The sequence below is a fragment of the Onychostruthus taczanowskii genome, unplaced genomic scaffold, assembly GCF_017590055.1.
Source record: "Onychostruthus taczanowskii isolate IOZ18803 unplaced genomic scaffold, ASM1759005v1 scaffold4, whole genome shotgun sequence".
Lineage (NCBI taxonomy): Eukaryota > Metazoa > Chordata > Aves > Passeriformes > Passeridae > Onychostruthus > Onychostruthus taczanowskii.
The window spans coordinates 4,073,530-4,217,708 of NW_024501459.1; the positions used below are offsets into that span (position 1 = coordinate 4,073,530).

The 144,179-nt window shown below is 40.6% G+C and overlaps 5 protein-coding genes and 1 non-coding gene across 12 annotated transcripts in view; 1 reads left to right on the plus strand and 5 right to left on the minus strand.

The window, feature by feature from the left end:
- Positions 1 to 21,188: 21,188 nt before the first annotated feature.
- On the plus strand, positions 21,189 to 69,740 carry LYN (LYN proto-oncogene, Src family tyrosine kinase). 5 transcript variants are annotated; one of them, XM_041412726.1, is made up of 13 exons: positions 21,189 to 21,286; positions 42,132 to 42,268; positions 43,455 to 43,503; positions 43,588 to 43,693; positions 44,150 to 44,248; positions 44,342 to 44,445; positions 45,908 to 46,057; positions 47,328 to 47,480; positions 53,289 to 53,471; positions 54,970 to 55,046; positions 61,337 to 61,490; positions 62,851 to 62,982; positions 68,112 to 69,740. In XM_041412726.1, the coding sequence occupies exons 2-13, from the start codon at positions 42,137 to 42,139 to the stop codon at positions 68,312 to 68,314; spliced, it is 1,542 nt and encodes a 513-aa protein (XP_041268660.1). In that variant the 5' UTR covers positions 21,189 to 21,286; positions 42,132 to 42,136; the 3' UTR covers positions 68,315 to 69,740. The 5 variants fall into 5 exon arrangements, with proteins under 5 accessions (XP_041268660.1, XP_041268664.1, XP_041268662.1 ...); XM_041412730.1 differs by having other exon boundaries at positions 42,132 to 42,205; XM_041412728.1 differs by lacking the exon at positions 21,189 to 21,286 and adding an exon at positions 21,419 to 21,626.
- Positions 69,741 to 69,871: 131 nt separating this feature from the next.
- LOC121340168 (kinesin-like protein KIF20A) lies at positions 69,872 to 94,591 on the minus strand. Its single transcript, XM_041412725.1, has 18 exons — positions 94,460 to 94,591; positions 93,238 to 93,312; positions 90,048 to 90,167; positions 89,032 to 89,170; positions 88,758 to 88,942; positions 85,440 to 85,536; positions 84,765 to 84,962; positions 84,569 to 84,680; positions 83,069 to 83,140; positions 81,449 to 81,595; positions 80,681 to 80,846; positions 79,150 to 79,320; positions 78,351 to 78,490; positions 76,722 to 76,887; positions 75,016 to 75,133; positions 74,870 to 74,937; positions 73,179 to 73,298; positions 69,872 to 72,019 (listed from the first exon to the last, which is right to left on the minus strand). The coding sequence occupies exons 1-18, from the start codon at positions 94,589 to 94,591 to the stop codon at positions 71,750 to 71,752; spliced, it is 2,496 nt and encodes an 831-aa protein (XP_041268659.1). The 3' UTR covers positions 69,872 to 71,749.
- Positions 94,592 to 97,322: 2,731 nt separating this feature from the next.
- Positions 97,323 to 100,428, minus strand: RPS20 (ribosomal protein S20). The gene is made up of 4 exons (XM_041412985.1): positions 100,279 to 100,428; positions 98,786 to 98,885; positions 97,969 to 98,042; positions 97,323 to 97,546 (listed from the first exon to the last, which is right to left on the minus strand). Exons 1-4 carry the CDS (start codon positions 100,279 to 100,281, stop codon positions 97,364 to 97,366), a joined length of 360 nt encoding a protein of 119 aa, XP_041268919.1. The 5' UTR covers positions 100,282 to 100,428; the 3' UTR covers positions 97,323 to 97,363.
- On the minus strand, positions 98,121 to 98,184 carry LOC121340371. Its single transcript, XR_005953291.1, has one exon. It is a non-coding gene; the product is annotated as a small nucleolar RNA U54 (small nucleolar RNA).
- A 16,578-nt stretch (positions 100,429 to 117,006) lies between the features above and the next one.
- On the minus strand, positions 117,007 to 118,060 carry MOS (MOS proto-oncogene, serine/threonine kinase). The gene has a single exon (XM_041412974.1). It carries the CDS (start codon positions 118,054 to 118,056, stop codon positions 117,007 to 117,009), a length of 1,050 nt encoding a protein of 349 aa, XP_041268908.1. The 5' UTR covers positions 118,057 to 118,060.
- Positions 118,061 to 126,428: 8,368 nt separating this feature from the next.
- The window catches only part of PLAG1 (PLAG1 zinc finger), a 52,358-nt gene continuing 34,607 nt past the window's right edge, over positions 126,429 to 144,179 (minus strand). The window contains exons 1-4 of one of the 3 annotated variants that reach the window (XM_041412744.1): positions 140,385 to 140,997; positions 137,334 to 137,433; positions 133,216 to 133,574; positions 126,429 to 132,620 (exon numbers count right to left, since the gene is read on the minus strand). In XM_041412744.1, the coding sequence (XP_041268678.1) occupies positions 131,357 to 132,620; positions 133,216 to 133,457 (1,506 nt within the window). In that variant the 5' untranslated portion in view covers positions 133,458 to 133,574; positions 137,334 to 137,433; positions 140,385 to 140,997 and the 3' untranslated portion in view covers positions 126,429 to 131,356. Of the gene's footprint in view, positions 132,621 to 133,215; positions 133,575 to 137,333; positions 137,434 to 140,384; positions 140,998 to 144,179 lie in introns of those variants that run through there. The other 2 variants (XM_041412743.1, XM_041412745.1) reach the window with 2 other exon arrangements.

Genomic DNA, 144,179 nt, shown 5'->3' on the forward strand with positions numbered 1-144,179 from the left:
TTAGGTTAACTAATAGAAATGGCTGAAATTTTTTTAAAGCCTTGTTTAGGAGACTGTGTATGCACTTTTTGGTCCACCTCCTGTCTGTAGAATATAATTTTCTAAATCTGCCCTTTTAATGATTGGAAGTTAAGCAGAGCCCAGAAACTGTGGCATAACCAGCTCTATTTAATCAGGTAAACTGTTTTGCTCCTCACTAGACTATGCTTGCATGTCATTCACTTCCCTGATTACCTTCTCACCCAGAAATTTGCTGCTCTCCTATTTCCAGATGAAGGGTCCAACCGCTGTGAACTGGTACGTGGCTTTCCTAAGGATGCAGAAAGAGCCAAAAGGACTCTTCCTTTAAACATGCTGAGGGCAGAACATAGTGGGTTTATTTCAAGGAAAAAATATACAAATTCTCCTTTTTCTAGGACATTTCTTTGATAGCTAGCAGGTCTATTTGTAGCAATGTTTCCATCAACACTATGAGACAGCTCCCCAACCTAACCTATCAATGGTCCACTTACTGCATACAATCAATATATCCTTCTTTCTGAGGTATGGATGTATTAATAAAGCAAACAACAACCAAATCATAAAAATTAGCTCAAAACACTGCTCATGGCTTGGTTTCTGCTAGGGGCCACATTGTAGATGTGATGAAATCAGACCCTTTTCCTTGTTTTTTGACATGCTGAGAACATGTCTTTGTGTACCAGAAATGCCAAAGAAGCTGTGTAAATCTTCCTTGAAGGCTGCATCCCAAAATAAACCCCCTGTCTTCAGGAGAATAGTACCAACCTAGTACCAACCCATTACCAACACTGCTGTTGAGGAAGAGTTTAGGTCATTAAGATTCTATGAGTAATATGTTTGAAAATGCAATTTAAAAGTTTTTCAATCATTCATGAAAACTCTTTTGATGCAGAGTGAAGCTTGATAATGTCTGTGATTGTGCCTTGACTGATGAAAGATCTGAATGGAAACTTGTACAGTAGGTAATATTTATTCTGGCAGTGTGTCAGTAGGCAATGTCTACTGCTTTTATTGCTTTGTGGAATAAAAGTTTTGAATTTTCCTCAGTACTGAACCATTTATTGTCTTGAAATTGGCAGCAGTAACGCCCAGCTGGATGCCGGTATGTTTTGTGTTTGCGAACAGACTGATCCATGGGAAACAATCTAGCAGACAAATCAACTTCATTATGAATTAAACAAAATCTTTACTTGGGTATGAGACATTTGAGCCGAAGGGAGCTATTATTTTGGAAAAGGCCCATAAAAGGACTTTTTAAGACAGGGACTTTGTGAGTTTTTTTTTATATTCTTAGACTGCCTTCAGTTATGCCTTGCTTTGCATAACACAGTGGATTTTATAAAACAATAACTTCTATGTAAATGGTACTGGGGTCCAAAACTCTGAGATGAAAGTCAGAACAGTGCTCGGTGCCGGGCCAAACCAGTGAGATGCTTAAATTGTTCCTCTTCTGCCTGTCCCCAGGACAGGAATTGCCATTTCCTATCTGTATCTCTATTGCATAGCACTGAGAAAATCTTTCTTATAAGCAAAGAGAAAGGTAGAAAATTTACCCAGAAATAACTGAGTGTTCAGTACCAAAACTAAGCATAGTATGAAGAGATAGCTCTGTGTGCTTAGAGCCAGTCCTATCAATTCTCACAGACTTGTGAGTGTCATGGGATCTGATGTTTTCTTAATTCCCCAGCTGATGGTAATCAAGGAACCACATGATAACCTTGACTTCATTAAAACAATGAAAAAAAATCACATGTAAATAACTCACTTTGTAATTGCTGAGTAAATATGAAGCCAATCTTAAATCCTGAAGGTAAATAAAATCATCTGATGGTAATTCTGACCCTTTATTCACTCTTCATGGGTTATCATTCCCAATGTTTCTTAACTGCTTCTTAGACACGATCACACAAAAACTTGGTTCTTCATGAAATATCCTGTAACAGTCTTTGCATTCACCCCCAGTCAGCAGCCTTTATGATTAATGTTTTTTTCTCCTTTGCTGGTCCAAAAGCGTGTGCTGACAATCAGCCTACACCAATGTGCGTTGGATAGTCTCACAATTTACACGTGATTTGTTCTCTTTGTAGCTTTTATGAAAGCCTCGTGTTCTCTTCTTCTCTGAAAATGTTGTATGCCCCTGCTATTATACATGCACTTTTTGGAAATGGTTTCCATTCTCACAGACATCCCACGTGATTTTGGGGAAGTCGCCCTAACAGTTCCTCCACTCTTTCTATATAAAATGAGGATAATTGTAATTCCCTTTCTGATCTGTTTTGGACAAGTTGTTCCTTAGTACAGGTATGTTATATAAAGCCAGGCTTTATAACCCATCTTTGTTTACTTTCTGTGTCCCTTGGAGCAGGGACAGGGATTCAGCCTCCCCCACTGCCAGGCTGGGCCAGAGGAGATGTGACAAAGGGAGGAAGCAGACACGGCTTGTCCCCACAGCTGTGCACAGACTGAGTGCCAGCAATTGCAGCCTGGACACTCACAGGTGAGCAACCTTGCACTGGGTTACATAAAACACCAACTGAGAATGAGAACAGCTTAAGGCTGTTAATGCTGCTCTGATCTGGGGCTGGCATGATAACCATGCAGGGGCATTTTTAAATTACAAAAAAAAAAAATTAAAAAAAAAAAAAATCAGGTTCAGTCTATAACCCGTGTCAAAGAATTTGCTCTGGGCAGGACTTTTGCCAGTGATTGGGATGATACCATTTTCTCTCTTGTAGCACAGCTTTCAGAGATGGGCAAGCAGATTCTTGTCACGTGACTTTCTCTGGACTATGGTAAGCTTCAAAGACAAGGTTTCCTTATTCTTGCCTTGAATTCACATAGCTTTAAGATGGTGCTTAACCATAGCTTTAACCATGTTTCAGAGTTTGAATGCTTGATATTTGCAGGAAGAAACGTGAAAAAGAAAGAAAAACATAATAGTTTCCGATCATCAAATATTTTGGGTGAGTCATTCGCCTGCATCGCCAGATAAATGCAACAGGACATCCTGTGACCGTTGGGCAGTTTCTTTAACTTCTCCCTTTTTTCCCTACAACATAAATAGCAAAGTAGGAAAGAAAGTGGCAGTAGAGTCCTGTCTGGGCACTCCTCTTTGCTTGGATTCTCTCCCACATCAGGAGAGGGAAGTCAGTCACCTTGGGGGTTACTACCTGCGCTGGTGCTGGGATATACAGATGGATTGTGGTCTGCTCCTGGCCAACAGCAGGTAATCCAAAGGCAAAGCCTCCTGAGTGAGTTTAGAGAAGCTGATGTAATTTTCCTGAGCCTTTTGCCTTGTGGAGGAGTTTCTTCACTGGAGCTCTTCTGGGAAGGACCTGGAAGGGGCATTTCTGTGCCACCCAAATTCAACACTAATCATCCCCAGCTACATTTTTAGGTCTTGCATGCCTAGAAGAAGAATTCTTAAGAGATCTCACTCATTTATTTTGGATGCCAGTAAAGGGATACAGATGACCAGAATACCAGTAAAAGTGAAATAACTGAAGTCAAAAAAATGCTGCTCCCAACAAAAGAAAGCAATAAATTAGAACACCATAATTCTGGTCATAGAGTTGGCATATTTAAAGAGACAGAGGGAAAAGCTGAATAACTGGAAAAGTAAAACACTTCTTCTTTCTACTCTATATGCAAGTACAAACAGAGCTTGGAACCTCTGATCTATAAAAAGCCAATCTGATCTTATGTAAAGGCCTTGGAAAAAAAAGATCTGATCCAAGGAAGATAAACATCTAGTAGGAAATCTTAGAGTAAGCATGAGAGACAGTTTGCATATGTGTGAGTATACATATATAATCACCAAAAATTTAACAGACAGCTTTATGTTGACTGTTCAAGTAAGAGGGAATTAGTGGAGAGAGAAGAAATCAATAAAGCACAACTGTCAGTAATAGTTCTTGGCAGAATTTTGAAGGCATGACTTCACATGAAATACCTGGAATGTCCTGAGATTTATCTCCTTCCTCAAAATCCTTTTTCCAAACTTGTCACTACTATGGCACTTAGAAGTTGATGAAACAGAGATTGTCATGTATTTAAAAGGGTTTTATTTAATTTAAAATTGTATTTTGTTATATATTCCCTTTACATCATGTCAGGAAGCATTCTACTTTGCTTATACAGTACCTAGCATGGTGGTCTTCTGTTGTGGCCATGCTTTCAATTAACCCCACTAATAATTACCAGGAACAAATCTGTCAATAAATAAGTCTCATAACTTCATGATCTGGCAGTGAAATGAAGAAATATCAATGTCTAACTGTTATCATGAATGTTTAATTGTGGCTCTGTTCTTCCCCTCTCTCCCATATACACAGAGCTTCAGCAGGCAGAACAATAAAGATAAGGCTCCGTGGTTTCATTTGTTATTTAATCATCATTATCTTCAAGGCAGAAGTTCCCCACAGTTCTTTTACACACCTCTCATCTGGACTTCTCCCACTCCCTCATTCTTCGAGTGTTTTCCTAATCTGGTCACAGGTATGCTGGCAGCAGGCATTCTGGTCTTTGTATTGGATGTTTTCCCCCCCATTTTTCAGTCACTGATTCTTTTCCTCTCCCAGTTCCATCTATTTCACAACAGTTTTTGTCAACAAAACACCTTCTACTCCCTATCTGCTTTCCACATCAGATTCATGCCTTAAGTCTAGACTGGAAGTCTTTAGGGCAGGGACTGTCTCTAGGTTAACATTTGTGTATGTTTACTTATCCTCAAAAAGCCCCAGCTTCAAACCTCAAAGTCCAATTACAGTAACTAAAATTGGTGTGGGTGAAAAGGTTTTAGCCTATTAATTTCAGGAACCACTCTAAACACTACTTTCTAGCCTTAACCAAAAGTTGGAGGTTACTATCCATTTCTTCCTGGCCCTCCTAACCCCTGAGCTCTTCTTTCATCTAGCTTCAGGCTCTGCAGCTTCTCTTGAGACAGTTCAATATTTGTAGTAACGAGCCTTTTCTTTTTTTCTCTTTTATTTGCAATAGCCTTCCTGAATAATATGGGCTTTCCCAGCTTTTCTTCAAATATTACCTGAACCATATCTTCCTCTTTTAATTGTTCTCACACTATTGTTTTCTAAAGCCTTTGATTTAGCTGGCTTAGTAAAATATGCTGTGAAAAAAATGCCACAGGAGAAAAAGCGTTCCTTTGTCACAGATGTTATTTGTATTTCTGTAATAGCTGGGAACTCTATATATAGTTTACCCACTAACCTGCTTTCCGTGTTTGTTGTTGGTGATTACGGTACCACTTTTCTATTACGTTCTTATCACCTAGTCTGGTGTAATCACTGCAATTCTTTACTGCTCTTTGTACTTCAGAGCACACCTAATACTCCAGTTTAAAGTTGTACTTGTTTCCTTCATCTTTGATGACTGACACGGTTAAACCAGTTCACCAAACTAGTCTTTTCTGAATAGTTAGTTGCAATTTTTTTTTTTTTTTAATCATCCCAGGAAATAAACAGTGGAGCTGGGAAGGTTAGGTTTTCACATTTACATTTAAATTTTTTTATTTGTTTTTGTAAAGCCTGCTTCAATGTAACCCATTACTGGATAATGTCAAAAAGCATAACACTCACAAAGCAAGTGCAGCAGCATGTTCAAAGGTGACATACTTGTTTTTGTATGAGGATTGGGTAATTCTCCACCTACTGCTTCTATCTAGCCTGCTTTGTCTGGCCAAAATGCATCTCTGTCAGAGAACTGGTGGATGGCTTACACAGAGGTCACACTGCCCCTTTCCTTTAGGGTGGCACAAACAGCCCTCAAGGTTCACGGTCTCGTTTGCAGGCAATGCAGGAGAATGATAAAGGAGCAAAGGAAGCTGCCCTTTCATGGCTTGGCTTTGCCCCAATCTCCTGGGGCTGGAAGCCTGGGTGATGGAGCCTGCAGCTGCAGAGCAGGGGTGTCCCAGGGAATGACATGGCCTCCCAGAAGCTGTGGCCTGTGCCTGGGGCCGCCTGAGGCTCTGGCAAATGCTGCGCGACCGCTCTGCACAGGAGTTTGATCGCGGCTGGTGCACTCAGCCTGAGCTGCAGACAGCTGCTGCCAGAGGCAGGGGCACAGCGTGGTGGTCCTGGGCAGTGCTTCCTGACCACCTTGGAGCTGAGCTGAGGCATTGCCTTGCCTTCACCCACCCAGTCAGCCGAAAAAGGGCCATCAGAATCTCCTACAGACATCTTTGTGCCTTGCAAACATCTGCCTCTCTCTGCCTTCACATCCTGCCACAGCCCAGTGTGGCAGATACACTCCCCCTCTCTGAATTCACACGTACAGGTAGCATGAGCAGCCCTCAAACCGCAGCCAAAATGCAAAGAGTGGATTGATTTCATGACCTTGCTGACAAGGCCTGGCCACAGAGACACAGGGACACAGGGTCCCTTTGGCTAAGTTCATCCCAGCCGGCAGCAGGGACAGGGGCTCGCTGCCTGCCTCACCACGACAAAAGATGTCTGCATGTTCCTGACAGGAATTCTCCTCAAAAAAGGCAGGGGATGAACAACAGTAGCCATAAGAAATAGTGTTTTCCCACATCAACATTTTTAGTGTTCCCAGCTTCAAGGTTACTTTGACCAAAACTATTCCCTCCTCATCAATCTTCTTGTTTTAACCCTTTCCTCCCAAGAGCCTCACAAGTGCAACACTCAGGAAAGCAGCCCTGGAATACTGAGTGAAGCTCACTCACATTGCAAGGGGGCTGTTGTTCCCCCCAGGCCTCTTCACATTCACACAGTTCCCATTTGAAGGTCCAAAATGTTTTGGGATCTCCTTGTCACTTCCCTCCTGGCACATGCCACTGAAGTGTGGCTGTTCAGTGGAGAATTCCTCTACACTGCCAAGTTCTTCCTTTCTCTGTCTATGTCACGCAACCTGGCAGTTTCTTTGAGCAGTGGGAATCCCATGGGACTCCTTCACAGAGATTTTCACTGTTTCTCTTTTTAAAGAAGTAGCCCATGCCGGTTCCTGTTTATCTTCATTTGTACTCTCCACTGTGCAGATAAGGGGGAAGCCACAAGATCAAAAGTAAATGGGCTGCTTAGTCCTTGAAGACTTTATCTGCTGTGCCTGAGGGATCTGTCATTTCAATGACATTTCTAAGTGCCAAAATTAAATATTTTTATCACAGAGTCAATTAGGTTGGAAAAGACCTCTGAGATCATCAAGTCCAATCTTCTCATCCTAAGCAGGTTGTGTTCTGGGCCTATTCTTTCAGGAAACACCAGCGTGCAAGGTTTCTTTATGTGTCTACAATTACTGAGCAGCCTTAACTTTGCCCTGCATGCCATAAAAGCAAGTTAATACTGCTGTTGGTAGTCAAAACCAGACTCTTGCAAAAACTGATATTCATTACTCTCCTTTCAAGAAACAACATATTGCAGACTGCAGTCACCATGCAGTTATCAGATATATATATATACATATGATTTTTTTTTAATTTGCAATTACAATATTTATTATCATTATACAATTATAATTGTATTATTGCAATTACCATAATTTTGTCCTTTTTTCATATTTTTCATACACTTTGCCTCATACTTGGGAGAGATATTTCTTAATATCTCTGTTGTTTTTGTGTTTTTCATCAAGGTTTTGCTATTCTTGTCATTATATTGGATGTTAAGAATGATATTTCTAAATCTGGCTTTTAAATATTAAGCAGGGAAATAGCTGCACACAGTGGAAATGCTGTCCTATGCAGACATTGGATACAGCATCAGGGTACAATTTCGACGGGTGGGCTCATCCCCATAGGCACCAAGTTGGCTGTGACTCTTCCAGCAGATTTCTTGGTCAATAGATTTCTTCTAGCCACTATCTGCAGATCAGCAAAGAGCTAAAGCAAGTTCCTCCTGTTCAAAGACAACCAGGCATGGGACAGCATGAAGAAAAATTGCAGAGTGGGAGGTGTGCACATGAATAAAAAGCATGGTCGCACTTTGGGGCCTGAGTTGCTGATGGCTGACCAGGTAGGGAAAAAGGCTTGACAGAGGTGGATTGAAGAGAAGCTTATTTGAGAAGAAAGCCTTAAGAAAACAGAGATTAGCAGATCAAAGACATTTAATGTTCAACTTCCCACTCAAATTAGGGCTAGCTTCAAAGTTGGATCAGGTTGCTGAGGGTCCTGTCTAGGATTTCTGACTATCTCCATGGATGGAGATCCTACAGGCTCTCTGGGCACTTGTTGGTTTAACTGCCCTCATGAAGAAAACACTTTTCCTTAGATCCATCTGGAATTTTTACAGCTGTAACTTTGGCCATTGCATTTTATCATTTCATTCTGCACATCCAAAAATCTGGCACCTTCTTCCCTATAACACCTGTTCAAGTAGCTGAAGACTAAAATTAGACCTTCATTCAGCCATTTCTTCTCCATGATGAGCACAGGTGTCAGCTTATCCTCGTGCATTCCTCATTGTGATGCATTTCTCCAGCCATCCTTGTGGCCCTCTGCTGAACCAGCTCTAGTCTGCAAACTGATCACTGATGAGGAAGGGGTGAAAGATAGTAAGGTAGGAGAAAAAGTAGGAGAATAAAGATAACAAGGAGGGAAACCTTCAAAAAGCAAAGTTCAGAGAATTAGGATACCACATGCAAAAGAAAATAGAAGGTAGGAAGGCGAAAAAACAGCATGAAAAAAGTGGCCACATAGTTCCAACTCTGCTCTGTAGTAGCTCTTTTACTAGATTACCAGAGCATCTCAAGACATTTTTTCAAAAAATATTTTATCTGAGAGAGCTGTTGTTCCACTGATTCATTCTAAAGGTTAGTGTTGATGTGGTTTTCTCTCAAAAATGGCTTACTAAATGTCTAATTAATTTTGCAGTGGTGTGCATAAATTATGGAGAGTGTGAAGTAGGAGGTTATTCACATAAGATATCTGCCCAGAAAAGTGAGTGATACTGATTTTTGCAGTAAACTAGCTCTCCCACAAGTACTCATGCCTAAGACAAACAACCCTTAGATAGAGATGTAGGAGTGGCAGATAGTGATTCCCAGGTCTGGATTACTTTATTTTCTTTATCACAGAAAACATGTCCATGAACTTGCTGTGCAGCCACAATTCCCATTTGTTTTGAAGAATCCTCATCTTCTGGAAGCTGCTTGCAAAAGAGTTACATGACAGTTTTTGCTCAAAATGGGCTGTAGCTGTCACTAATAGAAATGTCTTCTACTGCTTTGGGACTGCTGTGAACCTTTCCTCTGATCATGAGCTTGACAGATCAACTGGCTGCTGCTTAATGACCCTGTTACTGTAGCTGGCAGACATTGATTTGACACATCAGGGCACGCAGGTTCTTTGGAGGCTGGGTAATGTCAGTTCCCTGACAATGCACTACATTCATGCAGAGATGATGGCAAAGCAGAGCAACATTTGAGTAATGTCACCAAGCAGTAGGAAAACAGCCCCCCGTGATCTAAAATGTGTGCACACTGGCCTTTTTAGAGGAAATATTTAGTGTTTTACTCAGTTAATTAGATATTTTACATTTTCAGCAATACCTGCAAATTATTAATCACCTACCTCTGCCATGGGTATTTTTTCCATTTTAAAAAATCTTCTTGACTAATCTATTGGATTAGTCATCTAAGTAGATGTCAATAGTTTTCCAAAACTGTGACCTGTATTGAAATAATAATGTTATCAAGAAGGGATAGAATTTCACCAAGGGCAAGTCCTGCCTGACCACCTTGTGACCTTCTAAGACAGAGTGCCCACATCAGTGGACAAGGGAAGGATTACAGGTGTCATTTACCTGGACTGCTGTAAAGCCATTGGCATGATCCCCCACAACATCCTGGTCTCTAATTTGTAGAGAGATGGATTTGATAAGCTGGATAAGAAATCAAAGGGACAGTTGCATCCTGAGAGTAGTGGTCAATGTCTCAGACTATCAATGGACATCAGTGAAAAGTGAGGTCTGTATTGAGACCATTGTAACCAAATTTGTTATTTAATATCTTCATTAATGATGAGTGCACCCTCAGCAAATCTGCAGATGACACCAAGCTGAGAGGTGCAGTTGCCACATCTGATGGATGGAATGCCATCCAGAGGGACCTGGACAATCTCAAGAAGTATGGGAATCTCATTTTAACGAGGTTTAACAAGACCAAATGCTGAGCTGCACCTGGCTCAGGGCAGCCCCCTGACCCAGCACAGGCTGGGGATGAACAGACCCAGAGCAGCTCTGCAAGAAGGACTTGGGGGTGTTGGTGGATGAGAGGCTGCACATGACCCAGCAATGGCACTCACAGCCCAGAGAGCCAAACGTGTCCTGGGCTGCATCCAAACAGGATGGGCAGCAGGGACAGGGAGGGGGTTCTGCCCTTCTACTCCACTCTGCTGAGACCCCACCTGCAGTGCTGCTTCCAGCTCTGGGGTCCCCAGCACAGGAAGGACATGGACCTGCTGGAGCAACAAGTTCATGCAGAGGCCCTCCCCCTCCAGAGGAGGGCCACCAAGATGATTAGAGGGATGGAGTACCTCTCCTAGGAGAAAGGAAAGAGAATTGAGTTTGTTTAGCCTGGAAAAGAAAAGGCTTGGGGTGATGGAATTGTGAACAGAGCCTGCAAGAAAGATGGAGAGGAGATGAAGGATCTTTTTGTATGAGCAAAAAATGATAAGGACAAGGGGGAATGACCAAACTGAAAGAGAACATGTTTAACTTAGACATTAGGAAGAAGTTCTTTCTGTGGGGGTAGGAGGGCACTGGAACAGGTTGCACATAGAAGTTGTGGGAGCCCCATCTCTGGAAGTCCTGCCCCAGGACTTCCAGAGATGGAGCTCTAAGCAACCTGTTCTAGTGAGAAGCATCCCTGCCCATGCCAGGGGCTTGAAACTAGATGATCTTTAAGGTCTTTTTCAATCCAAACCATTCTGTGATTCTATGATTCTCTGAATCCAACTGAGCTCTTTTGGTGACAATATCCAAGGTGCTGGGAGTCCCTTAGTAGCTACACACCTTTTGGATAGTTCTGATACCCTCCATTCTCCTTGTAGCTCCCTATTTAGTAGCCTTCCTGGGAGGTGAAAAACTTGGAAAACATATATTATCTTTTTTATTTCTCAAGCCCAAAATAATGTTTTTCCTGTTTACCTTCACCAGCTTTATTTAGCACAAATGTAAAGCTGGAAAAACTCTATCTATGATAATTTACGTAGAAATTTAAATTAAATTAGAATCTACTGTGTATCATATTTTAGTTAAGAACACTAAAGATTGGGCTCATTCACTTTATCTCTGGGCCTGCACAGTTCATAAGACCACTCACAGCTGCCCCTAAAGAAATTCTGTTATAGATGAGCAAATAGCAAATTAGCCATAATTATCATTAAGCAATTTGCATGCCTAATGCCATGTATGCTTCTCTGTTGGAGACTACACAGTGCAGGTCTGTGTTGAGTGAGCTTGACTTACCTCTGAGTACCAGGAAGCTAGAATTTAACCCTTTATGGGCAAGAGGGCTGCCTCAGCAGCAGCAGTGTGTACATATGCTGGAACCTAATTTCAGGTTGCACTAATGACCTTGTGTTAGTAATATGAATGGTTCAACTTGTTAATGCAAGCTGTTTAATAAAATTTAATGTTACAGCATGCACCACAAAAAAAAAAAATTGCCAATATGCTTGTCAATTTATTTCATATGGATGAAAATTAATTTCAATAATCTGACATCTCTTAACAGGCATGCCATCTACAACAGTAGCCTAATTACTCCAGAGCTCAGTCTGAAGTTGCTTTTGACATTTGAGTTGTGTTTATTGTGCCACCTGTGCCTCCAAGGCTGTGGTCCAACACAACAGCAAACCTCACTTTAAATACTACTGGACCAACATTGCTGCAGCTGTCTAATACAAAACACTGCTCTGATACATACAGTGTAATGTTTTGATAGTTTAAGTTTATATCAATGAACTTTAAGCTAACTTTAAATTAAGAAGGTAATAAGTATAAATTCAGTGGCTCTTTCACAGCTAGCACCATTCCAAGAGTCTTCCCAACTGCCCTGTTGTCTCTGCCCTGTTCAAGGATAACCATCCTTTGATGTCAGCTGCAAGCTTGCAGTCTTACTTGTGTTGGTCATCTCTGAGGGACACTCACAGTTAGATTTCTTTATCAAGGATCTTACCCTAGATTTCTGCCTTGCCTCACACCTTCTCACCAGATCTTTTCCTTAACCCTTTCCTTTGCCTCAGCATTCTCTGGTGGTGCTAATACAGCACCATCCATCACTGACCCACAGCCAAGCCATAAACTTTTGCAAGCCTCAAATACCGCTGGTGCTCCTCAGAAACCACCCCTTAGGCTGCGCCGCATGGAAACTGCCAACAGCTGAGCTGAAACAGTCAGGGCAGAAGCAAGTCAGAGCAAACAACCTTCATAAAGTTTCATGACTTGTTTAGATAAGGAAAGAACAAGGATTACTTTTATTCACCTGCTAAACCAATTCAGATGACTGTGGCCAAAAACAGAACAGCAAGAACAGGGTGTGCATGGTAGCCTGTAAGCTCAACAGTCCTGTGGCAGCAAGTGGGTGGACACACTAAAGAGGAGGTTGTGATACTAAATAGAGTATCCTAGGACATCCAAAGAATGGATCCAGGGGACAAAGCTCACATGTACTAGCACAGACTCAGAATAGGTTGATAGAGAGTATCAGCAATTCCTACTTCCTTAGAATTTCCTGCTACCTCAGACTTAGCCTTCCTGACTGCTTCATATCTTATCCTAAACACTTCCACACCAGATAACTTACCAGCAGCTGCTAAGGAACAACTCCTATCAGAGCAGGCACTGCCAGCAGGAGACACTGTATGAGCTACTTGCTACAACCTGGTCCAGGACAAGAACTCTGGTAGTTCCCATCCTCCCCACTCTGTGTGTGTGTGGAAATAAAGTCTGTGTCCAGTTTTGTTCAAAATATGATTTCCTTTTTGCCTTTGCTTTTCAATTACTTTCTACTTTTTTTTTTTCCAGCCGAGACCATTTTTTGGGGGCTCTCATAGAAAGGCTGGATGACATCAGAGATGTCCAGGGTTGAAATTCCAAATATTCCAAAGTCTGGGGCAAAGAGCTGCAGAGCTGAAATGGATGGGATGGCACAGCTGGGATTCCAAATCCACTAGGGCCTGTCTCCAAGAGCAGGATACAAAGAGCTTCGTGGGGAAACAAGAACTGGGAACAGGAAAGTCAGAGAAAAGATGATTTACTGCTCGTGTCCGACATATGCGTGATTTCAATTTACAGCAAACAGCTGTCAACCACTCAACAGAAAACAATTAGTCAGGTTGTCCCTGACAACGTGACCCTGACAAATTTCACAGGAAATGATCAAGCTGCAGCTGGTGGAGGGACTGGCTGTAGTTCCACTTGTTACACTCCTACCCTGCCACCATCTGCTCTTTTGGCTCTCTGAGTTTTTGTGAAGGAGAGCCTGCAGACGGGAGCCTGGTTTGGAAGGGCAGTTCAGAAGCCCTCCAGCAGCATTTAGACATGCTGCACAGCCATTTGGAAACCCCATCCTCAGGTGGTAAAGCCAGAGGTCCCAGCAACAGCTAAGTTGCTGCTAAGCACAAGAACAGGTAAGCAGGCTCATTCAACATGAGAGTTATTCAGCAACTCCAGTACTCCAAATGGACCCAGCAGCAGGTTTGTACATGGCATGGCTGCACAGCATCAGACAGGCAGGAGATATGAAAGATGTGAGTGCTGTATGTCCTGCTAGACCAGCCAGCCCCAACTGGTCTAGAGCTGAGAGTAAAGGATCTGTGAAATGATCCACACTAGCTCTTCTCGACATTCCTGATGATGGAAAATTGTACCAGGTCAGGAGACAGGGAATAAAGAGATCACCCCTATGAGGTTGCTCTTACAGGCAGCACAGCCTTCCAGGACATTCTCCATGTCCACAGAGAGTGCAGGCTTTACAGATTGCAGGTGTCACCTCCTAATTTACATAGGTAGCTGTCACCTTCCCAAGCCCAAGTTGATGGGTAATGCACCAGAAAAAAAATTAGGCTTCTAGGTTTCATATAATTAAGGCAACCTTCTTCTTGATGCTCAGAGTTGCTCCAGTGACAACTACTTTCTGTCCCAGATAAGAGCTGCTTCTCACAAAACCTGTGCAAGAAGGGGAGGGGTTTGATGAATTGGTACCAATTTTTTACTCAGTGGTACCAGCTGTGACTTCATTAACTCAACTTCCAGAAGTTACCTGATGCTCTATGCTGTCCCAGAGGAAAATGAAAGCTGCATGTGGTCCATGGATGCTTCACACAGCTGTGTGGCTGTGAACAGCAATGGGATTACCTGCCCACTGCAGCTGTTCAAGGGCAACCTGAGCACTGCGCTGCCCTTGCACGGCAGCAGTGCTAACAATGGTCCAGGGCCTTGCCACAGGGAAATCTTCTGCAGCAAGATTTCCAGCTCATCCTGGAAAAGGAAAGCTACTTTTCAACAACAGCCCACTGGGGAAATGCCTCCAGAAACACCAAGTTGCTTCTGAACTAGCAATCTCTGTGGTGCAGGACCTGCAAGACACAGGCTGACTGCCCGTCCAGGCTGGCAATAGGAGGTGCAATGCCCCAAATACGAGGCAGAAAACAAACAAGCAAACAAAAATATCACCACTGTGTGATCTTGCTAATTTGAAATGATCACAGAAACCTGCTCCTGGATTAGCTCAAATCTGTTCTTTCAGGTAATTCAAAATTAGTGATCACAGAACTGTGTACCAAATTAAGCATAAATTAAACACATTCTTTATTAGTGTGGGCAGTCTCTTCAGATCAATAAGAATATCTGCAAATGGACACAAATGTTTAAAAGAGGAAGATTCCTGGAATCACTTGTCAGCTCAAGCTTCTCATTGCCTACCTGAATGAACTGTGAAGAACCCATCAGTCCAGCTGCTTTTCTTGTCTCTGTAAGATGATATTCATAAGAACAACAACAACCCTTTATGTGAGCTGTCATTTCTACAGAAAGGCAATTGGGATATGCAGAGTGCACATAGGCCATTTTCAGACTCCATCAGGATACTCAGGATGCTGTCCCACCAACACAACCTGGTTCAAGGCAGATGGTTCTCAAATTGTCTTCCAGTCTCGGACCTGCTTTGATTCACTGAACAGCAATTTTTCCACTCACAGCCATGGAACAAGTGGAAACAAAATGGGAAAGATTTCTATGTATAAAAACACATAACGGCGAGTGAATAAAATATTTAAAATCAGCAAAGATGCAGAAGAAGCAGCTTTTACTAACTTTCAGCATTGGAGGATCTCAAGCTGAGTATTTTTTCTATCTGCTGTATTATTATGAGTTGTTCACAGAAACTGGAAGTAACAAGATGAAATAAAAAATGCTGAATTGAGGATTTATGTCCAGAAAATATCAGTGTAATAAAATGCAAGTGGCTGTGCTTTATGCAGACCACTGCCTACAGGAAAGATGCCAGCTTTCCCAGCTTTAGCCTAGTTAGTATGTGAATTTTTAGTCTGAACAACAGGTCAAATGCATGTTGAGTCAATATACAAAGTTTACAAGGATCTGTGCATTATTCCCGAAAGTGTTTTTAATATTTTCCAAAATTTTAATCACAAAATTAGTCAAAATTGTAAATTATTGTGTGATACATTTCAAATAATCATAATGGAGCTACTTTTAAAAACTAAGATTTTGTTTGTTTATTTGAATTTCTCTTTACAAACTTAATTTTCTTAATTTCAAAACTTAATTTTCCCAGGTTCCAAACTGGAAATGAGAGCAGGAACTGACAAACATCCGCATATAAAGTGCATTAACTTGTTGTCTCATACTTCAGAGTAAAATTTATTTTCTATTTTATTTTTCTTTGAACAAACAAAAGCAACCCATGCACATGAAGGGCATATATAGAATAAAATTTATAAATATTCTACTTATAGGTCATCATGACTTTCCTTAATAGGTAGCAATAGTAGGTGGCAATAAGAAAGGAAATGATGAAAAAAAATCCTAAAGAATATACTGATTTAATTTTCTCCAGCAACTCTGAGTGAAGAATGACTGCATGACTTGTATCTCAGTTTTTAAAATCCACTCTTTACTACTTGCTTAAAAATTGCTACCTTATTATAAAGCATGTTGACAATATGCAATTTACTTAATGATAATGTCTTGAGATAAAATTATGAGAAAAACAATACAAGTAGTGACTGTGTAAGTGCTGGAATTTCTAAAGAAAAGGCATTTTACTGTGTCTACTGTGATTCCGAAACTCTGGCTCTAACAAAACAGCCAGATGTCTAAATTTTTCAGCTTTACATGTGTCTGTGCTCTATCTTTCCTTGTTCTTTTACAAAGAACTTAAATCCTTACAAATCTATTTTTGAACAAAATTATCTTTTCTAAGCTTTTTCCTTAATTGAATGAACTCAGGTATTCCTTGGGATCTCCCTCAAATTATTTCCCTGGTTATGCCATTTATGCTTTACTGACTGCTTTTTAGTCTTCTATTAATGCTCTGCTTTTGTATTCAAACATACTGCAGAAAGAGCTCAGCAACAATGAGACTAAGGAATATATAAAATGTAGAGAGAAGTTGGTTGCCTGCTTTCATTGTCCACGACAAAATTGGATTTACTACCCAGAGTCACTGTTCCCTGCAGTTTGTGCCTCTTCTTGCCCCCAGACACAATCCAAACAGGGATCAGCAGCAGCTACCTACACAGGTATGTAGAGGGATTGGTGTGGACCCTACAAGGTTCATTAAGTCAGTGATTAACAGTGCCCAACCAAATATCATTGGACATTCCTCTGAGTCTACTGACAAATTGCTGAACTCATCCCTTGCCTAGGCCACTTTCCACTCTCAAAAAATATTCCAGAGCTGAACTGAAAGTTAACATGGTGTTGTGGTTTAACCCCAGCTGGCAACTAAGTACCAGGCGGCTGCTCACTTACTGCCCTCTTCCCAATGGGATAGGGAGGAGACCTGGAAAAAGGTAAAAACTCAGGGGTTGAGATAAGAACAGTTTAATAATTGAAAGTAAAAAAGAATAGTAGTAGCAGTAGTAGAATAGTAGTAGCAGTAGTAGTAGTAGTAGTAGAAGTAGTAGTAGTACAGGTCATGGAGATTTCAGATTTGCCTGAACTACTACTATTACTACTACTACTACTACTACTACTACTACTAATAATAATAATAATAACAATAATAATAATAACAATAATAATAATAATAATAATAATGGTAGTAATGAAAAGGAGAGAGAGAGAGAGAGGAATAAAATGCAAGAGAAAACAAGTGTTGTCCAATAGAGTTGCTCACCACCCACTAATCAATGCCCAGCCCACCCCCAAGATATGATCAGCCCCCTCCTGGCCAACTTCCCCAGTACATAATAATATATATAATACATTTAAATACTGGGTATGACACATATGGAACGTTCCTTTGGCCAGTTGAGGTCAGCTCCCTCCTGGCTTCTTGTGCACCTGCTCACTGTCAGAGCATGGAAAAGTGAAAAGACTTTATTTAGGGAAAGCATACACAACTAAACTACAGTGTGTTACCAACATTATTCTCATACTAAATCCAAAGCAATGCACTGCATCAGCTAATAAGGAGAAAATGAGCTCTATCCCAGCAGAAACCAGGACACATGGGCCCGTTTGGGGTTGTCCCCAAGTTCTGGATGCCAAGAGCACGGACATGAATTCCTACATTGCCAGATGGCCTTCATATTGGAGCACTGCCTTGCAGCCATGCTTAAATCAGCTGCAGAGACATTGTCTGGGAGTCAGATCTTCCCAAAGCAGGAAATCAATTGCTGGGCATGAACACTGGCTGGCTAATGTGACTCACAGTCCTTGCTGCAAGAACTTCCTCTTCAGTGACAGGCTTGAAGTTTCATTCTTGCCCCATTTTACACCATCCCCCAACTCTCTTGATCTATGCACAAAGACATTTAAAATGTGATGAACAGCTGATCTACAGATGTAGTGAGGCTGGAATCAGCTTTTTTCCCCCCCTTTTGATGAATATATAATGAGAGAGAGTTCCTTTCCTGCTTACACTTTCTAAACTAGTTTTTGAATATATTCTTAACAGTGGGAACAAGGATACATAAACTCATGACATTTCAAGGGATACTAACCTGTCTTTTTAATAATTTTTATAAAGCACAGTGTATTTATTCTACTCTAACCCTTCTTCATATTAGTTCTTTTAGGGCAGACCTGATGAGTTTGTTATATGTCTCCTCAATTTAATATTGCACAGCAGTCTATTAAGGGTAATTCAGCACCTCTTTTTATTTTTCCAGATTATTCACATTATAGATAGGATTGTATTTTACTAAACTGCTGGAATCTATATACATTTATGAAACTAAATTTTATTTTCACCAATGCTTTGTTAGGTGAAGGTGAATATTAAACTCACCAGAATACTTGATAATGAAATTAAGATATAAAGAGGAGAGGAGGGAGAGCAAGACAGATGTGGGATATGTGCACTACTTCTCCAAGAAGAAACTTACAAGATCAAGGTGCTTGCCCTATAGAGGAAAAGGGAAACATGAGGTACTAACAGTGCACTTTCAAACAGAAATAGCTCATTTTACATAAACTTTTGGAATCCAAATTTTCTACCAAAATAAACCCCCAAACCCAAGACAATGTATATTTAGTCAGATCTTCCCTTTTTGTATAAACTTTTCACTGGGAAAAAGGTTGTTGTCTGGTTTGTTCCTTTTATTGTTGGCTTCTTAATATTGTTATTGTTATTATGAAATATCTTTACCTAAGTTGGGGGAGGGGAGAAAACATTTACCAACTTTTTAATAATAGATCTTGAGGAATTCCTTATTGTCTCACCCTGCAGTACTTTTAGAGGCTGGTCTGAGTATTTACACATTATTTTAATCATTGATGATACAATTCAAAGAAGACCAGAAACTATTGCCCACTACTTTTCAGAGCTCCACAGATGCCCAGGGACATCTGGAACTGATTAAGAAATGTGACAGATTACGGTCTCACTGCTTCTATGGACTGAGAGGACGAAGGCAGTGACCTGTGTGCTGGAGCCAGGGCACGGGGAGGGGACTGCAGCGCACACCAACCAGAGTGAAGTGATTGTGCCACCTGCAAGTCACCAGGAGTGCCAGGCCTTTACATCAGCACCACAGATCTGTAAGTCCCATTGACATTAATCAGACTCTCCTCATAAACCCAACAGGGTGTGTGAAGGAACGTGTTTCCTGGGCTGTTGGGATCCACTCTGGCTAACTATAGACCCTTGCCCACACAATACTTCATAGACAATGGTAAAAGATTAGAGAAGTGCTCTCCTCCAGGTGGGAAATGTTGTCCTTTATTCCAAGACACACATCCGGCAGACAAATCCATGGGAGAAAAGAGGGCATTCCCTGGCAGCAGGGAGCTTTTATACCCCCCGGGATGGGGACAGAGGCAGAGGTCCACAGCCAATGGAATACCAGTGAGGAGTGGTGAGGAGAGGGGTAACCCACGGAAGAGACCACCAGGTGGTACCGGGACAAGTGAGGAGAAGTGATCACTGAGATCACCGGGACCATGTGATAGGGGAAAAGGGGTAACAAACCACATGATATAACATAAGCTATACAGTGCAATACAAAACTATTCTGTGTGAATTCCCAATCACCCAGTGCAAGAGAACAACTAAACTGGTGCACCACAACAGGTGTGAGCTGCACTGAGTTATTTTCAGCTATTTGGGTGTCCTGTTAGAAGTCCTCACCAGCTCCCGAGTCCACTCCGACCTGTGGGATCTCAGCACACCACTGTGGATGTGCAGAGACACCAGGGGAGCCCCTGGGGGGCTCGGAAACCCTGGAATGATGCCAAAAGGGTTTGGTGGTTGGATTTCGATCCATCAAAAGGAGAAGAACCTGTGACGGAGGAAATGAGAACTTCTTGGGTGTGAATGATACCTTTATGGAGGGAAATATAAATTTTAGAAAAATAGGTACAGGGGGGTCATGAAGGCAAGATGGAGGATTCAGGGCGTGGTCCTGTGTTCTTCTTTCTTCTTCATGTCTTCCATTTTGTGTGGTGATGTTGGCACTTGGGGATTGGTTCATGGTGAAGATACACTTGTCTATAAGGGTGAATAGTATTGGGAAATAAAGGTAAATATGTCACACGTAATTTTTATTATAAAAGACACAGCCGCCCTGTGGGTGGGGGAGAGTGCACTTGACTGTCCTGCTGAACAGACCTCGGCTGGGCAGAGAGAAAACTTTGTAGATAAGAGATAATAAACAGAACTGAAGTCCGAAAATCTAAGAGTCCAGACTCATCCTTTGCAATCGCGTCCACCCGGAACCACCTCTCTCCGTGTCGGGGCAGAGACACATAACAGCGGACCCCGACACAACCCACAGTTAGGCTGTACTGGTGGACTTTGGGAAAGTGTACAGAGGTGCCTTTGAGTGACACTTTGACTATTTCTCAAACTTGATCCATTATCTAAACACTTTTATATGGAAAGCTTAAATGCTTTGCATTTGAAATTCTGCCTTAGAAATCTCCATGACCTGAACTTGCCCATGTGGTCTGGCAGCACACACATGACACCTTGACTCTGTTCTTGCAAAGCTTTTCACCTGCATCCTCTGGCTGTTATGTCCACGCATTCATATTTCCTGTTTTGCTGACCTGTGAGATTTTTATTTCACTTTTCACAAGGCTAGTAAATCATTCTTGAAAGAAAAGAAACATTGAAAGATAAGCTTACATGTTCTTTGTTTCTCTCAACCAAGCCTCCAACGGACCTTAGAAGCTGCTTACAGTGGATTTTTGGGGTTCAAGATGTTTTTTTGGCTGTTGATGGAACAAGAGAGCCTTTATTTGCCTCTCAGACTAACAGGGTTTTATCTAGCTGTAACTTTTAGAGGTTCACGATGGCTCGCTCCCCTCTGAGGCAGCTCGGCGGGGCTGACCCCCGACACCCCGGCACAGCCTCCAGCCGGAGGAGCTGCAGCCGCCGGGTCGGGCCGGGCCGGCCCCCTCTCTGTCGCTCGCCCCGCTGTCCACCACATGCAAATGTTCGCCGGCAGCAGGAAGTAACCGGGCTGCGAGCCTCCCGCGGGCCGCGCCCCGCCCGCGCAGCGAGAGCAGCGCTGCGGCCGCGCCGCCCGGGACACGGCTCCGCGCCCGGCGCGCTCCCTGCGCTTCGCCCGCTGCCGCTCCGCGCCCGGCGCACCGGCAGAGTAAGTGCCTTCCCCCGGCAGCGGCGTGCGCGCCCCCGCCCCGGCGCGGCGGGACCCGGCGCGCTCCGGGCGGCTCTCCCTCGCTTCTGCCCCCGCGGGGAGGTGCCGCCGCCGCCCGACCTGCCCGGTAGGACTGGATGGGGTCTTAAGGGAAATAACCGCGTTTGGGATAAAAGGATCGTTCTCAAAAGCATGATTTATCTCGTACCCCTCTGCCTGGCTTCTGCTGTGATCGGAGGGCTCGGCTGCCTTCTGGCTGTTTCGTGCCGGGGAGCGTGTGAAATTAGCTGGTTTAAGTCCGCAGTCGGCGTTTCGAGCCAAAACGTTAGCCTTGACTGAGGTGAGGTGATGTGATCCCTGGGTATCCCTTCTTACGCCGCTTTTTTCTAGGAGCGTATTTTCTGGTGTGTTCTGCAAGTTAAAGCTTCTTCCTCTTAAGTGTATGTTCAAATGTGCTTGAAATTAAAAGAAATATGAGAAAATGGTATTGTGATGTTCGGAGCACGGTGTTTCTTGTAGGCTGCTATTATAGATGCTGTATTCCTGAGGAAAGGTCTTGAAGGGTTTTCTCCTTACAGTTTTAGTTTAGAAGCTGATGCTGTACCTTCAGTAAAGCAGTTAAGAGTTTCTGTTGAAATTGCATCTTTCAAGGGTTTGCAGTGAATGGGTTAGCACAAACTCATCTTGCTGCCTTGCTCCCCTCTTTTGGCACTAAAGACCAAAGGGATTAACACTTAAAGCTTGTTTAGCCAGTTTATATTCCTGTGGATATACATAGGGAGCACAAAGCTGGTTTCATCTGGAACCCCTGGTCAATATCGCATCTGAAACCCCCTGGTCCCATCTCCTGCCTTTCGTTCCCACCTCTGAAAAAAGATAAACGTTCTGACCAATCTTAATGTATTGCAGGACCTTGTAGTACAAATTGAAAATGAAAATTTTTAAGCTAGATCCCATCAAGTACATGTATGACTTTTGCAATTTAAGAATAGTAATGTTAATTGAAAGTATCTGTGAAGTACAAGTGCCATGTAGATAACTCTGCACTCAACACAGTATCACTATAGAGTTAAAACAAAAAGCAGAAGATACGTGTTGAGAAATTGCAAAGCTATGTTGGGAAAACATAGCTCAGTTTTACCAAAAGGAGAGTCAAATTGTGTTTGTGTGGATTGTTTCCAACCCAACACTGAAGACAGAATAGCTGTTATCGTTTTAATATGTACCATCAACAGCACTGAAGTATGGATGAGGGAAAAAAATCAAACCGTTTTCTTTGAAAAAGTAGCAGCAGGCTAGAAATCAGTTAGATACTGTTAATAGGATGTTATGAAACCTTGGAGAAGGATTGAAATTAATGAACTAAGATCAAAAGATGTCTCGTTTTATGGATCTCTTCTGAGATTTGAAGCTTTTTTCTTTCTCTGTTTCAACTTTGTGAGCTACAGACTACTTAGGAAAGAATTCTTAATAACATAAAAATCTCTTAATTGTTTGCTGTTGACATAGATTTTTTTAAACCATGATGACGTAGAACAATCATCTTTGTATAGTAGCTGGCTCATTTCAAGTTATTCTGCTTTTCTCTATTTTTTAGTAAATAAGAGATATTTCCTACAGAAATATGCAGAAGACATGGTAAGGTTTAGGCTTTCCTTTTTAAGCCCCTTGACCAGTTGAGTTGTGCAATGACTGTGACAAAGCAATCAGTTGTGAAACTTTACAACACAAAGTTAAACCCTGTTACCTTTAAGTTGTTTAATACTATGGGGTTCAATGTTACCCTTTTCAAGAGAATTTCCATCAATTTGAAACTATTCCTTGCAGGTATGTATGAATAGATAAGTATTTATGAATGTATAAGTAACTATTTCATAGTATTTCCCCCCTGCCCCCAGTTTATCTGTGTAATTGAAGTGACCTCTCTTCCTATGGCCTTTTTGACTCCTAAGCTAAATGGCATCACAGAACAGCAAGTGTTGAGGGGAACAATTCCTGTGACAGGCTATGAAAACAAGTCCAAGGTCTCCTGGCTCAGCTTAATTCTGTTCTTCAGTGGGATAAAAACTGTCTCACCAAATGAGAGATGCTACACCTGACCCTTCTTGTGGGGCACATTAGGGAGCAACACTGACCTCTCTGTAGTTATTTGGGAAAGTTTAAGTGCTGCCGTATTTAATCTCAGATGTTTTTCCATTGCTGTCACAAAAAGGAGATGTTTGCCTACCTCTACTCTGCATGTTATTTTGAATCTTAATAGGAATCTTTGAGATTTTGGGATGAACACATGTTGATCAGGAGACAATTTTTGTTTTTGTCAAAGGGCTAGGTGATCTGGGAAGGGGGTGAGATCTTTCCTCCTTTCTATATGTGCACATCCTGAGTAACTGAGTGACATTTTTTTCTTCTGTCCAGGGAGTTGTAAAGCCATTTTTACTCTTAGGGTTCAGGGAGCCCTTTTCAAACTGAGTGAACACCGAAGACAAGTACATGGGGACTAACTAACTAACTTAGCTCACTAATTAATGGGGCGGGTGTTAGGTATAACCTAGGATTCTTAGCAATCTGCTGTGGTAGCATGGCTGTACACAGAGGTGGATGTCTGCTGCCACAGAGATATCAGAAGGATATGAGCCATCAGATACTAATACAAGGGATGGGAGGAGAATCCGTGGACTGGGGATCCTGAGGGTTGTGTGAGCTTTGTATGCTGGGAATGATACTTCCTTTTGAAGCTATGGAGCTGAGTGTGTAAATAATTACACCAAACCATGTGACTCTGTTAAGCAGCATTTGTTATAATATTGCCTCTGTAGGATTTCCGTCTCTAAGCAAAAAGGCTTCATTCTACATAAAAACCAGTTGCCCAGCCGAGAATTAGGATTTTTGTCCTGTTGCTCATATTCCTACTTCGTATTTCTCCCATTTATTTGTCTCTCCTCTTTAATGACAGTGTAGGAATGCTAGAGATGGTGTAATAAAAAAGGTTTCCAGACTTGCTAAGCCATGCCACAGGAAACTGTAGATAAAAATGTAAAATTGCATTTGTATGAAAACAGTCTTTAATGACGCATGCAGGGTGAAGGAGTCTGCCACCCTGTAAAGAGTAATGGTGCCTTCTGAAAGAAATCAGCCTGTACTAATAAAAGACAAATGCAATGTAACTGTCCTCAGTGTGACTGTTCCTAGTTTAAACTTCATTGTCCTTCAGGGAAGGATGGAAAGGTCTGTGCTTTCATATTTATTTTTGCCTGATTCAGATACATTTCCTGTTGACATTGTCATTAAATGCTGTAATTTCCGAGACTGAATTATTCACGTTTGAGTTCAGCATCTTTCCTGAAAAATGTGGCTTCATGGAACAAAACGTGAAAGCAGAACTCATCATGTGCTGGAAGCATTTCCTCCAAATATTTATGGGATACTTGTATTTGTTCTGTGCCCTAAAGAACTACTCGTAGAGGTAAATATATTGGTTACTTTTGTCAGGCAAATGTCAGAGGAAAAATGGTATTTTGACAGTAACACTTTGCTGGGGAAAAAAGAAAGGAACACACTAGGGAAAAGTGGAGGGAATAATGGGTAGATCTAATTTCTCTGGTGGGTTAAAAGGGTGGACTAGTTCTGTCCAGGCCAGCCTTTGGTCTCCCTTAGGTCTGCATTGCCTGTCTTTTTCAAACTGCTGGCATCTTAAGTATCTACAATTGGTTCCTGTGTTTGCGCAGCACACTTGCCTTACGTCTTCAGTTCAAAGGACTCCAATGATAAACAGTCTGAACAAAGTGTCCTTCTTCCTCTATGGTCCCTGCTGCATGTGGCAGAAGGCTTCTTCTTCCTGTGGTTGACATATTGTAGAATTTCTTACTTTAATTTGCAAAGTCCAGCTGTGATAGGAAATAGTGCAATTTTAACCGCAACATGTTCACCAAAGGTGTTGAAGTATGGGATGCAGCTACTCTTCTGCAATAGCGCTTTTTGCAGTTTTCTCTATTTTAGAGGGTTGCTCTAAGTATGGAAATGATAAAATTTTGAAGGGAAAGGACTCCCTCTGGGATGTGCTTTTAACTTCTCGTTTGTTGGTTTAAAAAAAGCAGTTTCAGGAAGTTCGTCAAAAAAAGCATAATCTGTTAAGTGGTCTTTCTGATGTGGTATCTACACTCTATTGCTTTTTTTCATGTTTCCTTCAATTTTTTTTTTTTCAGGTAGATGTATACAAACCTGTTTAATTTTTTTTAAATGAAATCTTGCTTGGCTTTTACCTTAGGTTTAAACTGAAGCAATATGGTGTCACAGGAATTAGTACAGAAGTATATTTGGCTGCTAAGATTTTCTCTTTCCACGTGTGACTGTACTAGGGGCTTAGAAAAAAATTAATACCAAAAGTTAAAGACCATGTTTGAGTGAATTGCTATGTAGTGGTAAAACATTTATAAATCAGTAGGTTTGACCTATGGCTAAGTTCTACTGTATTCAGACTAAAAGGATATTTCCTGGTAGTATCAACTGAGTAGGGAAAGATCTGAACAGTAGCACATCTATTGCATATATTGAAATTGCTTGCTTGAATGTCCCTTGCCAGAATAATGGAGTTTATATTCATTAGATCCAGTGGCCAGAAAATGGTTTTCTCCAGGGCAGACCCAGACTTACTGTGTTTTGATGGATCTTTAAAATCCTTCAGTAAGTACTAAATGCCCTGGGGAGCTGTGATTCAGGTGTGAGCGGACAAGGACTGGAGAACCAGGGTTAAGTGATCACCAGAGCTGGTGTCACTGAGGAAGTGAAAGTTTTTGGTAAACAAACAGGAAGGGGATGGGCAGGAGAAAGAGGAAATCCTATATTGGATGTTCTGTGTTCGACTTGTTCAAAATACATTGCAAGAGTCATTTGAATGTGCCGTTGTGATGTAGCAGAATGTGCAAATGGGATTCAAAGTACATTTTTGTAACTCCGGACTTACCATTGCAAAAGATATGCTGAACTGTGCAAAGGCTGGGGGGAAGCATTGCAGCCCGTGAGGGGTGTTGGAAAACCTGCCTTTTAAGCAACTCTTCTGCTGCATTGCTGGTGTGGCAATTTGTCCTCCTTTCTCTGTCCAGCTATACTTGCACTGGCTTCAAGAGAGATTGCAGCAGCTGTCATGGCACCAGTGGAGAAGCACCAAGTCATACTGAGGTGAATTCTGAGCCCATTTCTCTTGGCCTGATTGATGGCAGGCAGTAGACAGCAGTGCTCCCCCTGTGCCTGGCCAGGAGAGCTTGCCTCTTCTCAAAATCTCCTGCTAAATTTCCTTGGGAGCAGTTCCCCTCCCTCTGCCATAATGCTTAGCAGTGTTTCCAAAAAAGTCCTTGACCCACACTGCTTCAAATGTCTTCATTAGTAATGATGTGCTGTTTGTTTGAGGCTTTTGCTCCCCAGTTTCCTGGGAAAATCCATGTTTCAGTCTTTGCCCTGCTGTAGGAGTATTCCCTAACACGATTTCCTTTTTTTCTTCTCCCATAATTCTTTTTTTTTGCCAACGTCATTCTGCTGTTTCTTTCTCTCCAGTCTTCAGGACTGTCAGTGTTATAAACTGTTTATTTCATCTCTTGATTTAGACGTCTGCGGCAAATTTTCTTTTCCCTTTCTGGAAAAGTAAGCCTTATCAACTTTCATAATCCAGTTATCATTTGTACACTACTTATCAGGGAATACTCATCCAGAGATACGTACCCCCAGCCTCTTGAAGAGATATGAAGTCCAGTGGAGTATCAACCTGGCAGGACTGACATGGCCTTCAAAGTATTTTAAGGCTGTGCCTTGTTTAAGGGCAACTTTGTATTTCTGTAGGTGGTCAGCAAGGACTCTTCTGTGTAGAGTACATTTTATGTGTATTTTCTTGATCTTTAGAGACAGCTAACTGCTGTTTGACTCATCTGATTTAAAGCTGTGACCTCAAACTGACTTGAAACAGGTCTCTGTCTTGAAAATGGTCAGTGTGGATTGTCCCCTGCCGCTTTGTCTGCGCTTTCTCTGGTCAAGTTTCTTTTCTGTTGCATGCAGGTTTTTGTGTACTGTGTAATGGCACATGTAAAAAGTTTTTGAGCCAGCATTGACCCTCCTTGTAAACACTTCTGGTTCAGGGAAGTAGAGCATAGTTTTATCAGCATGTGTGCTGGCCTGTGGAGAAGAAATCAAGTCTTGGTATTGTGGAGATGTAGTGCTGAGACAACAGCTCTTGCTCCAGGATTGATGTTCTGTGCTCATTGATGTTGGTGTGCCCCATACACTGACCCCACAGAAAGTGAAACTTAAGAAATTTAGCTTTGAGAAGGCAGTGCAAGTTTAGGAGAACCTAGTTCAATGGAGCTGGCAGCAGCAGAAAAGAGTTTTGGTGGAGTGAGCAAGTAGAAGGGCGCTTCAGGAGAAATACTTCTGCTCTTAATGGAGCATTTAAGCAAGGCTACAAGTGTCAAAAATGCATCTAAGTAGCTTATTCAAATAATATGTATTGAACTAAGTTTGGATGAGGGAGAGGTCCTTTTCCCCACTCCTGCAATAAAAGCAGGTGGCTTGTATGGTGTGACACAGGGAAGCAATTTCTCCTTGGAGCACAGAATACATAGGTTTGTTATATGTTCTTTATCTTGTCATACTGATTGAGAGTTTTTGCTTTCCTAGGGACTATAATTGTCTCTACCCAATTAGTTATTATCCTTTGCATTCTTATTTGATTATTTTTTCTCTTTTTGTCGTTTTGCTTATGCAGTCTTCCTGCTTAATTTGTTTCTCAGTATCAACCCCAATTCTGATTTCTTAAGGTTTTTGGCCTCCCCTCCTACACCTTTTCTCATATGGTTTGTGTTGTCCTGAGGTCTTCCTGTGCATGGTCAAACAATGAAGAAGTCCCACCAGTTGTTAAAGCATCTTCTTTGCACAACACTTAATACTGTGGAATTAAAATGAACACTGTGGACTCATTACTGTTCTCCTGAAACAAACTTGGGTACCCATTGTGGATGCTGGTTTGGTTTTAGTTCTTGCTTTGAAAGATAGCTGCGTGGGCTGGGAGTGCTGAAGTCGCATTTAAACTCTGGGGCTTGTGCAGAATCTAAGGCAGTTTTTCAAAGCATAGCATAATCACATGTCCTGCCTGTGAGCTGTATACTCTTGAGTTATGTGGAGTTACGAAGGGTATAAACTTCAATGAGCAGCCAGTATGGCTGTAATAATAGTGCTGTGAAATTCTTGCACTCTGCAATATGAATGTGAAAATAATCATTGTCATGGTCCTCCAATTGTCCGTGAGTATAAATCTGCCAAAATTATTGTCAGTGCTGGCCTATTTTTTGAGGTCTGTGTGCTGCCCTTTGTGCATAAAGTCCTGGTGTGAGTCTCCTGAAGTCTGTCAAGCTCCTGCAGGCTGTGTGCTGTCACTTGCAGGATCAGAGCCTGGTTCAGTGAAACTTGCTATGGTTGTAACTGCTGGGTCTTCATCTGCTACCAACTGACCATGAAGCAGGACTAGAAACAGCAGAAAATACTAAGTGCTGTACAGTCCAGTGGTGGCATTTTGTGAATACCAAAATGTTAGTTGTTTTTAGAGTGAGCAAACAAGAAATTTCAAGGCAAAGTTAAAATAGTAGCAGGGGTCAAATTATTAATCAGTTTTGAAAATTAAATAAATTAGCATATTGAGCAAATTCAATGTGCATCTTTAAATCAGTCCCCAAGTCAGATCTTCTGTTTAGTATAGAATAATTTCTCTGAAATAGAAAAGAACTTTAACCAAGTTAATACACTTGCATAGCTGCTGTCCTGGTAATATGGGAGAAACTGTTCATTCTTGCCTTTGGGAAAGATCATCTGCCAGGACATACCTGTGCATAAAATTGGAGCACTCCATTTCTTCCTTAGAACCTTTGAAGCCGGAATAGTCAAGTGAACTGTCAGACCAGATATTTACAATCTTTCCTTCAAAGTGAGCTTTCCAAATTCTCTTTCTCGCTCCTTTATGAAAATAGAAAGCACGTAAAATATTTCCAATTTTAATTTCTAATTTCTCTAACTTCAGAGAAACTTTTTATTCGTGCTCATGTGTGTAACAAATGGGAAAAATATGCTTAGAAACTTGGGTGTGAATTCTTATTGATGTTCATTCAGTGACATATTTTCTTCAGTGAGGTATTTCCTTTTACACTCTTATTGCCACCCCAGCTTGAGCTGTAGTTTCACAAGACTTCAGTTAGAGTGTGCTTCCCTCTTTACATGACAAGCTTTCATACCCAAATTGGTGAAATTTTGCAGCCCCTCACGATATGTTTCGTAGACTTAAGAGAAGTGTACTTGTATCTATTAAATAAACTCCTCTGATTTCAAGGACTTAATCTAAAAACCTCCCCAAATTGCTAGTCATAGAGCTCTTTTAATTCTATTTATCATGTTTGTAGCAAACTGTTAGTTCAGATGATAATCTTTGGTGCTACGCCATCAATTGTGACAAATTGCAACAGTTACTTGAAACAGTTTACTAAACTGGGTGAAAAACCAGCTGGTACGTTCCTTGTTTAGATTCATGCCCTTGAAGGAATATAATAACACAGAGTTTAAAGTTAAGTAAAAAAATTGAGTTATAAATAGGCTTCTGTGAAGTGCCAGAACCTGGAGGATGTTCATACACCCTTGAAGTTAAGGGAGGTTCTGCTACTTAACATCAGTGAGAACAAGACAAGGTGTTCCTCCTGTGGATACTTTAGCAGTTAGTGCTGAATGCTGGTCTAGTATCCCTGCAAAGATTAAACAGCAAAAAAAAATCATTTCTGCCATTGGCACCAGATTTTTTTTTTTTTTTAAGAACTCTTGCAGTTTCCTCTTGCAACTTGAGCAACCTTGTCCAATGTTTGCAAACTTTCAGGAGGAACTGTACTTTGAGTGTTAGCTCATGTCAGCATGAATGATTTAACCCCAAATCTTTATCTGAGCATAGAATTCATTCTTGAATCCATATTACATACCCCAGTACAATGTCCTCTGTTTCAGGAGAGTTCAGTGTTTGTCTAGTGCTGTACAGCTAATGAAACACAATACAATCTGCAGGAAGAGTAACTTTTTTTTTTTACAATTTAAATGTATGCTGGTGTTTGAAGATAGTGAAAAAAAATCTGTTTCTCTTTTGTGAAATTCAGTGTTTTAGACATGCTCAATATGTAATATGATGCTATTATACAAGAATGCTATGTTTTAGTTGCAAGCTTAGTCATGAGTACATATCAGCATTCAAACATGGAGGTGACAGCAGATAAAGAAGCCTTCTGACCAATGAAGCAGAATTGCAAATTCAGCACGGGGCAAAGTAATATGAGTTGCACAATGGAGAAGCTGTTACAGTTAGGATCCATTGACACAGAAGTCATTCTGCCCTGATTTAGCCATAACTGTCATAATCCATGTTGAAAGAGGATTGTAGAATGCATGAAATCAGGTAAGGATTATAAAAATTTATTTATACTGTGGGGATATACAATTTGAAAGAACAAAAGCTAATATGCACTTATATTCTGTTCCCCATTTCTCTTTTATTAAACACACTGAAAACAGAAGATAAACCCAAAGGAGAAGTGTCATACTTTCTATGAGACCACCCTCAAAACCTTCATCAGGGCTTGCTGGCTGTGAATTTTCTGTCCTCCAGCATGTTTATAATGATGTGATGGGGGACTTGGACAGGCTGGATTGATGGTTTGAAGTCAGTTGCATGAGGTTCAACCAGACCAAACAGTGGGTGCTACCTTTGGGTTGCAACAACCCCACACAGCACTAGAGGCTGGAAAGTGGCTTGGCAGAAAAGGACCTCGGGATGCTGGTCAGCAGCCAGCTGAACATGAGCCAGCCAGGTGGCCAAGAAGGCCAGTGGCATCCTGGGCTGTATCAGCAGGAGCAGGTCAGGGATTGATCCCTGTACTCAGCTGGTGAGGCCACACCTCAAATCCTGTGTTCAGTTTTAGGACCATCTTTACAAGAAGGACATTGAGGTTCTGGAACGAGTCCAGAGAAGGGCAGCAGAGCTGGTGAAGGGTCTGGAGCACAAAGTCCTGTGAGGAATGGCGGGGGGAGCTGTGGCTGTTTAGCCTGGAGAAAAGGTCTCAGAGGAGACCTTATCACTCTCTGCAATGCCCTGAAAGGTGGTTGTGTGCAGATAGGCTTTGATCTCTTCTTCCAAGCAGCAAGTGACAGGACAAGAGGAAATTGCTTCAAGTTGTGCCAGGGGAAATTTAGATTAGATATTAGGAAAAACCTCTTAACTGACATGTTGCCCAGGGTAGTGGTAGGATCTCCATCCCTGAAAGCATTCAAAATGCCTCTCTAAATGTGGCAGTTGAGGACGTAGTTTGGATGTGATGATCTTAGAGGTCTTTTCCTACCTTAACAAGTCTATGATTTTATGTTGTGGTGATTTCATGGTGTTCATGATCTTTGCATTCTATTTACAATACAACAATGGGTTTGAATTACAGGCACACTTCAAAGCAAGAGATCACATATGCAAAATAGTCTTTATTGCCAACAATGTATTAACTACTTGAAGGCCACCTTCATAAATAACTATCCTCTCCCCTTAGTCGTAGTAGCTATTAATAATTTGCTTCGACAAGAGTCCCATCAATCCATTTATCCAGGCATGTGGAGGTTGAGCATTAAGCTGCCTTACTTGAAGGAGACAAAAGTTTCAAGTGTCAGCTGCTACCTGCAAATATACCTTCCTTTGCACCTTCTGGAGAGGGCAGAGTAACAAATTCCAGCTGAAGAGCTCGTTAGGGTGCAGCCTGGTGATGATTCCCCAAACTCAATATAAGTTAGCAAGTTGCTCACTTTGTCCCTTGTTGTCTTCTGAGGCTCAGTGAAAACAGGGAGAAGCTCTCATTTCTCTTCCATGTGTCATGTTGTAAATGCGGGCATGGGGCACTGCACAGTAATATGCAGATAATTTGTCTGGCTGTGCCTTTGCTTTCCAATACATCAAACTGTATATCGAAATCAACACCTGAGTAAAGCCACTGTGGGCATGAACCAGGCCTTTTGGACTCACAGAGGAGCTCTGCTTGCACATCTATCAACTGCACCTTGTTTTGGGAGGCAAAGTGTTTGTCTGTGAAAGAGAAGGGGAGGATAAATAGCTGGGTAAGTACTGTTGGGAGTGAAGAAGCATAGTTCCCAGATTTGTGTTCTCCAAAGAAACTGTGTGAAACTTGTCCTATCCTTCCATCATGTCACTTGTAAGGAGGATGAAGACCTTTGGGCTACTCCAGGACCTCACTCCAACACCTTTTTTTTATGGGTAATTTCTCATTTTCCTATACCACAATTATTGCTCTGATCACTGAAAAGGAGTGGAGAAGAATCCTTATCCTAGTGGGAGGTATAGACATACATAGCAACATACATACATACATAAAGTGCAGAGCAAAGACAGACTACTGAAAATTTAGCACACTGGCATTGTTGGCCAAAATCACCAATTTAAAGCTGAAAAAAGCAGAATGTGAGTCATAGATACACTCAACGTGGAAAGTAGATGTCGACCTTGGGGTTTGCTAGCTGGATTGGGACACTTCCTAATAGTTAGGAAGAATGTTGATCCTTTTCAGTGTAGTGGTTTGGCCAAATTTTCATTTGGAAATGGAGATTTGGTTATATGAAGCTGCTGTTTGTCATTACTTAGAGTTTTTACCAGTCAAGAAAATGACATTTTTACTTATAGCTTGCATTACACTTTAAAGTCTTTAAAGAATTTTGGGAACCTTTGCTTTAAGTTGGTTAATGTGTTGGCACAGCTTTTCTGTTCCATGTCATATGATCCTTTTGAAGAATTTGATATAAGTATTTATTCTGTTATGTCAAATTAAGATGTTATTTGACCTTTTCCCCTATCTTCAAAAGATATAGTACAGTGGAAAAAAGTTGAGGAAATGGAAGATGTGGTTGCCTGAGGGCTGGCAAAGTGAATTAATTCATTGTTGATATTGATTCAAAATTCTGGAGGATGCAGTTGAGGCAAATGATTGTAATAAAATGAAGCAAGTATTATAAGGTCAGAAAACAGATGTTATTTTAATGTTTAAATGGTTTAAAATTAGTGCCAAAAATACTGACTAAATGAATCTGGAACATTTTCATAATATATAAAGTCTATTATGCAGTGTTAGCAAAATTACAATCTTCTGTGGATTAACTTTCTTGTGTTTTGGGGTTTTTTTTCTTCAAGTCAATAAACTAGGATCAGTAGTTTGTACAAATTCCACTTCAATGTGATGTTTTGTTTCAGGATTTTATTTTCATCCTTCAGAAAGCATTATAACATCATTATACCACCACAGTGACATTATTTTCAGTGTTTCTTGCTGATTTTTATTTACTTTAATGTGTTTGGTTTTTTTTTTTTTTCTAATGACTGCCAAAATTCCTGCATGAAAGCAAAATTTTAACTAATCTAGACAAAACTAGTGAATTTTCAGAAAAATGGACGATTTTTTTCCTGGCCAAAGCTTCCCACCCCTGTTAGAGCTACTTTTCATGTCATCAGCTATGATGATATTTATTTTATGTGTCATTTATGAGCTCCAGCAAAGACTGTGTATTTTAGCCAAGCACTGAATAAAGTTACCTTCTCCCTGGACACTTAAAGGCAAGACAGGAAAAGGCTGGAAAGTGCCATTTGAATATAGAAAAGTGTTTATTTACCAAAGCACTCCTTCCTATTGGAAGTTTGAGGTGTGAAAACTTAAGTCAGTTATTTGCCATTTAGTATAGCAATGTGTTAGTTCACATTGGTTAATGAATTACTAAAAAGCCTCATCTAGTAAGAAAAAAAAAATTAAATGGGGAGTATAGGGAAAAAAGACTGATGATATGATATAGTATGATATGATATTGCTGCTCAGAACGGGTCTGCCTTTTCCAGAAGCACATCAATACAGCATCAGTATGGCAACTCCAGATATTTTATCTCACCTGAAGTTTTCGTTCTTATGGCAGCTGTTGGGGGATTTTTGCTGTATGACTCCTATGTCTTGTGAAGACAGGCTGAGAGAGGTGGGGTTGTTCAGCCTGGAGAAGAGGAGGCTCCAGGGAGCAGCTTTCCAGTACCTACAGGGGACCTAGAAGAGAGCTAGAGAGGGACTTTTTGTAAGGGCATGGAGTGACTGGACATGGGGGAATGGCTTTAAACTGACAGAGAACAGGTTTAGATTAGATATTTGGAAGAAATTCTGTACTGTGAGGGCGGCGAGGCCCTGGCACAGGTATCCCAGAGAAGCTGTGGCTGCCCCATCCCTGGAAAAGTTCAAGACCAGGTTGGATTGGGCTCTGAGTGACTTGGTCTAGTGGAGGGTGTCCTTGCTCACAGCAGGGGGCTTGGAACTAGGTGATCTTGCGGGTCCCTTTCTACCCAAACCATTTTATTGGTTCTAATCCACAGTTCACTTCCAATATAGTTGTATGGCAGAACACCTTTTGGCCCTGTTGTAACTTGAATTTCCATTTTAAGGAAGTGGACTTGAGGTATAAATATTGGAGACTCCTTACCCTTCATTTCAATATGAAGGCAAATGTGAGAAAGAAAAACAGGACACCAAACAATAGAGGAAGGAGTGGTGAGAATTTCATTGAGAACAGTATTTAGCTTGGTAGAGGGTTCAGGGAAGGTGTCTGCCAACCCAGACTGGTTTAATTGGACTGAGATATTTGTGCATTATGTTGGGAATCAGGGCTCGGAAAAGGAGAGACAGAAATACTGGTACAGGGCTCAAAACTGAGCATTGCAGAGGAAGTAGAAATGTGATAGATGTATGAGTGCAGTAGGAATGCAGGTGTTTGGGACCATGAAGGGTGGTATTTTCTGTAACTGATGTGGGAAAGCATAAAAACAGTGAGATGGAATGGACAAAGTAGAAATTGTCTTGGTCTCAATTACTAAGGAAGGAATTGTGAAAGAAGCAGAAGAGGGGGAAGTGCAGCAGACAGGAACCACTACCAGTCTCTTAGCAGGACCACTTTCTGTTTCCTGGTGTTACATTAGCATTACATTGAGACTTTAAAAAACTACTTTTATTTGCAATGAAAAAATATGAGGTCCCTTGTGATATTAAGAGGCATTAGAAACACACAGGTGGCTGAGAATATTGTGCATGACAAATAGCCTGGGAAAAATAATGAGGAAAAATTTAATATCAGTGTGTAAAATAATGCCACAGGAAAGTCTGCTGTGACAATAGTTTGTCGTTTTGAAAAGTGATACAAACCTGGATGTCTTATTGGATGGCCATATGATGATGAAAGGCCAGTGTGATGAAAGTGTGAAAATCATAAATTAATCTCTTGGATTTATTGAGTGATGTATTTCAGTAGATGGAAGAAATAGTAATATTATTTTCTTCAAAGCATTGCTGAAAATCATCTTGAAACATCTGGGCAGCTCCAACCTCCTGTACTTAAAGGGGATGGGTTCAAAGTGAAACAGATGTGGAGAAGGGCTGCTAGGATAACAAGTAGAAGTGGAAAAAACTGAGAGGGTTTGGTTTTTAAAATCTAGAAGACAGGCTGAAAAAGATGTGACTTCTTCCTAATATCCCAAGAGGATGAAGGGCTAAATGCCATTATTGTCTCCAAAACATTTTTAAGACTGGGACTTACGTGACAGCTTCTAAGCCAAGCAGAGTGAGATTCTGAAAAATTTCAGCAATAATATTTTGTTCTTCCCCACCATCACCCATTAATCTCTCTAAAAATGGAGCATGGAAAACTTGCTTCTGAGCTTGTGCCATGTGATTGTGCTGCCTAGAACAGATCTGTCTTTCCCAGAGAGTATTTTGTAGTCCTTTGCTCTAATCATGGTTGGTAAACTAGGTAGCAATGTTGTCTTGCTGTGACAGATATGCACCCCTGGAAAATTTGAGGGATTGACTTAAGTGAGACCAGGTATGAGGAAATTTTAAAAGTAACACACTTGTTGCATACTTTTTCACCACAGTAATGTTGGTTACACTGGGGATTAACTTGTTTCTCTTCTTGTTTATATGGATATTTATGTCAAAATATTATTTTAACTTTGTCTCACCTTTTCCACAAAGAAGATTGAAGCAATTAAAAGAATTCCCCCATTATTTTTTCATTTTCTTTTAAATGCTGGCAGCTGGACTATGGCTTCTCACAACTGACGAGCAGTGGGAGTCTACAGAGGGCAAGTCTGTCACAGCTCCTTTCCAAAAGCATTGCAGGGAGCACATGGTGATTTGTGCCCCTGTGTGTATGCCCATGTGTATCATATAAGGCATAAATTCTATTTGGGAGACAGAGAGATGGGGTGATCCAGACCTACAGAAATAAGCTAAATGTAACAAGGTACATGCAGCAAGGATTGACTGAGACAAACAGAATGATTTTAGCAGAAAGGCAATGGAGGAAGAAACTGCTTAAGTTCCCCTAGTTAGCTGCCAGTGCAAAAACAAGATGTAGGAAGTGAAACAAGCTCAAAATGAAAGCTGACCCCGGATTTCTGCATTTGCATGAGTCTAATTTGTTGAAAGTTATCAGACAGTCAGGATTTACAGTAAAATTGTAATGTGTATCTATAGATAATATTATATCTTATTAAATTAATATATAGCTATAGGTATATATGTGGTGAATTGCAGGTATAAGAATAAGGCTGAACAAGCTTAAATCTAACAACTTCTGAGACCGGCAAGGAACAGAAAACGACTTCTCTTCCGTTGCTCTCCAGTTGAGTTTTTCATATTGCTCCCAACCACAGATAATTTATTTTTGTCACTCTTATTCTCACTGTGGTCTAGTGGCAAATCTTCACTGACACAAATATGTGTAGACCAGTACTCATAAGCAATTGCTGAGCTTTGCCTCCTCTAGTTAAATTCCTGCTCTGTATTCCTTGGCAGTTGCTTTGCCATGTAATGATGGATCAGAAATGAACCCAGGTTTCCCCAGAAATAGTCCTCCTCAAAGTTCCAATAACAGAGATAAAGGAGATCCTTGCAACACTTGGGTAGCACAGATGATGTGGAAGCAGATCAACGTAAAGTGAAAGTAAGCACTGAAGATTAAGGTAAATGAAATTACATTTAAGATTTTTAATTATTTTTTTTCAAAGAATTATAAATTTGAGCAGTTGATTAAAGTGACATAGAATGTTGGATGAGCTTCTGAGACAGCAGGTGTTTGTGTCTATGAGCAGAGCTGGCTTACAGTCCTTCCTCCCCAGCAGTTTTAATCTAAATTGATCACTCTGAGTTTTGAGACACTTCTGCCTTGACCTTGAGTGAAATGCACAGTAGTTCAGGAGATCTGATAAAGGCATTGCTGTGTTACCTCTGACTATAACTTGTGAAGTAGCAGCAAACCAACTGGTATTAAAGGCCAGAATGAAGCATCTAAAGCAGAAGAGGTCAGTGGTATTGTTTTCAAATTTTGGAAGAGGTATTAAAAATAAAACTATTTACTCCTCTGCTCTCTAAGCCCCCTTTAAAGCTCCAGGTGTAAAACCAGTTGGGATTTTATATACAGATGTAAACAGTTGCTTCCTGCTCTTTGATTCAGAAGTTTAAATGTAAAGCAATGTCCAAGACTCAGAGTAAGTTGGGGGTTTTCATTTTTTTTCCCATATTCTTACACATGAGAAATTTGTGGTGTAAAGGAAGAGTTTACTCTTTGTGCTCAATTGAATACAAATTTATTTTATTTATGTACCTCTTAAAATGCATTTATGTATATCTTTTAAAACCCTAAGCCACGTAGGTGTTTTGATAAATGATTACTGACCTTTTCAACAGATATTTATTGGATAAAATACATACTTTGATAAAGTAGAGCTTGTATGCTCAGTATTGTAGTTCTAATTGTTTTTAAAGTTACTTTATTATTGGAAAAGCAGAAGTATAATCTATGAAGATTTGAGAATCATTTCCATGAAGACATGACTTTGGTCAAGAAAAGACCAGGCATGTCAGGTGGGTTTTTTAGGAAATAATTTCTAATATGCACCATATGTGTTGTATGTAACAAAATCACAAGGGAGAGAATGGTTCTAAACACGAAATGAAAAATTATATTCCCTTTGTAGATTGTACAAAGGGTAAGCACTGGGATGAAATGAAACCCCAAATGCTGCTGATGGGGGATGGACAGGTGATGGTCACATGGAACTTGGCTGCTTGCAGTAGGAAGTATTGTGTCTTTAGACACATTACTTTTCTGGAAGTAGAAAAAGGCATATAAAGCAGTTCTATTTTGGGGACAGACAGCAGATATTAAACCTGGCAGAATGCTGCATTTGTTTCTGACTTCCACTCTTCCCAAACCATTTTGGAATGAAGACCCAAGTGCTGTAGTAACAAGAGATTCAGAGAGAAAATTCAAGGCAAATGTAGACATCAAAATCAGTATCTTGGAAAAACCGTCTGCAGAGGCTCTGTGTGACAGGTCTTATGGATAGCCCTGTGGCTTTTTGAAGGGTGCCTGAACCTAGATTGTTGTCACCTTGCTGCAGCTGTTAGCCTAAGTACCTTGTGTTTACTTTTTAGCCATGAACTACAATATGCTCTTTGTTAAAAGAGAAGCTGTTACTTTTTTTAGATATCTATTTATAAAGATTAACAGCTATGTAAAATAGAATTTCTTCTAATTCAGTGTTTGTTTTTCATGTCTAGAAGTGTGGACAGGACAATAAATGAAAAGCATGAATAGGAAGTAGTGTCTCCTGTATTGCAGAACTGTTGGAATGGAAACATCTGAGTAGGGACTGGCAGCATTTTCTCTGATGTATGGATTATTTTTATCGCTGATAAAGAATAATGGAGTTTGGTTTGTAATGATGCAGGGCTCTCTGTATTGCTCTTTGCTTACTGTATTCTCTTTTTTATCAGCACAAAACACTTCCTTGTGACACAGCAACAGAGTGCTGGGGAAATAAACATTTACAGCAAGTAAAATGTTTTATTTATTTATACACTCCTCCCTGCACTGGTGCTTTAGTTAGGTCAGGATGCCACTCCTGAAGCAGTTGCCCACATGCTCAGCTGTAATCTGTGTTCTGGAGCAGAATTAGAATGCAAGAATGAGGCTACTTTGGAAGAATGCAGTGTGAGGCTCAGCTTTAGGTAAACCCTTGTTGTACTAGATGTTCAGTCCTTGGGGCTATACTGGAGTGAAAGGGGCAAAACCCCCCTTGAACCAGCTGTGGGCTTCAGCACCCACTGTTGGGACTTTTTGCTCATGTAGAACCAGCTGAGTCCTGTGGGGACTGTGGACTTTCACCTCTATGAGGAAAAGAACCCAGAAAAAACAGTGCTTCATGATGAGGCACAGGATCTTTGTTTGAAGCCATCACAAGGCTCATCTCACAAACTGATTTGTGTGATTTCACATGACATCAAGTAAACTTCTGTGTGATTTCAAAGCACCTCTACATAGTTATTACTGATCAGTTCTTACTGTCATGAACAAATGAATGCCAACCTTGAGCTTAACACAGCCTCACAGCAGGTTGAACTGACAGCTGTTCATGTGCTTGCAGCTGCAGAAAGAAATCTGAGTAAAAAATTCTTTTCTCTGAGTTTACAGTGACACTGGGCATGCTGCGGTCTCTAAAGATGTGCTCAGCTTTCTTACAGGAATACAGAAAGGGAGTTTTGGCTGACAACTTAGATCAAATTACTTCATGCCCTCCACTTCAGCTGTTTGTTCTGTACAAGCAGAGCTATTCAAGAGCAGAAAGGTTAGCACTTAAGTGGATAAATACCTGATCTTGCAGATACAGCAGGTAATTAAACACTGGCCTTCCTGATGTCTAGGGTGAGTTTGCAAACACCAGTCTGCCTGTGGGTGTACAGAAATTTCCTATGAACCATTAATGACAGAACAAGAGTCATTTACATACCCACAATTATAAATAAATAAAATAAATTTTAAAATCCTTCTCAGTATTACAAAACAACTAGTATGCAACCCATATGTAGCTGAGCATTACAAAAATTAAAGCATTAAAATTAAGCATTAAAGATGTTTGCTTCTAAGGAAAGCTCCTGCATGAAGATGTGCTCCAGTGCTTTCAAATAAGTGTGGGAACACTGAAATGTTGACAGTCAAGAAGAGGAAACTTTTATTCTCTGCCTGGTCAGTGCCTATTGATTTTCTGTAGGATTCCTTTTATTTTTAGTTCCAGAGAAGACAAGAAGGGGAGCAGTGGGTTCTAATCCTGCTTTAAACCAGCATCACAGATCACTGCTGAATCTTAAGGACATCCAAGACGTGTTGGGAATAGGTGACAGATAATTTGCAGAAATGGTAGGAGAGGAAGTATCCTTCTGTCATATTTAGAAGAAAACACTTTGCCTGTGGGTAGGACAGTGCATTGTGTCATTATGTAGTGCTTCCTCAATGGCAGGATGGGACGTTAAATGAAGGTGATGTTGGAAGTTGAGATTTGCCATGTGAGACTGCTTGTTGCCTTGGTTTATTTTTGTAATCAGTTAGGATTGTGATTATCATAGGTACTGCTACAGAAGTATGAGTCTTAACATGAACCCAGTCCAGTCTGGTTAATTTTTGCAGCTGCCAGGTGCTGTCCCATTGATACAGTTGTGTCTGCCAATGGACACTTCTGCTACTACTCTACCTGTTCACTACCATGAACCTTTTCTATCCTAGAGATGAAGGTAAAAGTGGGACGAGTCTTACAATGTGCTTTAGCTTCTCCAGCTGTGTTTGTTTACTTGAGCCTATATTTTCACAAAGCTCTTATTTTAGGTTTTTCATTGTTCTTCAAAGAACTGGCTTTAAAGATTAATTAGCGCGGGGGGGAGTGAGACTGTGTGCCTGCAAGGGAAAATGTGACTGTGAACCTAGCATTAGAGCACTGACCTGAAAGGAGGGAGAGAGGAAGGAAGGAGAGGGTTGAAAAGCATTCATAGTGGATTCTTTGAAGAGTAAGTATAATTACTCTCCTTGGAGGGAGGATTGTAGAGATAATGTTGTATATATATTTGCTGGAGTACTATGTAATTGTATCACGGGATTAGCAGTCAGGTTCCAGTCATGCAGATGCCAACAGCTGTGTCTTGTCTGATTTAGCATGGATGCACATCCTGAGAGAAGAATTAGCCTTCTAAATTATACTGAAAAAGAAATCCTTGTGTGGTGATTTGCCATCGCTGGCACACACAGTGGCTATTTTAGGCTGCTGTAACGTGCCTGTGTGAACAAGGAGATGCATTGCTGAAGGTCACAGTAGCAGCGTGTCTGCCATGGAGCTGGGACTGCACAAGTCATCAGCCTCGTGTGAGACAGGGATTTGAATCAAACACAGCTTCCTGCTAGACTGGCATCTGCAAAATGAAGTGGGGAGATACAGGCATTGCTGTCTTCAGCTGCAGTTCTCAGATTTTGGACAGGATTTTTTTTCCTATATCTTCCAAAAGAGTATTTTCTTTAAAATATACAGGTAAAAGTTATCCCTGCAATAATTGAATTTTTGTTATATCTATTCCAAAACTCAGAGGAGTATCAGAAAGATACAAGGGGTTTGGGCAGGGAAAAGTAGACTGGGAAGAAAACATAAAAAATCTGAAGAAATGGTAAATAACTATTTACTTCATCTGTGGATTGAGATGAGGTAATTTCTTTCCTTTGCAACAGAAAAGAGCAATCAGTGTGCGGGCCTAACCTTCAGTTGTTTTTCCCTTGAACTATTTTGTATGACAAGGAAGAACATTTTTACTATGTAGCTCAGATGATTTCATGGGAAAGGGCTTGGTTTATGGCACAATGATTTTGTTTAACACCTTTTTTATTTCAACAGGAAATATGGGGTGTATAAAATCAAAAAGGAAAGAGAATCAGCATGGAGATGGGCTAGATTTCAAGAATCAACCAGTACGTAAAACTGAACGAACTATTTATGTGAGGGATCCAACGTCCAATAAACAGCAAAGGCCAGTAAGTAGATAGTCTCAGGAGAGAATTCCTGTAGCAAGAACAAAGCATGACTGGCATAACTTAAATTTCAATCCAAAGCATATGCATGGAAAAATTCAAATTGTGTGCAGTTCACTCTCAATGAATAAGTACATAGAAGAATAAAAATTAAAACATGGTGGTTTGCTACTTCATGTTTGTCACAGTTTTCTGCATCTTTGAGTAGATATAACTGTGTAGAATAATGCTAGATGACATTAGAAAACCTGAAGTAGTTTAGATCCATTTTTTATAGCATTGGTGTTGGATTTTTAATAGCTATGGTATCCAGGTGTTGGTTATTCCATCTAAAGGCTGAAGAAATCCTGGGTGATTCTTTACCAGCTCTAGTCAGCTTTACTCACTGAAGGCCACTGCTTGGCCTTGCCTGAGGTGTGTGGGTAAGGCTGGGAGGGTGCAGTGGTGCAGGGAGCAGCACTCCTGTGCTGCGGGAGGAGCAGGCTAACGTGTTCCATGTGTGCTGCCTGGCATTGGAAGGAAGAGTGCTGGGATGGGGAATTCTGCTGGGTACCAAGTGGGTTTGCTAATTTGCAGCTCGACTGGTACCTTTTTTTTTCCCCACCTTCTCTGCTGTGCTGAGGAAACTGTGTCCTGACTGCCTGTGTTCAGGGACCTGCTCTCTGCAGGTGTGAACGGCTCCCTGCTCTCCTCTCTCCCCAGCTGACACAGTGAACTCTGTGTGCTCTCAGTTGATGAACACACATCACAAACTACCTTTTTTTTTTTTTTTTAATTACTCTTTTTTTTCCTTTGCACAGTCTTAGTGGCATAACCATCCTTGTTGGTCTTCAGCATGACAGCTACACGGTAATAACTGTCCTGCTTAAGTGCCCTACCTAAAGCCACTCCAGCAGAAGTCCCAAAGCTGTGAACTTCTTCCCCACAGCAAGTTCCACACCTTCACAAGATCTGAGCTGCTCAGTTTAAAATCTAGGGGGACTTACTATATTTTATATTGTCATATAAATAGTATATGTTTTTACAGATAATACATAATACATATTTTTAAGAATTGTGGGAAAAAATCTGAGCAATTCCTTTTAAGACATATGAGATGATACCAAAGCAACTGTATAATATGTAATTGTAATTTTAAGATCATCACAAAGATCTAAAACTGCTTAATTAAGGGCATATTTTATTGTAGGCAAATCCAGAGGCACAGCTCTTACCAGGACAGAGGTTTGTCAGTCAAGGTATGTTTCTATAGAAATCTCACAGCTGTGTGCTGTGCCCATGTCAGGCTGCAAAGTGATGTGAATGTCTTTCTGCTTTTGTAGATGCAGAGGAGCAGGGAGTCATTGTGGTGGCTTTGTATCCCTATGATGGCATTCATGAAGAGGACTTGTCCTTCAAAAAAGGAGAAAAACTGAAAGTTATTGAAGAGTAAGTATGGCAATATTGGTTGTATTGCAGATTTTCTTTGGACTCATCTAATTCCCTCTACAATGCATTAACATCCTACTTGTACCATGGGTGTATGAATGATAAGTGAGCTCTCTTACATGTATTAGTACAAATGCTTTATAGTCATTCCAGGTTGGATGGGACTTTGACAAACCTGCTTTAGTTGAAGGTGTTCCTGCCCATGACAGGGATGATCTTTTAGGTCCCTTCTAACCCAAGCCATTTTTGAGTCTACAGATGTCTGGCTTGGCAGCTGGCCTCAGCAACAGTGACCACACATTGATCCAGGGGAGCCAGTGGCTTCTCAGGGTGCTTGACCTCAGAGGAAGGGTTGTGCTTCTCTCTCCAGCCTGGGCAAAGCTCTTAGCAGACTAGAACCCAAATAACAATTTATCGTTTTCCTTTCCTGTGAATACTACTGGGTTTGTTTTTCAGATCTGGAGAATGGTGGAGAGCAAAATCTCTCACGACAAGAAAAGAAGGTTTCATTCCCAGCAACTATGTAGCAAAAGTAAACACCCTGGAAACAGAAGAGTAAGTTCTCCCAGTCTCCAAATTATGGCAAACTTCTTCACCTTAGTGGTGTATCTTTTGTGGGTGGTTCTAATTCTTTGAAATACTTTCCAGATGGTTCTTCAAAGACATAACCCGAAAAGATGCTGAAAGACAACTCCTGGCTCCTGGAAATGGTCCTGGAGCTTTCCTTATCAGAGAAAGTGAAACATTAAAAGGTAGGTTTTGGGGTGGTACTTTGGAATTGATATAGAGAGAAAAAACACGCAGTCTGCACAAAAATTGGCATTGGGTGTGGAGTAGTTTCAGTGCATCCTATTGCGTAAATTTTCTGGAGTTCTCTGGGAGTGAGAAGAATGAGAAAATTACCAGAAAAGGAGAGAAGAGAGTTGCAGGCTAACACCCAAAGCTGAGATAAGGGGGGGAAAAAAGTGTTACGTGTGTGATTACACTGACAAGATGCAGGAATGAATGAAGTGGCATCTTTTCTCTTCTTAATGTATCTGTTTCCTTTATTGAAAGACATGTTACTGTAATAGTAGCTGCTGCATTCTATAGTATTCCATTATTGGGTCTGTATCCATTGGTACAAGTTTAAAATTGTAATTAGTGCATAATGAGGGTTTTCACTTCTACAGTGTAGAGGGATTCTTTTCAGAAAGCTTTTTGGTAAAATTTTGTGATATAAACAGAGTGCTTTGTGCTGAAAAGCTTAGTGAAGTCTCCAGGCTCTTCAGCTTTGAGAAGAGTAGGGGAAGTTCTGCCTCAGCCTGTGGACTCTGACTGTAAGTGTGGATGGATATTCCATCTGGATGCTATAACACTGCGTCCTTCAGAGAAAGACAAGTGGAACCTTTCAGCAGGTCATCCCTCTCTACTCCACAGGATAGCTTTTTTGGCTCTAATAGTGCAGTTTCTCAACTAGGTACCTACCATCTGTAATGGCCCGTATCATTGTGCTCTCAGATGAAGACTCCTAAATGAAGTTCTCAAAAGAAGTCTCCTAAATTCTGCATAGGGTACTGAGAGTATGGGAAAGTACCCCCAGAATCACTGGATATGTGTGTGAGGAGAGATAAGGGGGTGAAATCCTTTGTCCTTTGAAAATGGGCAAGAATTGTACAAGTAGAAGAAACAAAGAGTGCTGTAGCTAAAAGTAGATGCTCTCCTACCCCAATTTAAATCCCAGATGATATTAGACTCCATAGGGCTGCCTAGGGATCAACAGATCTGCTCTCCCTCCTCTATGCCTGAAGCCATCCCCAAACCATCCTTTTGCTAGTTGACAACCAGCATGTTCCTTTTTCAAAATGCTGATCTCCAGATTTCAGCTTCTGCCTGAACAGGGTGACAGCCCTGGTCCTGCTCTCCCAGCCACTTCTACTCAAGCTGGGGGACTTTCTGCAAAACTGGGCACTGAATGTGGAGCTGCCTGGAATATGGAACCAGTGAGTTTGTTGCATAAGATTGAAAAAGAAAGTGTGATCGTAAGCATTTTGGTGACCAGTTCAGGGTTGGTTTTTGCCAACTTCCTCCTGTGGATTGCAAAATGCTTTTTGAGGAAATAAGGGAGCAAAAAGAAAAGCATACAAGTTGGTGATTTTCTTAGGCTCAACTGTGCATGTGTGGACTCTGTAGGTTTTTGCTATCTGTTAATGAGGGTTCCTTCTTTATCCACAGGCAGCTATTCTCTCTCCATACGAGACTACGATCCGGAGCATGGCGACGTTATTAAGCACTACAAAATCAGGAGTCTAGACAATGGAGGATTTTACATCTCTCCAAGAATAACTTTCCCTAACATCAATGATATGATCAAACATTATCAAAGTAAGTTAAATCACTTCGTGAATTGCTTATTAGAATGCTGCCATTATTTCCTGTGAAGGAAAACAAATAGTTTCTTCTTTTGTTTCAAAGCTTTTCCTTTTTCTTTTTATTTTAGCCCTAAATAAGTTGGGCATGCATGATATCAAAGATAAAGTAAAACTAATTGGAGCCCAAGTATTGTTGTTACTATAATCAGATCTAGTTCTGGTTGCTCTGTGGCATGCCATTGTGAGATGAAGACTAGCTTTGTAATACAATTCATCAAACTTAGGGTGATGTGAAGCTATAATGGGAATTACCTGCATTGTGAATAATATTTTATTTGAGAGTAAATTTTTATTCGTAATTATCAGAAATACATATAGACTGGTGAATGTTTATTTGTAGCTAACACTGAGTGTGAAATTGGTTTTATTTTTCCTGTAAATGTGTTTGTTTAATTATTTATTTTTAAAGGAAGAAATATTCCATATACTTCAAAGAAATAAAATTGCACCCACATAGAATACATACATTTATTTAAAAAAAGAAAAGGTGGGGAGAGGAAGGGACAAGTCTATCCATGTTTTAGCTGCAAAACTGACTTCTCATTCTGCATAACCTACTGCTGAATAGCTCCAAAATTCAGGGTTTTTTCCTGATTTTGTACCTGGAAATAAAGACAGGGCAATAAAATGTAGAACATAAAATCACATAGTAGTTTTTCAAAGCCATTCTGAGGACTTGGCCATGAAATTTTTCTGAATAGTTAGATATGTTTTTTAGCTGTTCAGCACAGCTGGAAAACCTGAGAATTATTCATCATTCATATAAAAGTTATAGCTGGTCAGAGTCTGGAGAAAAAATAATGTTGACCTACTTATGCTTGCATGCACATCTGTCTGAAAATATGTTGCAAGAAAATTTAATGACAAATTCAGAATACAGATCCCAAACCTGACTGCAATGTGCATCTTAATCAACATAGTGTCAGGAATAAGATCTGATACTCTATTTACTTGGTGCAAATTGTACTAAAACCCCTTAATAATCTGACAGTAACCAGATGCATGTGATACTTTTTTATTGAATTCGTCTCTGAATGCCAAATTTCAGATCAGAGGCCCTTAAACTTCCGTGAAAGCACCAGAAAGGCTACATTTTCATCATAGCATCTGGTTATTTTGAACATTATTGTGGGCTGACTAGTGCAAACAAGCAATGTTTGTCTCGAGTCATGCGGCACAGAAGTGTAATGGATTTTGTATTTGCTTTTTTCTTTGAAAATCAGGGCAATCAGATGGCCTGTGCAGAAAGTTGGAAAAAGCTTGTATTAGTCCCAAACCTCAAAAGCCATGGGATAAAGATGCATGGGAAATTCCACGGGAATCGATTAAATTAGTGAAGAAACTTGGGGCTGGTCAGTTTGGAGAAGTCTGGATGGGTAAGTATTCTTTTGAAAGAAGTATTTAACTCTGAAGGAAGTATGTCATTTCAGAGTCATTCAAAAAACATAGTGGACATAAAGCTGATCCTGTATACTTGTAAAACAGCAAAATCAGGCCCAGAATACACCTTCTTGTGAGGAGAGAGGGCTTGTAAAAGGGAGTAAATACCTGACAAGGAAGTGGAACAAATCCTTTTGGTGTCTTTTAAAGGAAAAAAATAGTGAGTAAGCACTGTAATTTAGAAGGTCAAAGACAATAGAGTCTTTTGTTATGTTTTGAGGCAGAAATACAAGATCACAGTAGATGTGACTCCTGAATCTCAAAACCGATGAGCCTCTCAGAACTTTGTTTCAAATCAGAAAGTGCTAAAGAATATGAAAGAGAAAGAAACAATGTCTTTTAGTGAATTGTGATAGAGATATTATAGTTCATTTGTGAAGAAGATGCCTCCTGCATGGTACTGCCATACTGGGTGAAAAAATGGAACAGACATAACCCAAGAGTGTTGTCTGCCAGTGTGCTGTTCAGAAAGTAGGTGATTTTATGTAGTAAGAAGACTAGAGATTGAACAGCCCATACCTTGACTCATCAGGCAAGACCCCAATAATAAAACTGTCATAAGACTTTTTATTAATATATCATATATATTATATGATAGCAGAAAATGATAGCATTAATTATTATAACCCGAATAACCTGCTTTGTTAGCTTCCAAGCAGTATTTCCTCAGCCTTAGTGACTTTCTGTATCCCAAGGGGCTATGCCCAGTGTCACGTTCTGTGAAAATGGTTTCATCATCTTGCTTTGGAAGTGCTGCCTATTCTGACATCAGAATATTCTTTTGGCTTCCTCATTGCATGTTCTCTGTACTATTCATTGCTTACACACTTTTTGCCAATTAGCATCTTATTTGAGGTAAACTATATCTTCCTCCCAAGGTCTTCATTATGATGTTTTTTTCAGGCCAAGTCTTAGGCTTAGCCTTTCCCCAAATCTGTTTTTTGGGGTGTTATGTTTAAATAGGAATAAATTTATTGTACTTGTAATAAAAGATCAGATTATGGTGTTGATCATTATTAATTTTAAGACCTAAGGTTCTCTAGGCAGAGCATCTTTGAGCAACTTAAAAGTGTATCCCAAAGCTGGCTAGAATTCACAAAGCTGTGAAGGGGTCTCTGATAATCCATGGGAATGTATCAGTCTGATGGGAATGTCAGTGCTTTGAAGAGATGCTCTCATTTAGAAAAGCAAAGCAATCAAACAGTGCTGTTTGAGTGGCAGATTAAACACACCCAACTACAGTGTCAATCAGAAAGCTCTAACTGAGTCTTAGGTGCAATCTTTTGGTATGAATCACGTAAAAAGTGCAAGCAACACACGTAATACAGCCAAATTCAGCCTTTTATCTGCCTTCACAAGAAGAGGCCTAAGAAACCCTCTAGCTATGATATACATGAATGACAATTTAGATACTAGTCAGGACAAGTGTCAACCATTCTGCAGTTATTTCTGCCTAATAAACCAGGGCAACAAATGTTTAACTTACACTGAAACACTATGGAAGACTTTCTGGATGGAGCTAATCACCTACTTGAAAATGCAGATCATTTTGGGAAGTGACTACTTCTGCACATACACACAGAAAAGAATAAAACTTTAAAAGGGTGTTTCTGCTTCAAGATGCTTCCTCTTGTTTTTGTCATTTTTTTTTAACATTTAAGCTGGGCCTGAACCCTATGTCTAAATTGCTGCACTGTGAGAAAAACTAATGTACTGTGAAAGCAATCGCTGCATTTCCTCTTCTTTGCTTTCTTTCTGAAGCGAAAGAAGATGATTTGCATGGCACAGGTCCTCTCAAATCAGGAGCATGGTTAAACTTAGAACCAAGGAAGTTCAAGATGGAAAAGAATATTAGGTCAGCTGTGTGGTGCAGGATGTCAGCAAACACTGTGTATTGTAGTGATCACCCAGGGAGTTACGTAGAGGTACTGAGCAATAATCTGGTTGCTGTGCTCTCCTCATTTGAGAGCTGGTTCTTACACTGCCTCCTCACAAAGAACAAAAATTTTTTCAGCCATTGTGTGAATTAGAAATATTGTTCCATGGTTTAATTACTAAATAAATTTCTTCTTGATAAAGGATGCTTAGAATTGTGGTTTCAGAGGGAACAGTGTCCCACTCAGAGTAATTGTGCTTTTGAGTAAAGAAAGATGTAGAGCTACTGGACAAAATCCCACCAAGAGCCACAAAGATGATGAGGGGACTGGAGCACATCTCTTTCAAGGGAAGGCTTAGGGGGATCCTGTCAGTGTATGTAAAAAGCTGAAGGAGGCATGCAGAGTGGATGGAGCCAGGCTGTTCTCGGTGCTGCCCAGTGACAGGGCCAGGGGCAACGGGCACAAACTGGAACACAGGATGTTCCTGCCAAATACTCACTGTGTGAGTGACCAAGCACTGGCACAGGTTGCCCAGAGAGGTTGTGGTGTCTCCATTCTTGGAGTGAATCAAAAGCCAAATGGACACAATCCTGGACAGCCAGCTCTAGGTGTCCCTGCAGGTGTTGGACTCAGATGCTTTCCACAGGTCCCTTCTGTGTGTCTGAGAGATATGGGAATGTAGAGATAATGCTGATACTGCAATGTGAAGATATGCAATTATAGCTTTTATGGTATTTTCTTTTTAATACATCTATAACTACTTTCTGGGCATCCATGTGGACATCTTCCTCTTGAACAGTTTGGAGGAAATTAACTTATATTATGGAAGGAGTAAGAAAATCCTAGGAACAAAAAGCAGGCCTCCATATGCCCCCAGCAATTGGCTGTGTTCCTGGATGACCTGTGCAGAAAATCTGTTTTATGGAATGGGCAGGTGAATGTCCTCCAGCTCTGAAGAGTTACTTTTACACAGAGAAAAGTTGCTATCAGTTTTCCTGGTTTTTTTTTCTATCAATGCAAGTGCAATTTTATGCATTTTATAGAGATTTTCTGGGTTTAGGCTACCAAGTTAGTGTTTATGTGTGCATTTTGGTCATCAGTTGTGCAGCCTGGGCTTTCTGCCTTCACATTTAATGGGCTGTGTGGAGATGAGTGAGAGATGTTCTGTTCTGCAGCTGAATGGTGGCTGTAGGAGGTGAAGGAGTGAAGTGCTGATGTGCAGTTGGATGCAGAGAAGCTGCTGTTCCTCAGACTCTTTCCCAGTACCTCCTCCAACAGTAACTGCTCCAGCCATTATCTGCCTTCTAGCAGTGTCATATCTCCAACAAGTTGTTCCCTGTATACCCTGCAGGGAATTACTGGAAAAGTAGAGGAAGGAGAAAGCTGCATATTAGAGGCTTATTCACAAAGCTCTGCATCTTTAGAAATGGTTCAGAAATGGTAGGCTCAACCTCCCTTGTCTAAGTGCATATCACACCTTGGCCTGATTAAGCCCTTGCAAGAATCTGGGGACAACCTGGCTATGCAAGACACTACTATGTCAAAATAATAGTAATCAACTTCAAAATAAATACCTGAAACACTTAATTTTTTTGAGAATTCAATTCAAACATGTAGGGAAGAACATGGCTCGTTGTGTGAGACATCATCACACAATCCTCAGACTTCCATGCTGTGGCTTGCTTCACATTTGATTTTTTTACAGTAGCTAAAACTGCCAAGAGACTGACTTCCTGCCATGGTATGAAAGGCTTTTAGACCATGGAGTTCAGGGCATCTGGGCAGCTGCTTTAGTGATGTGATGAACCAGAGCAGCACTGCAAGAGCAGGGTCTATGTTTTATGCATTTTTGTTCCTAGTGAGAACTGATATGATGGGAACCATGATGCTCTGTGGTATTAATAATCCATGAAGAGACTTCTCAAGCAGGGCTAAGAGGAAAGTTAACAAGGCAAATGCAGTGATTATAGTGTAGTTTATTAATGAGTCACATCTTGCTTGCATCTCAGGCATAAAAGATTTTCTTATTCAATAAGCTCTGAATTAAAATATAAGTAACATGTGCTTTGGAAGTGTATTTTCTTCTGCAGTTGTTAGAAATACCAGAGTGTGCTCATAGAGCTCATGGCCATCTTGTTTTGGTGTCCCATCCCTCCCAATACATGATGAAATAAATGAACAAGAGAGAAATCCAAGATCAGGTATTTCTAGTGCTCTCACCAGCTATTTGTTTTTTACAATACCACCAGAGGGTCAAGGTAGGCTTCTTTACAGCAGAAAACCTCAGTATCACAGAGATGTTGCAGTAAAGCAAACTATCTTTTTTAAAACAAAAGACCTGAGTTTGATGGATATCTTCAGTGAATGTAAAATACTGTTACATAGTTAATGTTAAGTGTGTTGGTCATAATTGCTTCACTGAAATAGTTGTATTAATTAGTATATTCAGTAGAGAATTCAACAAATTGAGAGTGGAGCTCATGTTTTGTTTTAGGGCATGGAATGGAATGGTAGAAATTATACAAATAATCTTTCTGCTTCTTAAACGGAGAGGAATATATTTATTTTCTGTTTTTTTCTGATAGTTATAAATCATATACCTGAATTTTAATAGCAGATTTGACCTGTAACTGTAATTTCTTACTATTAGGTAACTTAGAGAAATGTTTTTGTTATGTTCTGACCTGACCATCTTGGAAAAATAGATTTAATAATCATGCAGGTGAATATTTTGTGCTTGTGGCACAGTGGTTTTTCTCAGGTGACGATCCTTCTTCAAAAAAGATGCAGTGCTCAGAGCAATCACTTAAGATCTGGAAACGAGGTCCTTGCTTTGCCACTGATTTCTTTTGTTGGACAATAAATAGCACAAGGTGGATTCCAGTTTAGAGGTGTATCCATCATGGAAATGATGTGGATTGTTGCTGAATAAGGCTATGTTGTTAAGTCATGAAGGTTTTACCTCTTCTGAGAAATATTTCTACAATGTTGCAATGGGTATGGTGAGGGATAAAAGTTGCATTTATATCTCTATTTCTCTCTCTTTTCATTTTTCTAATTTGATGACTTTCAAAGATGAACTTTAGGATCAGTGCTTGCTACGCTATATTTTTAATGCTATTTTAACATTTATTTATTGTTTGGCAAACATTAAATCTGAAAATAATTCACTGTTTTTCTCTTTACTGATAGTTGCTTTTTATATAATTAGAATGTTGCATTAGAAGTTTTGCTAAACCTTCAGAGAAATGAACCACAGCCACAGTCTCTTCCACTCCTGGCACGGGCTGTGTGATAAGAAGTTATCACCTTTTAAATCTTGTGCTGAGCACTGCAGGATTGCAGTCCTGGCAGCGTGTCCTGGTTGGTCACGAGAACCATTTGGCTGCACTTTCCCGTAATGCTCCATTTTGAGCACTAAGGGTTACAGGAAGGATTATGAGCATGAGACTGGCATGCATGAAATAAGTGTAATCATGGGATGTAAGATACTTCAAAAACTTCCAGCCAGTCCTTGGACTCTATTGTTCTGAGGCAGTTCAAGTGGACATTCACTGAAACATGCCTTGCCAAGTATTTCAGGGGCTACTTGTGAATGGAAACTTGGTGTGAAGTAAGATCATTTGCTTGCTTTATTTTTTTCTGATTTCTAAAAATAGGGAATGGATCGTTTTTCTCTGCAGTGCTGTATAAATTGCAAAATAAAAAGGAATTCTAGCATAAATATTTGTGCTACATCTGGCACTTGTTTTCACACTCTTAGCTATTCCTGGAATCCAACCTCACCTGCTTCACGAATTCCTGCTAGTCGGGACACTGTGGGCTGCAGAGTGACTTCAGTGCACTGATCCTATTCCCTCCTTGTAGGTTATTATCATAACAGCACCAAAGTGGCTGTGAAGACTCTGAAGCCTGGAACAATGTCTGTGCAAGCCTTCCTGGAGGAAGCCAACCTCATGAAAACACTTCAGCATGATAAGCTCGTTCGGCTTTATGCTGTAGTGACCAAAGAAGAGCCTATTTATATTATAACAGAGTTCATGGCAAAAGGTGAGAAAAACATTGGATCTGCATGCTGGTTTGGGCTGAGATGGAGTTAATTTTATTCCCAGTGGGTGTATGGGGCTGTGTTTTGCATTTGTGCTGAACAGAGTTGATAACACAGAGATGTTTTTGTTATCACTGAGCAGGGCTTGCACAGAGCCAAGGCCTTTCCTGCTTTTTGTGCTGCCACACTGGTTAGGGGCTGGGGGTGCATTGCAGGGTGGGAGGAGACACAGCCAGGACAGGTGACCCCAGATGACCAAAGGGATATTCCAGACCATGTGGCATCATGTTCAGTACAGAAAGTGAGGAAAGGAGGAGGAAGGAGGGACATTTGGAGTGACAGTGTTTGTTTTCCTGAGTAACCATTACATATGATGGGGTCCTGCTCTCTTGGAAATGGCTAGGAGTGCCAGCCATTGAATGAGAATGCCCATGGGAAGCACTGAATTACTTCCTTGTTTTGCTTTGCTGGTGTGCACAGCTTTTGCTTTTCCTCTTCCTATTAATCTGTCTTTATCTCAGCCCATGAGTTCTCTACCTTTTACCTTTCTGATTCTCTCCCTGGTCCCACTGGTGAGGAGTGAGTGAGTGGCTGCCTGGTTGATGGCTGGGGTTAAACCACAACAATCTGCAAGCAATAGTTTAGTGAACTCTTCTGCTTCTCCTAAACTACTTCCTTTTCTTCTCAAAGAAAGGAATGGTAGAGTTGTTTTTGAATGTTCAAATATTAAGGGAAGGAGCACCTATCCTTAAGATGGGCTGAGGCTTTAATTTTATGACTCATTACTGTATTTGGGAGATAAACCATTTTTACAGTCTTCTTAAATGCAGTATTTTCTATTGTTTCTGAATTGGAGGATAATCCCCAGAATAGTTCTGGGTCCTCTGGACTCCCCACCTAACTTTTGTTTCTGCTATCATAGCAAGGCAATTAAAGCAAACCTTAGGAATTGCCTTATGTGGGGCTTGAATTGAGAAAGGTGTGTGTAAGAAGGTGAGTGAGGAATGGTCCTGCAAGGGTGGCTGCACTACTAGGAAAGGACTCTATAGAGTATTACTACACAAAATATGCAAAGTTTCATTCTCAGATTATCTTGGGTAGTAGTTTTTCTTGTTTTGTTCTGTTTTCAAACAATTTTGCTGGTAACTTAATGAACAAATGTTGAGGCACTTAGTCTGTATGAATTGGAAAGGGTTGATGTATGTGATTCTCCTAGACAGCTTTCCTGATGGTCCAGAGAGTAAGATGCTTATCAAACTCAGCCCCATTGAATTTAGATATGGTCTCATGGGAGTTTTCCACAGCCAAGGAAATAGCAAAACTTGAATGTCTGGCTTGCTGATTTGGGTGTTCCTGTTGTTAAATCATGCAAAGAGACTGTCTTACTGTAGTCAACTTGAAAATACATCAAAATACTTCACTGCGTCAGTTTTGTTATCCAGATGTGACACTTATTCTTGTAATAAGATGCACTGATCTAATCATCCTCTGTTTTAACAGGAAGTTTGCTGGATTTTCTGAAGAGTGACGAAGGAAGTAAACTGTTGCTTCCAAAGCTAATCGATTTCTCTGCTCAGGTAATCTTGAAAAATGTGCTCAAAATGTAATTATTGATATACAAATAAATATAGGATTAGATATTAGGAACTATTTAATTACCAAAAAAGTTGTCAAACACTGGAACAGGCTTCCTAGAGAGGTGATCAATGGCCCAAACCTGTCATATTTTAAAAGTCATTTGGTCAATGTCCTTAATATATGCTTTAATTTCTGGCCTGAAGTGGTAAAGCAGTTGGACTAGATGATCACTGAAGGTCCTTTCCAACTGGAACTGTTGTATTCTATAGTATATTATATATCAACTATTGTTATATAGATGTTTAATATATCAAATGTAGGTTTTTATTTCACATAAACTCAGTGGAAGAGATATTTTTCCTGTAGTTGTTGGTTTAGTGTGACTATAGGCTCTTTAAATTTTCTGAACTCTTTGGGCAATTTGTCCTTGAGAATTTATTTTTAGTGGATAAAATCTTTGTAGATGTGGAAAACCTGCTGGATCCCAGGTCATGGTCTGAAGAAATGAGTGACAGTGGGCAGAAAAGAGGTAGCTTTGAAAAGAATGTCTAGAATTCAAGAGAGAAAAGAATATCTATGTGTGCTGATGTGAGAGGAGACCTGGGATGGGGAGAGAAAAGCACATGTGGTTTCACAGCCGACCTTTTCATTGGAGTTAGGGACACTGTGTTCATTTTAAATTAATGCTGTGTTTTTAGAAATTTAGGGCTTGAAAAGGGTAATGAACTAAAGAGCAGCTCTGTGTGCATCTTGAATAAATCACTTCAAGATAACAAAGGTCAGAGATTGTCATTCACAGAGCTTTGAAGGTCACTTCAAATGGACATCACTTGTCACCCTGATCTGACAGCAGCCTCTCACAGCCAGCTCCTGCACTGGGCCCCAGAGGCCAGGACCTTGTGCTGCACAGGTGATGTGAGAAGTCCCTCTTGTCATATAAGATGTAGACCATCAAGAGAAATTGCTGAGACTGGCTTGCAGTCATCCTAAAGGGATGTTGAGGAATGCCTCTCTGAGGATTTCTGGCTGAGACCCAAACAAAACTTTGGAACAGAGATACTGGGATTTTTCTTACAGAAAGAATTTGTAGGGTTTTTGAGCTCATTTGTGAAGAGCTCTTAATGCCACTGTGTGATAACAGGAGTGTGTGGAATAGACTTGCTGGCTGCGTGTGTGTGGTTCCAGACCAGAGATTTCCCTCTGACCACCACAGATGTTCCACTGATCTTCTCTATCTCTGGCAGTCTGAATTAATTGATAGGTCTTTAGGGCAAAAGATGGACAAAAAAACCCTTTTCAGACCTCTGCTAAGGAAACCTGTGGATCACACTTTTCCTGAAAAGTAGGCTGTGTTTGAAGGAGAACACAAGGCGAGTGTAGTTTTTTGGCGTGACTCTGGTTTGTACAAATGGAACACTAATTTATTCTTACAGAAGTGATGTTAACCTCTCTGCAGAGCAAAGAGGAAAGAAATTTGGAGAGGTGTGTTTCAGGAGAGTTTAAAATTAATAGAAGGAAGCTTGTGGTGAAGATTCTTATTCTTAGATAAGATCAGGCTTTTTTTTTTTTTTTTTTTTCCTTTGTGGACACGCCCTTGAGCTCTTTGTTACTCTCTGATCATACCATTCTGGTAAAGTACTTTGCTTTATCCAAACTTCTCAGGAACACTGAAAATGCAAGAAATGGTAGCTGTGCATTAGCTTTTTTTTTGCCCTCATCCATCTGTGATGTTACAAGACACAGGAGCGACTGGGAATGGGAGAAAGGGAGAGGAGGATGTGGTCTCTGTGACCATTAGCTGGGTAAAGAAGGCAGTTGTACAGGAAACCCCAAATGAAGCTGATTTTCCAAGTCAAGAGCACTGTGGGCTGTTGTTTGCATTGCCAGGCTGTTGTTGAGTGCTCTACTCTCTGAGCTCATTGTACCTTTGCCTTGAAGAGTCTTGAAAAAAATATGTGTTTGCAAGAGGTGAAACATTCTGACTTTGCAAAATGAGGACAAAATGCTCCTCTAGGTGAAATAAACAACTTTTTTAAAGTAAGCATTTTTCAAGCAAGTAATGAAATACACTGCTGCTCTGCTACACTGACTTAGCCGTCTGGTTAGGTGAACACACCTGCTGATGGATATTTTTGGCAGAGATAGCTGTTACTGGGTTACACTTACATCTAGTGCCTACCTTAACTTACAGCTCTGGGTTCTGGACTTTGGTGGTTTGCTTTCTGTACTAATGGTCACGTTTTATGAAATTAAGTTTGTGGAAAAGATGGCAAGAAAATGCCTGCTGGGAAGGTGGTCCAGCTCAGTTTCTAAAGCAACCTGCTCTCTGACAGAGCTGAAGGTATCTCTCGTGTTTTAATCAGTGCATGTGAATAGGGGCTGGGGGAATTTAACATTAGCTATGCCCTGGCACAGACAAGTTTATCCATTGGAGGTGAATGTTAGAAGTCTCTGAAATGAGAATGTTTTAAGTGAAACTGAGTTTTGCAAGCATATCTTCAAGCACATTCTATCTACGTTAGTACAGAGTAGAGCTGTGGCATTTCCTGTAGGAGTCAGCACCAGCCTGGCTCCTTCAGTTCCTAAAGCAACTGGAAGACTCAGGATTTTGCTAGCTGGTTTCTGTCTTGCCTCAGAGGCAATTTACCAGAAGAGCCTCCAATTCTTTGTTTCACATTTCCTGAATTCATAGTTGCTCCTGCTTGATTAGATCTGCTGAAAACATATGACATGAATTCAGCAAACCTTTTGTATGTGTAAACTCTTCCTGCTTCTTATGCAAATCCATTACCTTCTGTGTGGGATGCACATGTGCTGTGGCTGTGCTTAGGAAAACTGTACCTGTTTTTACTAAGCAAACTCATAACTTTTGAAAGGGTCAAAGCTTTGTCCTAAAACCAGTAATTTCTTCTTCCTCATGCAATGCTGATACTTTCATTATTCTTCCATGATCTACAGCTTGACTGGCAACTTCTTGCTGTCTTCCGAGGCTACAGTGCCATTGAAATAATAGTAAGCTTAGAATAAAATTAATGGAGATTTTTGATGCAGTGTTTTAATTTCTCTCTGCCCTCATTTTTAAAGTCATAGTAGAAAGTCATCCCTAGATTACAATTAATTTTAAGTCTTATTTGGCATTGTAACATTTCCACTATGTATTTCTTTTCATGCTGCTTTGAATTTTAATGATACATTCTAATGTTCCAGTGCATAATTATATATATTACTTTTATAATATTTTTCCCCTGTGAATCTGCTTTAACTACATAGCTGTTTGACTGGGACAAGAGGAATATGATTTTGCAGCCTTTCCTGACTTCACCTTTAGGATAAGCACTGCTGCAAACTGAAAATTGTCGTTACACTGATGTATCATTTGAAGATATCTGTCTTTTGCAACAGTTTTGAATGGCCAGATGCAAAGGGTCTACACCCTCTTCCTAGACAAAGTGTCACGGGAAGATGAACTGTCTTTTTGAAAACTCTGTGATCAAGAAATGTATTTTATTTTACTATACATCTGGACACTATTGAAAGGTGCAGCTAATGAAAGGCTGATCCCAGACCAAAGACAGCCCTGTCCAGATCAATAACACCTCCACAGTCTCCTGGAGGACTTTTCTTTCATTTTTACCCTGGGTACGTAGTCCCTAATATGTAAAGATTTGTTTGAGGTTTTTTTGAAAGGATTTAATTTGGGTATTTCTAAAAATGTGTGTCAGTACTTCATTAAAGGTGACTGGAAACTACTTCCTTCTTGGCAGAAACACTTGAGCAGTGTAGGCAGAATTCTCTTTTAAAGGCCACAAAACATATTCCTGAAGCCCAAATTAGCCTTCCCATTCTGCTCCCAAATAGATGTTACGTGTAGCTGAGCAGTCTTGACAGGTACCAATGATCATTAAAAGAGAGGGAAAAAGGCTTTAATTTTCTTTTGTTCATATGAATTTCTCTAGCATTAACATTTCATTTAGCAATGAAAACCCAACAATAATCATTAGAAGTTATCACGTGGGCTCTGGCACCCATCTCAATCAAAAAAAATCTCAATTTTTTTCTTTCTTCTTTTCCTAGAAGCAAAGGTTTAACATGACCGGATGTATGAATTCAGTTGTTTGGTCACTGTGTTTCCCCTCCTTCGCTGATTCAAAATTCCTTGTTGTTAATTTTTTCCTTCTTTGGAATTTTCTACATTTTTCAGTGAATCTAGCACAAATAAGAGGAAATAAAATCATCTTTCCAATGGCTTTTCTTTGTTGGACTTGGAAACTAAATATCACGATCACAAATGTTTCTTTTGTGAAGTGATCCTTCATTCCCTATCCAGCAGTTCACCCAAATGTTATATCTGTGCAGGGAAGGAGGGAAGCTGATTCCTCTGTGGTGTTTGATGTATTTTTGGTGGCATTACCAGACCTGTGTGCATTTTGGGTATATCTGCCATGCTGGCCAGTCCAAACTCAGCATCAATCTTACAGCAAAACCTACCTGTTCATCTCTGCTTTCTCCCCAAACCCATGTAATGGCATGGGGAGCAGAGAGAGGCAGAGCAGATGCTAAATTAAATACTGCTCTTCTATTGTGTCTGTAAGACCCTCTGTGGCAATTATTTACTAGCAGCTACTTCCTTCATTAGTAAATGTTTGACTTGTTTCTAGAAAATGTGAAATGCAGGTGTTGCTCATTCTCTTCATCAGAGTTTCTTCTTGGTTTAGTGTGAGAACCCCCCTGCACTGTACAAGGGCAATGTCACACTTCTCTGGAGAATGTATCTGACTGTAACAAGAGGTTTGCAGCGGAGGAAGTGGGAGGGCAAGTGGCTCTATTTTTCCATTGCTTAAACCGAAAAAGAGGAACAAAGACTGCGTAGTTTTGTGTTGTAAGTGGTGGCAGTGTGTGCCTTGGCAGTACCCCTTGGGGACTTTTTAAAAACGAATAAGCAGAAGTGATGTTCATGTTCTCTTCAGGTTTGGTCAGCTGCTCTGCCTGCTTTACTGCACGGCTGGAAGGGGCACCTCTGGTGCTGGGGAGGGATCCCTGCACTGTCTGCTCCTCGCGGGGAGAGGAAAGAGCCTGTGGGGAAGGTGCCAGGGACAGGCACTGGTCCCTCACTGCTTTACTGCTGCTCCACTGGCAGATCTGAGGGCGTGGGTGCTCCCCAAATCATGTGGCCAAGAGGGGTCTGTCACCCACAGGCATCCCAGAGAGGTACCTGTGGAACCTTGACTGGGAATGTCCCATCACCAGTCTCACAAGAAAGATAAAAACTGATGGCTCCCAAAGACAGCGTTTCTTTGTTTCTTAACTCTGCTTAAACTTTTGGACAGAATACAGTCTACACATCAGTTTTATTACTCTGAGTTTAGAAACTATCATTTCAGTTGGTGGGGTTTTTTTGTCCTTTTTTTTTGTTTTGTTTTGTTTTTGATTTGTTTTTGTTTTTTTGGTTTTGTTTTTTTTGTTGTTGTTGTTGTTTTTTTTTTTTTTTTTTTTTCCTGAAAGGGAAAATGTTCTTCTTCAGGAAAAAACAAAAAAACAAAAAAACAAAAAAACCCCAAAATTAAAAAAAAAAAAGGTAGTCTGGAAAAAAATCACCCCCTCTGCATATTTTTGAGGTTATTAATCCTCTTTAATTTGGTTTGGAAATCAATTCGGGCTGCTGAAATGCAGATTATATTTACTTACGATACTATCTGAGAGCTGACTCTTGCCAAAAATTCCTCATGTATGAACAGGTACGTGTTGCAGAAGAAAATAAAGTTGTTTTCCCTGTCTTAGTAATTGCTTCCTAATTTTCCAGGCTTATACTGGGTAGATACAAAGTTGTTGGGTTTCTTTAACTTTCTGCGCTGTTGCTTTATCAGTACCTGCTTCATAAAAACACCTGTATTCTAAGTCATTAATTCTTTCTATTTTCTTAGTATTTGGAAAATAAGCTGGTTAATAATTTAGGAAAGAGGATATTTTAATAGAAATCTTAGGAACATTTTATTCAAGATTCTGTTTCAGGAAATGTCTTCCATACGTCTCTAATCCTGCCAGCTGTTATTCACCCAAATAATTCTTTCAGAGCTGCTACCGTAAGCAGAGTTTTGCAGGACTGGATCTGTGCATAGGTTTTCCATGGCAATCCCCCCTTTCCTGACTTCCATCTAAAAAATTCTCCAAAGACACCAATAATGAATAAATGGATCTGGCTTTGCTGATACCTTTGAAAAAAGAAGGATCAGACCTGCTAATGGAGCTCTGTAGTATTGACATATCAAAATAGTTGTTCTTTTGGTTACAGATTGCAGAAGGGATGGCATATATAGAAAGAAAAAATTATATCCATCGAGACTTGAGAGCAGCGAATGTTCTGGTTTCAGACCTGCTGATGTGCAAAATTGCTGATTTTGGACTGGCGAGAGTGATCGAAGACAATGAATACACAGCAAGGGAAGGTATGTATTTTTATTTTTGCCCTTAAAGCTTCTGCCTCTGGGAGGCAGTGAGGCTGTATCTAACAGAAATATGGTCACCAAGGATAGGAAGTGCTGTAACAGCTTCCCAGGGGCTGCATTCTAATGCCAACAACTTCTAAAATGAATAAAGGAAACAAATAACCTTTCTGTGCTGCCCAAGATTTTTGATGAGTTTGTTTTAAATAAATTTGAAAGACAAGGACAGCCTAGAGTATTTAACTGTGCACAATTTTTTCCTAAATTGAACAAAGTGATTGCATAGTCTCAGCTTCCATCTCACAGAATTAAAGACCAAGAAACTTATATTCTCTTAACATCCTTAAGTGCCTTATGGACCTCCTTTCACAGGAAGAAATACTAGCAGATGTAGTTGCTGGTAACAAGAAAAGCTTGAGCAGAACTGGTTGCCTTTGGAAGCTGTTTGAGGAGCTGCAGCATTAATTTGCATGTTCAGCATCATACTAGGGACACTGGAAGGATGGGTCATGTCCCTCTTCAGCACATGGATGGGAGGTAGCCAGGTCAGGACTGGCCAGAGGGAAAACATGCTGTGAAAGGTGTCTGGGTTTTGCCATGAGTGTTTTGCTAATGTTGTCAAGGATCCTTTCAAGAAGTGCATTGTTGGTTGTAGTGAAAAGTTTTTATTTTTGCTTCCATGCTTAAGGGTAACTTTCCAGAGTGGTTTGTTAGCTGGCTTTGCCCTTCTCCTTTTAAAGACACTGCCTCAGGTTTTCACAATCTGGATGGATACTCTGGTAACATGGGCAACAGGGGAAGCACTAAAATATGAAGAAAGAGAACAAGCACTACAGCTGAGATTAAAGGAAGATGAGCTATTCAGCAGGCACTGAGTTACAGTAATTCAATAGATCAGAGGGAAACTGATTAAGCAGTTTTCAGAGGTGCAGACCCATATCTGTGTGTTTTAGCTAGCTCTGGACATTGTATATTGATTAAATTAACTTCTCAGGTTAGAAAATTTTTATGTCAAGTTTCTTTGATGTGTTTTCTGCTATCAGAAAAGTTTCCTAGCTCACCTGGTATTTTGTGCCAAAATGTTAGAGCAGGCTAAAAAGGACTCAGAGAGACTCTGCTTGTATTACTCCTCATTGTCAAATGAATTAATGTAGTATTCCCAACAAAGGCTGCCTGAATGTTTTTATTTAACTGTCAGGAATTTGCTTTTATATGGCAATTTCTGGAATCAGTTAGTTAGATATGAAAGACAGTAATTTAAGATATTTTAGACTTTTTAAGGTATGTCTTGCTACTGCTTTTGCATCTATGGCTGAATGTGAAATGGATTAAAGTGACTGTTTGAGACTGTACTTTTTTTTAGGTGCAAAATTCCCTATTAAATGGACGGCACCAGAGGCAATTAACTATGGATCTTTCACTATTAAATCTGATGTGTGGTCATTTGGGATTCTCCTGTATGAAATTGTTACATATGGAAAGATTCCTTATCCAGGTATGGGCCTGTGGTTTTACTCTATATTTATACTTTGGTGCTAAAAGGCAAAGAAAATATTCAGGAAAAGAGCTGGCATCTGACAATAGTGACACTGATTGGAAAAATGTCTTAGAAGTAATCTTACTGCTTTGAAAACTTGATCCCTGTATGTGTAAGGCACATGCCTCTGCAGGGTAAATTTTAGCAAACAGACTAATGGCACTACGGGTTATAGTCATTTTTATGTGTTCTAAATATGTTGCAATTGCAGGAAATTCAGATCCTGCGTTTATGACATCCCTGTTTTGTGGACAGAAGCACAGTCCCATGTCAAGGATGCAATGCTGCAAGTTCTAATTGTGCTCTGTAAGCTGCTGGGGACTTTAATAACATCATATGTGAAGATACTAAGAAAGCAAGTTTTCACAAGCAAATGGGCTCTAATAATTTGTCAGTGCTAGCTAGTCTAAACAAATATGAAAGCAGACCCTAAAGCAGTGTTGATGTACCACTAGGAATGTTTTCTGTTTGTTGTTCCACACAGTCAAGTGCAAGGCCACAGAGGTGTGCACATCAGATGTGCTGCACGGGGTAGCTGTGGGATGGTTGTGTGCTTCATGTTTCATTTTTCATTGTTCAACAAAATATATATTAATGTTTCCAGCATGCAGAGACACCTTGTATGAAGGGGTTTTTTATGCACATAAAATTGTTACATCTCAGGCATAGATGATTAATTCTGGGCAACAGACTGCATTCATTTAAGCTTACTGATTCCCATAGCTTAAATTCCCTTATCTTGTGGGCAAATGGGGAAAGTACAGCTATGTTCACCTGCACTGCGCATCTCATAGCTTCTGAGAACAACCTTGGGATCCTGACAGGAAAGGGAGACCAGATATTTCATCCAAGCAAAGCTTTCCCAGTGCTTCTGGTGCAGCAGCTCTTGCTGTTTAAACAGTGAAAACATTTTCACCACTTCATGAGCAGCTGGAATTCTGCATCCTGAACTGCCAGAGATGGTCAAGAGGCAGACCCAAATCCCTGAAGTGACAGTAGGCTGAACATCTCTGGACACAGGGAGATGGGAAATCCCACAAGACTTGGGCAGTGGGAAGGGGGTGATGGCACAACTTTACACTGCTATGGAAGAACATGGTGACTTTCCATACAGAGGTGGAGCCAAACCAGACATTCTCATGGCACAGTTCTAGGCCAGGAAAACACTTAAGCTCAAGACTAGCCCCCTGAACTTCCTGAGGTGATAGGGCTGCTTGCACAGCTAGGTGCTCTGGGTCACTTGTAGGTGAGGGCTATGAAACACTTGACAGCACAGCAGGTCCTCCCAAGGATCTTCTTAAACATGCTCATGGAAGCACTGCTTAAGGAGGGTGCATGAAGGATCAAGGAAGGGAGATGGGAAGGATCAGAAGGGAGATGTGTGCAGCCAAGTAATGCATTGCTCTTCCCACAGTCAAGATGCCTTTTTTCCCCGTTAGCGCTTGCCTGTGTGTGCACACACCTCCTGCACTGAGCTGGGCTCACAAGATTCTTTCTGAAGAATTTCTGCTTAGAAAATGGTCCTTCTCCGGGCAAACCTACAAGGTCACCTGGAAAACAGCACTACAAAAATACAAAATCCAATCCATTACTTAATTCTGAAGCTAAATCTGCTCTCTCTTTACCTTCATAAGCCATATCAAGGTTTTATTCTAAGAATAAAGTCCATCTGTACAGCAGACGTGGTACTGCTGCCCTGCTGTGGGAAAAATCTCTCTTCTCGGGGAAGTCAGGGCAATATTTTTTTTAAATGTGGGGGCATTTTATGAGCACCATAAATACTCCATGCACTGTGGATTCATTTATCAACCAGCAGTTATATATGGAAGGCTCTTGACTGCATATTAGAAGATTTTAATATTGCAGGTATTTTGTTTTAATATTTGCAAGTATTACTTGCATTAAAATGGGTGAGAGATATACATCTATTTTAAATGGAAGTATAAATTTAAATAGCCTATTAGACTGAAAGTCGATTCTGAGCAGCAGAATCACAGCAAAATACATGGGTGACCAATCTACTTTACATGAAGAGATGTGACAGATTTGGGCAAATTACCCCAGCATGGCAATAGTAACCCGGTGATAGGTTGTAACCAGAAGCAACTGGACAGAAACAGTAAATTGATTTTCACTTCTAGTGGGAATGCTTCAAAACAATATTTTCAATTATTAACCAGCTCTAGCAACCAGAGTATTCAGCATATAGTTGCATATGAAACAGCTGGAGTTGAAATTGGCAAGTAGCTAATACCTGTACTCAACTTGGTAGGAAGCATTTCTAGCCAAGAAATTCAGAGCTTTTGTGATCTTTGTTCTTAAATTCCAGCAGCTGTTTCTCCTCCTGAGTAACTCAAAGCCATTAGAGGAACTAGAGTTTCAGGAACTACCTCTGAAATATTAAACAAGTATCTGATTCTCTGGGCACATAAGTTGAAGTGGTAGTTAAAGCCTAATTTCTGGGTGATTACATAGTATGTCAATACTGGCAGCATCCATAATTGCATTCCAGTTATGCCTGCTACTCTTCACAAGGTGTGACCCTTTCTGTGCAGTGGGATTCTTCCTCCATACCACTCTGTTCACATCATTTCCCAGGCCCTAAGATAAAGAAATATGTCTTTGTGAAACCTAACATGTACCACAGCATAAATTAACGGATGTGTACCAAAACTTTAGCATTCAAGAGGGTGTGAGTGTGATAAATACATATGTGGGATATATTTCTTTTGCTGATTAGGATGTAGATATGGTAAGACAGGTGATTCTTTAGCTACTAAAAGAAAAAAATTGAAACAATTTTTAAAAAGTAAAGTTAAACAAGTAGATATTTTGAGGATAATGTTTGCACTGTGGATAACCCTTTTTGTTTTAAATAAAACCCCAAACATATGGAAGTATGTATATGACATATTTACTATAAAAAGGTTTTAATTTTTTGCTTCTGAAGTCAAATGGATATTAAAGAGATAGTTTTCTGCAGGGTAGCTAAAACACAGGCTTTGTCCTTAGCATTCACAATGTAACAATCAGTCCTGCAGACAGCAGATCTAAGCACAATCCTATTAAGTACTTAAACCCAAAAAATCATCCCCATTCTGCACAAGAGCCCAGTAGCAGCAGTCTTCATGTAGCAGCACAGTTAACTAAGATTTTGTAGGGTAGGAATAACTGTTTTACTCCATATATTATATGCAATCCATTTCTTGAAGTTCAGGCAGTCCAATCACTGTTCTCTATAAAATGCTTTATTGACTATCTTCCTGTATTTAATTTGTCTCTATATAGCAGTAATTCCTCATTCTGTGACAACATTCCCTTCCCCTACTTTGAAACACTTCTTTTCTGCATATGGGCAGTGTTAGTTCAGGAAAACTTCCCTTCTCCTTCCACAGAGGAACTGAAAATACAAAAGATGTGCCCAAAGTAAGCACTTTGATCCAGACTCAGATTACATGGCTGAGGGTATTTTTGGAAAAGCTTGAAGCCAACAAGCTTGAGCTGAAGTCAACTATATGAACTATGGTCATCTTGAATAATCCAAGTAGTTATACTGGATAAAGCTGTCATTTGGTTGTAATTCAAATGTGTCCTCACCTGCCAAGTGGCTCAACCCACAGCCACAGCAGTCAGATAATGCGTGCAGAGGTCTGCAGAGCCTGCAGCAGCAGAGCTGCAGCAAGGATTTGGGGGAACACCACATCTGCATCTCCACTTTCGACCCTGCTCAGAGCAGGACCCATCTCCCCTCCTCTCAGCTGAGCAGAGCTGCTCTCCCTGCACCTCTGGGGAGCTGGTGTGTGCTGGGGAGCTGGTGTGTCCTGCATGGACCTGACCAGAGGCTGAATGGCCTGAGAAAACCTGGAGGAACTGTAGTCTTGGGCAGAACTGCGCCACATGGAGCATTTATCCTGATTTGTGGCCAGTGGTTGAGAGGTCTGGGATACCCTTCTCAAAAGGAAAAGCCTCCTCTGGTGAGCATAAATCCCTAGGCTGAAGCACAGGTGCTTCCTGCATGCCCAGCCATCAGAACAAACAGCAGTCACTGAGTAAAGAAAAGAGTCTGTGCCAGAGAAGGTAATGCAACCACTGGGATGATTAGATTTGCAGAGGAAGGGACAAGCCCAAAGGCAGATTTCTGGGTAGGAAGTGGTGAGCCTAAAATAGCAAAAGCTGGCCCTAGCATAGCTGACCTTCTGAGAGTAGGTGTTGAAATTGTTCTGTGAACCAGTTTCTCAAGAGTTTGATAAAGGGGGGAAGGGTGACAGGAAATTTAAAAAAGGGGGAGAAGGATGGAGTCTAGGGCAGGACTCTCTCATGTGACATTAGCATATCAGACACAGGATGCACTGCTGGTAATTACAGTTCTTGTCCTCTGGAAGAAAACCATAGCAGGGAAAAATGCAAAGCTTAGCACAGCTGGCAAGATGGTTTTGCATGACAGGAGTAGGACAAGAGGGGAAATTGCCTATTACAATTAATGATTTCATGAGTGACTGTCCAGTATCTTGCAATCAGCAGCATTTACACACAAGCTGATGTAGAAGAAATCCTGAAAGTTTTGGGCAGGCTGACTGGCAGTGTGGTCAAACAGGGAGGCTGCTCTCCATCTCAGGATGGATGGGTCTCCAGCAAGCAGAGCAGCAGCTCTGCAGCTAGAGATGAAGGCTGGTGCCAGGGCAGGCTTTTGCTGGAAATCACAACACCATGGGAAGCAGAGTAAATGAGAACAGGACTGGTCAGGAGAACGGAACAGAGATGGTTCTGGAGACAAGAATTGTGATTTTTCCCACAGTCTTGTTAGACTTGGCACTAAGGAGGTTGTGGTGCTCAGCTGCAGAAATGGAAATGTTCCCACCAGGATTTTCAGAGCAAGTCCCTCATTGCTTGGTGCACACCATCGAGGTGCACGCCTTGACCTTGTTTATTGAACTCATGCTAGGAGCTACCTTTAATAAGTAGCAAAGGTATTATACTAGTGGGTGGAGCTCTTTGGAGTGAAGTAAAAAAAAAAGAAAAAAAAAACTTCTCTAAACTTCTCTAGGAATGGAGATAATTTCATTAAATCTTTTTTTTTTTTCCCTAAGGTATGAGCAATTCTGATGTGATGGTTGCTCTTCAGCGTGGGTACCGAATGCCACGCATGGAAACCTGCCCAGCTGAGCTTTATGATATCATGAAAACATGCTGGAAAGACAAAGCAGAAGAGAGGCCAACCTTTGATTACCTACAGAGTGTGCTTGATGACTTCTACACAGCAACAGAAGGGCAGTATCAACAACAGCCATAGAGCAAAGAACACTTTTTCTATTGCCACAGATCATTGGCACAGACTGTCTTTAGAAGAGACTGCTCAAACCAGTTACTTCACGCATTCAGATGTCTTAACTGAGTGTGGAAGCTGAAATGCTGAAGAATAATTCTGCAGAGAAATAATGGTTTTATTTAGTTGAAACAGTTCCTCTAAAGCTTCAAGTTCTCCTTAAAGGCTCTGTGGTTTGCATCTGTAGATACACCCCAAAGCAAGCAGGCTTTTTGGGGTGGAGAGGGCAAAGGAAGGAAAGCAATCATGCCCTGGTACAGTTTGACAAGACTTTCTTAGGATCTAAGTCATGCAATGTGTTACAAGGAGACCGTGATAAAAGGGTTGGGAGGATGCATGAACAGCTGTTTTCAAAACAAAAAGTCACAAAGGAGAACTTACAGATTTAAGACATGGTGATGTTCTTAAATCATCTTTTTTGGAATACAGCATATTGCAAAAATTATTTTTTCTATCCTTGTTATTTCACATTAGTATCAGGCATACTATCACCTCTTGTAAGACTTTCTAAACAATGTGAAGGTTTCCTTGGAGGAAGAGTTATGTAATGTATGCAATTCTTTACACTGAAAAAAGTTCCCTAAATTTAAAAACTTTTCAAAGCATTATGGAACCATCAGATGCAGAAGTGCAAGACGAACACACATGACTGCAGACACAGCAGCACACCTCACTCTCTGTTCAAGCTTCAGCTTCCCACAAGGCCAAAGTCATCATTTGAAGTCCATGGAAAAGCACAGGATTTTGAAGGAAGTTAATACCTTCATTGCAGTCACTGAAAATGTTACCAGTGAAAATATTTTAATCTTAATTTTTAATCCTCTGTGGTTATTCAAGAATATTCCTTATATTTTTGCTGCTTTAATCAACTAACCTCAAATCTGTTTGAAAGCTAAAACTAGCTCTAGCACTATCAAAAACAATTTGTGGAAACATGCAATAAGATATCAAGTTATATTGCAGTGACACTGTCATTTGTTGCTTAGTATTACAAATCTAATTCTTAAAAGGCAAGTTGCTGTGCTCTCTATTGAATTGTTCTATCAAATTACTTACCCAAAGAGTTGAGCTAGTGCACTTGCAATGTAAGCACAGCCCAGCATAGATTACTTCTTTTTCAAAGTGACACTGGTTCTTAAAACTGAAACCCAGTACACATCTTTGCCATCCTTCAGCCCAATTATTTAGGCAAATGGTACTTTGCAGAAGCTTAAAACTTTTCTGAGAAAGCTTCAGTGTGCCTGCAGTTGAAGCTCAGCAGCAGAAGTATTCATGGCTTTCCTTTTCCAGGGGCTTCCTTCAGTCCAACTGTGCAGTTTAAACAGACTATCAGTTAAATATGTAAATAGTTTCTATTGTATGGTGATTTTTAATTTTAATAAACACTTAATCTGAAGCTAGTAGTATGGTAGTGATTTGAGATAAAACAAATGGCTGATGTTCTATCCAGTGGTAGCTTCATGTGGAACAGGGGAATCTCTGATTATCACCACTACCAAGATTAATGGACTCTGCTCTCCTTACACCTTTGAGAAACTGAAAAAGACCAAACCCACCATTTTTGCATTCTTCTTGTAGTTTCTTATTATCCTGGAGGCATTGAAGAGAAGAACCAACCCACAACTATTCTTGAAAACAGCTTCTCAAAAGCCTTGAACATAATAGCTACATTGTGCAAAAGTTTCACAACTTTTGGGAAAACTTTAACAGTTCAGCACAGGCCATAGAGGCTTCATTTTATTTTAAGACTAAAAAAAAAGAGAAAAAAAAAAAGCTCAAGATAATGTAACTTTGTCTTTCAAACTATTTCCTGTAGCCAACCAAAGAGCTCTGGGAAGTAAGAGGGAACATAGAAAGAGCAGTTGCTCAGGGAGTAGGAGGTTACAGTTAGTGTTACATAAAATTGCTAGACAGGCTGCCAAGGTGTAGCATGAGGTAGTTTGAAATGGTATGATGGAAATTTTCCAGTATTAGCCTGTTCTGATCATTTTTTTAACTTCTGTTTTAATTGCTTTTCCTAAAGCAATTTGTACGTAACAGCTCTCTTATTCAAGAGATCAACATTCAGTGTCTCATATAACTACACCAAAATATTTTTTAATAGCTGGAATAGTTTATGTGGGAGTAGACAAATATTTTAGAAATTCTACCTTGCAGGGATTATAGACCTTCAGAACTACTAAAACCAGATAACACTGTATTTAACAGAAACGGTTCAAAACATGAGACAAGAAGTGGCTGGAGTTCAGCCTCTACAGCCTCATTAAACAGATGTCAGAGTGATTACTGATCACAGACCAACCCAAAACTCTCAGCAGCCTGGCAAGAGGAGTCACAGCGGAGCAGGGCTGTCCTGTCACACGGGAAGGCTGCACCACCTACTGTCTCCCCTGGGAGGGTGAGGTTCTTGCTTTGAACTCTGTCCCTTCCACTGTGAGAAACTCCCTTCCAGGCACTGATCAATCCAATTTACTTAGAGATTCCACAGCAAGCCTCCAGTAATTACAGGCATTGTACTTCCACAGTAGTTAAAAATCCCCTCACCTTCACTGACTGGAAAGGACTCTAGGAAAACTGCTTCAAATTTTATCATGCTCCAGTCTTCCATCCTTAAACTGCTAGATAAAATGTAAGTAATATAATCAAAGATATGATTCTTTCAAATCAAGATCATCCTATACCAATCACTGTCATTATTTGGGCTCTAACTTCATGATCTTTTCTTATCTTGGTTTTGCCGATTGATAAAATGAAGAGTCAGCTGAATTTAGCAATGGAAAACTTTATTAAATACATGTTTCAAAATTTAATACATATTCCTAGTGGAAATTCAAATTTTATTAAAACAAATTTCTTTACAAAGCCAAGTTAGCTGAAAAATAGCAAGGAGCCAGATCAGATTTCATTTCATCAGCTTCTTTAGCAGCTTACTTAGTTTGGTCCCAAGAAGGGAGTCTCCAGGTCAAAACCAGATTAACTGAAGAACCATGCTATTTTAACTACTTAGGATTAAGTTTGCAAGCCATGTGATTTCTAGGAATTGACAATGATATAAAATAACTTATAAACATAACAAACAGCAGATGAGGGACATTCCACTTTGCATGAACCACACATTTATCAGTACAGGAGACCACGATAGCAGTTACTCCAGAATTAAAATATACATATATTTCTCAAATCACATCCCTATATCAACAGTAAAAGCACATGTCTAGACTCAAACTTTTATAGATCTAAATTCAAGCCTGATTCAATTTAAAAAGTTCTGTATTAAACATTTTTCTCAGTCAACATGAAGATGACAGTGAAGATGGCATCTAAGAGTAAGAAAGGGCTACCAACAGTTTGGTAGCTAATAAAGAAGCCTAGTAATTGCACACTTTGGTTTCTCAAATATTATTATTTTGCTTTATGTGGCAACAGTTCTTGTTTTCTTGAATAGGGTGAAGGCTCTTCATACTTCCCCCAGCCTTTACCAAGAGGTGTACTAGCAGTGGATGCTACTGTGGATTTCAGGTTAGCCAGCAAACCTCTCCTGGATTTCTGCTGTTTTAACTCCTCTGAAAAGAAATTCTTCTGTTCTTCAAGCTCTTTTTGCAGGGAAGACACTGTTTCTTCAAGCTCAAGAACACGTTTAGCCCAGTTCTGAAGACTATTCATTTCTTGATCCTATGAGGATAAGGCTGTGTTAACTATGGGACCACTGCATGGTCTCTTTCATGCAGTTAATTTTCTGGTTCACATTATTTTATTAAACCCATAAACACCCTTGTTATTACTATGCCATATGGCCATTCACTACCCATTTCCTCTAAATTACATCAAAGTAATTAAAAACCCAGCAAACTACAGAGCCATCCAATCTAGTTAGAGACCAAGTCCCTAAGAAGCTGATGCTGAAATGCTCTGCCACACTATGCAAAGAACTGATGATGTTCTAGGAGCCAGATAAAGGTGGCTTTCTTGCCTTGCAATTTCTGAAAGCAAAACTGGCCAAATCAAAACTCTCATAGATAAGTGTGCTAACCAGGATGAGTAAATCCTTTGCATGGGCAATATACAGTGTTAAATACACTCTTTAGTCTCGGTGGTTAACAAAATCACCTTCCTATTAATGAGGGATAGGAAGGTAACTTCCAATTAAAAAGTTCAAGTCAAATAATTTTCAGTCTCAGATTTAAAGTAAAAAGTATGCAGAAAATAATCTAATGTTCAAAGAAAGACATCACTAAGCAGTTATTATACCTGCAGAGTGAGTTTTTATACCTTACAAGTGAGGCATAGATTCAAAATGCCAAGAGTTGAAAAGTTTCATTTTTTTGTTTAGGAATCTAGTTGATATCTGAGGGTAGATGCAGTAAACTTTAGGAGGTCCCTGCTGTTCAAGGAAGATGTCTATTCGGCCACTTCTGGCAGCACCATCAGTATAGCTTTAAAGCCAAAGATCCTTAGGCCTTATTGCAGTAGCATTTGTGCACTGACCTTGCTTGCCTCAGCAACATGGCTCATGATGAGTTCTAAGCGGTATTTTCTTTGCTTGACAAGAATTCATGACATCTTTAGATTAGCAGGCTTTGTCAGCAGAGTTACCCCATTGACAGAGTCTATCACTTAAGTTGAAAAATGAGTTTTGTCTTACAAAATTCAGAGTCAAGTAGTGAAACACAAGGACTCTGAGCTCATAGTTCAGGAAGTTAGGCACAGAAAAAATGCTAACATCAAAACAAATGCTAATTTAACAGTGGTTTTTCATATAAAAAGAGGCAGAAGCAGCCAGTACAATACAGATACAAACCATATTTAAGTTGTTTTTAAATCATTGACTAACCTTGAGCATGATTGTGTGCTTCAGTTGACTGTTTTCTTCTGCCATTTTTCTGTAGCCTTCATTAGCTTCTAGCAGGGCTTCATTTAGTTTCTGTATTTTAAACTTCAGAGATTTTATAAGCTGAAAATAAAGCCCATACACATGGAAGTTCAGAACAGCATGTTTTACATTAATTTTGTTTATGACTAGAACAGTGCAAACTGCAAGATCAAAACAAGAAAGTCTGCTTCTCCCAACCTCCTCTGTCCCAGCTCATCATTTCAGGTGATAAAATGTAGCTGGAGCATTCAAAGGCTGTTGTGTTGAAGCTACTGTGATTTACAGACCTGCCAATCAATAAACCGTAGCACAGACCAAGCTATATCTGGAACAGCCTGCTCCATTTCAGTAAGAGTAGTTCAAAGAACACTTTTATCTCATTAATACTATTTACATTGGAGCAAAGTTACCACAGAAGACCTCACCTTTCAGATGGGAAAATTAATGGATTAAGCCTAAGCCCCAAGAGGCAAAAAATTCTGAAGTAGAAAAATAGATGTTACTGCTAATTTGCTTCTACACAATTGCTAAAAAAATTCACACCATTAGCCCATGTTTAATGGCTGAATGGGAAGAAAAAAGTGGTGAATTACAAGTCACACATGCACTGATCTTAGGCAAAGCAGCAGAAAGGCACTGATGGAATGAACTGAGAATGATTCCTGGCAATAACTGAAGTGAGACTGGTTTAAACCAATCTCATCATTCTAACACTTTCTAGCCACACAAACCAACCAATAACTCTATCCTCATAACAAGCATAAAAGCCAAACTTTCACCAAAATTTGAAAGTGACATGGGAAAATTATGTAGAGCTCTAAAAAACAATGGAAAACAAATCCTACAGCCATAGCACGAGACATTAAACTTGGTAAGGAAAAAAGTTATTTTTGAACTATTCTTTCTCAATAGAAAGATATTTAAGTTCACTTTCCATTTACATGGCTTGTTAGAACCAGCTGGAACTATTGCTCCAATCCCTACTCATATTTGCTATTAGAGAAAGAAGCAAGACTCATGTCTTCCCTTTTCCCCACATCCTCTTTAAACATGGGAAATTAACTGGATCTTTACAAGAAGATCACTCAAGGAAGAATAAAAATGCATACTTTAAAATTGTTTTCCATAATTCCCACCTCTATATGGTACTCAGAGCACAGAGATCTTGTTTGAAGAACAGATATATTCACCTTTACTTAAGTTTAGGGTGATAGTGGAATTGAGTACTTCCAGAAAGGACTGCTTTAAGGCACTATTTTGATTTTAGCTCTAAAATATAAAATGTTACCAGGTTCTGTAACTGTTCCCTATGCAGAAGCAGGCAGCATTTCAGGAAGGAAAGCTCTGAGGTCATGGCAGCAATATTTACAATAAATTCCAGCCCAAAGCTAAACATACTTCCTTCCAACTCACACGGCATTCACCATGACTTGTTACAGTAGCAAATGATTTTACAGGCCAGAATAATGACAGAACAGTCTCTGGCAAAAGTCATCCACAATTGAGCAAGGGCTTTTTTTTTTTTTTTAAATAAGCTCAATGCCCATTTGCAGGAATCTTCATGGTTTTTGTCTGCAATGCACATCTTTAGGCATCGAACCATGATAGGGTTTACAACCATTATCCCCAGACAAATACTAAGCAAGAGCTACCTCTTCCTTCTCTTCACATTGTTTCTGCAATCCTTCATTGGCTCTCTTCAATGTGCTGTCCATAAGATCTACAGGCAAAAGAAAAGTTTGTTTATACACATTACCAGGAGTAAACTGAACTTTGGATACCCAGATGACATTCCTACCTCGTTCCATGTTATTTTCAGTAGTGGGAACATCCAAGCTCAGACTTCCCAGAGCCAACAGCCTCCCTGACTGTTCATCAAGCTGCCTTTCCAATTGCCGTATTTTCTTCTCTCTATCCTGAAAAAATAAGGGCATATGGTAGAATTTGTCTGCATTTCTGCTTTATCTGATGCATTAGTGCACATCCTTCAATTACACCACACACACATGTGTAATTTTAAATTATTTCACAGGTTATGCTTAGGAAATCACAGTAAGGGATAACACTCAGGTCACAAAAACATCTAGGAAGAAGTTGCAAATGAGTCAGCTCTTCCAGTCTGAGCATTTCCAAACTCTATTAAAAGTAACCATATGGCAGAAAGGAAACTTTAGCATGTATGTGCTAAACATTGTTGCAAGTTACCTTGCTAACTAAGGAAAAACTTAATTCATAGAGCTACATTTTAATCTCAAACTCTTTCCCAGTATCTGTCAGATTGCTGGTATGGTATTTCAGAGCGAGAAATCAAACAAGTGGCATCATCAAGAAAAGTTATTTCACCTAATTCTGGTTCTCTGAAGCTGCCCATCCAGATTAATGCTGTTGTCTCCCTTTGTCAACTAACCCTTCTACATCTCAGGAATTTCAACAATTTCTTCTCTGACTTGCTACCCAAAGCATCTTGCTCTTTGAATCTTCCCTTACGCAGCCTCTTGACCAGTATAAGAGCACTATGAAAACTCTTTCTGTCCACTCTAATATAGTGTATAGCTAGGATTTAATTGAACACAGAAAAAGAGTCCAAGTGAGGAAAAGAGACAAATTTGAAGGAGATGGAAAAACATAGGCCATTACATAATATGGTGTTGCCTGTCAGCACCTGAATGGAGAGCTGTAAAAGCAGAAATATTTATATATCACAATCTACAGGAGAAACCCACTTATATCTTGAAAGGAACCTGCCTATCCATAGAGTGTGATGGCTTATCAGTTCCAGAACAGGAGATTGCAGTGAGAAAGCTCCTCTGGCGGACACCACAGCTGTTCTATTCTTCCACTGAAAACCTTCTGAAAACAACAAGACCCACAGGGCTCATCTGCTGCCTGGATGCACTTAACCATCTATGCAGAGCTTAGAAAACTGAGTTGCTCATAGCTAACCTGGCTGCATTGCAAAAGGAGCAGCAACTTACTAATGCCAACTCTGAGCAATTCTGTGTTTAAGTACATTCAAGAGATTCAGTTCTCTCCTGCATGAAGTTGGATTTCTCATGAGTTTCTTATCCCACAATGCTCCCACCACCTCCAGACCAGAGATTAGATATAATTAAAATAGCCATCCTGTAACAAATTCCCCATCACCCTTTCAGAGCAGCATTTTAATCTACATCCTATGATCCCAAAGATCTCTAGAAAGCCGGACTCCTGTATACATCATTTCCCTGAGCGTTCCAGCTATTGCGCCACAAAGATAAAGACTACTTGGATTTAACTGAACTGTGCCCTCAAAAATCAAAAGGTTTAGCTGTGCACTACAGGTGGTGCCAGAGAGAAGACATCTGTATGCTTATGGTGAGCATTGAACACAGAACAGCAAGGCTGAACTGCGAGTTATTTTCCTTGTTTAGTGTTATATCCAAAATCCCAGAGTGATTCTGTTAAAGAAAAGCAAAATTTACAGTTAAGAGGCTAGAGCATACTTTAATGGCAGTCAAGCCATACCTCAACTTTCTCTTGTTCAGCTAGAAATTCTTCTATGGGAACATAATGCTCTTCAATTTGTTCCATTGCACACATATATGCATGTTTCTTAATGGCCTCTTTATACATTTCAAATTTGCTCTCGAGTTTTTCTTCATAGCTGTCTTTCATATCTTCCAAGCGGTTGCTGAAGAGAACATGTTTGTTATGAACAACGTGTTTGCATTCCAGCTAGTACATGTGACTACATGTATTCAACTGAGCACATTCAAGTCATTTCTCTAACCAGAAATAGTGAAACAAAAAGACAAAGAAGCACTTTTTTCCTTTTAATCTCAGTGATCCTACAGACTTGCACCAAAATATAACTTCTACTTGGCATATACCAAAGAAATGCTATAGAAAAACACACACTTAACACCTGTCCAAAAAAAATTACAGAAATTAATAAAACCCACCAACATACAGCAAGAGAAGTGACCACACCCATTTAGATGTTATATTTGAAACATGCATCCACTTTGGGTTTTAGTTGTTTTTTTCCATTCAAGATAAATGCCAAATTAATTTTCATAGAATCAAAGTGGCCTGAGTTGGGAGGGACCTTAAAGATCATCTAATTCTCTCATCCCTGTCATGGGGAGGGACACTTTTCACTAGACCTTTCCAACATGTCCTTCAAACACTTCCTGGAATGGGGCATCCACAACTTCTCTAGACAACCTGTTCCAGTGCCTCATCACAACCACAGTAAAGAATTTTTTCCTAACAACCAAGCTCAACCAACTCTCACAGTTTGAATCCAGTCCCCCTTGTCCTCTCACTACATAGTCTTGTGAGAAGTTCCTCCCCATCTATTAATTCAATACTTTCCATATTTCTGTCAAAATTTAAAAACATGCCCCATCAATGATGCAGAAAATCACCTGAACTGAGAAAAAGCATCAATGCTAATTCATGTATTTGGCCAAAGGCAACCTAACAATTTTAAAGCCAGTGCGGGGGTTAAACCGTAGTGTGCTCAGCTGGTAACTTGGTATTAATTTTTTAAACAATTCAAACAGCAGGAAACTGATTTAAAGAAGAGTTAAGAGGAAGTGAACTCAACTTGAGGAATCTGGATTTGAGGAAAAAAAATTCCTAAATTAACATCAGTGCAGGGTTCATAATTCATAAGATAATTCATAAGGGCACAGTAACTCATAAGATAGTAAACTAACAGTGGCTCATAAGTCATGCAGAGGAGCTCAAAAGAGATGATTCAAACTTCCTTAAGCACATGCATGCATATTAACATGACAGTCATGTTTTTGGAAAAATAGCCTCAGTGGGGTACCTGTAACAATCTTCCACATCTGCTAAGTAGTAATAACAAGCCAGGACAAGCTTCAGTAATTGCAAATTCAACAGAGGAAAGTGGAACAGAAAGCAGCATTACTTTTTCACTGTAAATGGGAAGAGGCTGATCTGAACAAGTTTATTGTTTTTTCTTCCCTTTCCTTCGTAGGTTTTGAAATTGTCCAGCCCTGTCTTCTCTAAATAACATGAGTAGATATGTCCTGAATATACATGTATGCACTTACACCCACATGTATGCATTTATGCATGTGGAACCCTTTCAGTCCCAAAGCAGACTGCAATGTGACTTGCCTCCAGGCTTCCTCAGTTTCCAGCAGCTGTCGAAACATTGCTTCTGCCATCTCTTTGCGTATCTTCACCTCCAGAAGGAGCTTGCTTCGCCTTTCTGCAGCTACCTTCTCCTTTAAGTCCTCTGCAGCTTTCAAGAGGTCCTAAATTTAAAGTATTTCAGTTCAAAAACCAAGACTGAAACACATATTGACATGCATCTCAAACAAAATATTCATACAGGCAGACATCCACAGAGGGTATTTTTTATAAACTTATGTTTTTTGGGGGGTCTGTGCCAAAGTTTAAATATTTTCAAATATATATTTCTACTGCAAATACATCCTGTGTTCATCTTGATAGTGTCCACTATGAAAAAGTTCACTTCCGTTATGGCATTTAAATATTTGTTTGTACAGCATAACAACATAAAACCCACTTGATTTTTACAGTTTATTGCTATTAGATTGTATAGCTTTGTTTTTAAAATGCTGTGTCTTAACTAGTTACTGCTGTTACTGAAAAAAAGAAAAAGGTACAAAAAACTAAATTATGTTATTTTAAAGATATGTACTGCTTCCTTAGTATTCTTGTTGGGCAATCAGCTGAATTCCAAATTTAGCACTTGACCTAACTAGAAAGCCACAGGGCATCCTTCCACAGCTACACTGAACTAGGCCACGTAAGTCTAGTCAATCTGACACTGAACAGAAACTTAAACTTCCCATTTGATGCAGCGTTCAGCACATCTCTTATGCTAAAACAATATTAGAACTAACAGAATGGCTTTCTTGGGTGCAGTTCTGAGTAGACACATATTTACCTCATGACTCAGAATGGTGATGTCCACTTCCTCTTCTGCAGAGGTTTCAGCACTGTCAGCAAAGTCATCTACAGATGTGTTAGCATCAAAGTGCATCATAGGTCTGCCATCACCTACAACTAGCTTTGGTGGAAAATAACCAAAATTTTTGGGCAGGATTTTCTGGATCACCTGAAAAATCCAGAGACGATTTACCAGTGCTGTTGATATTGTAGGTATCAGGATACCAGGAAGAAGTGGCATGAATGCATTGTGGTATTTACACAATATTTCATGATTACATGAATGTCAACAAAAGCTTACATGCCTTTTAGCAGAAAAAAAAAAATCCATCAATGTAACATAATTCTTACAGGAACATAAGACTCAAGTACTCTAAAAAGAGTGAAAATGGAAATATTATCTGCTAGCAAACTTAGCATACTTGTCTAGACAGGTGGTTTCTCTTCCCCTAAAATGTAAGGGTTTTGGTGTAGTTTCTTGCAAAGTTAATGAAAAGCAGAAAATCCCTACAACACTTGCTCCTTCCTGAAGCAACAAGAAATTCATGCTATTTACATAGAGATTTTAAGTAACTATGTCATAGGACAGCATGTCAGAAGTTTGTCTCCACAGCACACTCTTATAACAAAAGTCACACCTGAAAAGAATTAGAAAAATCTTCCTCTGAGATCATATTAGACATGTTATTACAGATGTGTAATTACATGACAGAAATAATCTGCAGCTCCAGTCTAAAAATTTACTGAATTTCTGCCATGAAACACAGCACAGCCCATCATCCCACTCCCTGCAAGAAGCAGCTTCAGGGAACTTGGATGAGGTTAAGGCCAAACATCAACCCCAAGTCCTGAATTTAATGGGAGATTGAGGCAGGGAGCAGAATGAGGCCCCCATATTCCAGGAGGAAATGGTCATTGACCTGCTACAGCATGTAGACGCACACAGGTCTATGGGGCTGGATGGGATCCACCCAAGGGTACTGAAGGAGATGGAGAAAAAGCTTGCCAAGACACTTCTTCATTATTGGTTACTTGCATTTAACCAAATAGGAGCAATGCAGTTGCAAAATATCTCATTTAGGCTACAGAAGAAGATGATAATCCTTTTACCACCACCAACTGTCCAAGAAGTTGTGAACAACTCATCTTGTGCAACAGATGTTTAACTGCACCCAGGTTAAGTAATTCATCAAGAGTTTGAATTGAAATCCTGCATTTGTTCAGATATATGGTATAAATCAGTCATATCTGAAAGTGCCCTGTGTTTTACACAGAACATCAGTGGTGTAGAACTGAACAGTCAGACACCTGCAGTTGTCTTAACTTCTTACCACAAATAGGTTTGAAGATGGGAAAGACTGCCTTTTAGAGAGAGGCACATGCAGAAGAACTAATATGAAGAATCAAGAATCCAAATCACACTAAAATTCATACAACCTGATCATTTTAAAAATCACTACAAAAAAAAAAAAAAAAAAAAAAAAAAAAAAAAAAAAGCAGAATAGCAGAGAAAGTAGATATACTCTTACCTGTCTGGCTATAGCTGAAAATTTCATTACATGCAGTGTTTCATCATATGTGGAAGTATGCTGATTGATATTTACAATCATACAAACTTTGCCTTTCCCACAAAAAAATGGCTGAAACAGACGAGTCAGCTTACTCTCTCTGAATGGAATATAGATTGGCTTCATCCTCAGGGAGGGAAAAAAATAAAATTGTGAAACAAAATAAAAATGGTAAAATTGTGGGCTATTGTAGCTCACCTTAATTCTGTTTCTCTCTTTCAGGAAAGAGATCCAGTAGGATGCTCATATTTTAAGCCGAAGTGATTTTATATCAAAGAGCAAGATCTTTCCTGGATTTCATAGGCTCTCCAATAAACTGAATTTTTTAAAAGTAGCATGTTGTATGCATCACATTTTCCTAGTGTTCCAAAGCAGATAGCAGAACAAGCCAAAAGCTAAGTACAGGTCATCTATCACCTGCCTGATGAATCTACTTGTATAATTTGCAGGTGGAAGTGAAGATGACAAAACTGAAGCTTTGTACACAGTGTATTGTTCATATACACACACTAAAAAAAGTGTTGGCAGTTTGCTGCAAATTGCCATTTTTGCTCTACACGAACACCAGTTAAGGAGAACTCTGCAGGTATTACAGTGACATCTATAATAAAGAAGACTTAAAAGATTTTGTAGATTTCCACTTTTCTCTGTGCAAACTACTTGCAGAAATATAAAGGGATATTTAGTGTTTCCACCTGAAACTTGGCACGTAAATAACTTGTCACTTACTTTGGGTTTTGATTTTGCTTCAGTGCTGCAATGCACTTTCCAAGGATGTGAAGAGTATTATTAATATTTCCTGCTTCTTTTAGTCTGTCTCCAAAGACATGTGTTTTATTGCACCTCTCTGAACCAGCCAAGTCACAGAACGACAACCTGCATGGAAGAGTTATCCAGAACACATACATGAAGTCCTTCCCAGCTCACCTCAGAGCTCTTTGCTTGGCTATAGCAATTATCTGCTGCTAAACTCAGGCCACTGAATTGTCCCTCATGGCACAATAGGTTACAATCAGAAAGTCATCCTGAATAATCAAGGAATTCCATAAATTTTACTTTATATTAGGAAAGTTGTTGAAATACAGGAAGCTCTGGAAGTTGGATAATTTATGTGACCATACCATTACTCACTTACACATAAATTTATTTAAATAAAATAATTTGTAAGACCATAAACTTTCATGCAGCTAAAGTAAGTCCTATAAAAATTAAGGCACATATTTCAAGTGTATGAAAGCCTTATGTTCTTTATCCTTTTCCAGCACAAGATTAAAAGCTTTTTTCTTCCTTAAGATACCAACTCTGTCATTCACCTAACAGCTGCTGCAAGTTTTGCCAGGGGGATATAGTATGATACAGAACAGCAAAAAAAATACAGATGCAACCATTTTCTCAAGTTATCTTTTCTTGAGAGTATTTATCACTGTAGCATCTGACATTTAAAGGTGTTATCTCACAGTGAGGTATATTTATTACCATCCCTGCTCAGCAGAGACCAGAGAGAAATCAGCGGAAGCTAGGACTGAACTAAAACATTGTGTTATAGGCCGTCTTCATTTTTCTGTGCCAAACTAAATTAATCAGAAAACAAAAAGACACACTTTCCCAAGAAAAGTTATCTAAATGTCTTCAGGCCAGAAGATTAGGCTGCTTTCTTTAAACCATAAAAGAGCAGAGACTTAAGTGTAAGGACTGAACACTGCTCTCACAGGGTGCACTTAACATCAGCATTTTACATTAATGGAGAAGAGTTTTTAAGCAAATCATTTGATGGCCCCCTCCTACTGTACATTGGACCATGGAACAGTCTGAGATCATGCCACCAGAATTCTTTTGGGATGATAGATTTTAATTTGCATTCTAGGAGCACACCAAATGTGTTGCCACAAACATTTGACCCATGAAGACTAGTCTGGTCCCAGAGCAGAAAGACAGATTGGCATAGGCAATGCCAACCCTGGGGCTTTCAGCACCAACTGCTGCCCTCCAGCTGCAGAGATCACCCTCTACCAGCCAGACACTTGAATCCTGCTTACCAGGACATACAGTCTGCTGCTGCATAGTCTTACTCTGCCACCACCTCCCCATTATGTGAGACAATACACATTTTCCTCAATTTGCACACTACTGATAGAGCTGCTCCAGCAAAACCTTAAGAGACAGGAAAACACTTCTGTGCTTGTCCCTGTTGAGCTTCCAGTCAGTTTATGTGCTCAGTAGAGTTCTGATTTCCCTCCCAACTCTCAGAGAATTTGTGTATTATTAGAAAGTTCAGCAGTTTGGTATGCTTACACCTTAATTTTTCCAAAATATTTACATTCTTGGTAATCACATGAAGCATTCACTTACTCTGATACTCCAAGAACACGTGGCTGATGCTCATCAGTTAGCTTGAGTAGCCTGATGGAAAATATACTGTGACTGGAATGGAAAGAAGTTCTTTTTAATAATCAGTTATGAAAATTAAGCAGTCGCTGAAGCAAAGTAAAATTTGTATGCTACAGAAAGCTCAGTGGTAAAGAGAGGACAAGAATTAACTCACTAGTTATCTTGGTATATTACTTTTGCAATGCATTCATTCAGCAGCAAAAAAAAAAAAAAAAAAAGCTGCATTTTATGACTTTCTTTTCACACAGGAAAAGGAAAAATACCATGTGAAGCCTACAACCTGTCTTGGAGAAAAACACCAAGCCAGTTCACTGATCAAAAGAAGAGTAGTCATGTAGCAACTTCATATAGAAAACCTTTGGCAATATCTGAACTCGGCAAATCTGAAGGATTAACTTAGAAACAAATGATGGGGAGAAGAGAATAAGTTCTAGTTTTACAGTCCTGTAGTTTTGCCTACTTCAATATGCACAGTTACTTGTTTGGTTTTAAACTAATTCTGTTTTCCAGAAAGGCTGAGTTTGTAACTCTGGTTTAGACAACAATCTACACAGGCAGTAGGCATGTCTGAAACCAAAGAGAAAAGTCACAAAACCAGAAGTGCCCGGTTTCTCTGATTCATCAGGAAGAACAGCATGCAAAATTCTTTAGTATATTCCTTAAGCAGTGGGCATTCTAGGCATAAAACTCTGTAAGAAGAGCATGCAATTGAACAGCAGCTGTCTTTAGCTAATACAGAACATAACTCTTGCTTTTTACAGGAAAAAAAAAGCAGGCTTAGTGACACTGATTGCATTAGCTAAAAATAAAACATGGCCCTTTCACACTTAAAGGGCAAATTATTAAGAGGTCATTAAAATCAAGAAAGGAGGCACTTTCAATAGACTTATATAACCTTCTCTATTTCTTCTCACTCCATCAAAAGCCAGATTCTCCCCGATCCCTGTCCAGAGCTGGATAAAAATGTAAGGGTTTAATTCTTAAGACACCAAGGAAGCTCAGCTTGAACACAGCAATCTAAAAGCATGTAGAAAATCTAGCAGCACTGCAAGATACAACACAACCTGATCCTTCCTATATCCCCCAGTGACAGGCTCCATGTTTCCAAGAATTATACTGCCAGTTATGAAAGATTAACCAGCTTTTCCTGCAACATCCTCACACAGCCATTCTCACTCAGCACCACTAGCATTTGCCAAGATGCACAGCCCTGCTGGCACTCAAAAATGAACGTGATTTGATCTTTTTCGTTGGCCAAAGACATGAACAGCAATCCGAGTGCAGCTACTACTAGTCACAGAGTCTCTCCTGGCTTTCTTTCAGAGAGAATTTCATAAAAAAAGCAAAATAATCAAGGGAAGTATTAAACTATTATTGAAGAGTGGTTCATTTCACACATTCTGAAGTGCCCTCCCTTCCCCTCAAAAGGGACAGAGCATGCTTATAATTACAGGAACAAACCTTCTACTTGATTGCTCATTCATTCTGGTGCAGGCAAAACTTCGGTTCTTGTTTCCTATTTTTAGTAGTCTGCAGGCTTCTTCAGTGCTCTGAACCTGAATCCACTTTAAATCTGCAAAAAGAGATCCTTCACATACATTTCTGATCATCAGAGAAATTCTGTGTAACTGCCCAGGTCATAAAACAGTATTATTACCTTTAATGTAACAATTTCCTCCTTGATCCTCACAAATTCTTAAGACTCTGCGCCTTTGAGGTTTTGATGTAGACAAAATACTCAGTAGGTCGTACACATATTCATTATAAATTTCACAAAAGGAAATCCACACAGATGCTTGTGTTCTTTGGTGCATATTAGTCTTATGAACATCAAATGGAACAAAGTTCTTCTCTGCTAACCCAAAACAGAGGAGGAGTTCAAATATCAGCACATTCACAGATTTTAAATCAGTGGATAGAATCCTCTAAAAGGACCTATAGAGCCTGCTAAAGGAGAAAGTTTAGATACATCTGTATTGTACAGTTAGATAAACAGGGATAACTTCAAAAATGTCCAGACTTCTCAGCAGTCATCTGTTACAAGAATATGCCCAAGTTCTAAGCTGATGACCTTGCTTTATCGCAGACTTCCAGCAGTTTATACATTATACTTGCAAAACTAAGTCTCCCTCATCTCCCCAAAAGGAGTGAAACTACCAAAATATTTTTATATAGTTGTGCTTTCTCCAGAGGAAGACAAAAACATGGTAAAAACCTATATATATTTACTTTGCAGTATAGTATAGGGATTTTTTATCCATTGGCAGTAGCTCACTAATATTTCTTAATTCGAATTATGTTTTTCCCCACACACAACCGTTTTCCACTTTACCTAGAGAGTTAGAAGGGTGATTGTCTGAAGTACAGTTAGAAGAATCCAACTTCACATCACAGAAATTTGCTATAGCATTTGAGATGCTCTCTGTCTCCTTGAGAAAATAAAAGAGTATTAAATCCACATGAACAGATGAGAAAAGCAGAAGTTAAAAATGACAGCAATTCCAGTACTTAAGATTAAAATACTGAAGCAGTATTAAGTGCTAGACCACCCTTACTCTGGCTGAAAGTGAAATGTTTTAATAATACTGAACTATAATCAATAAATTCTCTTTAATGCCACCAGTTGTGGTGGGCAATTGCTGCTAACACTGAGACTTAACCTCAGAGTCCTAGAAGGATTCTGTCAGACTGCCTTTATGAGCCATTGACCAAACCTGAACAGTGCTTCAGTCATCCAAAAGAACTGGAGAACTTTCCTCCAGGAGTAATTGCCAAGGTGGTAGGACTTAAGTCATGACAAACCAACACTCTACGTTGCTTTAATTCAGACTGAACTAAAAGGCCACAAAAAATGGACAACAGCACAGTTTCTTTAAATACACACATTTGCTGAATTTCTTTACACCAACAGAGTTGTTTTAAAGCTGTCAAGATTCAACAAAGCACAGCCTTGAAGTTACCTCTGGAAAAACTAATGTAACAAAGTAGCAACACCCACTACAGCCCAGCATCTCTACCCACTACCTCTCTTTTTCCATATTTTATAGACCACTCTAAATCAGGACATTCACCCTGATTTCTCTTTCCTGACAGAGGGTCATCCTACAGTAGGAGGGAACAGATCCAGAGAAGCAAACCCTAGTGTTAAAGCTATTCAAATGCAGCACTACCTCGATCATGGATTGACTGCTGGTGCCAACGTTACCCACTTGGTACATCCAAGCCAGAATTCTTACAAACAGAGAGGCACAAAGCCATACTTTGAGGTCTTCATTTTAAAGACAAATAGCATAGAATAGAATAGAATTACAACAAAATACAAATGACCATTTTGCAGAAGCTGTCTGCATGATTGTTTCTTGAGTACTAGAGGTCTAACAACAGCAGGGGTCCTCTTCATTGCTTGTGAAGTGCCAAGCAGGATATAGGACTGACACACGTGGTATCCCTTCCATGCATGTCAAAAATGCAGTGGAACTTAGAAAACCCAGTACCATGTTACTTGTGCATGTGATAAGTTTTTGTAACAGTACCATGTTAGTTGTGCATGTGATAAGTTTTTGTAAAGGTATTGTGAGAAAATGGAGTGGATTAACTGTTGCTACACTGCTTTTCAAGTGAAATACAGAAGATAGCATGAAGAAGACTGTCTAAAAACAAGTGGGAATGAACAGGAACTGACATTGTTTGCCAATAACAGAAGCTGACATTTAACAGGAAATACAATAACAGGTGGGAAAAGGAATGCACATAAAGCATATTTTAATCCCATAAAAAACAGTGTTTAACCCCATGAATGAAAAGAACGAGAAAAGGGAAGGAAGGGTATGAACCACCCTAAGCAAGAGTTGTTGCAGCAGTAATGCACACAGAACATAAACAGTACTGCTGCAGTAACTAAGAGCAGTTAAAACTGGGAGAATGAAAGGAACAGCAAACTCTTTCTGTGAGATATGTAAACTGAGCCTGGGAAAAGAGCCTACAGAAATCCATGTCAACCAAAGCCAAGCCCACCAAATCGTATCTGCTCTCAGGTTACAGCTGAGGGAGCATCCAAACAGTGATGCTATTCATTCACAAGCTATCAAGAAGCACAGCTTCAGAACTGGGGATCACTGAGTTATCCCTTTTCAAGCATTGTAACACACAAACTGGGTCCTGCCATGCAATAGTTTCCTGATTCATCTTCACCTGTCCTTCCTGATGGTGGAGCGGTGCTCTCTATGCACCGCAGTGTATCAGCATCTAGATCACCTACTGCAACATTCAGTTACTAAGCTACATGTAAGTCAGACTGATTTAATAGAAGGAAATATTTTTATAGAGGTATCTTCAAAATAAGATATTGATCTTTTGTTCCAGACCCTGGGCTCCTGCCTGTTCCTCTTTTCAATGCTGTAGCTTCCATAAAATTTTTGAAGGTATTTACTTACTATCCTCCTAACCATCTCAACTTTTCTTTAAGATGCCCTCCTCCTCCATGTGCATACACATACTCAGAGACACTTACAAAATAAATATGTAATCATTCAGATTTTTCATCTGAAAGATGTTTCCTCAAGAATTAACCAGACTCTGACTAAACCAAGTTTGGGGTTGCAGAATTTAAATTAAGCAACAAAATTTAATGTGAAACTTAACATATGAATTTGAATCATAGAAGGATATTTTGTCAGGGTTAACTGGAGCACTTAAACAAGGTTAGTGTTAAAGACCACAGAAAAAAAGAAAACCCAATCATTATTTCTGTGCATCCCAGAATTACTTTAGAGTTGCTTTGAATAATAACCAGCTGAGCCTACTGCATTCTGGGATTAGATGCACAGAACCACAGTTCAGGGGAAAATGTTCTGAGCAAAAGAAATCTGACAGCAAACTGCAACTGGTCTTAGAAGTATAAAATAGTCCCAAGTACATGGATGCCCATTTTCTGGTGAGACAGTTTCTTACCATAGAAACAGAAATTACTAGATAATAACAGGAGGGTTGCCACAGTAAAGACTTCTCTATTCTACCTACAGTCTTCAAAGATCAGCCTTAGTCACATACTATCCCCTAAGGCAGACAGGAATCCTTTTACAACATTGATTTTGTGGCATCTCACTCCACTTGCTGAGTCAGAAAGCTTCTTTATGCAATTATATAAAACTCAGGTTTATAGGACTGTTTTTAAGACTGGTCTTCCACCAAAAGGGACTCTCCCTGCCTTCTTCACTGCCTCTGCTAAGACAGTGCCATCATCTCTCCTGAGCTAGTCCAAGCATCTGAATGACTGCACCAAGATCCAGCCTGGGAAGCCGACCTGCAAGAAGAGCCACTTAACAAGAACCAGGTTTTAGCTAGGTCATATAGCTCTCAGACTTTTCAAAGGCTACTCTCATCACAGTGTCAGAACTGCTCCTCTAAAGAGGAGATTTCTCACTAGAAATTGAGATTTGGCTTTCTGATGATTTTTGGTTTGAACTATGTGCTGCAGAAAGTTCTTCCAGTTTACCCTGAGCTCCAAAAACAGCCAATTTTCTTATTATTCCAAGGTTAACCAAGTATGCATACTGTAGATTTTTATATATATAAAGAATCAATAGTGGAATAAAGACTTTTAAAACTTCCTGTCTTACAGAACAGCTTTAAGAAGCATTTGGACACTGACCTCTTTCAGTGATGCAAGAATAGCAGTTTTTAAGGCTTCTTCTTGTTTAACTTGTTCATCTTCTAGTTTCTTAACATCGTTGCTCAAATATGGTTTGAAGTTCATCTTCAGGTAATGTCTTCCTCTTATGTGTTTAAAAATCACATCAAGTGAGCGAGGTAAAATACCAAGATCTTTTGAAGTCCCTTAAAAATATTAAAAAATTAAGTGCAAACATTCATGTAAGCTGGTCATTGGATTTGACTCGGGTTTTGTACATGCAAATATTTTATACCTTGGATAGTGAATGTCTTGCCTGCATTTGTAACTCCATAAGTAAATACCAGTCCATTCACTCCATTAACATATGCTCTTATGATATCTTTCATTGAGCCTTCAAAAAATTCACTCTGAGTAGTTTCTGGTCCAAAGACCTAGGATAAGGGAAAGAAAGAAAAAAGTGATAAATGGCACAAAAGTTTAATAAGCCAAAATATTAAGTACTGATTAGACATGACTGATTTTTCAGAACAAGCTGGGTAGGAGACAACAGCTTAATCTCCTGTCTTGCCTGAACCCCTTCTGATTCAGTGTTTTCTGTTGGGTTCTCACAGGATGCCTACTTAATTCTGAGAGGCACTCAGGTTTACACTCATTTTTTAATATTTTCCTACTCCTAAAATAAACTGATCAGAATTCTATTGAGCACATGCTGTTCAGGGAACACTTTCAAGAGCTCTGCTGGTGATGTAAAACTCCCTCCTCACTCTTCACCAGTTACCCACAACTGATGAGAAAATCAGCATTACAAAGGTTTAAATAACTCAATCTCTGGAACTGTTTATCTTTTGGTACTGTAAGAACAGTGCCTTCTTGCAGTAGGCAAAGCTAAGAAATTTGCTTTCAGTATATAAGGTTTAAGCAGTTAAGCTGCTATGCTTTCAAAAGGAAGTTACTAAGTACATGCTTACATAAATTCCTACAAACATAAGGTTTCTGAGATAAAAACATCTGCAGGAACAGCAGAAGCACAGTAAGTTTGTGCCTACAAGGTGTTTCTGTAGCATCTAATCAAAGAAAACCACAGACCTGCCAAAGAAGCTTCTTTGTCTCATCTAATAGGCATCTCCATTGTAATGCAGCTTTCCTGACAGCTTATCAGTAATTAATAAGCAGGGGTTTTTTTTAAAAAAAAGGCAAGTATCACATATAATTAAAATAAGAAAAATCACATTGCATGACATAATAAAAAATTTGGCTTTCATTGTAGTGAAAAAAACAAAATCAAAAATCTGAAAGAATTTGGCCTACCTGAGAAAAGCTGAAGCTGTGCACAGCATGACCAATCCCTCTTTCACTGTTTTTCATTGCAGAAGACTCTTTGGGTGCATTAAGAATTACTGTCTGTGCATCTTCAATAGTTACACAACCCTTAAAAAACAAGACAAAGTAAACCAAAACACAACACAAAGTTATTCAGGAAGAAAGTTATCTGAACAAAAAAAAATGAACACCCCCTCCTACAACCCCTGAAAGCCAAGTGTCTTCACCATTTACCAGAGCTACAAAAAGTCCCACAATTTACCTATGTCATCTCAAAGCATGTCACTACAGAGGCATTCACTTCACATGAAAGCCAGAGTATAAACAAAGTCAAGGCTCAAGGCAATCTTTTGGGGTTTTCTAAGAGGTAAAACCTTTTACTTGCATTCCTTCCAGCAATTTTCCTTGGGAACAGTTTCTAAACACTCATTTTGTGATTGTGACTTGCACAATCACTACAAAAATAAAATCACATAGAAATCTATTGGTTTTCTACATCAGTCATTTTCAGTGTGAAACAGACTACGAGCAGAATTAACAAAGTAAATTAAGTCTGAAGCATTATCCTTTGATAAATAGTGTTACCACTAATGAAAGAAACTGAATCAGTTTCAGGTAACTTTATTGCTATTCTCATTTAAGTAAAGGTGAACTACAACTACCAAATACTTACTAGCTAGATAAATGTAGGATGCAGTGTTAAAGAAAAATTTATTTAGGCTACCGAAGATGCAAAGTGAACTCCCAATATAGCTTAACAATGTCTTGATGCATCATCTGAAAGGATTGGTTGTAACTTGATCAGGCATTTATGTTCAGAGACTGGCCAGAACTTCTAAAGCCAATAATCCATGTGTGGTATGTACGTAGGAAGTACTGCTGTTCCTAGGAGCCTCAATTAACAAGTGTGATTGTCAACTGATATAGAAGCTCTATGCCAGTAATTAACTGGTACAGACCTCATAGCAGCCTACAACTTGCTCACAAGGAAACGAAAAAGGGCAGGCACTGATCTCTCCAGTGACCAGTGACAAGAACTGAAGGAATGGCCTGAAGTTGTGTCAGGGGATGTTTAGTTTGGAAATTAGAAAAAGGTTCTTCACCCAGAGAATGGCTGCACACTGGACAGAATACCCAAGGAAGTGGCCACAGCCCCAAGCCTGACAGAGTTCAATCAGCATTTGGACAATGCTCTCAGGCACATGGTGTGACTCTTGGGGCTGTCCTGTGCCAGAAGGGACAGAAAATGGACTTTGACTATCCTTGCAGGTCTCCTCAAACCCAGCTTACTCTGTGCTTCTGAGAAGCTCTAAGAAACTGCTTTCTGAATTTAGACCAATCACCTCCTCACTGCGCCAGGCTCTGAACCTATGTAGCCTTCAACATTTCTCCCACATCAGCAGGGACAGGAGTGCTGGTCAGATGTACTAAACCCTAGAGAGCTACAGAATAATCCAGGACCTGCAGCATGTGCCATCAGCTGCCACCAAGCTCATAGCAGCCTGTGAGTAGAGCCCAAAGCAGTCAGACGTGCAGAGATGGAAGCCAGCTGGTAACAACTCACTCCACTGGTCTCCCTCAGCTAACCCTGCAGGTAAGTTGGCAGGAGCTGGACCATTTCTGGCACCATACACATCATTTGTATCCAAAAACCATAACTTCCTCCTTTCCTACAGGTGACTCTGGAGAATTGCTGACAGGAGTACAGAATTTCACCCAGAGCTCTTAAGCTTGACTTCCATAAACCATTATTTCTATAAGCATCAACTGATCAGTTAACCTGCTGATTGTCTTTGTTTAAAGCATCAGCCTGTAACTATAAGAAATAGGTCTTGGGTTCTACTTTTTCTGGTTTTTTTTTTTGGTTTTTTTTGGGGGTTTTTTGTGGTTTTTTTTGTGCCACAGATTTGGAACAAAGGTGCTTTTCTGAAAATTATGCATGGCAAGGAAGAATAAAAGACCTAAAAATTAAATTGATCTGTTTAACAATTAGGAAGTGGGGCTAACTTCACTGTTTCTTCCATTTGTGACCAAGCATTTTCTTCTTGGATTCAGGTGATAGTAAAGAAAGTAGAAAACACTAAAAATGTTCAAGATCTTTCAATCATTCTGTTATTGGAGGCTGAGAAAAAAGCCTTAATCCCAAGCAAAACAAATTCTACAGCTAATAGATTGGAAGATCAACTATTTCAGCCTGAACTACTTGCAAACAAAAAAATTTAGACAAACATCAATGTTCACTTTTTCCTCCCTGCTTTTAAGAAATGTCTCACTCCAGAGAGGAATGTACTAAACAACTCCTGAAACAATTTGATTTTGCAAATCAATTTACACTTGGAGCCAGCTCAGACTGTGGAATTTACCAAACTGGAAGCACTGTGAAAGTACACATTATTCAAGGAGAGCTAAGAAAAGGCAAAGGGAAGTTGGGGGCAAGGAGGGGGGAAGAATTATCCGAGTGAAAACAATACAAGGTTCCAACTCTGGTAGATCAAAAGCAAGAATGCATTTTCTAAAAACAATTTGCAAGAAGCAAATAAGAACTAACATTAAACTTTTCTTAGAGCTCTTCAAGCTGGCCTCTCCTCAATCAGACAGCCTGCAAAGACAAGGGCTAAGAGATGATACAGAGACCTTGTCCTTCTCAGGACAGACAGCTAAAGGAATTCTTCACATCAGTGTCCACAATGAGGGAGAGAGGAGCAATTCTAAGTGTTTGTACATGTGTGTGTATAAAACACTGAAGCACCTGAATCTGACAGTGTAGAGGTTACAGAAGATTTTGGATGGCTGAGCAAGAAGCCACCAGGATGAGGTAGGAGATTATTCAAGCATTTCAAAGAAGCTTAAGGGTCAGATACTCAAATTATGCCTAGATTTGCAAAATCTCTTCCATGGAACGCCTCTGTATCTTGAGCACTACAGAGAGTTGACACCAATTTTTAAATAATGTACCCAGTGAAACTTTGAAGAGCTACAGGTGTGCATGTCTATACCATACAAATTATTAAAAGTCATGGGGGTGGGAAAAAAAAAATCTTGCATCTATCCATCCAGATGCCAAATAATTCCACAAAAGGGCAGTACATGGCTTATGGAAAAAGAAAGTTCTGCCTTACAACAACAATGTGTTGTTCAGGGGAGGAAAAAAATGTTATTTCTTAGTTCTACAACAAACCTGGGATTCATGGCTTTCAAGCTCTGCTATAGGAAAGGGCCTCACTCTCAAGAAGACTTTCAAAGGCTCATACACCTATTCATTAAAAAGAAAATACAAAACACCGTTATAATTGCCACTTTTTAAACAGAACAGCCCCAAATCATATCAGCATACCATCTGACACAGTGTTTCCTATTTTATATAGATGTCTTAAATTTTCCTTTCATGTCAAGTTCAGACTCCAAGCTTTCATTTGCCTCTTTCCCTTCTACTGTCCTCAAGTAACCCTTTTCTTGTGGGCTCCCCCACTCCCCTCCCTTTAGCATTCTTTCAAGACAAAACCAGTATTTTGATTTTGAAAGCACACACTATCAGAGGCACAAACTGCAGTGCTTCCACCTTCTGGCCTCCCGCTGCACTGAATTCAAGCTGTGTTATCCTAACAGCTGCTGCACAGCACTTTCATTTCCTATGGAGCATTAGCACTGACTGACACATTCCTGGCCTCAAGAGACCACTTCCTTACCACCATCCAGGCACCAGACCCTCATCTTCCTCACAGTAACAAGCAGGCAACCATTCTCAGTTGCTCAGGTGGCCTTTTCCATCCCCCAACAGTCTCCCCTCCCACTTAAAGCAATAGTAGCAGGGAGCATTTTAGAGGGATCCCAGCACTCCTTCCTTTCTCAAGGAGTTTTAGTCTTCACTTTGGCAACATTTCATTCAGCAGATGGATTTACCAGTTCTCCAAAGCCCTGTCATGACCAGCAGCACTAATCAGACAAAGCAAAGTCACCTGAGGAAAAGTCACCCAGGAAATGGATCCCTCTAAAAAGGCAGAGCTGGGAATATTATCTTCTGCTCGAGCACAGCAGAGCATTATAGATTTTTATTTCCAAGCACCTAATCAGCTTTCACATCAAGGATCCATGTATTTTTTAAAGCTTATTAAAAAGAGCAGTACCGTCTCATTACATTCAAATTTTACTGAAGTCCTTTACTTTTTTTTCTCGAAGTATAGCTCATCAGATCGCATAGCATTGACCGTGTGTCTGCATTTGGTGCAGACTATGACCCATGTGACATACAAGAAATAAGCAGAAGAATCAAACACGTCTCAGGAGAAGAGGAGTACAGCAGTTCTTACCAAAGAAGCATTTATTAAAGCTTAAAAAAACCCAAAATCCACCAAAAAACAACCCAGCATCACCAGAATACACCTTGTAAAACCAATCCACACCTGCTGTTCCTCTGTATTAGGCAATACTGTTGACTCCAAGGGTGAAGGTTTATCCTCTACACTCAGAAAAGAAACCGATTCCAACACATCACATACTTCCGTGGGAACATAGCTTTCCCCCTTATCAGCCATCGTTCTCTGCAAAGTAACTTAAAAGGGGAAAAAAATTTAAAAAAAAAAAAAAAAAAAAAAAAAAAGGGCAGCCTATCATTTTCTGAGAGAACGGACAAAAATACATACGGAGCATGACAAAGATGGGGCCAGCTCGTATATAAACAAGCACTTTCAAAGAAGACAGGACAATCTAGAGAAGTTTGGGGAGTACGACCTTTAAAAGAAAAACCGCCCGGCAGGTTATACTAGGAAACACTCAAGGGAAAGCGCGCTAACAGCCTCAGCCGGGCACGGCTCTCATCCACCTGCAGCCCCCTCCCCGGCAGGCTCAACACCCGCAGGCACCCGGGCTAAGGGGCACCCGGGCTCCCGATGCCCATCCCGCTCCCTCTTCCCGGGAGCGCCGCTACCTTGGCGCGCGCGGGAACCCGCCAGCCGGGCCCGTGTAGGGGTGGAGGGGGCGTTTTGGGAGGAGAGGCGGGCGCTGATTGGCCGAGAGCGGGGGAAGGCGGGCGCTGATTGGTCGAGCGCGGGGCAGCGGGGAAGGCACGGGCAGAGCTCCCTCGGCCCGGCAGGGGGAGCTGTCGCACAGCGCGCGGCAGTGGAGCCGCCGGCTCGGCCGGGAAGGAGGGAGGGAGGGAATGGGGGGAGCGGGATGGAGCGGAGCGGCGTGGCTCGGTACGCAGGGTTTGCTTATCGTCCGTAGTAAGGCACGGCGGTAAAGAAGAGCTTTGAACCGACAGCCAGGCGGCCAGAGGAGAGGGATGCTCTGCCTGGCGGAGGGGGAGGAGGAGGAGGGGAGAATGGGCGGGGGAGACGCGTGTACCTAAATGTTTCCATCCGAGCGGGTTATATAAAGTTAGCGTGGGTGTTACGCAACCTTTCCGGCGCTGCCGCGGTGTAGAAGTAGAAAACGAAGTTAGGAAATAAATAAAATCGGGAACCGTGCGGGTCACGCGGAAGCCGGGAATGTGCTGGTCAGGGACGGCGGGCAAGGCGGGAGGAGCCTGGAGGAGCTCCGCGGTCCAGCGCCTTCTACAAGCTAGGGACCGAGCCTCCCGGTAACAAACGCAAAGCCCTCCGGTGTGAGCCGAGGACCGAGCCTCCCGGTAACAAAGGCAAAGCTCCGGTGTGAGCCGGCCTGTTCATGCAGTAGGCAGGCAGCAGAAATATCTGCACAGGGCGGGACCCAGACACAAAGGTACAGTTGCACCTGCGTTTCTGTGAGTTGGAGACAAGTGAAGGGATGACAAAGGAAATTGGTCCCTGAAGTGCCGCAGCTGAAAGATCGGTGGGACTTCAGGTCGTTTAGGTGTGTTTAAGAGGCGCCCAGCAAGTCAGAGGCACAGCCAGATGTAAGCAGATACAAAACCGTTCCAAGTTTTGGAAGACAGAAATAGCACCAAACCTAGCCTAGATCCCTCCAAGTGCTTTCAGTCACAGGGCTACTCTGGTAATCAGGAGGACTACTTGAGTACAAGTAACTAATGTCAGTGAGTGCAAAGTATCTCTCCATGTGCTATTTGTTTGCCCATTTAGTCCTGTAAAGAGCAACCCATATAATAAACAAGTAATTTTAAAACTACAGCTAGAAGTATTTGTCAGACAGCTTTTATCTGTGGCATATTACCAGAAACAGACTTTAAGGAAGACACAGGTGTTTTGTGATGGGGGGTATTTTCCCTTCTGCTCATATAGTTGTTTCTCAAAGTAGGCTTGACACAACCTGTTCCCACTAACTCACCTCCCTTCTACCAAAGCTCTCAAGCCTACTAACTGTAGGGTCAGAATCCTTGTAAGGTCTTAAATTTCATGCCTCTCGTATCTCGAGTAGGAAAGCTCAAGCTTTGGTCAGTTTTAGGTCTTAGCAAACATTAACAGGACCTGAACCTGCTTGTGGAGAACCACCACTCCTTGTTTTAATTAGAATTCAAGTTCTCTCCTATGCTCAAAGCAGAAGCAGCAACCTGATCCTTAATGGATTAAACAAAACTGTTTTCTCTAACTCTGGGCTTTGTTTTGTTGGTTTAAGGATTAATCAAAGTTCCCTTGAGAGACTTTTTAAAAGCAATAAAAATGGCTTTTGATTTACATATGAAGCTTACTCTTAGCATTAATATCTATGGCAATCTAAACCTGAAAAGACAACTAGCTAGTTCCATAGTTCAGTTTTGTGAGTCTACATGCACATCAAAAGAAAAAACTTGTTAATTCAATGTGTTCAGTAGTTCCATAGTTCAGCTTTGTGACTACATGCACATCAAAAGAAAAAACTTGTCAATTCAATGTGTTCACCACAAATTATGAAGTTTTGTAACTAGTCCCTCCCCCCAGGATCCTTTGATTGTGACACACTTGGGAAGAAAAAAAAAATCCAAATAAGCTAAGCATTAGTTCAGTCTTGCACAGCAAGAACCAAGACCTGAAAACTTGGTAATTTTAGCTAAATATAAATTTTAATGCAGGTACTGTGTATAATATCTGTGTATAAACTATAACTTCAGCCAAAATCAAACCCTAAATTATTGAAAATATATTCTTCATAAAGTGCAGCACAACCATACAGCTGCCAGCCTCCAATGAAACCAGGACACCCAACTGAAATTTTCCTGATATTTACAGCTGGCATATTCTTCCTTAAATACAGTCCTCTTCTCACCCAGCACTCTGATTGTGGTTTCTGTTGTGCTTCCTCACAAAAACCATCACAGAACTATCTCTTGGCACACGTAAGAAAAGAAACAAGTGATGAAAATTTGTAAATCAACTTTATTCAACGATGACCATCGCTTAGGCATCGGCAATAGTTACTTCAACTTCTACGCCTGGTTCGATGCTGATGGAAGTGATCTGCTTCACGATCTCAGAAGGGCTGTGCAGGTCAATGAGCCGCTTATGGATACGCATTTGGAAGCGATCCCAGGTCTTGGAACCCTCACCACAAGGCGTTTTCCTGGTAGTGATCCGCAGGGTCTGGAAAGTCAAACATGGGGTATTTAGCTGATGCACTGAGAGGAGTAATCTACAATCATATGAAAAGATGATCACCTAAAACACTGTATGGTACCTATGCCATTAGAAAGTTACCTTTTAAAAGTTATGGTCTGCTGATGTTAACACTCCTTCCCTACATATTTAATTTCATTTAAAAAATGAGTTCATTACTAAAATAAAGTGAACAGAAAAGCCCCTTCCACATTCAACATGTTTTGCACTTAACAGTTACCCTAGGTGTCCAAGCAACTTGTGAAATCATCTTTTTACATGTGGTCACCCTCAGTTTAGTAGCACTGCTTTTCACCTCATCTTTTGCTCTTTTAAAAAAATCTTTTTTTTTAAGCACACAGTTGCAAAAAGAAAACCAACTGTTAAGACAGGAAAACAGCGACAAGTACCTTGGTGGGCATGCGAACAGGTCCCTTCACCTTCAGGTTTTTTTCCTTAGCACCTCTGATCAAGTCTGCACAGACTGCAAAAAGACATGCAACAGCTCAGGTTTGCAACTATTTTACTTGCTTGATTTTTTAAGCAAGTATTTTAAACAAGATGTTGGCTCAGAATAGCGTATGAGTGATCACTGCCATTCATTTAAAGCTTTATCCTCATAGCCAACCACGTACAACTGGAAGTGTTGTGACATGATGAGCAAAGTCATGGTGCAACAATAAGCAACAGCCATTACCACAAGTTTAAACCATATTTAAGCTGTTATCAGCCTGAAGATCGTGAAAATATTAACTTTTTTTACATTTTTGTTGTATGATTAAACACTGGCAAACCCAGTTCCTAAACAAGATAAAAAATTTTTTAAAGAATGTTACACTAAACTCTTCATAACACAAATGACAAAATATGGAGAAACCAGTGCCTTTCAGTTCTTATACATTCAAAGTGTGATAACTATTTCAAAATTCTCCATAAGAACTAAAGGGAAGAAGCTGCACTCTCTTACATTAGTCATTATGACATCAGTTTTCCACATAATGAAAACCCCCAAAACACTAACTTTCATTAAAAATTAAATCAGAATTTGCTTTCTGGTGTATGAAGCACTTTGGGCTGGCTTTGCGAGCCGAGGCATGTACAGAAAGGCAAACAGCAACATCTTTAATTACAACTGGTTTCAATACATTGTATTTTGCAATGCCTTACATGGCACCTATTATTCATTACTTGACAAGCTACCCAAGTAAGCAGAGAAGCACTACTCACCCTTCTCCAGTGATTTTACATTGCGACTCGTCAAAGTGATTCTAATGCGATGAATCGCCACCTCTTGTTCCACAGGTGCTTTGCCAGTATCTTTAAACGCCTAAAACGTTGAAGTTACAAATATCAGACACTACAGTGAACATCAACACTATCTTAGAAACAGATCTCTAAACTGTAAAGAACAATTTAGCTATGGGACTATTTAACACTATTGACTAGAAGAGCTATCTGAAGGACATGGCAGCATGGTAGAAATAATGGGAAAAGAATGAAAGGGGAAAGTCCTAACTCCAAGGAAAAAGCAATTTTTTAGTGTCTAACTACACCTCAGGGTGGGAAGCTGCAAGCACACCCTTCCTGGTTTGTCTATATACAGCTGGCACCAACATTCCTTTACCTCAAAAAAAAAAAAATTAAGTCTTCATGTATCTTACAACTTAAGTCTCACCACAAATGAAGCAGCAAAGACTTGATCAACAAACCTGCAACAACTCACTCGACGAGAACAAAAAGGGGCACCTGGCCAGAAAGACTAATTCGGCCACTCAGGAAACTGATTTGAGGAGCTTAAGCAATTAAACATTGCAAATAATGGGACATTAATGTGAGTTAAATGAGCTGATGAAATAGGAATAAAAATAAAAAGGAAGGTCCTAAGAGAAGAATTAAATATATATTTACATATGCCTCTATAAAAATGTAAACGGGGGTTGAACATTAATGTGAGTTGAGCTGATGAAATAGGAACAAAAATACAAAGGAAGGTCCTAAGAGAGGAAGAATTAAATATACATTTACATATGCCTCTATAAAAATGTAAACGGGGGTTGCCCAGAGGATGGAGCCAGGCTCTTCTCGGTGGTGCAAACAAGTAAGACAGGAGACAACGGGCAGAAACTGATGCACAGAAATTCCACCTGAACACGAAGAACTTTTTACTGTGCATGTGACTTAGCACGGGAACAGACTGCCCGGAGGTTGTGTGTGGCCTATCCCTCACTGGAGATATTCAAGAGCCGTCCGGACTCAACCCCCTGCCATGTGCTCCAGGACGACCCACTGTGGTCCCTTCCAATTCGACCTATCCTGTGATTCTGTGAAACGCGGGATGTCACACTGACCATGAGGTGCCACCTGCCACATTACCTGGCCGCGTTCCCTAACAAGGGCCGCCAGTGAGGGCAGAGACACGAGGCCGGATCAGCACGGCTCAGCCGGGCTGCGGCCGCCTCCCCTCCGCCTGCGCTGCCCCGTGGTGCCGCTCCCGACAGGAACGGCACTGCCGGGCCCCCAAGCCTCCCTCCCTGCCAGCCGGCTCGGGGTGAGCTCCGGGAGCCGCCCCCGCAGCCGAGCACCCTCCGCGCACGGCCGGGAAGCGCAGCGCTTTCCCGGGGCCCAGGGCCTGCACCGCCCGGGCCCGCACGGCGCCCACGCGGTGGGGCCGGCGCGGCAGCCCCGCTCCCTCCCCCGTCCCCGGCGCTCCCCCGCCTCACCATGGCAGCAGCTGAGCCTTCCTGACCGACTTATTCCCGGGCTCGGGCGGCGCGGGGCCCAGCGAACAGCGGTGAGCCAGGAGGCGGCGGCGGCGGCGTGGGAGAGGCGGGCGCGGCGGCGGCGAGCGCTTATATAGCGGAGCGGCGCCGCCTCCATCCGGGCGCTGCGGGACCTTTCACCCGCCCGCCGGGCGCGGAAGCCGTGAGGGCTGCGTTTCCTGCGGGACGGTGGCTCTGCTGTCCCGTTCGTGGCGAGTGGAGCGGGAGCTGGGGCCGGCAGCTGCTGTGCTCTCTCCTCGGGCTTGGCCCGTCCCGCGGGACACAGCGCCTTTCCCGCTCGGGTCCCGCGGGCATCTCGGGTCCTGCTTGCCTTTCCTGGGAGATTTCGGCGTTCTGCGGGGAGGGCCGGGATTTGGCGCTTCCAGTGATATCGAGCCCTTTCCCGTCTGAGCCTTTGGGTCTTTTTATCTTCTTTCATTACTGAAAGCGACAGGACGAGAGGACATGGTCTTAAGCTGTGCCAGGGGAGGTTTATGTTGGACATTAGTAGGGATTTATTTATTCACAGAAAGGGTGATTACACATTGGAATGGGCTGCCCAGGGAGATGGTGGGCACTGTTCCTGGAAGTGTTTAAGGAGCGAGTGGATGTGCCATGGCCTAGTTGGACGTCGTGGTGTTCGGTCACAGGTTGGACTCCATGGCCCCAGAGGTTGTTCCAGCCCAGCTGATTCTGTGAATCTCTAAAGTGGAGGTGCGAGAGCAGAAGTTTTACTTAAAAGTGCTTATTTTATTCATGCTTAAATGTAAGAACTTAAATGAATTTTATTTGTGGAAGTTCCATTTATCTGTTCAGGTTGGGCATTGGAGGGATATTTTTTACTGAGCATTGTCTTTGATTTGGCCTGGACAGTGGTAGTTGTTAGTCCCAAAGCAAGCTGAAAATATGTCTGTTTCAAGTTACATTGCTAGAGAACCTGAGATTGAAATGATGGCCTATAGTAGCCTCACTATGACTATCTTTTAAAATTAATAATTAAATTCTAATTTGGAGTTCTGTCCAGGAATCGTAGACATGTATAATGTTAGCATAACTACTGCACCTCTGGAAGCTTAGTTATTACTACAGTTATTCAAGAAAGTTTGCTTGGTGTTTTAAGATGAGCTTACTTTCAGCTGTCATGCTCTGCTTTAATGGATATTTTTTCCCCTACTGGTTGCTTTAGGTGTCTTCATTTGGTCCTTAAACCTGATGTGATGCAGTTGACTTTTATATGCCAACTATTCCATTGTTTAGGCTTGTTTGCACTTGGATTATTTCTACACTTCGAAATCTCTAATTTACTAATATCTTCTTTGAAAGTACTAGAAGTTGTATTCTGATAAAGCAGCTCCAAAAAATGTGGATAAAAAAGTTGTCATCCTGTTGCTTTTTCCTGAAATGCAGCAATGTCTTTTGCCAGTGGAGATCAGTACGTGAAAAATCTGTTTTGATGATACTCACGTTTCTCTGGTCTCTTCCACCCTGCAATGAAAACATAATTTGGTTCTGGTGGTTTGTTTTAGAGCCATTTAACAATTACATATATACTATTTTTGAACTCATACACAAGGAACCCATGTTTATTCTGTTACCAGCTATTCCAGCTACTTCCTGAGGAAGTTTTCCATCTATAAGTCTTTTAAATTCATCACTCTTAAATACATGACCTCACACTGATCATGCTGAAGCACTTAGTTTCCCAGTAATCCAGATGTTTCCCAATCAGCAGCCTTGCTGCACTATTTACTTAGAGCTTTTATGAATGTTCTTCGTAAACTTTATTTCCAGATAAAATACTGAGTACCTTGCTGCCAAGAACTAATTCCTGTGGGATTCAATTAGAAAGATGTCTGACTGAGACAGACCTGTAGCCTTAGTTTTAATTTGCTTGCTATGAACTGTAGGTGCACAACTGTGCCAGTTTCTGTGTCCTACTGAAAAAGTCAATGTGCAAATGTGTTATATCAACACTGTTCCTATTGTATACCAACAAATGCTGTAATTGCATGAGAAAAAAAAAAAAGTCATTCTGAAAAGATACATTTTCCATACATTTAAGCTGTGTAATTTAAGTACAATTTGCTCATTTATTTCTTATTCCTATATGAAGAAGTTGGTTTGGGTTTGGTTTTTTTTTTTTCCCTGGGATTAAGGCGAGGTTGACTGTAAGTGCCTGAATTTGTTCCTTTCTTACTTATTTTCCTAGTATTGGCATTACCTCAGCTTTCTTTGAGATTTTTCCTTTTTTTTTTTTTAACTTCCCCAGATTTCTCAGAGCTTATGGAAAATCCACATTAGCAGCACACAAGTCTCCTTTGCCAGCTCTTAAAATTCTTGGATGCAGGCTATCTGGAACTGCTGATTTAAAAACCGCCTCAATTCTGTTCCTATGTTTAAGGCTTGCCATGGCTATTGTTGGAATTTTCTCATATGTGTTGTTTTCCTTCACAAATGTGCAACAGAAATTTATCTAAACTTTGTTTTCTCTGAAATATTAAAAAATGCTCCTTCTTGCCATTCATGCGAGTAAAAAATTCTAAATACAACTTTTTGTTTATCTTGTATTTTGTCATTCTTAGCTTCTAATTCATATTTTGAATTCTGCCTGGTTTTCCTTTGATTACATACTGTTTTTTGTGTAGGTTTTTCTCCTCAGACATGGTAACTTTAGTTAAGAGATTGTGATTCTGTGACTTAAATTAATACCCAACAGCCTGTACTTTTTAGATGAAGCTTCCAGGAATGTTTCCCTTATGTCAAGTAATTAAGAAGATTAATGATAAGGAAGCAAGACATGCTTTTGACATGATTTAGTAGTCTGTAGCAAAAAGAACTTGATACCTAATTTAATGACTTATCATGCAGAGTATCAGTCCATGTGCATTCATACTTTCTGACTTTTGTTTTGGGGTTTACAGATTACTGGGGATTTTTTTCTCTCTGCCTTTGACTAGTTTGTCCTTCAGAAGAGTAGGTCCTGGGACAATCTGTCTATGTGACAGAAGGAGTGTGTGCTGTAGTCAGTCAGGTCTTTTGTAGTAACTTAGTGAAATGCAGATTTTTGTTGTCTTCTGGTGAATGTCGAACCTTTCTGATGAACTTTTGCCTGGGTCAGAGGACAGACATACTCCCCAGGCTTTGCAGCTTGGGTTGTGAACACCATCCATTTTTTTAGTAGATTTATTCTGCTTGTTTCACACTGGTGGCCCGTGGATGGTTTTGGCAGGGCTCACCAAAGTAGCTTCCTTAAATCTGCTGTGTCACTTTTCATAGTGGTTATTTCATGTGGAAGCTCCCTGGAAGCTGTCTTGGTTATGCCAGGCTAATACCTCTTGTATTTGCTTTCAGTGGTGACGAACATATTGCTATTTACCTGTAAATCACTTCCTTCTCCAAGGTCATTGGGATCTGAGCATACTTTTAAGGGTTTTTTTTTGAGATTCTGGTCTTCAAATACCTGTGAAGCAGGATCATAGGAAGCAGGCTTCCATGAAGGTCATCAATAGATAGCTGAGTCTCGAAACCACTCAGGACCAATCCAATGAAATCTATTTTCAACCCTTTTAAGAAAGACTACCATATCTGCTTGGTCTTAATTGTAGGTATCTGCTGATCCTCTTGTGTTAAGTTTCCCAGTTGTATCACGTTGCAGAACGTTCATCCAAGTTCTTCGCTCAGCAATTAGCTTTCTCTACGAGTGCCTGAGCTACTGGAACTTAAGAAAAAAACCCTGAAACTAAAAAATACCCCCCTTTAAAAGACCGATTTGTGTAGATGGGTAGCTGCTAAGTGGTATTGCTCTCTGCAGGTAGCAGGCAGACAGAATGCACAGCTGCAGTTCTCATATTGCACCTAGCCAATCCATTTTACCATGTCTAAATTTTCATGCCAATTCTAGCATAAATCTCAGCATATAAAAATGCAACCACCCCTCAAAATGCTAGGCTGTCTTTACTTTTAAAAGCCTTTATGTAAGCATGGAAAACATCATCTAGGTCTGTGATTCAGGAAAAGAGCAACTGTGCCTTGATGGAGTCCTTTACTGTTGACAAACATTGCCACAAATACTGATTTTTAGGAGATGTTTTCAAGTGGGCAACTTGAACTTCATCATTATCACCACAAGCTCTTTCTTTCTAAATATGTGTTTTCGCCTCGTAGGTAATACACTTGGCTTCTAATATCATTGATGTGGTTAGAGCAAAACTTCTCCCTTGTCACCCAGTTTTGCCTTGTTTTTCTGACACAGGTCACTGTGACAAAAAATACATATTGATATGCTACAGCATTTCTAGTGACATCAAAGCTGTGATACGTCATTACAATATGTCTTCAAACACTTGGGGCTGGAACAGCATTGTCCATCTGGGAGGCTTTCAGGAGGATACTTGAATTCATCCTTCTCTAGTTCAATCATAATTTTTTTCCAAATTGATGAATTATATGTTCTCTGCTTTCTTGGAAGAATGTTTGTTTTCTCTCCACTCCTTGCTCTGCAGATGTGATGCTTCTGTCAAATTCGTAATAATGAAAAAAACACCTTTGGCAGAAAATGTCTGTGTAACTCACACAGCCTTGATAGCAACCAAGGTGGTTTATTGATTAGCAGCCTATGATTTGCTGGTAATCAATGAACTATATGTTGTGGATCAGTATCAGCACTATAAGAGAAATCACAATACTAGAGGCTTACAAACAGCTGGTAAGCACCTACAAGTTTCATACCCTTCTACAACTGATCCCACTTACATAGTCACACATTTCTTACATGCACTTCCACTCTCTTGCAAGAAATGTGCATTACAATACACAGTCCCACTTTTGGAAATCTGTGCAGTCATTCCGCATACAAGGAGGGGTGTGGATCCCTACTATTCCTTCATCCTGTCAGTCCCTCCAGTCTGTACCAGGAGTGGGGTGGCAGCTACTTACCATGTCTGATGAGGAGGGTTTTAGAAATATTAGCACCTACCATAAGTTTTCTTCTAATAATCTCAAATTCTCATGCTGCTTTTCAAGCTTTGTTTTTTTCCCACTCAGAAGGCTCTTGTTAATCTAATTCTGTGATTACCATTTAATCTGGGGCGTCATTGTCTTAAGCAAGCTTTATTATTGTTGATTTCCTCTTAGTGTTATCAGGTTTTGGGCAAGCATCCTCTCAGTGCATGCTGGTTTGGGTATTCTGTTCACACACACTATTTATACTTGCATTCCTACCCTATCACCCATTGTTATCCAGGCCAGGTTACCAAGAGTGGAGGCATGCAATTCCTGTACAAAAAAATCCCCAGCATCAGCTCAGTGAAAGCAGAACTAGTGGGCAAATGAACAGAACTGTGGGGGTTTTGCATCCAGTTTTCATTTTGGAAATCACCTCAGACAACTTCATGTGGGTAAAAGTTAATCAAGTACAAAAAATAATAAACTCCACAAATCTCTCCAGTCTGGATTTGGCCACTTGAGGCAGCACCACTTGGCACTGTTCGTTGTGATCTGTTTCACTTTGTGAAAATAGTTCAAGCAGACTTCAGTAGTTCGTAGAACACATTGAAAACTTGCTCCTACCCAAATAATATCTATGTGACTCATTGAACAGAACAAGCTGTTTTAAGATCAGAATTGGAAATGGCTTCTGGGACACAGGTGGTTTTGCTGCTCTTACCTCGCTGGCTTCACCATGGATGCTTTGTACCGAGAGCATTTAGGAACTAGTGGCACATACTGGTGCATGCAAACTCTCGCAAGACTGTGCTATGAAAGACTTTGGAGTTGTCTTTCCTCTTCGTGTCTGCCCCCTGCAAAGACTGTGGGAAGCTGCCAGCCTCAGGGTATTAGCATGGTTGGATGTCTGTCCTGGGAGGGAAAAATGGTGTTTAATTTTACAGCAATTCTGTTTACCAGTAGATGTAGCCCATATACATGTTTGCCCATGTGTTTTAGAGCCCAGATATGAAGTCGCTGATCATGGCTTTTTTCATCCAAAGACCAGTTTAATCTAATGTAAGTCTTTGGCGAGACAGAGTAGTAGGGAATTGTTTCACGGGGCTTGTGCTTCTTCTCTGCCATGGAACAGGGATAATTTAAGGAATGGTTCTGGCCTCACACTGCCTTATGACTAGAAGAAAAATTTCTCTTGATGTGGAATGCATCATGCCCTCATGTTTATGGTTTTTTGTTCGTGAAAAGTGTTTCCTTATCTCTTTAGGACCGGTGTCCTTTTGTGATAGTCTTGATCCAATGCGTTTTCAGATATTGAATGTTTGCAAGCACAAAATTTAGCAAATGCTTGCCACATGATGAAGGGACTAAAAGCAATGGGTGATTTCCACCTTGATGTTGCAGGACTATTAGAGCCGGATATTAGTTGCAACTTGCAATTTTATGTAGATTACATCCAGGTGTCAGCCTTCTCTGGGACTTGAGGTGCCCTTCCCAACCCTGGCATCTGGAAAGAAAGATTAAAGCCAATTCAGCAATGCTTCTCCTGTTGTGACCTGACCCTCTGTGAACTAGCCAAGCTAAATTACTCAAAACCTGACAGAAACAGGAATAGTAACATAGAACTTAGGACCTGGAACTAAAGGAGATACTGTGGTGTTAAAGATGTGCTTTAGAAACAGGAGTTAGTAACCGCTGAGGAAATCATCACGCTGTGATTGCTCAGAATAGCTGGTCGGATCCACACCATAACATGAAAGTGATCCAAGAGGCATCAAATATGAAGAAGTTCTGGTTTCAAAGGGTTTACTAACTTCTCCACAAGGCTAATGTGGCAAAGTGGCAGCTGCAGTTTACTGCATGGAAGTTATGCGGTTGCAGTAGCAGGGCAGGAACAACAACCACAGAGTTTGTAATATCATTCATAAAAGGCCCAGAAGTTTTCTTTAAGAGAACATCTTACTGGGAGATTACAGCAAGTCTATTAGATTTATCTTTCACCTAGATGCATGCCAGGAGTTCCTACTTCACAAGTTCCTGCTTCATGAAAACAGGGCTTGTGCATGGCCTTTCACACCAGTCTACAAAATGTGTTTGTAAATGTGGAATACAGTTTGCTCTATTTTTCCCCTAGGAAATGATATAAAACAGAAAAGTATTTTTTCCCCTGCAGCAATCACTTAAATAACATAAGAGTAACTATATGTAAATTAATATGCACTAATATGCAAATGATTGCACATCCGATATTCCTGCTTCCATGCACAGTGAAATCCCTAGCATCAGGTCTTCCAGATCAAGGGAAGCAGTATTTCCTACAGGTTTTAAACTGAGGAAAAGATAGTATTAACATTTATTAGGGTTGTGGTCAAGCATTCAATTTTTAGGCAAATAAAATTAAGTATTGTGGTAAACATAGAGGGTGGGTTTGAGTATGGTACCTCTATCCTCTGCAAAAGATTCAGAAATACTAATACATGTCATTTTATCAGCATTATGACCTCAGGTTTTTAGTTTATGTATGAAACACCTATGTTTAACAATACCGTTTCAATACTTATGACTGTTGGAAATTGTTCTGAAAGCATCCAGCAGTCACTTCATCCTACCAATAGCCCATTACCACAGTGCCACAGGTGTATTTCTTTTTGAGAGTCCCTTACCTGTTCAGAGAAATAACTCATTTTCATACACTCTTGTGAGATGTTCCTGGTGTGAGGTAGAGCCAATCCCTTTGTTCTGGCAGGAACAAATGCTTATGCTAATACCTAGGAATTATTTCTCATTTTTCCTAGGAAAAAAAAAAAAAGCAAAAGCAGCAACACACCTCTGATACACACAATGGAGTTTTTTACTCTTAAAAATCTTCTGTATGTAAAGGAAATTTATTCTCCAATGACAAATCTACCATTACTTGTGTACTAACATACATTGCTAAGTCATTGGTACTACTTAAATATAGCATTAACTAATGATAATTAGTGCAATCATAAAGAAAAGGAAATTTTAAAACCCTCTCAGGCAGTCTGGGGATTAATAATGTCTTGCAGAGCCATTAAAATTAAACACGTTTTCAAGATCAGCTGGGGTTTTTGGGGGCTGGGAGCAAGAGGAAGTCTGTGCTCCTTTCAACAAACCAGGAGACTACTTTGACCTGGTGGAAACAGGTGACCACTCTGAACTGAATCTGTGGCCTTGTCTGATGTTAAGCACTAATTCAAGACCTTAATTTAGGTCAAGCAGGACCCTGACAGTCCAGTGGGCAGGTATCCCCAGCATACAACACAGAAAGCCACACACCAGTATAAACTTACTTTTCAGTGAGAGCTTCACTGATTGAAATGGTTGTAGCAAATACGTTTGGATTTTGGGGTGTCAACTCTCTCCCTGTCCCTGGCTTATCTCCTTGCCTCCTCCAGCCCCCTCCCTTGTTTCCCTGGGCAAATGGCTCTTTTGCTGTGATTAGTCAGGTAGTGCTGATTTTTTATGATCATGACACTTTTTCAAATGCTGTTTGCAATGCAATATACAACTTTCTAAACAAACAGTGCAACCATGAAAACATTTTAAAAAATGTACTGCTAACTACATTGGTTTCCCCTGAAAGTCAGCTGTTGGCAGGAATGATTTATTAAACTTTAGGAATATCTCATTTTCCCCTTTAAATCAGAAAACATTTCATAGCAATCATTTCACTCCCAAAAGCTGTACAAGGATTGACAACTTTCTGGGAGGACTGGACTTCTGTAACCTTCTTAACAAAGAGAAATCAGTGTGACATTCATCTATTGGTGTGTTAGTACAGTGATACATTCCTTCAAAAGCTTTGCATGTAGCTTTTGTGTTATCTGTAAACCATTTTATTGGAACTGTTGGATAAGAGAAAAACAAGGATGTAGAAAAGGTGTATGGTATGTCTCTAAATTTACTATGTAAACTATGTACTATATGTACTATGTAACATATACTAGTAACTACTATTAAAAGAAATCCAGCCTCCCCAGCCTATCAGTTCCCTTATTTACATTCAGCTTTTTTACAATCTCTGTTCAGGTGCAATTGCTATACTTGCCTCTGGGACCAGCTTAATTTGTGCCATGTCTGAATCAAAACCCTTTCACCATTTTTAAGTGATCGAGAAAAATACATGGCGTGAAAATAAAACTGGTTTTCCTTCTGCCCTTGTGGAGGGAGTGACTTAAAAAGAACTGGACATTTACATTTCCAATTTGCAGCCTACTTTGCTCTTTGTAGCCTGGCACATGTGCAGTAGAATATTTATTAAGTTATGAATTGCCCTATTATCCCAGGTGCCCTGCAAAGGCAAATGCAATCACCTCCCTGCTCTGCTGAACACTTGGGCTATTGAACTTCAGGCTGGGTCAACAGCAGAACTCAGCCTTGTGCTCAGAGAAGTCCAGGGGTGGGTGGTGGTGCCTCGACTGTCAAATTGTCCCATGGCATCCTTAGCTACTGGCAGACTGGGATAGATGCCAGTAAACTTTTTTTGTTCCATTTGCCTTCTTTAACTGGTTTTAAGGCTTTTCTTTGACAGGCAGACAAATATTTGGCAGCTGGGTTAACTGAAGCATAGAAAGAGCCTCTTTGAGCGCTGCTTGAAGGTATTTGCAGCAGATAAATAGCTAGAACAAAGTAAAAGTAAAATACTCCACATAGAGTTAATTTTAAAAATAACCATTAATTTCCTTTCCCTATTTTCCTCTTAGCTGTAGCAGATAAAATCATGTACACAGATACTAACACTGCAAAAAGTTGATACACAAGTCAAATAGTAAGCATCCACTTAAGTCCCATTGAATTTACAAATGTTTGTGGTATATTGTATGAAACAGTTTTTGTTTGTTTTCTTTGCTGTGGTACATCTTACCACAGAATACAGAAGCAACTCATACTTCTTCAGACTTATGTTTTCATGCTTCCCATCTGACATTCTGAATTGACTATGTGCCTCCTTCCAAGTAATGTAGTATTTTTATTGTTTGAAAATGGTGATGTTATCACTTTCTTTCTGGATTGAGATAAAGCATAATGCAAAAAAAAAAAAAAAAAAAAAAAAAAAAAACAAAAACCCAAAAAAAAAACATAAAAAAAACCAAAAAAAAGTAGGAGGACCAAACAACAGAACAAGCCGAATCAAGAGCATAGCATCAAGCACTGTATCTTATGCTAACTTCTTTTAAAACCTATAATGAAATGTCTCTTGATATTTCTACTTGGGATCCAAAGACACTTAGCCTTCAATAATAGCTATCGTAATTGAGGATTAATATGGAATTAAAGGCTTCCATGCTTTTTCTTTTCCTTATTTCTCATTTTTACTAGAAACTGTTTATTATAATTGCATTGTTCTCATGCTTCTAGCTATCTTTTCTTGTCTTTATTGTAATCACTTGTCTACTAAAAGAATTGTTGCGCTTTGCAGAACTCAGGATAGTGTGTAGACGTTGCTTTTCATTGTAAGGCATGAAAAAAAATTAATTTTGACCTAAAACCATTCTAGCACTAATTAGTATTGGCTCTTATCTGGGGATTCAGTTTGAATTAGGTAAAAATACATAAAATAATTTATATATTAAGTGTATCCTGTCAAGCTTTACACATGTGCCCATTTGAGGAAGGAGACGTGTCAGGGGATATTGGGAAGGTGAATGCCATTTTTTATAAAATAAAAGAAAAAAGGCCAGAATCAGAACTTTTAACTCATGCTTTCCCTTAGTGGACAATACTGTCTGTATAACCAAGAAAGCACAAAATACAACACTCTAATATGGATAATATGCCCAGGCTACTGCTGTTGGTTGGTACCCATGAGAATGGAAGCACTTTACAGTATCTTCTTTACATGTACTTTCCAAAATTAGGAAATGCAATCAGGTTGGTAGTTAGGTACTGGGAGATTAATGAGAAAGAGCTGAGGTTTCCATGCAGGCTGTGGTTACCCCAGACTGCTATAAGGCAAGAGCTAACCCACCCAGTTTCTGAATAGTTAGCTCTCAGTGCTGCAGAGCTGGAAGTTTGAAAGGCTGCTTGTGCTGCTTAGGGACAGAGAACATAAAACAAAACAAAAAGCAGCTCACCTTGAGAAGCTGGCTACTGTGACATGGCATCCCAGGGTCCCAGAAACAGCACTTAGCACATGATAAACAAAACCCCAAACAAACAAATAAACAAAACAAACTAAACTAAACAACAGAATAGTTGAGTTTCCAAGGAAAATAAGTATATCAAGCTGTGAAACTTGGTTAATAGTAAGACAGATCTGATCTGTTCTTAATAGAAAGACCTGACCTTTACATTTACCAGCTGGAAGAAATGAGGCTTTGTTCCTTCCCCAGAACACAGTCAAGATGAGTGGTGATTCTTATTTGAGGAGGTACACTCTTATTTGGTGTTCTAAGCATCAGATAGCCCATGCCTTGAATAGAGCATACCTGGCTCTCAAAGACATTCCAATACCACCATTCCCAGACCTACACTTGCATTATCTGAATCTCTGCAATACTTCAATGAATCTTCTTTTTAGGCTGATCAAGCTACTGGTAATCAGTTCTAGAAACAAGGAGTATAAATAAACTTGGTACAAGTAGCCCTTAATGTTTGTAACTTATAACCATGTCTTGCTAACCACCTGCAGCTACGTATGTATGGGCAAGGAGAGAGAAAGGACAAAACCAGTTTATAGAAAGGGAAAAACCTGGATGAACAGAATCCCCTTAGAGTTGTGACACAGCTGTCTGCAACTGCTCTGCTAGCATCATGTGCCTTCTACTGACAGTTTACTTGGAGGTATGCAAGTGTGACAAAGTTAAGAGCAAAGTGCAGCTACACTCATTAGATCATTCCAGCTTTAGGAGCAGGAAAGAATATTTTAAAAACCTGAAGCTGGGTCCAGCTGAAGAAAACAAAAAGGAAAAAAGTCTGGTGGATTACATGTAAAAAATAGAGGGGGGGAAAAACCTTCAAGAAACTAACATAAACTCCAGAATTTTTTATTTTCAGAATATCAAGACAATAAATCTGCCAAGACACTCTGGCAGATCTATTGATCTCAGGTTTTTAAAAGAAAAACAAAACAAAACAAATTTTAAAAACCCCTTGAAAACAAGACCAAGACTACCCCCACCTAAACATTTTAACCTGTTTCCCCCCCAAGACAACAAAGCCATTGTAAAGAACCAGAGTGATCCTTGCATGTATGTCGTCCCTAAAGGAAACACAAAATAGGCTCAAGCTAGAAGGATTTTTGTAGAGCTCAGGAGATGTCTATAAACGTTATTCTAATTGGAGAACTTCTGTGGTTAGAAGCGACCTCTGGAGACTGTCAAGTCCAACCCCTCCAAAACAGGGTCAACTGGAGCTGCTTGTTCGGTACCATGTCAAGCTGGCTTCTGAGTATCTCCATGGATGAAGACTCCTTAGCCCTTCTGAATAACCTGCTCCAGTGTTTGACCATTTTCACAGTAAAAATGTTTTCTCTTGCATTTAAATGGGCTTTCCTCTCCTACTTGTGTCCATTACATCTAGTCCTGCCACTGAGCAGCACTGAGAGGACACTGGCTCCATCTTGACTGCCTCCCATCAGTATTTCTACGAACTGTAAGATCTCCCTGAGCCTTCGTTTTTGAGACTGAGCACTCCCATCTCTCAGTTTCTCTCCTCACGCAGACGTTCCAATCCTGTGATCAACTTAAGGGCCCTTTGCTGCACTCCTGGTTCGGTATATCCGCGACTTTCTTGTTTTAGCAGAGCCCTGAGGCCACCACATTGCCCCACGTGTGTCTCCCCGGAGCTGAGCGAAGATGATCTCCTGTAGCCGCGCTGGCGGAGCTGGCAGCAGCCTTTGGAGCGCATCCCAGGTGCTGTTGGCCGCCTTTGCCGCAAGGGTGCATTGCTCGCTCACGTTCCGCTCGGGGAATGCCGGCAGCTCCAGCTCCTTCCCGAGAAACTCCTTCCCAAGCGGCTGGCCCCGGGTGCGTCCTGGTGCACGGGCCAGACGCTGCAGCTCCCCGCACTGGATGCCATCAGCAGATTTCTCCAGCTCGGGAATGTCTCTGAACACCAGCGCAACCATCCGAGTTATCGACTGCTCCAATTCTGTATCACCTGCAAACTTGCGGAGGGTGCTCCATCCCATCATCCGAGCCTTTAATGCAGGTGTTTAATACTGGGTCCAGTGCTGATCTCTGGGATTCACCACTAATGACTGGTCTCCCACTGGACTTCGTGCCACTGATCACAACCCTTTGAGCCCAGTAGCTCAGCTAATTTTCAGTTTTCACTATTTAGTCAGTACTTCATCAGCTTCTCTGTGAGGATGTAATGACAAACAGTGCTAAAAACCTCCCTAAGGTCAAGATGAGCAACCACCGCTGCCCTCCAGCAGCGAGTAATCTCACGGCAAAGGGCTACCAAGTTCATCAAGCATGATTTCCTCTTCATAAATCCCTGATGACTATTCCAAATCTCTTTTTGTCCTTCATATGTTTGGCAATGATTTCCAGAGTTATTTGTTCCACCAGTTTTCCAGGGATTTAGATGAGGTTGACTGGCTGTAAGTTTTCCAGATCCTCCTTCTTGGCCATCTTGCAGACAGGAGTTACATTTTCATCTTTCAGACCTCAGAATTCTCTCCTGAGCACCATGATCTTCCATGGACAGCCTAGAGTTGCCTACCAATGACATTGGCAAGCCCCCTCAGCATTTGTGAATGAATCCCATCAGGGCCAATGAACTTCTGTATGCCTGGTTTGTTTCAGTGTTGCCTAACCTGATCCTTCTTTATCAATAGTAAATCTTTGCTTCAGACCCCACACTGGTTTCTCAACACTTGTGTATTTATTATTTATGCTTGAGTTTAATCAGGAGCTCATTGTTCATCCTTGGAGGCATCCTGTCACCTTTACCCGATTTCCTGCTCATGGGGATGGACCAATCGTGAGCTCGGAGAAGGCAATCCTTGAAAATCAATCAGGTGTTGTTGGCCCTTCTTCTCTCCAGGATCATATCCCAGGGAAGTCTTTAAAAAATAAATTTCTTAATTACATGAGTGACATCTGTACAAGATGCATTAGCAGATTCTGTATTAAAGGAAATAACAGATACATAGACATGATTTGTTTAGAAGGAGCCAATATTGCTTTCATTGGAAGAATTGCACTTCACAGTTGGATTGTATTGGAATTCTTTAGGAGCAGTGACAGCATGTTGATAAGGCTTTGATTGATATGTTCCCTTAGGGTTTCCAAAGGTATTTGAAAAATCCTTCACTACAAACTTTTGAAAGGTACTAAGCAGCCACAATTAGGAGAGAAAACCCGGGGCTGGAGAAGTCAAAAGATAGGCACAGGGGGTAAAACTGTCAGTTCACTCAGCAGGAGAAAGTGCCCACTGCTGTTTCAGGGGATCCTCTGGTACCCAGCACATCCACAAATGAAGTGCAAGATGGGGACCCAGAATATAAACAAATTTGCTAATGGTGAAGTTATTTAATTGCAAGGGCCAACTACAAACTGGCAGAAAGAAATTCAAGGTATATTGGTGTAAAGTGAGGCAAACAGGCAAACTCACCATCTCACACAGAACCAATGATTCTGAGCTGTTAGGCTCGAGCTATTTCTTGGTTAGTATTAAGTCAGAGCTCATTAGCAATCAGAAAGCAAAACAAACCGTTGAAATTAATAAAAAAAGAGACCATCATTATGGCAGCAGAGTATGGTGTGCCTACACCTTGAGTGCTGGGCAGAGTTCTCTCTCACACTATCAAAAGAGAACCCCATAAAATTGACAGAAACATCTGCAGAGCTGATTATACTTCAAGAGTAGACCTTGGCCATTCAGTATCCTTCTGTCAAGTACAACAGAGAATTTGAAGGGTGCTTGATTTTTCACAGAGGCTCAAGTAGCACTTGTTGATGCTAAAGTATCATTAAGCAAAAAATCACAGGTTTCTAGCAGTATAAGCAGCAGGCTTCCTAGACTAGCAAAATCAATACAACACAAGAATTTAGGAACTACTTAAAAAAATTAATTCAATTTTTTATTATTTTCAAAGCTGCAGAAACATTTTGATTGCTTGATGTTAAGGCACGTCAGTGGCTTTATCTAAAAATTTATCTTGCATGCCCTCAGCTAATCATTTCAAAAGGTAACTAACTTATTATCATAACTTCTATAAAACAACTTCTTTATTAAATAAGTTATACAACACTCACACACACAAAGTTCTGGTTCTATAGCATAATTATTTTGACAGAGAAACACAGGAAACTTTTTCCAGAATTTACTTCAAGGTTTTTTATTCCAGCCAGCATTTTCTATTTCCACTTAAGGGGGACAGAAGACCAAGAAATAGTTAAGCTTAGATATGCTTTATAAACCATTAATTTCAATTACCAACCCAAATACCATAAAGACCTACAGAATCATCTCAAATTCACATAGTTGCTCATTTCCAGGATTTCACGGGGCTAAGAACAGATGTGTGTCAGAAATCAGGAAACGGGCTCAATTCCTTTGGGATTTTTTTTTTTTTTTTCCAGAATGGAAGCAAGGGGGAGGAAGGGTAAAGAAGAAAAACAATTTGACTGAAACATCACTCTTCCTCCTGTCTCAAAAAGAAGCAGAGGCTTTGAGCAGAATGGCAATATCATCTACAGCAGGCAGCTCCAGATAAGGGTGCAGATGTACAATTATCAGTTCTGATAAGTCAGGGATCAGAGCTTTTTGTCTTCAGTGTTGCCTACAGCACTTCCTTTCCCAGACACACTACAACCAGATTAGGAAAGATAGCAGATAAGACATAAGCAGTGCACAGGATAGTTCAACAGTGCATGCTTTGAGCACCAGCAGAGGAACATTATTACTGCTGTAAGCAAACTTCCTTTTCAGTACTTCCAGTATCTTGTCCAATACTGAGCCATGTGTTATAAAGCAAAATAATCCTCACTTGACCATTCTTTCCCCCCCACTTTTTTTTTTAACTCCATTCTGCACAAAATCTTATAATGCTTCAAAATTTACAGTGTTCCAACTAGCCCGTTGCTACTGACACACCTGGTAGCAGGGAAGCCTTATAAAAAGGACAGGTTGTTAATACAGCTTCTTACTCTTAGTAGGCTTAGACTGACAAAAAGGTTCCTTATTTCAAGGAGTATGTGAGTAGTTCACATTTTCCATATCAGAAGCAGCATACTTTACTGAAATTAAGCACGTCTAAGAACAGGTTAAATATACCACTGACACACTGTATTTATTTTTCTGCATTTGTAATACATACTCATTCCTTGGTAAGTGAACAGGAAAAGCTCAAATACACTACCCTAGCTGGTGTCAAGAACTACTCATATTTGACATTTTAAAAATACCAAAAGGTATTATGCATAAAGAACCTTCCAAAAGCAGACCCTTGTTTGTACTTCACTTACAATCAACAATTTTTCTGCACATTTCCCAGTAAGCAAGGCAGCACACAACACATCAACCAGAAAAAAATTGTGCCTGCCAACATCTTCATCTTTGCCACTATCCCCTTCCACGGTAAAACCCCACAGTTTAATTAAATCTCTATTTTTAATTTTCTTATATCAAAACAGTTTGGGGTTTTTTTTTCAAGTATAAAAATCAGCAACAAAACCTTTAGATCTCACAGTGGCTAAACTAATTATGTTCAGAGGAAGGGTAGAGGGAAAGAAAAGTCGACAAAAGGAATATAAAGAGTCCTGAGTTTTCCTAGAGGCTCTGCTTGAGGGCCCTGAGGCTGGGGAGCAGCTGGTCTGCACGCAGGCGCTCCTCTGCGTTGGCCTTCCAGCAGCAGCTGATGATGCCACACAGGGTCCGGCCCGCCGGTGACCCGCGGAACGCCTCGGCGGCCAGCGAAGGGCGCAGGTTGTAGGCCACCACGGCGTAGAGCACGTGCTGCCGCTCGCCCAGGTACGGCTGCTCCCGCGTCACCATCTGCCAGAGGGTGATGGCAAACGAGTAGATGTCCGCTTTGGCAGTGACCCTCTCCCCCTTGAGGAGCTCAGGGGCACGGTGTGTGTATGTGCCCCCTTGCTGGCAAACACGGGCACTTTGGGAGGAGCCCTTCTCCAGTTTCTGGGAGCACCCAAAGTCTCCAATCTTGCACACTCCCTGCTCAGTGATGAAAACATTTGCAGGCTTCAGGTCCAAGTGCACAATGTCCTGTGAGTGCAGAAAGGCTAAGCCTGTCATGATGTCACAAGAATGGCACACGGTCTCTTCCATGCTCAGGGCCTCCCTTCCACATCCTTCTTCATCGTCCTCCCCCTGTCTCCATGCATCCCCAGTGCCATAAATTACATGGTGCAGGGTGATGTTACCCACATACTCCATGATGATGGTGCCCAGGCTGTTCTCGCTGGCCGGGGCACAGGTGCTGGCAGCCACCACACGTACCACATTATTGTGTTGGAGCTGGGCCACGTTCAGCTCAGCCCAGAAGCTCTGCCGTGACGCCAGCCGGTTTTTGCTGCTCTTCTTCACCTGCTTCACAGCCACAGTTGCACCATGGTAGGTGGCCTTGTAGACAGAGCCAAAGCCCCCAGATCCTAAGGGCTGCAGGAGGCAGAGCTGCTCCCAGTCAATGGAGCACCAGGACAGGCGTGAGGGCAAGCGATGAGTCCTGGCTGAAGAGGCTCCCCCCAAAAAGCTTTTGCTGTCTTTGCCAGGGATAACTAAAGGGCTGCTGCAAGGGCGCAAATTTGCAGAGGGGGAATACTCAAAAGAAAGAAAACAATTAAGAGGGATAGGTGATGGCATAATATGAAGGAGAAAAAAACAGGCAGCTACTAAGACAGAAGACTAGAAAGCTTCCCTGACAGAAAGGACTATAAAGCAGCTCCCAAAGCCTTTTATCCTCCCTTCACTATTTTCCCGCCCTCCCCCAAATGAACTGCATCTGTCACAACCGTCAGAACCAAATCAGGTTCACCTGGAAACATTCCTCTCCAGCCCTGAAGCAAATCTCTAGAAAGTAAAGGCAAATGGATTTAAAGCTAAAAAATTATTAACTCATAAGTATTTCACATAATTTCTAATCTTAAAAGAAAGATGTTCTGCCCATTGAATGCCTCTAGCAAAATGCCCCAGGAGTAAATAAAGCAGTGACAGGTGAATGCATTTAACCATGGCTTCAGGCAGAAATGATCAGCATCAGGTGCATTAAACAGCTCAAAGTCTTTCTCAGTGGAAGAAGCTGAAGTGGTGAGTGATAATGTTTGATGATGCTGTGGCAGGCATAAATATATATTATGTTTGTAGGACCCTACCACTTAAACATGACTGGGACAAGGGGAATGGTTTGGGTACTCAGCTTTGCCCAAGCAGTATCACAACCTTAATAGCAGCATGAAGATAAATTATTGTTGTGCATCATCCTTTGGATACAGTGACTAGAATTACACCTAAGTATTTGGTAATCTTCCCATCACACTCCATGCAGTACACACTACTAGGTGTGTATTTTATTTCTAGATCCTTCTAAGAAAAATTATTGCTGAATTTACAGAGCTGTTCTGGCAGAAATCAAAGAAACATAATTTTGTGTTAGTGGCCCATGTGGTTTTTAAGGAGCTTTTTAAAATTTTGTCCCTCTCTCATATTTGCAGTGCTTTTGCTGATTGCTATAGTGTTTGGTACCAGCTGTACTGCCCAGACAGCAGAGCACCCTTATGGGACCTATACAGTTAAGGACTTTTGAATATTCCACTATCTTTCTGTACATGTTGACAAGTATCTTGGAAAACTTGGAAGCCATTTCCTACCTCCTCACTCTTCAGAACCTTCTTCTGGATATCAGATTTTTCAGTACAGATTCTGCCATGGGACTTTGGACTGACAGTTCCTCTTTCTCCAGGCTTTATCTCTGGGCAGCATGAACTCTGCAGGCAGTCCTGGTGTTTTTTTTTTTTTTTTTAATTTGTGTTGGTTTGGTTTTGGTTTTTTAAAATCTGGATGTGTATAATGTAGACTGCAGGCTGCTGAGAGGGGGTTTCAAGGGTACCCAGACCACATGCAAGCAGAACTGGAGTGTTCTCCTCCTTGAGATGGGTTCAGTTTTTCACCCTAACACACAAACTTGACATCCCAAAGTGATCTCCTGACCCTCCCTGAACTCTAGATCAGCTGGACCAGGGGGTCTCAAAAGACATCACTCCTCAGTGAATCAGTGATGGAGTGTATCTTCCCCAGTACTGAGAATTAGGAGAATCAGGAGAAATTTGCCACAGCAATTCACAGGGAAACAAACTTGGACCACAGATGAGTGGGAATGGAGAATTTGGGTTATCATCTGGCAGTGTGAAACAGGCTGGGGGAGATCTAGATAAACAGGTGCTAATAGGACTTAACAAGTGAGAAGCAAAGACGAAGGGATGGCCCTTGCAAGGGCTATGGGTGGGAGAGTTCCTGCAGATGGGGCTGCCTGACAGCACAAGGCTCCTCTTTCCTGGTCCCTCCCAGAAGGGACTGTGGCAGTGCTGAGGCGCCTGGACCCATCAGGTGCTACCACTGCCCGTTGTACAGCATGAGCCAGCCAAAAAATATCCTACTGCTACCCCTGCTTCGGGGCATTTCTCTGGCTTGTCATCAGTTACACAGGGATGTTTTGGAGGTGGGGGAGGACCACAGGATCTTTAGTGTGTTTTTAAATACACAGTGAAATAAGCCATGGAGACAACAGGTATTAACTTTCCTTTCTTGGGCAGCACTGTGATGTTAAGCCTGTATGTAGAAGTCTTCATTTCCAATCTTTGCAGAGAAAGTCTTCTAGGCAGCTGAGTTGTGGTGGAAATGAAAAGCTGCAGAAAGTGAACGAAGCTACGTAAGAGAGAGAAAATATTTTTATGCCTATTTTCTGAATGCTAGTAGGGCTCCAATTCTTCAGCAGGCTTCTGTGCCATACAGCATATAAAAGCACCAGGAAGATATTTCTGCCCTGAATTCTCCAAGCCTGTTTTTACCAGGTTATGGTGACAGTGAAGTTCAAAGGGAAAGCTGAGTGTGGAGAGGTAGAAGGATGTGTGAATGAAAAGACTGAACACAGACCTGTTAAGCTGACAACTATAGCAGCCTTTCTGATGATTGTGAATGCTATAAAACAGCAATAAAATCTATGTTCATAAAATAGACAGGATTAGGGCTGTTTCTAAATTTCTTTGATTTAAATTGCATTTGAAAGGCTGTATCAGACCTTCCATATTACTATTTCCAAGCTCCACGTCCACATCTGTCAGCTGTCCTTTTGCTACCATTTCAGGTAATTTTCCTGTTACCCTTTTCTGTCAGAAATCTTTCTGTTTTGCCCTGCCATTGTAGACATTGTTGTATTCTTCTTGGGGAATACACTGAATTTTTTAACAGGAAGAGGGGCATTCTCTGGGATGTAAAGTGTCTCAGTCTTATGGCTGAGGACTGAAGGAAGGGAACGTCTTTCAGTGTGAACACAATTAAATCTGGTTTAAATGCAAGCAGGCTTTTATTCTTAATGAACACCATTTTCCTGTAATCCATTGGTGATTTGGCCCAGTGACTTCCCAGGAGCCACAGCCGCTGTAGGACATCCACGTTAAGCTTCACGGTCCCACTTATCTCTGGCTTTACCGCAGGCTGGGGTAAGCTCCCAGTGAGGCTGGGGAGCCACCTGCAGAGGGGAGCAGGGCTGCTGGGGACACGCTGCACCTTCCATCCCAGCCACCCTTCCCCAGGGCAACCCTGAGCATCCTCCAACCACAGTGTTCCATTGCACTGCATTTTCCATAGGGGAAAAGGAAGCTGTAGGACCCAGTACAGAGTGCAGTAGGAGCTTTTACAAGTGACAGGAGGGAAGCACACAGTCTGTGTCCGGTGGGCTCCAATATGTCACAGCTACAATAAACTGCAGCATCAATGGGTTTGTTCCAAGCTTGTGTGTTGCATTTCTGCAAGTAAAACATACCTGTGCACCCAGTGCTGCACCAGCTGCCCAGTCTAGTTTGTGCTTCTGGATGAGAAGGAATACAGAATCTCGCTTGGCTCCCCGTCCATATTTCACTTGCATATCAGGAATACAGAGACTCTTTGTTTGCCAGTGTTCTTAGTTACTGCTGCTGTTTGTTTGCACAGCCCCGACACCCAGGCCCTTAAAGGGCTGGCATGGATATAGCCCAGCACAACACAGGGCACGTGCCAACCACCAGTTTTGTTTTCATCAAGGTGCATCACTCTTGTGCTTAATAGTCAGTTTTGTCTAAAACAGGAGAGGGACAGGGCTGGGGATGGAACTGACTTCAGAGAGTTTAGGAGTGTACAGTTATCTACTTCCCAATGATTACTTTATTTGTACATTTGGTGGTTGTACTATGTAACAATCCCTTGAAGGCTTGGCTATCCAGAGGCTTCTACTGCCTTACGATACAGAGGTAGCATTGTGTTTCTAATAGGTTACTTTGTAACCTTGCTAAAGGAGCCAAGTGGAGCTCTTCAGTACTTAAATTACAGTCCTACTCAAAGCAAGACAGTTCCATAGCCTGTGGCTTAATGTCTTCTGGGAGGTTTTCTTCTCCGTTTGAAACCAAGAGTTTTCTTTTTTCTTATTCTACTGTTAGTCTGTCTGTTCTCAGTTTAGGATTTGATGATGAACCTACATTCTCCTCATGCACAGTTTCATAGTCCAAGTGTTGCTTCCGGCCACACCTCACAGACCTCAAATGATATTCAGAGTTGCCTGAAAGGAATTCTGATATGATCAATTACACAGGTGTAAGTGATAGCATTGTCTGGAGCCAGTCCCTACACAGGCTTGCTCTGAAGATAGGCCACTGATTAACAACTTTGGTTCTTTCCCCCCCTGCCCCCCCCCTACAAGAACAAGCCAGAAAAGAATCCAGTTCATGTTTCAGAGTTTGGCTGTTTTGGTGAGACAAATGACACCTTGGAACTGCAAATACAAGCAAGTTTTCATTAAAGCAGTGAAAGGTAAACCCAAATGCAAGAAAAAAAAAAAATACATCTGCAAGAACTGTGATGCTGTTTTACTGCTGAGACATAATAATAATAAACATTTTAAAAGGTTAAACCCTAGTTTATAAATAATAAGATCAAGTTTCAAACACACACTGCCAAACAGCTGTTTGATGCTTTTTTTCCTTCACACTAAGGTTACTCCATGTGTTCAAGAGCATGAAGCAAAGGTTCTTCTTACCTGAACACACAGGGGTTTTAACTGGAGCCACTGGAAAGGCAGGTGAGGTTTCACAGCTAATTTACAGGGGGCTCAGTGACCAAGGTGGACCAGGGATAACAGCCTGAGACCTGCTGCTGTAGATTAATACTACAATTTCAAATGAGCACCTTATGACAAGATAAAAGAATCCAAACTTAGTGATAAGGACAATGAAATGTAAACTGCAGGCTCTCACCCACAGCAGTATTTTCTGGCCATGCAAAGACCGGTACCTATCCTGGCAGGTTGACTGCTGTCATGTGGCAGGCACCTTGTGCAGTATTTTCAGCCAAATTTTCCAAGACTGGTTTTGCAGTCTTGCCCGTGGAGCAAAGCTGACTTTGCTGGGTCACAGGGAGATGCCAAATATAGTGGTGGAGTTTAAGACTTGTAGCTTAAGGACTAGGAAATAGCTTCAATGCTTAATGAGCAAAATTAATCATGTACAGCAAAGGACCCAGGGGGGTAATGTTAGTGCTAAGTCGAGCACTGGGAGGCTGCTGCTTTGCCAGGTACATGGATTTAATGCTGATGCCTAAAGGGACGAGTCTCTCCCAGCAGCTTGCACAATCCCATTAACACAGATCACACCCAGCTCTGTGATGTATATTAAATACACTGCCATAACAAATGGGGTGGCTTCCTGCAAACATCACCTCTTTGGAGAGTTGTAGAGGGGAAGAGGCAAGAGAATCAGCTAAATTTGGTGGCTCTGAAGTGGTGGCCTGGGTAGTCTGGTGGGGCACAGCAAATTCTCAGAGATTGCCTTAAGTCAAAAGGTTTTAAGCCCAACATTAAAATGGATCATACCATCCAAATACATTATTGCAAGGCTTTCAATGAGTAAGCAGAAGCTTCTTGTAAAAAGAACTGCTGAATTCAGCCCAAGCTGAACAGAGCATATAAACTATGGGGCAACCCTGTAATACTTCACTGGTGTAAGGAGTCAAACACTGACAAAATAAAAGGAGACAACTTTCAGGTGAGACTTCAGAAAGTTTGGAACTTTAGTCTGTGTTTATTTGTCATGAATGTTTGTTATTTGATAGTCTTATGTTACAGCTCAGATGTTGCTGACTTATGGTAAGCTCCTAAACCATACAAAGCCCGTATTTTATTTTAATTTTCAAGGTAAGTACTTGTGAAGGAAGTTTAAGGATTTATCCATGACCATGAGTGTAACAATTTAACACAAAAGCCATACTAAGCCAGAGTTGAGCCTATTTTCAGAGGCACAACCTACAGAGCTTTTCTGCTGAAATTGTATCTAGGACTACACAAGGAGAGCTGACAAACACCTTCCTCACTGGAGTCTGTGCACCCTTTAGATAAACTGCTGTCTCTCATAGATTAATCAAGTAGTTGGAAGAAGCTCTGCCAGCTTGCCTGGGAAACCATGCACTGTGTTAACTTGGGGATACCTTAATAAACAATATGATTCACTTTGGATTTGTAAAACGCAAACACTTTAGACTTAAGCATTTTGGAGGAAACCAAAATGAAAAAAAAAAAAAAACTAAAACCAATTTAACAAGTTTTCAAGCTTGGATTACTTTCCCGTGCATACATACATGTGCACACAAAACATTCACCAGAGTTTAAGCAATGTACGGATTTTTAGGAACTCTGACTCCTCAGGTTTTCTGCACTATTTAACACACATCAGAGATCTGACATGTGAAAGTGACACTAAACCATTCTTCTTTGTACTTGGTAGTTCAGTGCAACAGTGAGAATCAGCCCCATGGATAAAATATCAAGGGATCAATTAAAATTATTTCCAGCTCAGCCACAGCAGGCATTACCATAGGCCTGCTTTCAGAGAGCTCAACTGGCAGCTGATGTCTCTTCAGTCCCCTCTGAGGCAAACTAGCTTTGTAGCTGATGATCTTGTGATACAAATATCCCTAAATGAGAAAAGACTGAGTGATGACAATGACAATGAAGAACAGAATTGTTCATTACAGCAGGCAAACTGTTACATCTTTATTAAGAGTAGAAAAAGTTTATACTGAATTACCTGGGATATAGTACGAGCAGGAAGTTGAAACTTCACACCACTGCTGGGGTCTGTCATTTTCAACACCATTATCTCTGGTGTTGTTCAAAACAGAAATACAGTGTTGCTGTTTATTTGCTAAAGGCCCCAGCTTACACTGATAAGCACCAGTTAATCTTCCAAAATACTTCTCGAACTATTAAGTACAGACTAAATTTTGTAACAGAGTTTATCTTGCTGTCCCACTTGCTGCCTGTTTGTGATCGCCAATCCTTGCTGTGCCAACGACAGCAGCTGCCACTTCAGAAAACTTAATTTCTATTCGATTTTATAGAATGTTTTGATTTGCAAAGCAGGGAAACCAACAGCATGTAGCTGCTCAGTTCTTGCTCATCCAGCAGTAGCTCTGCATCAGTTCTGGATTTCTCTGTCAAAAACCAGTTTTCATCCTAGGACATGCTTGTATGTGGAAAGGAAAAGAAGGTGTAAAGAATGAGGGAAAGTGAAGGGGAAAAGCAGAAGAGCCTTCCTCTTCCACTCCTGGAGGACAGCGAGACCAGCTATAGAGGGTACTACAGAACCATTTTTCTGTACTTTCTTATGCAAGTTTTGGAAAGAGATGGTTACAGGAGAGACAGAAGAGAAAATGTCTGTGGCTCTGAATTTAAGAAGGAAATTCTTGAGGGACTGCATCAAGAGATCTCTCTAAAACACACAGATGTAATCTGTGCAATCCCATTCCAATTATTGCAAAGGCTGATGGAATTTCTAGGGGCTATCTGCTTGGAAGGAGGGCATGTTAAATCAGTTACAGTGGGCGAGACCAGCTAGGACAGCAACACAGTGAATGGGGTTTTCTCTCGAGGGGTGTGGGGGGTATGAGTCTGTGGGTGGTTATAAATTGTTCTGCAGAGTATTTCATATCATACAGCATGTGTTGAGCTTTTGACTCTCAAAATAACAAGGTCAACGCTCTCAATCAAGTTAGAAACCTGCGGCACAGAAGCGGTAAGTCTGCTCAGAGGAGTGGGGAAGGGATCACAAGAAAGGGAAGGTGCCTGCATGTGGAGAAGGCGAAAGCCACCAACTCTAACAATCATTTCTCTCCAACTGCATTACAGCAAGGAACCTAAAAAGCCAAGATTTGGAAAAGAGAGGAACTGGAAAAGAGAGGAACTCGAAAGCAGGGAAATCCAGACAATGCTAAAGATGTTAACAAAGTATGTTCTGAAAAGCAATTAAATGTGAAATGCTAGTCTTTTAACTTTCCTGGCAAACAGTCTATGCTAGGGAACACCTGCGTGGAATGAGCAGAGGTAACTTTCTGCAGTTGTGTGCAGGCTGCTTGTCTGGCTGCGAGGCACCTCTTCCCCAAGCATTAGCCTGGCTTCTGCAGATGTCAGTGCCACAGCCAGCCAGACATCTATGGGATCAAAGCAACTGAGTTTCTCCTGGAAATACTGCAGAGAGACATCCCACATACTGTGTCTAGCACATGGCTTGCCCTTAAAGTCTGTCCTACAACAACTACAACAAACGATGTATGATACTTGCACTGATCTGCAATGATGGGGAATCACCTATGTGTCCCAAAGGAATGGTCCCACTATGGATACCCTATACTTACCTTGCAGTGTCTCACAGTGTTTCAAAGTGCAATTTGATGGCAAACTCAACTGCTTCCTTCAGTTCAGATCTGTCTTGTCACAGACACAGTAGCATCATCCCATTTGTTCCTTGGTGAAATCATGAAACGCAGATATTTATGCCTTAAGATTTTCTGAAAAGCTGACATTTTACCAGCCATAAATTATAAAGACAGTTATGCCTTTGCAAACTACTCCCAGCAAAACTGGATGGACTCTGTAATTACTTCTTGCAATCCCAAACACGCAGATCAAGATTATCTATTGAAATGCCAGGCATAAGTTATTCATTAACTAAAACCATTCTGTAATTTTATTGATATATTTTGTGGAGTTCACATATTTTTGTACAGCAAACATAACACTGTAGGCCACAAGAAGCTGCAGCACTATTGTTTAATAGCAGCAAGGTATATTTTATAATCAGGGTATGTGGACAATAAATAGTCTGTTTCTTTGGATGTGAATGTTTAAAATGAAGTTCTGCTGCAGCTTCATAACGTGATTGCTATTTTACAGAGCTTATACACAAAAATATATATGCAATCTTTTTGTCTATATTTTATACAAATACAACAGTAGTTTGTGAATACACTTTAAAGTACATATACATGATAAGCAACTCAATTTCCCATATCACAGGATAGCAAATTTTAAATGCAAGAAACATATACAAATTCAGTCTGGAATGCAGGGTTTTCTGTGTTCTTTTTTTTTTTTCCTCTATTTTTTTTTTGACTCAAAACTTTTATCATTAAAAACATTTTAGCATACAAGTCCAAACAATTTTTCCACTAGCTAAAAATATAATTTCAGCAATCTGAGTCAGGTTTGGATGTGACATCATTCACCAATATACTCTTCCCAGTTTTTGTCTGAGGCTTTTAGTAACATATAGTATGTTCTTCACTCCACACCATATAAAAAGCCCACATTTAACATTAACTAGCAGTCACCTATTTTTGTGAACAAGAGCTGGGCTTGTCAGCGTTTAAATTTGCATGTCCAAAATTTTACTTTTGCAAGTGCATATGAATACATTGTGGTGTTGCACAAAAGTTCATTAATGACAAATTACGTCACAGTATAAAAATATATCATACCACTATAGGTCTAGTATAGTCCTTTTTTTTCTATGGGTAAAAATACATCTGAATGAGACAGGGAGGTTTGTAGCACCATGAGAGGAGTTGTATCCCAAGTTACATTAGCAGCATGATCCAATATAACAATATTGCAGGAGTGTTTCTGAGGAGATAAACATTCACTCTGGTTCAACTGTACCACTGAAGCTTATACTGAAAAGTGTTTACATATGATTAGCAATAGTTCTGTGTCACTTCCAGGGCTAGATAACTGTTATCAAAAGACACTGCCTTCCAACAAAAGTAAGACACCCTTATTGCATAAAAGCTTTGGGACTACCCAAACACATTTTGAACTACTGTGGCATTACTTGTAAGTTGAGCATGATGCTAAGTAAGCTGTGGTTTAAAACGTACACTGGGGGGAAGCAGGACGGGCAGCTAAGCCTATAATGGTTTACTACATACCAGATAAGTACATATATTTCAGAGGCTTATCTATAGACTGAGAAGAATACAGGAGAAGCTGCTAAACCAGTGTATGAGACAGACATAACAAAGGATGCAGGATCCCCATAGCATTTACGGATGCAGGATCAGGCCCAAAGTTAACTTCAGACAGCAGCATAGCGATGATAGGATGTGATAAAAAAAACTGCATCAAATACTGCATGTTAAATATTTTTGACAAAGTTTACCGTCGAGAACTCCAGAAGACAGTTTGCAAATGGTGAGGACAAACTCCTAATTGTTTTTGACTGGTATTCAAAATGGCAGTAGAAGACAGTGTAGTTTGAAACATGTAAACCTAGTAAAAACCATTGTAAAACCCTTAAGAAAGACACACTGGTTCTGTGCAATATAGCAAATTGATAAGAAAACACTGTAAAAATGTACCTGTTTAAAATTACAATGTCTACCATTTTGTACACAAAGCATTATACCAAAGGCCTACATATATGTAATCTAATGGCACTTGAAACAAATTATAATAAAAGGTTTTATAATAAAAAGCATAACCTGTAAGAAATCTTCTTAAAAGGTTTAGGTTTTCTTTTTGAAAGTGCTATATCTTGTAATATGTGTAACATAGAGGTTGACCAAGCTTTATTTTAAAAAATATTGGCCTATAATACAAGTTTAGCTCACTAGGCAAATGATCCTGAAAATATGTACTCTTAACATTCATTATTAGCTTAATAAAGCAATCAGCTCTGGCTCATGTTTCAGTCAGTATAAGGTTTTTAAAAACCGCTACTGCCAAATTAACAATAAATCACTCTATTCCACAATTTACTACTAAATAAAGCACAAGCAACAAGTACACAAAAATATATATATTAAAAAAAAAAAAAACAACAACAACAAAACAACCTTACTAGAAGTTTAGAAGTTGCACAAAGAGTGGTGCATGATCAGCCAGCCCTCCCCCCTCCCACCAAGAATCCATGGGAAATCAAGAAAACGGGGTTTAAAAACTGATGGTTTAGTAGTGGCCAATATTGACTCTGCCTAAGTGATGCTCAAAAGCACTCTGGTGGTGTTGGTATTGCTTAAAGGGTCAGTCTGCTTCCATGTTACCCTACATCCTAGTTCAGCTGCAAACACTCTGGGTGCAGTCACCCACTGAAACCCTGACTGAATGAGGTTCAATATCTTGTCTGAGGTCTCCATTTCTCAAGTGAAATGTATATCTAACTCCAAGTGAAATGTCAATCCCTTTTCAGGAAGCTAAGGCACAAACAAGGTAGTAAGGGTTCTGGCTTTGCACTAAGAAACAAGTGTTGGCAAAGTGTCTGTGGGTTTTGGTTTTTATTAAGTCTTTCAGCAGCTGGGGCTGATAACAAGTGGCTCCAGACTGGAAATTTGTCTGCCACAGGCTGCCCAGGAAGGGCAGCGCTGCCCGGCCACGCTGCTGGGCCAGCTGCAGGATGCCAAGCACCTGCAGTTTCCTCTGCGGCAGGGAGAGTTGCAGATGCTCGGCATAACCCACTGGAGGAATTAAGTCCATTTATCTGCATCTCAGATTAAAAGGATTGAGAATAAATCCAAGTTTTTCTTAGATGCATTACGGTCGTTCATGTAAACTAGAGCTACATTCGGTTGCATTCAGCTTGTGCTCTGTTCATCTGTGTTTTTCTTTCCTTTAGAAAGGTGAATGGAAAAAAAGCAATATTGAACAAATCATTCAACTAAAGATGTAAGCAAGCGAGCAATCTGTTTCACAGAAACCAGAGGAAGCAGTCGTGAAGCAGAGCTAAACGCCCACTTTGAGATAACATGCTCCTAAAACCAAAATCTAGGAGTAGTTTGCAGAATTTCAAAAGGTATTTTCCTTATTAATACATCCTTATTTTAATGCCTTTGGAACATAAACACATTTATAAAAATGTTATTTTTTAGTAATAAAATTTAAATACACATATGTATAAAATAGTAAAACTACACCTGCATATTGCTCCTAGCATTAAAAAAACCAGTAGGAGCTACTGATAAAACATCCGGAGCATGAGCTCCTTAAATGGGAGCAACTTTTGTTTCTGTGAAGTATATTCAGTTTAACCACTTAAAACCTTGTATGAATTCTCATTATTGTTTGAGAGATACTAATGTACTCGATTTCCGTTTTTTAATTCCTTGTACAAAAATGACAAGGAAAAGAATGTTATTGTTGAATTACAGCAAATCTAGTTTGCTTTTACGCATCACAGGGTTGGTTGTTTTTTTAGGGTTTTTTTTCCTCTTTTGGTTATTAGGGGTTGGGGGATAGAATATATATTGCATTAGGTAAAAGTGGTGTAAGCAATATGCTTTTACTTCACTCCTAAGAGTCCTGTCTTTAAATCTTGGCAATGGGCAAAAAGTCCCTAACCAAGTACCCAGGTGTAGAAAGTGTAATTAACATCTAACTTGTTGCTTAGGAGGACATAACACACCATGTAACACAACTGAAAAGATCACTCCAATAAAAACAAAACAAAACAAACTGGTAGTTGCAAATTTACATTCACTTTCTGACTGCACACTAGTTTTGAACTGAAAATAGGTACACACTTTCTGGCTGGACTTGATCCACCCTTTGGCGGTGGCAGCGGGGAGAAGACTGACGCCTACAAACGTGAACACGCTACTGGAAGGTTCCTATGCAGTACTCTTTCTATGCTACTAAAGAGAAAAAAACCAGCAAGTTAAGAATTAAAACAAAAACTGCAACAAAATATTCTGCATTACTACATTACAACACTTTTATATTTCAAGATCAGCCATTAATTTTGCCTGTTTCCCTATACCAGAGTCACGAAAGCACAACAGTTTCAAATTCAACTTGAAACATCTGTCATTTAGGCAAGCAGAGATTCTCTGTCGAAATTCTGTTCAGCCCTAATTTTAGAGAATTACACTAATTTTTTTTCTTCTGTTATCCATAACAGGCCACCAAAATTTAAGCCAGAAAATGGCAAAATTCTTAACAACTTTTATAATGACTTCAATACAAGTCAAAATGCTATATATATGCACATGTGTATATATGGACTTCTATATATACACACACAAGTTTTCAGAAAAATCTGAATTCTATATTCATTTAAAAAATTTAGATTTGTCATTATAGAACAGGTCAGATGTGTCACCATTTGGGAAGAGGATTCGTTTGGAAACAGACTGGAGAATTTTTTTCCCAAATCTCAGGAATCCTCGTGATACATATTTTAAATGGATTATTTGCAAATAGAAGAATATATTAAAAGGTAAAAGTGGCAGTTCTACCACTGACATCAATAAAACAGAATAGCTGGTATGGTTGAAAAAGTTTTAGAAACGGGATGAGTGTTGTGAGTTTGCTTGGGATGACTTTCTACTGAACATTTTGAATGTGTAAATTGGCAGTGAAAATGAAAACAATACAATGAGACTGTTAAAAAAAACCAACAAACCAAAGTAAACACAGCTGAGAATAAACACTTTCAAAACATTTTTAAAAAGTTAATTTAAATTTCTTACTGGCTTCATGAGATTGGTACTGTACAAAAGCAGAGAATTTATAATGTCTTATAGTAGGCACTAAGTTAAAAATGGTCACCTAAGGCATTTCTACAAATAGACAGTTAACAAGCCAGCTTTGTACATCCTATTGGAAAGCTTGATGAAATCGTGGTAGGGTGGTGGTTGTGCTTAGACTGCTTGTGAAAGCTGCTGACAATGAGTGCAGAGACCCAAGACCTATACTATTGCTGGGATCTTGTGGATCCTGGGTTTGTGGTGGGAGTTGAGTCATAGAAGAATGTGCCTCCTCTTGCGTATAACTCATCCCAAGGTTTCCCACTGAAACAGAAGGATTATAGGGAGGGCCATTTACAGGTATGAAGTTGAACAGCTGAGAAAAGTCCAATGATGGGGCATTTAGAGGTTCACTAATAGGAACGGAGCCCTTGGAAAGGGAAACTTCCCCAGACCCATCATCTAGTGGCCCTACTTGTGGATCCAGCCCTAGTTTTGATGAAGATGCTTGAGAATCCTGGGATGAAGAAGGCATACCACTTTGCAACTCCATTAAGTAACTTTCAATTTCCCCTTTCAATGGCTGTTCTTTTTCAGGCATAGAAATTGAGTATGAGGTAGTACCGAGCGGGTATTTCAACGATAGCTGGTGAGAAGGGTGGACAGACTCCATATCTATTGGACAAGGCATTCCCAATGGTAACGATGTGGCAACCATTTGGTGTGCAGATGCAGAACTCTGCATGGACTGAATCTGAGTGTTGTAGAGATTTAATTGCAAAGTGTTTGTAAATGGCTTTGATGTCAGTTCACTGGAAGGTAAAGACATCACTGGAAGCAGCTCATCCTTAATAGGCACAGAAACATTGCAGGTAAAGGGATCTAGAAGGTCCATTGGCTCTGTTTTGACCTTCAGAAGTTCTTGGTTGTGACTTTTCTTCATGTGGCGTGTGAGGTGATCCTTCCGCCCAAATCTCTGTGCACAGTACTGACAGAGGAAGTCCTTTCTTCCAGTGTGCACTACCATGTGTCTGCGGACATCCTTTCGGGTGTAGAACCGACGATCACAGTGTTCACACTGGTGCTTTTTCTCCTTCACTCCACCCGATGACTTGCCTGCATGAGTTTTTAGGTGCTCCAGCAGCACTCCTGTGCTTTCAAAAGTCTGCAAACATACCTTACAGGTGAGGTCACCACTTGTTGCAGCATGCAAAGCCAGGTGACGTTTGAACCCAAGCTTGGTATTGTAGTTCTTTCCACATTCTTCACACTTAAAGGCCTCTTTGTTGGGATTGTGTGTATGTAGGTGATTCTTTAGGTGATCTTTTCGGTGAAACATTTTCTCACAATAATTACACTTGTGGGTTTTCTCAGGAGAATGAGTAGCCATATGCCTTTAAACACAGATATATTCTGTAAGTAATTATTTTGATCAAAAAACACACGTGCTCATTTTTTAATGGCAGCTAAATACTACACTAAGGGCTGCTTTGCAACAGAACCTTTTAACTGAAAGCATGACACTACAAAGACAGTTTGACAAATTTAAATATTGCAAAACGTGAGCCATTTCTCTTAAATCGACACTTTAGTTTTGGTAGGTCTTAGCTACGGTAACAGGGGTATATGGGCAAGTATGAAAGTACTCATGTAAAAGTCCATAGCCAAAGAACTTTCAGTCCATACTCTTTTTCTTGTGACAACTCCTTATACAAATGAAAATTCTACGCTCATTAAAAACAAAACAAACAAAAACAAAAACAAACAAACAGAAAACAAAAGCAGAAAACAAATTAAGAAACAAAATCAAAGACATTAGCTTGCAAACTTAGGTAATTTAGAATTCTAGAAACAATCCAATAGCTACTTTAATTATCACATCCTCTCTGCAATCAGCTGAAGGCGTACAGAAATATATACTTTTACACGGCTTAACACGGCCAACATAAAATAGATAATATAATCTGAAAGATAAATAGAGTTTAATACCTTAGTAATTTGTACTTAGAAACAAAGGCCTTGGTGCAGTCTTGTTGTGTGCACTTGTAGGGCCTCTCTCCTGTGTGAGAGTATGAGTGAACCTTTAATTTCTCAACACTGTTAAAGGCCTTGTCACACAGTTGGCAAGGAAAGTTTTTTCTTGGTTTGGTTTCACCACGCTTACGTTTCCCTGAAGGGACTTTCTGGGTATCTCTTACTTCTGACAAATCACCAGGAATGACAGTGGCCATCGCAGCCTAAACCAGGCCTTCTTGTTGGACACTTGGGAATTGCCCAACTCCACTAAATGATTTAGCTTTAGATGGCTTCTCAAGTTTCATGTGGTCGTAAAAGAAAGCAAAAGGGGACTGGAAAAAAAAAATAAGAAACAACTAGTTTGTAACTAAACTTAGATTTTGAAGTTTACTTGCTATGTGATGCTTCTGAATAAAACTTAAAAATAAAGTTATGTTCAGCTGGTCTAACGTAATACCTACAGGTTTCTTTATACTATTTGCTGCAACTCTTAAAATGCATTGCTCAGGATGAACAGATCCACATATGCCCTGAAATCACACGTCACAACTTTCCCCTCAAGCACTGATGGAGAACAGCAGAGTTTCTGTCAGATTAAGGGAGGCATCAGGCAAAGGCCTACCTACCCAGGCACCTTTTGGCAGCTTCCGATTTCAAAGGAATCGCAGCCGCGCCTGTGGTGTTTGCACAGACATCCCCCCGCCCCGCCCCACACAACTATCAAAGCCTGTCAGCCTCAAAATGTTTGAAAACCTGCACAAAACACAGCAGTACCCATGCAGACACTATGGAGGGCAAAGCTCATGTTCCCTTTTGGATATACCTCCCTCCCTGTGATTACTGCACATCTATGCATCTACTCTGGGAAAAAGTATGCACTGCCAATGATGCCTAACACCAGGTGAAATTCTCCTGTAAACTCACCCTCTGCTAACAGAGACTTGATCTGTGAATGGCAGAAGTCCCATGGATTAGGGTTAGATTAGATAGATCAGGGTTTTATCAGCCCACTGCTAGAGACCCCCAGACTCCTCACACTACCCTGTGAGACACAAAGGCTGTAAGCACTCAGACTCAGGCTAGTTCAGGATGGAGGCTCCAAGTCCTGCCCCTGTGGCATAGCAAAATGTCAACTAAACCGGAGGCTTTCACTGTCAGGAAGTGTGTGATGTGATCCTTGTGTCTGACTCGCGGGTGAGAAGTTTTCGATTTGTCATCTGGTATCATATAGTGGCAACTGGGCACCTGCCACCACAGGGCACTCAACAGCCCTCTTTTGTCAGGGGTTGCTGACAGCTTCGCTTCATCCTTGGAGCACAACTGCTACTATAGATACCAAAATCCTGCGCTAGCCAGAAAGGGAAGGGTGGAGCGTGAGGTCCGCAGCAGCAGAGACAAGGAGGACAGCAGGAGAGCACTCAGTGCAAGCATTTTTGAGGGCTGGAAAGCCCCAAAATTTAGCCTTTCTCCCTTGAAAGTGCCACCACCCACCCCCAGCCCCGGTGTCACGGCTTGCAGCTGCTGTCCCCTCCGGTCTCTGCCGGGGCAGCTGCGCAAGAGGCGGCCGGGCCGGGCGGCACCGAGGCTGGGCAGCGGCCGGGCCAGGGCTCGGCGTCCGGGCAGCGCCACAGCCCTGGCAGCAGGGCCGGGGAAGCCACAGCTGCTGGGACAGGTGGAGCTGGGCAGCTGGAGCCGGGCAGGCACCACCGGGCTGCAGCTGCTCCAGCCCAACGCCGTCTCCCTGGAAAACAAACCGGGCTCTTCCCTGCTGGCATTGAGGGAGGCTGGGGAGCCTGGAGGCAGCCCCGGCCTTACCTGTCCTCTCACCTCTGCTGAGGCTCAGCAGAGATGGAGGCAGGCAACTGCTTCAGAGAGGAGTGGAGAGCAGCGCCCAGGTGTGCCAGGGGGAAAACTACACGGTCCTTGCAAGTGCCCCAGCATGGTCCTGGAAGAAAGCATGTAGGAAGTGTGTTTTCTTCAATGCATGGCAGGACAGGAGAAGCAGGGAGAGGAAGGGAAAGTGCCTCTTTAATGTCTGCGTTATAAGAAATCCTCAGACTCGAAACTCCATTTGAAATGTGTATACAGAGCATGTCTTTGTCTAAGCCTTCTCCCTCCCTCATCCCCATTTTCTCTTATATTTAGAGGAGGAGAGAAGTACTGGTACACCAAGATGGAAATCTGCTTCCTTTCAACCCTGAAGTCCTTGAATGACAGGTTAAACTATGCTACCTACTTTAACCTAGCAGTTTTGCAAGACCACCTTATTCCCTTAACTTCTTTTAAAAATACCTAGTGAAAGAAAAAGCATTTCTTTAAGGACTCTCTTGATTTCAGATTTGTCTTAAACTCACTCCTACTCATGGGATGAAGCCTGGAGACATCAGTTCCATGAGTGAGAAAACGCACAGGTCTTCAAAGTATCAGCTTAATCTTATTTTCTGTCTCATAATCAACAATCTAGTTCACTAATTCTAGTTCATAAGGAACAGTTGTTTGGAGACATAAGAGCAATAATTTTTTTCAATAAAAGTAAATGAAGACCAGTTCCAAAGACTTCAATGAAGCCACCAATGTAATCAAAAGGAGAATCTGAATCACATCAAAGTTGCAATATATCTGTGGATTGAAAGGTATTTTTTTAATATATGCTTTAATTAGAATCTGATAATAAAATTAATTTTGTTCTTCTGTTAATGAACACACTGGTCTTCAGTATTGGCCTGAATGTAGAACGAAATTTTGTTTTAGTCTAATCTCTCCTGACAAATGAAGTTCAGGGGGGAGAAGTAAAATCCAACCTGACCTACACTTGCACAGGGTACTTTTACACCACACAGGCACCTGCATGAGACCCACCACACAGAGCTGAGAGCACAGCAGTCACAGCCCTCACTGCATGGCCAGGGCACACTTACAGCCCCAACGGGGTACAAGGGATCCAGCCCCTCTGGCCCCCCAGCCAAATCCATACCTAGCCTGAGACAGGGAAGGCAGGATTAGCAGAAAAGGCAAGGGACCAGCCTCCACAGTCTGCTGCATGAGAGTCGTGCTACTTCAGCTCAGCAGCAAGTGGAGTCTGTGCCCAGACAGTGACAAAAGAAGCAGGAATAGCAGGAAGGATACAGGGAAGGAGGATCAGCCACCACAGGGAGGGAGAGTGGACAGAACCAGGATGGGGATGTAGGGCTAGGGAGGCTCAGGTACTGCTGCACAGGCATTGGGAATATCTAAGGACATGAGGATAGGGGTAAGCTGGTAACACTGGAGTAGGTGGAAAGGAACTGAATATGCATCAAGCTGGGGAGATGCAGGATAGGAGGTCATGCAGAAGGGTGAATCTGATATGATAGTAGCCTTTGTTATGAAACAGCATATTAAGATTAACAACTTAACATCTGACAACTTCTCACTCCTTTTCTCAATGCAAAGATCATACCTCAGGCTGAAGACCATCCTATATTCAGGCCAATATAAGACTACTGTTGTCTTCTCCAAAATTTCAGGTAACCTAGCTGCTGTACCAGTCAGAACATTCACAGGGACAAAAAAAATTGGGTTTTGTTCCTCTACAATCAAAACTAATTAAGCTGACTTTGAACTGTGTTTAAGTGTCCTTAAAAATGCACCACTAGAACAAATATAGTGTGGATCCAATCTTTGACAATGACAGAGTTTTATTAAAAAACACGTATGCACTATTATCTCAGAATCACTTCTCAATAGGTGAGGCAATTAAGAATGTCAGTATTGATCTCTGAATAGCAAATAACCACTTTTTTTTCCTTTTTTTGGGTGTGGATATATAGACTGAGCAATGGAGATAAAACTTTAAAAAAAACACTGATCCTCAAATATTAAATTTTCCAAAGACCAGCTGAAAGAATTTTATGAGTAATATTGCCTGCTTGTGTCTCAACATATTATCACTTAAAATCCATATTCTTACTGGTGCTTTCACAACTGCAGGATGAATGATTATATGCAGTATCAAATATAACAAACACATTACAGAAAAGCTTATATATAACATTATTTTTAAAGAAGCATATACTTAAAGAGGATTAAAGCAGCCTCTGTTCAATGCACACCTGATGTTTGCCCACTAAAGTCCTCAGATTTTGGTCTTAACCAGTTCCGCTGACTCTTCTTGGAGGAAACCAGAATCCAGTACTTCCCATTTTTACTGGTCTGAAAAACAAAAGGAACAATGGACTAGACTCCAGCGAAACCAGCGCATTCATAAAGGCTGTGATGCGGCAAGACCAGGGATTGGAAAGAATCAGAAAGGAAAAGTTAAAAGGGACAGATCCAACCCATGCACAGAACATTATATACTGTTAATTATAAACTGGAGGAATCATTATTGCATTATCAGTAGCAATTACGCACTTCAATTTGCAGTATACTTACATAATTTCAACTAATGCTATGCTGGACAGTGACACATAAAGAGATAAAATTAGACAAAAGCAAAGGAGTTTTCATATAGTTAAAAAAAAATAAAAATCCACAGACCACAAATAATTTAGACGTAACAGCAAAACATGTGAAATGCTGGGCCCAGACTTGAGTTTCTTACTCAGAAAGGACTGAATAAGAGAAGATTCTGGATTAGGCCCAACTTTACTAGAACCTAATGCCTTCATTCTGCTTAATTATACAGGAAATAGCAGCTTAAAAGGTGACCTGCAAAGGAAAATAAAATTAATTTAAAAAAAATAATAAAACCTCTTAATGATGAACATGCTACAGGTAAATCTCAAAGGAGGGCAAGTCTAGGTATGCCTGAGCAAACTGAGAGGGCCTTTTTGGAATTTCCCTTGTATCTCCCTTTCCTCTGCCATCATCCTTTTGCAAATTTGTAGCAGGTCTTCCTTGTCTTGCTAGAAGGCCTCCTGGATGACACAGGTATACACAGAAAACATGTTCAGCGCCTCATTGTAATGGGGAGGTTTATCCTGTCCAATTCTTCCAGATGTGTAAAGGCAAAGCCCTGTACATACCCCACAGCAGGCTGAAGCTGCTTGGCAGGAGCCCTGTAGTAATGTAATGTCTCCCCCACCAAACAACATTTTCCCTTCTGGCTTCCCATTCATTCCAGAAATCATTCTTCCTTTTGATACCGAGTTCAGCTCTGCACAGCCCCAGCATCCTCTGTTGGTGAGTGTGAATGTGAGCAAACAGGTGTCCCTAAACACCCATTAATGTCAGAAGCACTTCAGAACAACCAGCTGAAGCTCTCTGATGGCTGAGGAACATTTATGTGGGGCTTTGTACATACAGGCAGGAGACAGAAACAGCTCCAGTACTCAAATGAAAAGTTTTGTTTTCAACTAATGAGCACAACCCTCACCTCCACTTTTTAGGTTTCCCAAATCATCTTGTTTAAGGGAGAAAATGATGATGACTCCTTACCTCCTCTCCCAGCAAGACCCTTATAAATCCATTCCCCTGCAATGCCCATCTCAACATCTTCCACTATCACAAAGGAAGAGTTTCATTCCCTAGATGTTTCTACTGAGGTACTACTATGGTTAAGCGTTTCTACTAATGTACTATACTACTGTTAGGTAGACAATATTTAAGACAGACACATAGATGTAATGGACTAAGTCCACATGGACTTAGCTCCTTCACTGTTCACACTTTCAGACTATTTCCTGTTTGGAAAAAAGACCCCAACAAATCCTGTTAAAATATTATCAAGTCCTCTCAGTGGCATTTAACATTTCCTCTCAAATGTTTATAGTCCTCAATGTTCACCACACATCTAAAGTCACTCTAGCAAAAAGCAGATGACCTCAGGGACAGGCCACTAGAGACATGGAAGGACTATGGAATCAGGGGAAAATGAAGCAGCTTGAATAAGTAAATAAACAAGAAAAACACACGATGTAGCTAAAATGCTGAGGAGAATGAAGGAGGACAGTCAGGTACTCTCATTCATTCATTACCTTACAAACACAGCAAAATCACAATGCAGTGGATCCAGGTGAGGGCAATGCTACACCTACAATTAGTGGGATCTCAATTTCTACAGGGCCTTTATTATGTAAAGAGCTCAACAATGCACACACAAAAGGGGCTATGTTTATATGAATAATGAAAACATTTACTCCATTTGACAGGATTAAGTGAAAAAAATTCCTATCCTTTGCAACAATAAGCATGCTATTGGATAAAAGACTTTTCCTTATGAGCAGAAGACAAAAGTTGTCCACGATAATGCTGATTTCTAGACCACCTTTGTCAAAAACTTTTGGTGTTAGAAAATGTCTGAGGCATAATACTGGACAAAGATGTACCATTCTCCTTGTAACTGCTTATAGTCATAGTGTTACTAAGCTTTTCACCTAGATGAGGTAGGAAGAAGTTTTAATGAATAACAAAGTTCAAAGTATTCTCCACATGAAGCAGAGAAGCATCACACTGCAAAATGCACTGTCACATGCATGTGCCCAAAGCCCAATTGGGTATAGCAAAACACAACTTCTCTAATTTGTGAGAATTCTTAGAATTTAACAGATCTTCCATAATTTGTGAAGCACTAATTTTGCTAAGTCTCCAAACACCCTGATAATTCTAGGTTAGATACTATTTCAATTTCACCTAAAAAAATGTGCCCCAAAACCCTAATGTGGAATATAAGTAATATAAAATATAAAATAATCTATTCCTTTTTATTATTAAAAAGAGTATCACTTTTTTTTCCCAAATTCACAGTTTCTATTCAAAAATCTGATAAAATAGTTACATTTGAAAATATTTTATAACATTTGATATCTTAACTAAAATGATAATGAAGACAATACAGAAGTATAACCAATAATCCTCCTCCTAACTTGCATTTCATACTTAAAAGAGTTCAAGCACAGTAAAGGAAAACAACAGTTTCATGGTTATTTTCTTTCAGAATAAAAGTGCAATAATGAGAACACAGTATTTGTCATTTTGCCTTTTATATAAAACAGCAGATCTAGCTTCAATTCCTGAAATCAATCAGCTTTAAACCAAAGGAAGGGTCCTAGAAGTATCAGAATCATAATAATGGTAGAACTCAGTAAGGAGATAATAGCATTAGAGTCATCGTGGGTTTCAAATATTTCTTTAAGGAAACAAAATGGAAAGCGGTTACTTACCCTACGGAAACTGTGATTCTTTAAGAAGTGCTGTCCGCACAGATCCCAGGTGAGCACGTACTCACACGGACAGGACCAAGTCCTCTGAAGTCAGTTATGTCCATCCAGGCCGTGCCTGTGAACCACCTCAGCTCTGCACAAGGCAAAGGGCTCCCCAGCAGTGCCACGCTCTGCCACCACTGCCCCACCTAGCACGGCCAGCAGCAGTGGCAGCTCCCACCTCTGCTCTTCACTCAGCTGTGGCACAAACCCCATCGCCCGCACCACTGCCGCCAACGCGCTGCTTTGGCAACCTCCCTCTCCCCTGCTGCTCCCAAACCTGTGCTCCCACCTCAGGGGTTTAGGTGTTGATGTGACTTGAGCTGGCAAGGTTTGCTGTGGTTGATGAAAGGGAGCAGGGGCATAGAAGAGCAATACATGGACATGGGCAAGAGTTGATAGAGTGATATCCTAGCTGGAATTGTGTGAGGTTTGGAAAGCTGAAACACCGACTGGCAACCTAGTTGAGGAAGAAAAGAGGATGAACAAATGCAACCCAAGGAAGCAAGGAGTTGCTGCTGCTCAGGGTGGTAATGGAGCAAACTAATCTCAGGATGCCCCAGTCCAACCCCCAAGTCAGGTTTGCCAACAGTAAAGACCCATTCAGAGTAAAGGAAACAGGTGACTTTTGGTGCTTCTACTGCCCATGTACCAGAAGAGCCACCATTACCATAGCATAAGTAATGATTTTTCCTCTTTTCTGTACCAGGTGACTAATAGTCTAAAAAGCACTGACAAGCAGTCACCTGACTAAAAAGTACTGACAAATGAAATCTGCTCTGTTGGAGCAGTCAGGGACAGCTGGGGGAACTGAACTGGTGAAATCATCAGCAAGAGACAGCTGATCTCATCATCGTGACTCAGAAGAGCCAAAATGATTATCAGACAGCACCTCCATTTGTAGAGAGGCAGTCACTGGAATATGTTTCCCAGAGAAGCTGTGGATGCCCCATCCCTGGAAGTGTTCAAGGGGACAGGTTGAATGGAGCTTTGAGCAGCTTGGTCTAGTGGAAGATGTCCCTGCCTGTGGTATGAGGGCTGGTACTCGATGATCTTTAAAGTCCCTTCCAACCCAAACTGTTCTACGACTCCAACTACAAACCCCACCCCTTCAGCTGGAACTCTTAAAACGGCACAAATGTTGCCAGAGCTCCTGAAGACAAAGGAATCTAACCCCACAAAAGGTGGGTTAGTGACAAAAGAAGGAGCACCACATATCCTTCTCTGGCTTTCCCTGTGCTGTGGGCTTACACACAAGCCAGGCAGTTCCATTTTGTGGGGGAGCAGATTTAATCCTCCTGCTGATTTAGCTGCTGGAAGGAACTGAGGGCAGAAGTGCCTGTACTGCTCCAGGACAGCATGCTGGAACCTGCTGCCCTGCAAGGCTCAGACACCCTTCCTGGATCAACAAGGATCAACGTGCCTACTGCACACTTGTACAGGCCTCAGAGAGAGCGGAAGGTCAGCCCGGCTCTGTAGAAAACACTAGATTTTTTGCAGCAGATGCTTCAACTCAGAGTAGCTGCAGGCAGCAGAAGTTCCAACTTCCCACCTGTGGCTTTCAGAGGCTCCTCTAGAGAGAATTAACTTTCTGTAAGGAAGGATCTCAGATGGAGAAGCTGATCCCAACCAACGGAAACAGTCAAGCAGGTAAGAAAAATCCATGCAAAGATGTTGAAGTATTGATGCTTCAACCTATTCAGAGGGGTGCCTTTCTCCAGGTTGAATTAAAATCAATCTTCTGACTGATTCAGGGGTCTACATCCCTGCTTGTGCTTGGCAGGCCATTTGATCTGCATTTATTTGAACAGCATGTCACTTTTCAAAAGAGACAGCTGAGGAAGCCTGGTCACCTTTGCTCATACTTAGAAAGAGAATCCCGGCTTTGGTAGGAAGATGCAGATCCTTCCCCATTTGTTCTTGGCTGAATAGGGGTGGAGAGGGAAAGGGGCAATGAAGGTCTCTCTGTGGTTCTACATCTGGAAACTCAAGCTGAGGCATTGATGCTAGAGGGCAGAAAGGAAGAATGGGTATTGCTAGGGTGAGACAACAGAAAGTGAGTTTGGCCATGAAGTCTCACTAGGCCAGGAGAGGCTCACACCTGCACTTTCACAAAGTGAAATTTAATTTTCTGTCTGCTTTTTTGCGTAATTTGGAAGAGATGTGAACAGCAAGCAACATTTGCAGACACCTGGCACAAGTGTCCAAAAATAAGGCACTACCAAATGGCAGGAGGGACAGATCTTGGCCCCCAGAGCCCTGTCTCTGGCACTGTGGCCTTTTGTATGGCCGGCAGTGAGAGGGGAGAGCTGGCAGGTACCACACCTGAAGCAGCTGGAAATCAGCCACACTTTTACAGCTCCTCTTCTTTTATAGGCTGACAGACAGATGTGAAAAGACGAAGGGGTCCAACACTGAGGCCCCAGTGGGATAAGATGGCATTGAGAGGTGGGTGATGCCACCTGGCCATCTGCACTTTCAGACAACAGTTACTGCAAAGAACCATTCAAAGATGCAGGCACTGGCTCTATGGTACAGCAGTGCTTCGTGTAAAGGGAGTGCGCACACATATGCAAACTAATCACAAAAGAACAGATAGTTTTGCTGTGTCGGTTTTTAAAAGATATATACAAGGCTGTATTTATTTTGTCTTGAACTTCAGGACCTGCTTATAGCACACAGCTCATTTCAGGGAAATCCTGCTCCAAAGATTCAAGCTCTAGCCTACAGTGCAGAGGGGTGGCTGAGGGAGCATGGTAGGACAGCAGTGAGAGCATGCACAGGCTGCAGGAAGACACAACCAAATCCCCAAATCCAGACATGCAGCAGGAGAACTGCCTGCAAAAGCTGCTGCAGGAAAATGGGATGATGTGGGCAAAACACTGAAAATATCTCTCCAGAGATCTTAGATATAAACATTAAGAATGACTTAGAGATAATAACACATAAGAGTTCATCCCTCAGGGAAATAGCCTAACATCTAGAACACAATGAAATAACATAACCACTGAAACTAAAACCAGGCAACCATTGTAGTCTACTGTTAGTGACTACTGATGTAGTGACTAATATCTACTGTGTGCAAAATGATTATGCTGCAAAGAATACAATATAGAAGGCAGAAAAATACAAGATTCATCAACTGTTAGTGACAGCACATTACTAATATCTACTGTGTGCAGAATGATGATTATGCTGCAAAGAATACAATATAGAAGGCAGAAAAATACAAGATTCATCAATACTACATTTTATTTAAAGCTTTGCTGTTTTGTTGTTTTTTTTTTTTTTTTAACATCCATAAAACCTACAGAGAAACCTACAGAGAAACCTACAGAAACTGCAGACAGTTGAGCAGAAAAAAAATCCCAATCTCTTCAAACCAGTCTGAAATTTGGATAGCAATGGAAACAAATGCACTAAAATGACTAAACATATTTATTTTCTTGTGGGTAGTAAATACACATATTTCAGTAGTAAACATCTGTTAAATATACATATATTTTATTAATTAATAAATAAAGCACTTGGAGGAAAAATCCCACTAGATTCCAGTAACCATCATACAAAAAGAGGTATTTATATAGATATGACTATTAAGTTTAATAGTTTTTTTCATTGTCATAATTCTATGCAATTCTGAGAGCTGTACTACAGTCATGAAATTTGGAAAACTAGTTTTTTAATTTTAGAAAGTAACTCATTGTTATAATATGCTACACTAGAAAGAGGATTACATAACTTTTTTTTTCAGAA

Coding starts and splice junctions, on each gene's coding strand:
- LYN (XM_041412726.1), top strand. CDS start 42,137: ATGGGGTGTATAAAATCAAAAAGGAAAGAGAATCAGCATGGAGATGGG. Junction 53,472..54,969: donor AACAGAGTTCATGGCAAAAG/GTGAGAAAAACA, acceptor CTGTTTTAACAG/GAAGTTTGCTGGATTTTCTG. Junction 61,491..62,850: donor TGAATACACAGCAAGGGAAG/GTATGTATTTTT, acceptor ACTTTTTTTTAG/GTGCAAAATTCCCTATTAAA.
- LOC121340168 (XM_041412725.1), bottom strand. CDS start 94,591: ATGGCTGATAAGGGGGAAAGCTATGTTCCCACGGAAGTATGTGATGTG. Junction 81,596..83,068: donor CGTGTTCTTGGAGTATCAGA/GTAAGTGAATGC, acceptor TCTTCCATGCAG/GTTGTCGTTCTGTGACTTGG. Junction 75,134..76,721: donor CTGAACAAGAGAAAGTTGAG/GTATGGCTTGAC, acceptor TTATTTTTTCAG/GATAGAGAGAAGAAAATACG.
- RPS20 (XM_041412985.1), bottom strand. Junction 98,043..98,785: donor TGTAAAATCACTGGAGAAGG/GTGAGTAGTGCT, acceptor GTCTTTTTGCAG/TCTGTGCAGACTTGATCAGA. Junction 97,547..97,968: donor CTGTTCGCATGCCCACCAAG/GTACTTGTCGCT, acceptor TTGACTTTCCAG/ACCCTGCGGATCACTACCAG.
- MOS (XM_041412974.1), bottom strand. CDS start 118,056: ATGCCATCACCTATCCCTCTTAATTGTTTTCTTTCTTTTGAGTATTCC.